Source organism: Thunnus thynnus, chromosome 1, assembly GCF_963924715.1.
Source record: "Thunnus thynnus chromosome 1, fThuThy2.1, whole genome shotgun sequence".
Taxonomy (NCBI): domain Eukaryota; kingdom Metazoa; phylum Chordata; class Actinopteri; order Scombriformes; family Scombridae; genus Thunnus; species Thunnus thynnus.
In genome coordinates, this window is record NC_089517.1 from 35,334,596 (window position 1) to 35,478,774 (window position 144,179).

Genomic DNA, 144,179 nt, shown 5'->3' on the forward strand with positions numbered 1-144,179 from the left:
TAAAGTTTGTTTATGAGTCAAAGTGTGTGTATTTGTCTCCTTTGTTCTTTATGACCTGATGATATGACAAAAAAGCTGTTCTAGTTTTTGAGATCAGATCGGATTAGATCCTAAATTACACTAACATTCAGTATTTTATCTTTTTTTTTTTTTTTTAAAAACATACACTATAACTATTTAATCACTATAGTTATAGAGGCACATCATTTTCTGGCCTTAGTGTAATGTTTCCCCAATAGCAACAGTAGTGTGCAATATATAAATTACATATATATATATATATTAAAAAGTCTTAAAGTAAGTATTTTTTGTGAATATATTGTACTGTTCAAATAAATGATACCATACTCATTGTTAATGTTGTCATTGTTACCCTGTTTTCCCCATTTAAGTAATATTACTGTATTCCATAATTATGAAAGAAGTAGTCAGTAATAATAATTAAAGAAAAAAAACAACTTAGTGTAATTTGTTTTATTATTATTCCCACTTAGTTGTTACCTCTTACTCTTCTTCCCTTGTACTCTTGTATTCTCCTAGTATAGGTGCACAATAAGTATTTTATTGACTCACTGTACTAAAAATGTACTATAATTTGCAGGCTGTAATTGAACACTTTACTGAAAAACTACATTTTTACTTGACCCTTTAAGTCTGTCAATACAAACATGTCGTGTAACCACAATTTGTTAAAACCTATGTAACTTTATTTTTAATTCTAATGTAGATCCCACAGTTTCCAAAAATACCTAATATATCAGTCTGAGAGGCATTTTGGCAAAAAAAAAAAAAAATGTATAAATTGTGCACAAGACATCTAGAATATTTCCACTTGATTGAACAGTGAAGCTATATGATACAATCTGACACAGACTAACTGTATCTCAAGAGGTTAATTTGATCCAGAATCAGCAGCAATAATAACAAAGATTTTATTATTTCACTGTGAGTTCATTATTTCATTTATCTTTATTAATCTGTTTTTCATATAATATCAGGGTGACTCAGTGTTTCATAGTCAGGCAACAATGCCAGAAGAATAAAGTAATACAGGTGAAGGCAGTAATTTGCATCCATCAAACATAGCTCCTTCAACAAACCAAATTTTTAATTCTTCTCCTAGCCAATGGAAATGCATCATTTCTTGTCAATTTTGGAGATATTAATAGATGGGGCTGCGATGACCATTCATAAATCTACTTTAATATTTTAAGAGGGTCTTTGGGCAGGAAAAGGGGGGAAAAGAGATGGTGAGAAAAAAGGGAGAAAGGAAGGTAGAAGATGGGGGCTGGGGGTGGGGTGTGGATGGTGGGGTCGAGCTTAACTTGCTGCCCAATTTGATCAATCGCCACAGTCCTGCCTCTCCACTCAGAAAATTAGAAATGGGAATCTTAAAATCTGGAGCCGTTTATCATCACAGGTAACGCAGGGAGCTGGATGAGACTGTGTGTGTGTGTGTGTGTGTGTGTGTGTGTGTGTGTGTGTGTGTGTTTGTGCGTGTGTGTGTGTGGAGGGAATAGGAGTAGATATTTCAGGGGCACAGTATAATCTAAGTTTCTTCCACTGTAAAGACTTATGAGTGTAGAGATACGCTTTATAGAAACACACATACTCCTGTTGAGATCACATGGCTTTGTTGAGCAGTAAAGAGTTTTTTGAGTTAGCTGATAAGCATCGACAAGGGCCAAACAAAACTGGAAAGTTTGTGCTATCTTTCTATTTCAACAGTGGTACAAGCCAAAGTTGTTCACACACATACACAGACACACACACAGCAAAACAACATGTTGGATGTTAGTTAAGCTGACATTCATTAGGCACCTTTTTTAATAACCTGACTCCCTCTTTGACATGAAACTCTCAGGACCTCTCTAACTCCTAATTGTTTTTATTAGATGATATAATTGGTTTATCTAACTGTGCTATTGGAGTGATGGTAATGTCTGCGAGTTGCATAGAGTCACCAAATCACAGAAAGGAAGAAGGGTGAGGGTGAACCAAAAAAAGATGTGAGATTTAGAGAGAAGTAGCTCTTTTGTAAATGAGATGAAGATATTTGATGGCGTGGCTTGCGATGTTATTTAAAGAGGAGACTCTTGTGGTTCTAACTAAGGCCAGAGTCAAACCTTTATAATTAGGAGACATGAGAATGTATTGCAGAGCGGTCAGGGTGTTCCTCTAATGGAGGTGTCATATGTAGACTGCTAAACAAGTAGCCTGAAGCTTGCTGCCCATTTGTTAAAAAATAAAGCCCTAACTACTTGACGTTAGACGCCCCCAAATTTCATGATGTGTTACAAAATAATGACCAGTGGCTTGCAGAGTGCAAGGCTTGCTCTCTCTGTCAAATGAGCCCACATGTTATGAAAAAGTTTCCTCATGCTTTAATAATTTGTTTTGAAGAAAGTGGGAGACCATTGTAATTTATTAGTGTTTTTCTAAAAGTATTGTGAAAGAGGAAAAATGGAAGAGAAAGCGTTGGTCATTTGTTCAAATGCCTAGAACAATTTATGTTTACCTGACAAGAATGTTTATAGAATAATGACTGTTGTCACATATATTCAGATGTGGATGTGGCATGACAGTGTTACAATACTGCAAAATGTCCTGGAGAGGAGTGAGATGGATGGATGAGTCAACAAAGGTCAACAAAATGTGTGACTTTGACCCATTTACTACAGTCAATGTGGTCTTCTTTAAACCACGACCATGGATTGTTTCCTAACCTTAACCAAGAAGTGTTTAGCCATGATACTGGTGGCGCTCTGTTGGTCAGTCAGTCTACACTTAATTCCAGATCAAAATATCTCAAAAAATATTAGCCATGAAATTTGTTGCACACATTCATGACCCCCTCAGGATGAACTCTAATAACTTTGGTGAACCCTTATCTTTTATGTAGCATGATCAACAGGTCAAAATTTCACTTTGTCGATTACTTTCGGTTTATGACCAAATACATGCAAAACTAATGAAATTCACATCAGCCTCACATGTACTATGTGTTTAGTGCTAATTAGCAAGTATAGGCATGCTAACAAGCTAAACTAAGATGATGAACATGGTAAACATTATATCTGTGAATCATCAAAATGTTAAAGAATCCCTCCACTCTACAAGTTTTACCTCTTGTTACTGATGTTCGAGCTTCACTGTGCAAAGTGATGTATGTGCAGAAATCTGTTTTCACATTCACATGTTGAAGGATGAAAGTTTGTATGCTCACCTTAATTCTGAGTTTAAGGCATGTACCTACAAGTATGATTTGTGACATCACAAATAGTTTGGAAGCCAATCGTGGTCCAGTATGCAGCTTACTGAAATGGGATGCAAACTAGCAATTTCTTTTTAGAGTGCAGTGCCCAACATTTCAAAAACAAACAAACTACAACATCTACGGTTTGGATAAATTAAGGAAAGATTGTGGTTATGGAAAATCATACAACCATGCACCACCCTGACCTCCACAACCTTATGTTCCGCCTCACCGCATAAAGGGAACATTGGCATTGCATATTGGCGTTGGACATAAGGTGCAGAATCATCCAATATAAACGTAATTGCTCAGGATACTGGGCTAGTTTTGGAAGACAAAATGTTGTCTTTGGGCGTTAGATCAGAAAATGCTAATATAAGTGGTTTTTGAAGGCAATGACAACACAATGAAACACAAGTACTTGTTGAAAAAAAGACATTTCCCTCCAAGGGCACATTTGAAAATTTGGGTTCCACAAGCTAGACCTCTCACTCTTAGTTTTTAATGCTACCCGGATGGACAACTAAAATCTAGTTTGTCAGAACAGAATGCCCCACAACAATCTCCCCTTTCTGCCAGTGTTGCACATTCTGTGATTTCCTGGACGATTTGACTTGTAGATACAAGAAGACGGGCGGATGGACACCCCTCGGAGTGTATGATGTCTCATCTCCTCACCATCTTTACTCTCCCGGCGGCTTTGATTCAGGCAATTACCAAGCGACTGGAGACTCTTGCTGACATTTGTCTATCAACAGAGCCGCGACTCACTTTCTATAATTAGCGTCTGTGGAGATAGAGTGAGGAGAGAGCACAGAAGGGGAGAGGTAAAACTGGGGAGAAAGACACCCAGACTGAGTGAGAGAAAGATGATCAAGCTCTGAGAGTAGCTCACTTGGACAATTAGGGAGGGGAAGTATCACTTAGTGTGATCTTTTTCCCCCACTGAAAGCTAAAAAAAAAAGGTTTTTCCCCAACCTCCTCCCACCACCACACACACACACACAAAATGTTTAGCGCTATATTTACCATGCAGACGGATGTTGGTATTTATTCTAATTTGTTTGTGGCCCAATCAGTGCAGGATTGCGATGTTGGGCTTCCCCAGTGTGAAGATGGATTTCTGGTTCTTTAGCCATTCTCTTCCTCTGAGGGCCTGGAACAAAGCAGCATCTGCACCCAGGAGATAGCCCAGGATAAAATATGTATTAGTTTCCTCCAAAGCCCCCCTCGCCTCTCTCTCTCATACCACTTTGGATGACAAAAAGCAGAGAATGAGAGAGAGAGAGGAGAGAGGAGTTGTGTGGGAGATAGTATAGATTTGAATCTACTGAATCTACTTACTGGGGAATAGTCAGCGTTCGTACGAGAACAAATACACACTCGCACATAAACACCACAACAAACAGCAATATTGTGAAATGCTGCCACGATTCCCCCACTTTTTATTCCTATCCGCCGTCTCGTCTTACCCCGCCACCGCCGTGTCTGTAAGTAAAACCATTTAGTCGACTCAAATTTCACCCGTATTCTCTTCTCTGTCCTGATTTTTTCTTTCTCACTTCTCCCCTTTTCTCTTCTCTCTACTGTGTGTGTGTATGTGTGTGTGTGTTTTTTCTTCTTCCTCTCCTCCTCCAGCTGACAGGCTCTGGGTTTTCAAGAGAAGAAAGCGGGCATTAATTAAGACAGTGCCAGCTGTAATTTTCTGGGGAAGTAAATTTCTGCACAACTAAAGGTTACGGGGACCTTTTCACTGTCAGAATTTACTACAGCCTGTGAATGTTAATGCAGCTAATGAAGACATGCTCTCAGAGTCTGAACTTAAAAAACTACCACTAGGAAAAGAGAGGCGAGAGAAGGAGGGAGGAGAGGGACGGAGGATGGAGGGAGATGAACGGAAACTGGGGAAAGTGAATTTTTAAAAAATTGTGCTGATGTGTTGGAAGGCAGTACAAGATCTTTTGTGTAACAGATTCACTGTTTTTTATCATGATTTGCCTCCATTAACAGTAAACAGCCTGCTATGAAACTGTGATTCTGAGTCAGGATGTCTTCATAGTTCATTATTATTGTTAAGAATTGTAAAAATATTAAGGGAATATTGAACTTTCTTTTTGTTCCAACAGTATGTTTCAACTGTTATTAAAGCCACTCTAGGTCATGATTATGTATTGATTATTGAAGAGCTAAGAGGGTCAAAATGACAAAAACTATTATGTCAATAAACATAATTTAAATTAGCTAAGATCATCTGTTGTCACGTAACTATGATGCAGGAATGCAGGAAATTCAAATAATCAATCATCAGAGTGCAATGCACAGTAAAAAAGTGTTGATCTCTATGATCAACATTTTTTTTACTGTGCAAGTGCATTGCATGTTTGCTGTTTGTGTTTTGAGTTTTTCATTTTGTTTGTCTTTCTATGAAAATGTCTTGCAGCAGGGGGGGCGAGACTGAATCCATGACCTTGACCTAGAACAATGTAGGTGTTGGCGGATGTACCGGATGTTGCCCGGTGCCTCTGTTTGCCTTCTTTTAAATCTGGCATACAAGATAAATGAATGGCTCTAAATGGCTGTGATCTAGATAAAAAAAAAAAAAAACATCCAGCAGCAGTAGCAGCAGCCAACTAAACAGGCTTACTGTGTTAAAGGGCCACAACACTTGGAATACTGGTAGTTGAACACTGGGAGGTTGGAGTAGATATAAACTCTATAAAGAACTTTAGTGCATTCCAGTCGGCTGCCAGACCCCAGCTGTTTAAGACAACACATGTAGAAACATTTATGAAACTGCTACATTATAGTGCTTTAGGGATGTATACAAATATACCATTGTAGTAATTGTGGTGATCAATGCAAGACAGCCCCAATAAAAAATTTAACTTTTAACACAAAGGAAACATATGCCAAATAAACTGCTCTGAACTCACCCAATAATACACTGGAGGCCCACTATACAAAATGATTTTAATAAATAAATATATATAGATATATAATATATATGTATAATCACTGAAAACAATGTTCACTTAACTGTAGAACAGTATAATAGTTTTTCAACTTCAGCTTTTCACTGTGTTTACTATGCTACACACAAAATATGAGATTTTTTTTTTTCTTTCGAATAAATTCGTTCAAGAGGTTTGTAACACTCTTGTCAGTGTGGATGTCACACACAGTCTGGTATTTCGGTGTTCACTAGACCGGATAGTGGATAGCTTATAAAACAGTGACTTTAATAAAAGGTTTTAAATTCAGGTTTCAAATCATTTTCTCTTTCAATACAACAAAAGGTATTTACAGTAGCAGCTCCCAGTATAGTTGCTGATCCCCATGATTAAACACTCAACCACCTCTCTCCTGCTACTACAACAGAATTTCAAAGGGAAACATTGTACACATAAAGTATTTTTGAATTGGATAGAACGTAGGGATTTGTGCTCCATCTCCTCCCAAGAATCAATGGTGGATCCCTTTAGTCATATCATGATTTCAATCTTTCCCTAATCGAACATTTTAGTCGCCTTAACTTGCACTTATAAATGGTTTGTTTTGTCACTTAGGCATGAAGACTTGCTGGCCCTCCTTCGGCCGTGGCAGAGGAAAATTTTGATTCAGTGCAGGAGCTGCTTCAAAAGGCCTTGAGTCTACTCACAAACAAAACAGTCCTCCCCCTGATAACCAAAGAAATGAGCAAAATAATGCAAACAGATAACATAGTGAGAGGAGAGCAGATAGAGAGCAAGTGAGGGAGAGGTAGATCAATGACAAGGTCAGAAACCGGCGAAGAGCCGGCGGACCTGAAGAAGTCCTGGAGAAAAGTAATATTTAACCCGAGGCTAGAGAATAATTTCACTTTCCCTCAGATCAGTTTAAAAAATCTCTTGCTGTCAGAGCCTGGCAGATTTATACAAATTAATGGCCTTTAGTTGAAAATCTCCCAGCGCTTGGGTTATTAATTGTTAAAGTGCATACATTAAACAAAATGAGCAAAAAGTCATTTTCATAAATTATCTCCTACTAAAAAAAACTTTGTAGGTAAAAGGGATTGTTAGCCTGGCTTTTACATGGGCTGAGTGCGATACTTGAAAAAGTAAAAATCATAAATACATACATACAACGAAGAGAGGATAGTGGAGAGGAGGGAAAAAAACAAAGTGTCAGACAAAGACAAGGGAGGGACAGAAAGGTTAGGATGGAGAGGTCAGGGTAAAAAAGACGGAGAGAAACGATAAAATTAATGGGAAGGAGATGAAAAAGGAAAAAAGAGGAGAGTAATAGAGGAGGAGTATTAAACATAAAGCTGGCTTAATTTTTTACTGTTTCTATGTAGCCATATGTGTGTGTGATGAAGGAGTGAAAGCAACAGAACCAGAGGAGACTGCGTGTGAGTGTGAGGACCAGCTGCCGCGATGGACACTATACCAAAACATTCAGCACTGTAAAGATGTATCTCATCTACCATGGAAAAGAAAAAAGGGGTGTTGTTACAAAATGCACTTCTATACATCAATTATTAATAACGTTTTAATTAATTGTGACTTAAAGTGAAAGTTAGTGAACTTTAGGCAAATACACTTTTAAATTCACTTTCTTGCCAAGACTTAGTTTAGAAGACTGATACCACTCTCATGTCTTTACGCTAAATATGAAGCTAGCACTCAATTAGCTTAGCTTAGCATAAAGACTGGAAACAGCTAGCTTGGCTCCGTTCAAAGGTAAAAAAAAAAACATCCACCTACTAGCACCTCTAAATCTCACTAATTAAAATCTTATGTATTTTCTTATTTAATAAGTACAAAGTTATTTAAGTAAATTCCTGAAGTCACCGCTCCTGGCCAAGAATTAATCTGGCCCACAATCCCTCGTAATACAACAATTTAAATCATTTTTATTTATTGTTTTTTCTACAGATTAAACAAATGAGATATAACGTGTAGAGAGATAAAAAGCGAGTAGAAAGATTTTGTTACCTTCAGACAGAGCCGGGCTACCTGCTTTACCCAGTTTATATTCTTTATATGCTACGCTAAGCTAACCAGCTTCTGGCTGTAGCGTCAAATTTAGCATACAAACATGAGAGTGGTATCAATCTTCTCATCTAATTATCTGGAAGCCAATAAGTATATTTCCCAAAATGTTGAATTATTCATTGAAATTGCTTCAGGGAGTTGGACAAAGTCAGAAAAAGTAATCAACCAATCTTGAAGGAAGCAAGTAAGGTATTTCTTTCTCTGAGAAATGTGAACCTTTTCTAAGCAGAAAGTAAGCAAAGGTAGCTGAATTATGAGACATTAACTTGAGGATGAATACCAATATGATAACGATTGTCATTTGGTTTTCAGATATAATAAGTATTTAGGCTACCAAATAAAGAGCAATACTCACTTTGGTTTATGAAATAGTATATTTTATTTCCCTGTTCCATAGATAATGACCTACAAGTTCTTATTAATATGCCAAAACATTCAAATGCACCACAGACACAGCAACGTGATTTGGGTCAGAAAGTGGGTGTTGTCTTTTAGGAGACTTTTTCAAGGTTTTTATTTATTAAGCAAAACTTGCAAAAAAACAAATAATTTCAACATTACGTGTTAGTAATTTGTTTAATTTTATTCTATTAAGGTGGACAATTTTTAAATATATTGTCAGAATACTGAGAGTGTCTTCATGCACATAATGTTTGAGTTCTTCTCTCTAATCTCAGCTATTTCCCAATTTCTCCTCAGAAATACACTCTCATAGTGCTCTAACACACACACACACACACACACACACACACACACACACACACACACACACACACACACTATAGGCTGAGTGATGGGTACTTGAGGTGTCACTGGTCCTACTGGGGGGAATAGAGAGAGAGAGGGAGGCAGGCAGAGAGTAGGATGAGATGTTATTTCCTAAATTTGGCCCCTAGGACAAAGGAGAGGCCTGTTTGATATTCATCTATCCGCCAGTGGCAGACTGGCGGGGGAGCCTGTGAAAATCTATTCACTATGATAATGAACAAATTGTCATACATTGGGCTCTGTCTCCCCTTGACAGTGATAGTTATCAAAGAGAGAGATCGAGGCAAAGGCCGAGTGTGTGTATATGTGTGTGTGTGTATGTGTGTGTGTATGTGCCTCCCAGATTGTCTCCGTTCCAGAGCAGTGGCTGTCATTAGAAAGACAAGCCTCCTGGCAGGAAGCTCATGTCATGTCACAGCCTCACACTTAAACGCTGTCATACCTGATTGATACATACAGCTCTGCTATTTGTGTGTGTGTGTTTTTGTCTGAATAGTACACCTGATTAATGTTTTTATCACTGCATTTAATTGCACAACCATTTTCCACTACCTGCGGTATACTGTTTTCATTTTCAGGGGTCTGTGCTGTGCTGTCTCCCTTTTCATCGTTCTCTCCCTTCCTTTTCACGTTGTACATCTCAGACTTTCAATACAACTCCTGGTCATGGACTACAAATACCTGGACGTCCACATCAACAACAGACTGGACTAGAAGACCAACATCGAGGATGTATATAAGAAGGAGATAAGCAGACTCTGATTCCTGAGGAAGCTGAGATGCTTCAATGTGTGCAGCAAGATGTTGGAAATCTTCTATCAGTCTGTTGTGGCCTGTGCACTGTACTTCGCTGTAGACTGCTGGAGGAGCAGCATTGGAGCCAGTGACACCAACAGACTTAATAAACTGATTAAGAAGGCTCTCTCCGTAATTGGCTGCAAACCAGACACGTCTGAAGTTCTGGTGGAGAGGAGGATACTGAACAAATTGTTATCCATTATGGATAATCCTGACCACCCTCTCCACTTCACCTCTGTCTAACTCACAACTCTCAGAACTCTTTTTTATAGCTTTAGCTTTATAGTTTCTGTCTCAACCAAACTCCACTCTGTGTTGCTCCTTCAATAACTTGGTTATTCAATTCATGGTGAGTTTGCACATCTTTATACTCCTACAATACCTCATAGCATTTTTAAACATCAACAACTTTGCACACGTGTCTAATGTGTATAGCATATTATCTTATGTTTATATTTTATTATATTTTTTTGCATATCCCTCTTTTCACAGAGATGCATTTATTTAGAGTAACCTTATTTAATTGTGAACGACATACATTGTATTTTCGCCCCTCTGTGATGGGACAAAAGAAATTACAGGTGCCGGACAAAAGTAACAGTTGGATAAAACAACCTCAAAACAAGTAAGTACTTAATATTTCTGGCATGTAACACTCATTAATGCTTCAGTTAGTCCTCCAAGCAAATGACCATGTTACTCTCAAATCAACTTATCATGTTAAATGTTGCAGTCGTATGAAATTGATTTACTGCGTCAAACTCACCTTAGTGCATAATCACCATTTTCTCTTAAAAATAACATTGAGTTGAAATTTAAGATGTTTAAACTGTCACAAATCATCACAGACTGCACCCATCACATGCTCCTCTCTTTTTCATTACACAGCAAGAACAGTTGAAGCCAAGATAATCAGTTAAATAAATGGACCAGTAAGGCTTCACTCAAAGTTATTCAAGACAACTTTTTTTTAACCATTAACCTATTAATTTCAGTTGTATAGACATAAACATGATCGATTAAGTAAAACTGATTGAGGTCAGCCTACATTAAAAATAATACAAAGCAGCCTTGAACAATGGATGTTGCACAAACATTTATTCATTATTTTTTTTTATGTGTCTATTGTTTGTTTTCAGGTCACATCTGGACTGGTGAGAGATCTGTTGGTCTTCTTCACCCTACCCCTGGGCATTTCCTGCAAACATAAAAAGCAAAGAAATACATCTTAAATAATAGTGGGACAAAAGTAACACCATGTTACTTTCATCCCTCCCATGTCTCCGCCAACTTTACCCTGACTAGCACCCAAGATAGGCTCGCATGATAAATCAAACCTTCACTGATACTTAGCCTGTGGATGGGACTAACAGATGATATACATTTACAATCTTCAACAAATGCACATTACCTTAAAAACAGAAAACACTTTTGTATTTTTTACTTACCGAGTGAAAAATCAGTTTTTCTACTGTAACTCTGGCAAAACTGATCAGATCAGACTGATTTTTTTGGATGCAGATTGAATGCAATGCCTGGATAACCTGCTGCTGTAACACAAGAATTTCCCAATTTGGGATCAATAAAGTCCGTCCGTCCATCCATCCATCCATCCATCCATCCATAACCCCAATACTGTACATATAAGGCACTCAGAAGAAAATAAGCCCATATAACGTTTTGCTAATAATGATCAGATATGAGATAGGGCCATAAAATACACAAAAGGGCAACATTTATGTGTACTCTCTCTGGGCCAACTGTAAATCTGGTGCTGATTGTGACCTCAGTGTATAATAATGTCTATCACTCTATGTTCCCATCAAAAGTATGTCAGCTATTATGTAATTTGCATGCAATTAACATAGAGATGCCCGCAGGGCCTGAGGTCACCCAAAGTGAAAAGCCGAACATGTTGGTTGATCGGAGCGTAGACACAAGCGTATTCATTGGGGGGATTCTTTAATTGGACAGGGCATATTGTACTTGGTTTTACCTGAGGAAGGGTTTTATAATTTACATATATGCTTTATATGGCCAATCCAGTTGAGCCTGGATTTTGTGGACTGGTTACACTAAAAAACTATAGAGAAAGGCAAATCCTCAGTGTATAAATCATATAAATTATTTGATAGCATAAAAAGGAGTCCTTGTGACAAACATGCTATCTTTAGACACTGCATTGTTAACATTTATGGATAAAGTAAAAGGTTTTTCTCTCTACTGTAGAAAAAAACCATGTAGATACAGTATGTTGTGTTTTGAAATAAGACTCACCACTTTCCACTTGATTGTTCCAGATTTGAAAGTGATGTGAAAGTGTCCTGATTAAAATCAAATCAGTTTCAATGTGAAAGCTCAAACATTTTCTTCATTTTCTTTACCACCATATAAATAATAATGAGTTCAAAGTGTACATTGTAGCACCAAGCCCTTCACCCTAAGATACTATATTCACCAGCATTCACATGATTTGAGACTTTTTATTGAAGCTTATCTTATAAAGTTTCAGGAGCAGGACCACACCTCAACTGTGCCACTTCTGGCATTCCCATAACTACCCACCTAACCCTCTCCTCCTCTTTTGCTCTCATATTCTGCATTCTCATATTCTTGGCAAGAACACAGCAGCTTTCACATTACAAAAACAGTACTCTACTCAAAACCAGTGTCAAAAATAACAAAGGGCAGAATTGTCCTTTTTTTTCTAGTATGAAATAGCCATTTCATACCTCTGATCTGTTATTCCCTAATCTGTTATCATAGCCAGCCTTTACTGTACTATAACTGTTTACTCTTCCCTGGCCTGGTGGGTTGGTCAAATGTCATCATATTACTGTGAAAGTGCAGGTGTCGCAACACCTGTAACACCTTGCGGCTGCGACTCACCTGGTAGAAAGTGTAAATGGAGCACAACCAGATGCAGAATTACTCAAAGCTTATTCAGATATATTTCAAAGCATCAGCAGTCAGCTAAGATGACTTTGGGTGGGTGCTAATGGGCATTATAACAAAACCAGTGTTTCATCATGTTCTGACAAACTAGTAACTTTCGGTTGTACATTTCATCTCAGACATAACCCTCATTTAGGCTTAAAAAGGAACTTTTTAACACATAATAACAGTAACAATAATAATATTAATAATAATAATACTGATAACCATTATCATCATCATTATTATTATTGTTATCGTTACTATTTTTTGCTTTATGCACATCATATAGATTCTTGTTGGTGTATTATGTTAATGCAGTCCTTTTTTTTTTTCCTATTCAAAATTAAATTTTATGCTTCTCATTTGAGTTGAAAGTTCAGTTAAGCTGATATCGGTGTTCCTTTTCTGTATGTATATTTGTGTGTAAAAAAACAAAAGCACTTTGGTTAAGATTAGTTAAAGATCATGGTGTCACTTAAATGTTAATAAACACATTGTATCTTGTGCTTCAAGTCCCTGCAGACTTTTTCTGTATTAATGTATTGATCTTTCCCTAACCTCCCTAAGCTTAACCAAGTGCTGCCATTGCCTAAACATAACCATAAAGAGTTTAATAATGCTGTAGTTACTTCTAGCAGATATTGTACAGCACGATCTGATATTTTGTTAAAAAACAAAAACAACTAAGTTCATTGTCTCTGAACATTTCACTCATACATCCAGTATCAACATTTTTGCAACTTGCCAAATACGTTAATTAACAACATTTTCTCATTATGTTGAGAGAAAAGCATTATGTTTCTAGCAAAACGCTTTTGCTATTGCAGCATTTAGTTGTAGATGAACATCATTTGTAGGAGACAGTTTGGATAAATAGTACATTAACCACTAAACAGCATGGCTACAACTATGTAGTACTGGCACTTCTAATGGCTGATTAGCTCTGACTAGCATTGTATTATTGCATGTTGCTCCCCATGCTACAATGTGCAGCAGTGAAACAGTGTCCCCCCGTGTGCCCTGCAGAGGACAATCCGTTAGGCTATAAGGTGTAGCCTGTGTTACATAGAACAATAAGTGACTCAACGTTCCTACTAGTTCAAATCACTCCACTCTCCCCTGCTAAAGTGTTAGCATGGACAATAGTCAGTAGATGAAAGCTAAAGCATTAGCATTAGCATAGAAGAAACACTGAATGGGCGTTTCTGTAGGTCACTACCATCCATTCAGACATTACACCACTTCACATGAGATGCCCACCATGATGCCCTTGAAAGTGGAAAGCCGTCCTAAGTGGGTATGCTCCAGAGAGCGTGTAGTAAATTACCCTAAGGAAATAGTAAAAAACAACAGCAATAAAGGCGAGGCTGTAGGTGGCTCTCAGAACGCTTCGCCTGATACTGTACATAAATCATCCTAATGCCTGACTTAAAAACTCTGCATACTTAAATAGGGAGGTGTGGGGGGCATAATATTCACACAAATACAAACATGTATGATACACATATGTGAACCCATGTATTCAAATGCAGACACACGCTTAGCATGTGTGTTTTTGATATTGACTACAGTGTATTTAAATCTGAGATTTAAATACACTTTTTTATGTCTTAAGCTCCATGCAGACACTCATCACTTCTGCTGGAGTCAGAAGGACAAACTCCACACCTGCGCTGCATTGGTTTGCACTAGTATTAATCTTGGCTTCAATGGCATGTCTGGCCACGCTCACAAACACACACACACACACACATGTCTGTGGCTAATAATTTATTTGTTCTTCAAGACAGTGATACAGTCACAATGATTCGGAAAAAAAAACACCTCATTCACATCTTTGTTACCTCCCCTTAAGCAGAACTTACACACAACTTGTAGCAGTAAAAGGTGAAGGAAACACCTGAATGAATGTGTGATGTATAATGTATGAAAATGTATATGTTTGTGACAGTATGCCCCTCACTAATAGCAGATTTTAGAGCAGCATGTTAGACAGCTCTCTCCACCAGAGTCATCAAAATACCAAATGAGGGAATATCTTTTGGAAGAATGGTTGATTTCCCCAGTAGAGCTCCACAGACTTCACAGAGAATTCATACCATGAACCACTGAAGCCCAACACCTTACACGTGAAGACACTTTATGGTGGTTTTTACCTTAATTTGCCACCTATATGTATTTAAAGACTTAAGGAAAAATAGAGCACCCTGAGGAAACTTTGCACACTCTGGATACTTTTCTGTTTTCTGACTAATATGAATGCTTTCTCATCTGCTACATCCATGGTTAAGGTTTCTGTTAACCTTAGACACTTAAAACTAAAAATGTATCTTCTTATGGCTAGAAAGAAACAATTGTTGGTAGGAGACAGCACCTGAACTGTGGTCCTCTTAATGGAACACACTTTCTATGTCCAACTAAACACCTCTCCCTTTCTTTTTTTGTGGCAGTATAACAATGTCATGCTATAATTCGCATGACCTCAAGAGAAACAAAGCAAACATAAGTCATTTTAACATTGGCATTCAACATGAAAACCTAGATAAGTTTAGTCTTTGGCACAACCAGGAGATTGTGAATTTATTTTTTTTTGTTTGTTTGTTTTTGCGCAACACCACCTGTAACATAAGTACTCAGAATTCTTTCATAGTTTTGTTTTTTGGGCACTAGACAGTAGAGATGTGTCAGGAAATGAGGGGCAGGTTAGGTGGGGGATGACATGTAGCCAGACTTGAACTGGGGACACTGTGATCACAAGGTCAGCATCATGGACCCCTAGACCCCTATGACACTCAAACTCACTTTTTTGTCCAGTGGTTGATAAAACAAAGAAAACAAAATAATTTAAACATGCATTTCCCATCCAGAAGTCCTCCTGGAGTGGTGATGATTAGTCAAACAAGCACACCTAAACAGGTGTGCATGTGCTCAGATCTGCTTAACAGACAAACGACAAGAGAAACAAACACTCCTGATAGTCTCGACTCCTGCCTAGTAAGGCCCGCTGATGGAAAGCACCAGTGGGTGGGTGGGTAGGGGGGTTGCAGTCACTGATATACATGCCGTGCCCTTAAGGAGATGACGGCCCCTGTCACAAGGCAGAGGGCCCTGCGACACGCAGGGATATAAATCTACACAGGAGATAAAGAAAGTACATGATGAATTAAGCCGGTGCATATAAATTCTTAAGAGCCTCCATTTTAATGCCGGTCATTATTCAACAAATTTTTCTAAGAAATGCCACATGGGCAGGAACAAGTAATTAGGGGGAGAAAAGTGAAACTGTCACCCGTAATGGTTTACTCCGCCGCCTCACCTTATCAGGGGAAGGAGAGAAAGAGGGAGAGAGAGAGAGAGAGAGAGAGAAAGAGAGAGAGAGCTCCATGGGGCCATACTGTAGCTACCAAACTGCCATTAGGCCAATTCTGAAGACTAAGTGTTCAGGAGCTGCAAATCTACCTACAGTCTCAGTCGTGCATTCAAAGCATTGTTAAACAGGGTGTTGTTTTCCTTACCTCCTCCTCTATCAGTCTCTCTCTCTCTCTCTCCTTCTCTCTTTTTTCCCTCTCTCAAATCGCCAAGGCCTCAATAAATCTGTGGTCACGGGGGATATTGTTAGTGTTGGCCAAAGTACTATTAAAATGAAGGGAAATTTATGGATGACACTTTGTAACAATTAATCAGGAAATGTTGATTAATAAAGTTGGTCGGTTATTCTCCTGAAACCGAGGGAGGCTTCGCCACATTGTCAGGCTGATCATTTTATTCATTATTTTTGATTAATGTACCCAGATACCCCGGCTCTAAGAGAAGAGGAAAAGAGGAAAGGGGGGTGAGGGGGGGGGCACTTATCCTCTATGCAAAATCATAAATAGTGAATGGGTGTGTATACGGGTATAACCTTGGCCGTGGCAAAGAGATTTGAGGGGAGGGCGGGTGTGATGGGGGGGGGGGGCAGTGAATGTGCGTATTCAGCAAAATAAACTGCAAGTGGGGATTAAGGAAACAAAATGGGTGGGGGGGGGGGCAGTTTGATGAACATCACCTCTCTGGACCTGTCCGTCTTCACTGGACGCCCATGATTAATTAGTTTGTTTAGATACTCAATTAGCCCAGCCATGCAGAGAAAGGCATGGAAAGAACGTGTGTGTGAGACAGAGAGAGAGAGGGAGAGAGAGAGAGGACAGAGAGATGAAGGGTCAGGCAGGAGAGGGAGGGGGAAGGGGGCACATTAAAAAAACTGACTGAGAGAAAGATACGGAGAGAAGAGGGGGACTGAAGGAGGGAGAGATGGAAAACAAAGATTTGAGTGAGCAAATCAGGGAAAAGTGGAGTTATTACTTAGATGTGTTTCCAACACTTGATGCAGATAATCCTCTCTTGTTTACATCTGATGGTGCTCTACGGATCCTGTATCAGGGGTTCTCAAAGTTTTTTATACCAAAAATCCCTAAAATGCTGCATTGCTTTGCCTGGATGATGCACTAATGAAACATGAGTGTTTATCCTTCTACAAAATGTTTCATGTCATGTCAAATACCATGATTTGGGTTAAAATAAGTATTTTGTTAAGGGTGGGGGGCCTTTGTCGTCATGGTTACAATAATAACCATGTGGCTAAGGTCAATCGTGGTCATGGTTTTTAATAAACAGTGTTCACTCGTGGTTGGAAATGTGAAACTTGCGGTTGTAAATGGGAAACAAACGGAAATCTCCTGTTTTAAAGTCCAATGTTTAGGATCTGTTCAAACTGACCTCTTTCTTAAGTGGGCTTTGTTAATGGAATGTCATTTTGGTAGAACAGTCTCCATCATACTTATTTAATTTGATTCAGTTGCACTTGCTCCAAAACTTTAGCCAATCTAATGACCCATCATATGTCTGGCTGGTGCTGTGTCACCTGTATCACCCTGAATTTCCCTAACAATGTCTTGGCAGAAGGCATAGATCTTTACCCACAATGTCTTTGCATGGGTGAAGTGATATGACACTGAATGAGGCCTTCAGGGCTCATTTAAGCTGCACTCAGTCAGCCTACGTTTTAGCAGGTCTTTCTTACTTTTTATAAACATTCAGTACTCTCTCTGTCCCAAGTCTTGCTAGTCATTTATTAGTTTATACACTGCTTAAATACATTAATTAAACTCTGAATGTGCAGCATTGTAACTTAACCTTTCATTTTCAGTGTTTGCTTCCCATCGTAACCTCACCCGAGTCACTTTATACTGAATGTCAGAGTAAATTTGTACATAAATTGTTATGACATACAGCTGCAGTATTACATCAGACAAAAGATGACAAAGAAGACAGAAGCTAACAAAAAAGAAAAGAAAAGAAAATCAATGATTTTACAACAGATATATTAGATACCGATATGTTTGACTGTCAGTTTGAATGACCCTGATGTTTGCATCTAATGGTATGTAACAATTTGGAAAGAATGCATGTTTGGCGCATGTATGTGCGACTTGTGGTTGCTTGTGTGTGTGTATGTGAGAGAGAGAGAGGGTATGTGAGAATATATGCATGAAGACAATGTGTGAACTCAGTTGAGTCCTGTGAGTGCCGCCACTGAGCCACTTATGACTCTCCAGCTGGACATTGATTATGGACATTTGTGTTTCTCCGATCAACACCAGCTAGATATACACCTGCCCTTCATGCACACACATATGCACGCACTCAAGATTCAGCTGAAATGTTTTTTTATGAAGGCTGATATTCATTTCTTTTGAATTAAAGCAGCCAGCAGCTGATATCATGTGCATTTATTATAACCATTATCTTAAAATTCTACATTCAAGATGTCAAAGTAAAAAAAAATGAATCTGTTCTTATATATCCTATCTAGAGTTATATTTTTAAAAGGCTAAGACTGATATACTGTCAGTGAACCATCTGTGTACACACCCACATCCACTCACGGTCCAGTATGTGTTCAGTCAGGAGCAGTGTGGTGCCAAGAAGCCCTCTTTTTCACTTTGTCACATCAGATTTGCTAAAACAACTGTGAAAACACAACAGTTCTCTCTGACTGTCTCTTCTCCTTTGTTCTCTGCTCTGCTCCCCTCCCATCCACTCTCTGCAAGCTGGGACAAATGGCTGCTTTGGGACCCATGTGTGCATGTGTGTGTGTGTGCGCGCATGTGTAAGTGTGTGTGTGTGTGTAGGGGGTGTCTCATTGTGTTACGTGTGATAAACTGCTGTGACAGCAGAAATGTTTGTGTGACAAGCACTCTGCGGTTGGAGTCCATTAGCTGCCTCTTTTGAGTCTCCTTGGCGGGTTATCACTCTAACACACACACACACACACACACACACACACACACAAATAAATGCATATACTCAAACACTCACACATGCACCTACACTATACACTGCACAAACAAAACAGCTTGCTACCACTCTCGGTGCTTGTGTCCTATAGCAACATGTGTCTTAGGACATCACTGTTGAGTGTGTGTGTGTGTGTGTGTGTGTGTATGTCAGGTCCTACAGCATTTAAGTGAGAAAGAAGAGACTGTTTGAATGGTTTGACTTGTGAATAATTAGTAAAATAGTTTTAATATACACTATTTGACAGCTATATATGTATAGCTATTTATAGCAATATTTTTACAAAGTATTTAATACATAAATGTCAGTAAAATACTCACAAGTCATTATATGCTACTGTAATTTTTATTAAGTGCATTATAAGTACACTATCAGTATGGAACAGTTGTATCACAATCTGGCATGTGTGGAAAAAATGTAATATGTTTGTAATGCTTCACAGTGGATTCTCAAGTGTAGTGCTATAGAGTATTTCATTGACCATATCTAACTGCTGCTTTGCATCATTTGCAACATTGCTCAAACCCACAAAACTGCATATTGTGTTTTTGTCATTTTATGGAAGATGCAGAAATCATCAGCTTAGCAAAAGGTAGAAGAAATGGGGTCTGAGTGCTTGCAACTAAAATCAAAATCACATCCTCAAATTGATCATAATTTTTGTTCTGATTATGTTTTTGCATACTGAATGTTAATCACAGGGTAGTAAAATGCATAAATTATTCATGCAATGTATGTACTCAGTCATATTTTATATATGATGTATGTAATGTATGTTCCAGGCCTGCACAGTATAGCAAAATTGTGATTTATACTGTTTTGACAGATATTTGTATTGCAATATGGCTTACAGTATGTTAAAGTCCTTCAACAAAAAGTAATGGATAATAATTGTTTCATAACCAGTGACTATGAATAAACCAGTCCACTAAACTTAAATAACATAAAATCTTTTTAGTATTTTTAATATTCTAAGAAATACTTTTCAAAAACAAAGTTTGTGAAAGTGGTTTTAATTAATTTAATTAATTTATTTTTTATGTGCTGATTCACTGCAGTAGTCTCTTACTTCACACTGCTTCACTGATATGTATTTATTGCATATGAAAACTTTAAGCATGACCATTTTCCTGCATTTAAAAAGACTAAGTAAATACACACCATACAGTACCAGTCAAAAGTAACACACTGTTGGCAGAAAGTTGGAAATCAGCACAGAGTCAGCGCAGAGCATGGTTTGAGACCACCTTAATGTTTTTTTATTTTATTTTTTATTTTAACCCAAACCATGATCCTTCCCTAACCCTAACCAAGTGGTTTTGTGCCTAAACTTAACCAGACCTTAACCACCGCATTGTCACACCATAAAACTTAACTTTTTAATTTTTTAACAGTGACTAACATGATACTGCACGTTGAAAAAATGATGCTAAAGGGGTACCCCATGTGTCAAAAAGTGGCGCCAGAGGGTCCAGACAAAGCTTCGGTATGTGACGAGTTGGGAGTAAGAACATGTTGGAACTACTTCCCATAATGGAGCAAAAGTGTTCATAGCATGTGTATGACTATAAATCCCACAATCCAAAGCTTCCCCCTTTTTGAACAAGTTTGAAATTGAAATTACAGTCACATGACACTATATAGTCAGTGATGACTGAAATCTCAATATGCTGCTCATTATATCATAATATTGAGTGTTTATTGGAATAGTGAATGACTGAACAAGGGAGTCATTTCAGACACAGCATCAGTGTTTTAGTGAAAAAAGGCAGTGACAAGATGCTGTCCTGTTCTCTCCTGGTGCTGGATCAGTACATACGAGTCCTCCTCCGTGGCTCTGCAGTATTTGGTGCAAACTGCTCCAGTCCAAATTCCCCTCGGACCAGTTCTGCACTTGCATTGCCGCTGTCTGCCGTTTAGCCCGGCCTCGCTTTCCAAATGGGCCTAACCTTGAGGGACTTGTTTGACCCCCCTCCCACCATCACCCCCAACCCCCAATGTGCACACATGTCCACAAACACACACAGAGAGATACACACTTTTCCAAACCAAGTGGATTGAATAATTGATGCCTATCCTTCTGATGCATTTGTTAAGCTGCACAAGTCAGACAGGGACTGTCAGGATGTGTGTGTGTGTATTTGTGCATCTACTGGTCTCTGTGTGTGTCAAAGTCAGTGTCTACCAAAATCCCCACCCCCCCATCCAAGAAAACATGTCCTGTCCCCTCCGACATTCATCATAAACTCCATATGTTGTTTTTCCCCCTTTTCTATCTGTCTCTGTCTCTCTCGTTTCATTCTTCCAGAGACCCAGAACTGACAAACACACAAACCGTTTCTGATGTGAAACAGTGGACCAGACGAGCTTTTAGACCTCTCACACTGACAGTTGAGGGAATAGAGTGTGGAGGGCTGTGGGGGGGGGGGCATGCAAGTTTAAACAGACAATAAGAAGGGGGAGAATAGTTTGTTTTTTTAGAAAGAGGGAGAGAGATGTTGACAGATGAAACAGGGAAAAAAGGCAGAGAGGAGCCGGAGAGGCACTGAATTTACTTTGTGTATTTCCAAGTCAAATGTCTCAACTATTTTGCCTCTGTGGTGGCAAAAACTGTGTTTGTGGCATGGCACCATGTCTTTTGTGTCTTGTTTGAGGGAGAAGACTGTCATAACAAAAAAAGGATATCAGCCTTTAAAAGACACAGGGAAGACCAAGGACATGGCAGCAAGTTATTCAGAATTTGGTTTTACCCTTGAAACACACACACATCTATCATGAAAAATGGAACAAAGTTTCCATTTAAATCTCAGTTCATATTAATGTCAAGTTAGCCTGCAAGGTCAGTAATTATATTACATCAGTACTGGTTTTGGTTGCTGTGAAGTGGTAAAAAAGAAATGCAGAAAATACCACTGCTCCATACTAGCAAGCAGCCAGTGAAAATGACAACAGAAAGACAACAAGAGGGGAAGGCAATAACAAACATTCATCAAAACTACAGGGAGGATGAGGCTATTCATTCTAGAGGCAGGGAAGAGAAATATCATCAATATTTGACATTGTTTTATGGAGAAGCCACTTGATTTCGTCCCGGGTCCTGTGCGGGTGACCAGCAGCGATCAATTACCATTGACAAGATTTGTGTACATGGAAGGCCTTCGCACTTTGTTTCGCTCTGCCCTGCCTCTGTGAAGTTGCCTCCTCGGAGATCACAAACCAAGTCCTTAGTGAGTGCTCCATCTTTGCCTTGCCTGCTTGGCATCATTACTCTGAGCCTGCCAGTATAAAGAGAATATTGGACTAATTATGTGGTGTGGCAGTCTGACTTTTTGTTTAGAATCACAATTTGAATATGTGCTTTGGTTTTAATTCGTCAATTATTTATATATGTATTATATGTTAAATTATACTTTTCACAATGTTCCTCATGTAAAAACTGAACTACAACAAGAATTTCATCATACACCCTACTCTAAACCAAATATTCAATACTATATATCCACAAAAAAGGGTCAAGGTACAAAAGTCCCCTTCTACTCAAAAATGTTTTTTGCTTCTTGTTACTTCACTTTGATATTTAAGCTTCACAGTGTGAATGATGTATGAGCAGAGTTTGACACTAGAAGGCTGTTTTCACATTCATCTGCTGAAGGATGAAAGTTTCTCTGTGCTCACCTTAATCTGAGTTTAAGGCGTGTACCTACAAGCATGATGTGTTTTAATTAGTGTATAATCACCTGAAACTAAGAACTAAGAATGAGCCCTTTATATCCACATAGGGAGCGGCTCTTCTTCCATGGCAGCCACCATGTTGTGCCGCCATGTTTCTATAGTAGCCCAGAATGGACAAACAAACACTGGCTCTAGAGAGGGCCTTTGACATTTTTCACGAGTTTCACAGCCACTGTGGGTTCTCCTACACGCTTTAAAGGGAAGGGTGAGGGGTTGCAATCTGCAACCTCACTGCCAGATGCCACTAAATCCTACGCACTGGTCCTTTAACGGTGAAGTAGGAGACATCTTGTATCTAGTAGTTAATCTTTTGAGAATAAAAATGAAGAATGAGATCAATTTGCACACGCTTTTAATTAGTTAGAAGAACTTTATTGTGGAAAAAACAAAAGCAAATTATTATTCAAAGAAGAGTATTTTTCTATCTTGCAACATGTCTTGATGGGATCTTCAAAACGCCTTTATTATAGTGCCTGCATGATAAGAACAAGGCCACAAACACGATACAGCACTGTATGTATGCAAATGTCATGACCGATGTCTAAAGTCAGTTCTATGGTTTTTATAGACAGGAGAAATATCATTAAATTTGTCCAGTCAGATTTGAACCTGGGATGTTGCTATGAGGGATGATTTTATCTGCTGTTCTGTCTCAGTCCAAAGAAGGTATGGCATTCATGTTCAGGGACATCACAGATATTTTGTGGGCCAGTGGCTAAATCCATAAAAGAGCTCCTGCACACAGCATTGTTTTTGTCTGAAAGCTGTCTGACACAACCTGCAGGGTAAATAAGACACATGTAGCCATTGTGGACTTTTTACTTCTGGCATGGGATTTAATTAAAAGAAAAAAAAAAAAAGAACAAATACATAAATAAAAATATGGATCTTGTCCCTGTTATTCTGATAGTTGATGTTGTTTCCCATAGCAACACATACAAACCAGATGCTGGAATGTCAGACTTCAGCGAGGCAGTGATAGTGTTCGTGTTTAAAGACCATATTTTGGCAATTTCTTTTAATGTTACTGATGTTCCAGTAAAATTTATGTAACTGACTACATGACAAGTAAAACTAAAAGACCAAAAAGGACAGACAGAGAGAGGGCAAACTAAAGAGAAAAACTGAAATGAAACTAGGTATTTTGGCTTACTGGAAGACAACACATTTTAGTTAAGCCCAATAACAACAGCCTCTTACATTTTCATCTAAATTTCATTATGTTCTCATTCTGACAGTGATACGGTCCCATTCGTAGAAAAAATATATACTGCATTTGCAACATATGCAAGGCATTGGGGTTAGGTTAGAATTAACCTGGGCGTAAAGTCATAAATAGGGTTAAAGGTGCAGGGCTAAAGTTTGCATCCACCACAGTAAAAACCTGAGGCCAGATGTATAAAACCATGAATACGCCATTTCCTGCACATAAACAGGTATTTATAAAAGCAGAATGTGCGCACTTCACACATTCTTCAGACCAGGAGTACACATGTTTTTCTAAAGCAATCTGAGGGTGATGTGATGAGGTAGAGATGAAATAAGAGAGACGGAATCTTTTAGTAAAACATTATTTGTTTAGGTTGATAACCAGCAGCACTGATTGTGTGATTTCTTTTTTTTTAATATAATAAAATACCAATCAAAGGCACATTTATAAATGTAACATTAATTAATTACTTTTGTGTGATTAATTTTGTCATTCTTTTAATTTACATAGGAGTCAACATTTTATTTTGCTGTTAATATTCTTTTTATTTTATCCTTAGTTGTGTCACCTTGTAAAATCGGTTTAGATTTGAGAGCTACAAACTAATCATTGATTACATTGATTACATTTCTGAGATATCACTGCTGACCATGGTTTACAGTCCATGTGATGAATTAATGATGTGGACGGTATAAAGAACCGCACAGCTGTGCATAATGGTCGTGCGTAATGACAGATGTTCTGGCTGTTGGAGAACCTCACCGGTGCAACACAATAAAACAGGGCCATGCGTACGCACGGCTTTATAAATCTGATGAAAAGAATGCGTATGCATATTTCTGGCTTTGTGTGTACACACAGTTTTAGTCATGAATCTACACAGAGTTTTATGGATCTGGCCCCAGGGGTTTGATTCCTGTTAGCAGTACCTGCAGCTTGGTCATGCATTCCAGTATACTGCGGTTAGCTGTTTGCTGGTGGGAAGTCTGTGAGGGTTCTCTTCCGTCATGCTGCATCTACGCAGTGTGGGATACTGTGAACCTCTCACACTGGTTCAATCCCTAGACCGGCAGGATAAATATGGGTGGGGAAAGTGGAAAAGCAGTGCTTGCCCCTCAGTCATTACCACAGTATGTTACCCCCATGGGTGCCCTTGAGCAAAGCCCAGCTAACCTAACTTGCCCTAAAACAACAAGCTTCCAGGTATGAATGTATGTAACTGTTTGAATGTGATTAGGGTGTTTCAGCAAAAGAGAGACTTCCTCTCAGTGAAAATTCCCTGAAAAAATAAAGGTGGACAAAAAATGCCATGGCATAGTGATTAACAAAGGTGGCACAGATCTGTCTGCAGCCCTACTAATGTGAAGGACTGCACTACAGAAGGAGTCGGAGAAACAAGAAAAGTCTTGATAAATAGAGAAAATAAAATACAGTCATGATCAAATATATTTTCAAGTTACAGTGTATAGGAGTTGAAAGAGAGTAATTATACACACATCACAAAGGTACAAGGAAATCAGTATCAATTAAATTTTTGAAACTTTCTGACTTGACGAAGATCGAAACATTGTCCAGATTAAACTTGGAGTAACTTATCTTGGAGTAAGTGAGCAGGTGTTATCTTTTTTCAAGTTACAGTGTATAACCATTTTGCCATTTAGGGGTCATTTAGGCAAGTTACACAGCGGTTTATTATCACCTAATAGTTAGTGGAATAATAATATTTGAGCCACATCAGTTGCTAGTAATGGTTCTCTAGTCAATTACCTGCATCTGTAATTTTTTACTATTCTGGGTTCTTCTTTTCTGGCCCCTCCCTCCCCCCTTCTGTCAGGATAGTTTAAACAGTGTCTGATAAGTTTTCACCGTCATGTATACTAATGTAACACCTATGACCTGCATTAGCTAATCAAGGTAATGATTTTCACCCATAAGCCACTCATGAAAGCTTAAGTGCTTGTTTTCAGTCAGCTTGAAATAAAACATCTATATGCATGAACCCTTTCCAACTGCTATTCTAACAGAAGAATGCCTAGCTGTCCACTCTGTGTGTATGGGGTGACCTGACAGTGTTGGAGCTGAACCGCAATGCCATTTGTTTCTTGATTGAAGGTATGTGTTTATCAGCCGGTCAGGACTTTGCTTTAACAAATTTGTTTCAGTTCACCTGTTTTAAAGCAGATTTTGGATTTGCACATAAAATAACATCAGGGGAAATGTCAGTAATTTGTTTGGCTCAAGTGGAAAAGGTATATTGATAAAGAAATGTTGTGGGGCTAATGGAAATTTTCGATTACCTGCTTCTGCTTCCTCTTCTGTGGACAAAGCATCAGCACATTGCTGCTTCTCATTGTTACATGCATCAATTCCACCAGAAAACTATCAAATAAAGTAAAAATGGTGGTGGGGTTCAGGTGCCCAGTGCACTATATATACCACATAACTACAATGTCCCTGGATCCAATGTGCCCTCCAATGTTATCCACCTGTCTATCTCACTGGCACTTGACAAAAATGCCACATGGTGCCTGTGGACAATAATATAGATATGTGGTAAGTAGCAATCAAATACTCAGTAAATCCTCAAACCTAAACAACAAAAAAGCCATTTATCAGCTCCCTCCAAAACTACATGTGCTGTAATTCTATTACAAAATCACTCAAATGAAGATCTTTAATCTACAACCCCCAATAGTTCACAGAACACAAACACCAGCATCAACCACATGATCAACCAAATATAGAAGTGTTCACAGTGATGTATTATTCAAAGAAAGAATGGTCAACCTGCTTGAAATGACACCTTTCTGTCTCAAGTAAATGGATCCATGACCTTGACACAACTCACAGTGAAAAAAGCAACATTGTGGGCTGACTGTTTCAACTGAGGACAGTGATATTCTTAAAAATATTCTGTCAGTGTAGCTCCTAAGATGTTTGAAAGGGGTAATCAGCCCAAGGTGCAGCCTTCAGTGTCATTGTTTTGTATTTCTTTATAGAGTTTATAGTACGTATTATCTACTTTGCCAATCCCCTTTTCAGCGCCATTAATAAAAGGGAATCTTTCTCTGCCTATCCTTTGTTGTGTGAGAAATGTCCACAGTGCAAATGGTGAACAGAAACCCATGGATGCAGTCTTTGGTTTAGTGTTTTGTTGGATTAAAGGCTTCTTCCATCTGTTGCAAAGACAGATATTGTTACAGTTGCATTTCAGTATGAGGCTTCAAAATATAACTATAAAAAACAAATGTAATAAACCAAATGTAATGTACCAAATGTTGCTATTATTCACGTAAGGTTAAATATTTGGATGGTGAAAAGACAGATTCTAATTACTGTACTGTGTAATGTGGTTATATTGTTAATATTTTTTAATGTCAATGTTGGTGCCCCTTGCTGCAGGTGTTTTGTTACTTAGGTAGATAAAAAAACAGTGTGAAGGAGAAATGTATGTAGTAATAGCAATACTGTATATAAAGAAGTAGTAGCCCAATGATAGAATACTGAGGACCTTTAGAGGGCTTAAATAAACAAAATCCAAGGACTATTTGTAGTATAATCAATCATACTTGAAAATCTAAAACATGCATGTAAACCAGCCCTCCTGTGCAGCCTCATTTGCACTCGCAACATATTCTGTTGGAGAAATCTAACCATTTGAGGCACAATTTATTCAAAAAGCTTGATTAAAACAAAAAGCACTTGAGCTGCAAACTGCCCCACCATTTTCCCTTCTTAACATGCAAAATAATGCCACAGTACACTCCAAAATCTAATCAGATCATCTACTTTACTCCAGAGGGACACCTGCGGTTTAAGTATGAAGTTCCATGTATTGTTTCTCACTTTTTGTGTTGAACAACATGGCGCCATGATGACGTGAGTTTCTTTACAGACAGACGCCAACTTGATGACATCGTGATCGGACAGACAATAGAAATGTGTTTTAAGTCAATTTTATGATAGATGTGCAACACAAAATATAATAAAAATGCAATCAAAGGATGTTCTGCACATCACTACTTTGTTCCAAAGACATGATCCCCTTCCTCTTTGAACATTTCTTTCAAAGGACTTTTTAAAAAATTCTCCAGGGAGGCAGTTGCACAAACTGGTACCACAAAAGCAAAATGGGCCTCCAGCAGCAGAGCTTTTTACTTTGTGGATTATGCCACACTTAAAGCTCGCATATTTATCGTAGGAGTGTTGACTATAACCCACAATAATGTGAGATGTATAGAGAATATTTTTGCATTGCTACATAACTCACTCATAATGGCTGCATGAATGGCCGGTCACTTTAGACTGTTGAGGCTGTAGTCTAGTAATGTAGCGTGGGTAACACCGGTCCCTCTGAGTGCCGCAGCGCTAGCAGGTGATTTGTAGCTCAGGGAGACTAATGAAGTGGTCGCTCTGCCACCCTGCTTCTTTTGCAAGATCAATTCGGCGTCAGGGCGCGTACGGCGGCCGCGCTTTATGAATGATGGAAACCTCCTTAGGCCATCCATATACCTGAATCCCCGGCATCACTACACAACCCCCCCCCGTCCCTCTTTTCCCCCTTCAGGCCCCCCCACCCCCCTGCTCCAGGAGGCAGGGATTCAGCAATCTTTCTTGTTTGGAGAAAAATACATTACCATCGGCCTCCTCAGCTCTCCGGCCTGTGCCCAGCACACATATATATACACTCCTGCATAGCTTGACTCTGCCTCACGTGTTTAGTGTGTGCAGCTCTACACACACACTCCTCTTGCTTTTGTGTGTGATTTCCTCCCATCAAACCCACTCTCCGAGCCGTCATCATTAGTGCAGATGATTTGATCGACTTGACGCGAGGCTCTCTGCCATGCTGTGGCCATGATGACATCCTCTAATACAGAAAAGGTGTTCAAGAGGCCGGAGAAAAGAGGAGCTTTTAAACTGTTAATGCATAATGCGATAGATGTTTTAGTCAGTGGAGGATAATGAAAATGAGCTAAAGCGGCAAGCGAGGGAGCCAGTCGCTCTCTCCCTCACTGGCCTTTGATCCCATCCAGTCTGGCTTTTAAAGCATCTGCTTCCGTAATGAGGAAGAGTTTACCATCGCCAATGCAGATTCAGGAAATGAATTCAAAAGTTAATGGTGTATTTGTCCCGATGATTAAGAGCTGCGCCTCGTTCTTTATGACATTGCTGATCCTCACCATAAAACAGGTTGTGTGGAAGATAAAAAAAAAAAAAATAGTATTTATCATAAGTTATAACAATTATCCTAAAATACCCAGGGAGTAATTATGCCTGTTTTAGTTGTGGGTATGTTCAGAGTAGGTGCTGTTAATGCAGCGAGATGACTGAGGCCTTGGGCTGGTGGTGCATGGTCTGATCTGTGTTACAGCATGTGTCAATAAGAAAAATCTGTCAGGCATGTTTTCGTATTCCGAGATCACAGTGCAGCTCATCTAAAAGCGTCAGTGGCATTTTGAGAGCAGGGCGTCATATATAAAGATGTCATGAGCCAAGGCCTCCCGCCGAGAGGTTGAAAGGGAAAAGTGGAATGACAATGAATACTTGCCAGAGTTTTCTTGAAGCTATGAAATTTAAAGGCCTCCCCTTTTATTTCTTGCTTAGATTAAAATATAACAAAAAGGATGTAGAGAGGAGGGAGGGTGGGAGGGGAATTGAGACAACAGAACGTGAATAAGGCGGGGAAAGAGGTAGGGAGAGGACGGAGAAGAGGGAGCTTGAAGCCTTTACTGTTAATCTTAACTTTTCAGATTGATTGGTTCAAGCTCCCTGTAAATCAGCAGCTGCGTCACAGTCGTCCTCTTTTATGATAATCTGGGTGTCAGCAGCGAAAGAGGGAGAACAAAATAGGTGTCAGCGAGGGAAGGCAGAGTATAGTCGTCCAATTGAACCCAGTTGATAGCCCCCCTCACTCCCTCCCTCAGCATCTCTCATCTTCCCGTCATCCTTCTTCTCCTGGCTGAGAGAAGATGAGCAGGAAGAGTGTTTTAATATTTCCTCTGATGCCACAGCAAAATGAGCTGGGCCACCGGCACCTGTGCCAGGAAATGAGCTGTATGCGGATGATACTGTAGTTTAGAATATTTCATTGTCAGAGGAAACTGGATGGCATGTTTTATCAGTAAAAGATCTGGTGTCTGGTGTCACTCACATAACGTGATGGATCTAAGATAGCTTTATGCAAAATGAAAACTTTGCTACACAGAGTCCTGATTTTATTTCTGATAAATGGGTTTACTTTTGAAAATGGCTGCAACTAACAATAATTTTCAATAATCAGTCGTCCTGATTATTTTTCAAAGAATTGGTGATCTTTTAGTCTATAAAATGTCAGAAAATTGTGAAAAATGTCAATCACAACAGTCCACGGTGATGCCTATAAATTGCCTGTTTTGTACGACAATCGTTCTAAACATGATAAAAGATGTATGTGATTTAAAATGATTTGAAACAGAGAAAAAAAGCAAAACTTTAACTTTGAGAAGATGGACCCATGGAATGTTTGGCATTTTTGCGATAAATGACAAAGGATTAATGATTTACAAATTCTAAAAATTCTTCAATAAATGTAAGTACATCGACTTTCCAATTCATTATTAAAGTTAGATGAAGTTGAAAGCTATGGAGTGGACTTTAAATATTGTTTTCAAGGCAAAGAATGAACTTTCACATTCAAATCAATTGTTACAGCGCTATTTTAGGATTAATTCTGACTGATTAATTCATACCTGACTTTCTACAGGCAGGAAAAATGTCATCTTTCGCTCCCCTTTTTAGCTCTGTTTTGGTCTCCACCAACTCCTAGGGGAAACCTCTGTCTTTGTTGTTCTTAAATGCTCCACTATGTTCACCAGACGCTACCCTTGTCTGTCTGCTGGGCAGGTAGTGTGCAGAAGGCTAATTAAAGCTTTTATGCTGAAAATAGCTGCCTGCTATGGACAAGAACAGCAAGACTGAACCGAAACAGTAAAATTGTGGGCTGTTAAACCAAAACGATGAGCTGAAAGACATTAAAATACCTCGTAGAGCTGAGAGGAATTGCAGAGATGAGTGATAAATCATTGTGGGTTCATCACTACAAGCCACACCTTTTACATTACACCTAGTTATTTGATCCATTGTCAGTATAGAAATATTGATTAGTACAGCTTTAAGTATTGTTTTACTGTCTTACTGTCTTGCTAGCATCAGAGCAACTCTTTGTTTATTGTTCCCAGCTGCATCAGATTCATGTAGGAGCTGCAATAGCTTGATGCTCCCTGAGGAGGGAACTGCCTCACAGTTTGATAACCACTGCTTGGAGGTATGACAAAGTCCCAACAGGTAATGCAATTTGTCCTCCAGAACTTTGCAAACTGTGACTAAATGTCTTGACCTGTTTTTTTTCTTTGCTCCCATGTTTTACGTCTCCCATAAAGTTTGGTTTCCAAATGTAGCTTTATCATTACTCTACGACCATAACAGTAAATCACATTAACTACTTTACACCAACGTTTTTCATTATTTAGCTGACACCACATCTACAGGCAGCTGTCCTCATTATGAACAATCTGCAAGCATATTGTGAAAATTGACTGGCACTATAGTTGTAAGGAGTCAGCCACCTTTTCCTTCCCTGTCACACAAAAAAACGACACTACAACACACACATGTACCACAGCTGGCTGCACACACCACACACTTTTTCTCTAGAGTAACTGGGGATAAGATTGACCAGGAGATACAGTATCTGTGCATCAGCCGCAGCAGCAGCGGCGGCAGCACTAAAGCCTTGTTTCCCCTGAGTGTTCTACATTTATTTTTCCTTTATATATTATTCAAGTTCAAATAATTAATTCAGGATATCAAATCAAGATGTAGGAAATCAATCAAGAGCCTTTTTCAATCTGCCTTTCATTACGCCGAACCCCCGGTCCTGGCTGAGCCTGTAGCGGAGCTGGCCTGGACTTCTATAAAGACAGACTGAAACACTTACGTGGCATCCCGTCCACTGGAGAAGATGACTGCCTCGCTTCGCATGGCCATGCTGAACTACTTAGGCTGCATCCGATTGGGTGGTTGGAATTATTTTTGTTTAGCGCTGATATAAAAACGAACCATATGGTAAGCTGGGATCTAATGGTCCAGTTTGATAATGACTTTGTTCACCATTTTTACATACTTCAGTAAACATTTTTAGGGTGTTTTAAAGTGAAATTTAGCCTGCTGGATGTTAAGTGTGACAGAGAATACTTTAAGAGAGGAAGAACAAAAAGTGATCCTTTGATTTCACTCAGACTTTATTGTCTCAACAGCAAATTTCATTTCACAGCCAGAAAAGGAATAAATGCAGAGCATGAAACACATCCTCTTCGGATACTCTCTGACTAAAAAAAGGATCTCATGCATTTGTGGAAGATGAAGCAGCTTGTAGCCTGAGCAAAGATTAAGTAAGAACAGATGTTATTAGAAGAAACGATCCCCAGTCACCAGACATGTATATTATCTTCCTCTTTATGCCCTGTCCTCTTTCCCTGTCTGCAGTCACTTCAGCCGCCGACTTTATGGGAAACCCACTCCTAGATCCCGCTCGGCTCTGTGAGAATCAATAACCCTGGTCAAATGACACAGAGGGGCTAGATTCATCTCATCCCCTCTTAGGCGGATACTTTAGCTACATTTGGTGCAGCGGCGACTCTCCCATCTTGAGGCAGACGCAATAATGTTGTGGTAAAAACGTCAGTCAAAGAGCAGTGAATGTGAGGGAGAGGAGGGGGGTTCACGGACAGGTAGTAAGTTGTGTGTGTGTGTGTGTATGTGTGTGTGTGTGTGGTTGGTGGAGGTAATTTATTGAAGGAAATGTATCTATATTCTCATAGAGCCACTGTGAAGCCGAGATCTCCATCGCAGTGATAATTCGCGGTTGTTAAAGTGACATGGTGTTGGTAGGCTGGTCGAGGCGAGGAATGTGGGGGCCAGACCTGACAATTAGAGCTCTGTATATCACACACACTCTCAAAGGAGAGATGGGAGAGAGAGGGCAGGAGAGGTCAGGACACACACAAATATACACACACTCAGAACACATTTAAACACACTCACAAAGGCAGGCATGCACGACGATGCTCATACTGTAAATACAGGCGTGCACGCACTTTAGTGTTAGAGTTAAGAAGCCGGAACGTACGTACGGCGCTGTATGTGCACACAGACACATATACAAAGCGGCTAACATATGGCTCTCATTTGCAAAAACAGAGGAAACAACAGAACAACAAAACACTTCTTAGGTAAGTGCATAATAGAAGTTAATTTCATTTCCTCTGTTAATTTTTAAGACATGAGAAACACTACAAATGTGACTGATAGCAAAAAAAAACAACAAAAAAACAACCCCTCACATACACGTGAGCATTTGTATCAGGCTCATGTGAATCATGTTTAACATCATTAACTATCACTTTCTCTGACACTGCCTCAGACTAATATGATCTAATTGGACAACAGAGGAGTCGGTGCAGTGTACAGTACATAATAAAGAATTGAAGATTCTCGTGCAGGTGAGAATCTATTTCCATCCCCACCGCTCTAACAAAAACACGCACATGCTTAATACACTCGCTTTATTTTCCCATCGAGCCTTTTGGGCGCATCAACAGACGACCAGGCCAAGGCGTATAAAACAAGAGTCGATATGTGTCTGCGATATGAGGGTGAATAATTGTTGTAATTAATGACCTGTGGGTATTAACTAGAGCCATCTGATGGACCTCTGAGGCTAATTGTGCGACTGGATCTATCTGGTATCGGGAGCATCATTCACGCTCTCAAAACAGCATATTAAAAGATTCTGTAGTTTCTGTTGGCGCACAAACACTTTATGCGTAATACGTATCTGTGAGTGTGTTTGCCCTTGTGAATACACTGTGTGTGTCAGCGTGTTTTCCGCTCACGTCTGGTCCCTTACTCCTCTGTGACACGTACACAAACCAGTCCAAAGTGTCTGAACTTATTCCATGTAAGATAGCTGGAGCCATTAGCTTCATGTGACCTTTACCACTCTTTCTGTGCCGTCACTTTCACATTCCACCTCATCTGTGTGTGTGTGTGTGTGTGTGTTTGACCATAAAAAAATAAAAGCTTCGAACCCTTCCCCCCCAGGCCATACACCAAATGGTACCAATGCCCCAAAAGCATGTGTAGATATGTGTATCTATTGTATGTTTTCATACAGTTAGGTAAATGCTGGTGCATGTGCACAAGTACGCACACACACACACACACACACACATGCACAAACATGCAGGCATGTATTTGCAATGGATTTTCCTTTTCTTTTATTTGCTGTAATTGGAAAATAATTCAGGCAACGTCAGGAGGAATCGATAAAGAATTAATGAAAGGAGAGGGGGAGTCATTAAAGGCAATAAAGAGGGAGAGGTTATGATGAAGATGGCATCATGGAGAGACACAGAGGAGACAGGCGCTGCTGCATATGTGTGTGTGTGTGTGTGTGTATGTGTGTGTGTGTGGTCCAGGTATTCCTCATGTTGTGGGGACGTAAATCCGTTTACACAGTCATGTCGCGGGGACTCGCTTCACTTATGGGGACAAAAAGCAAGTTCCCTTAATGTAAATCATTAATTTTAGGGTGAAGACTTGGTTTAAAGTTAAGGTAATTTGACGGTTATGTTAAAATTCTGTTAGGTTGTGTGTGTGTGTGTGTGTGTATGTGTGTGTGTGTGAATGAGAGAGAGAGAGACAGTGAGAGAGAGAGAAAGAGGGAGTGTTTAGAGGAGAGAACTCTTTATGTTGCAGAATAGGTCACAATTTTTTTTAGCGTTTCAATTCTAAAAATTGATAAAAATTAAATATATGCAGATAATATTATTGGGTTTCCTGTAGACTGCAGAAAAGAAGCAAAATTGATGGAATCCTGATGTGGGGAAAAAAAAACACTCTGGTTTAATTTTTTGTTTGACAGCAGCAGATTTTGTATTTTTTAATATTTTTAACATAATTTCAGTGCATTTTAAATTAATATTATCTATATAACACACCTTTTTTTTAATCATCATATCCTTTTATAAAAGACCATTCTTTTCTACAGTTTCACCAGTCTGGTTGTGTCACAGTCAATCATTCAAAAGGGTAATTATATGACACTGCTACACTAAAATACCTACAGTCCCTTAATAGGATCTGAGCCATCGAGATCCAACCTTAAGCTTCTATCCCGGCCCCTACCACTCATCTGAGTGCTATAAAGCTGCCAGAAGAAACAATACTGCCTCTCTCCTCACCGCTGAGGTTAATGGCAAATGGGGCTATGGTTGCCGGTGATATTGTTGGATAAATGATTATTGATTAGGTAAAGGTTGAGCTAATCATTAGGCTTCATCCATTTTACGGACTCTCTCCGTGACCTTTCTGCCTGGCCCTCTTGGATCACCCAGGATTTCTCCATACGATGATTTGATCGCCTCGCAGATGGGCACAGGGGAGGAGAAAAGAGAGAGGGGCAGGAGGAGAGAAGAGAGGAGAGAGGAGAGGAAAAGCAAAGGCAGAGTAGTGAAAGCGAGCTGTGAAGGAGCAATAGGCGAGATGAGAGGAGTGTGTGCTGAATGTGCCTGTGTTATTTCTTTTTTTTTTCCTTTCGAGGCTGATACTGGTGCTCAACTCACCCGATGATGTCCACCAAATGTACAGCATTTTATTTTATTTGTACATTCATTTTTAATTCACAAAGCACAGAGTTGCCTTTGTGTTGGTGTTGTGGATTATCTTGACTTTTAGCAGTGGTGGAAGGTAACTAACTATATTTATTAATTTAGTGCTGTTCTTCAGTACAATTTTGAGATACTTGAGTATTTCTATTTTCTGAAAATTTCTACTTCTGCTGCGCTATAATTATGAGATGATAAATTTACTTTATACTCCACTACATTTTATTCATTTATTCATTTGGCAGACGATTTTGTCCAAAGCAACGTACAAATGAAGTATAATCCAAGATACAGTAGATGAAGGAGAAGCCATTGAAAATGCTTCAAAACAATTCCACACCCCACATGACACTTATCAGGTTTTTATCTGACAGCTGTAGTTGTACTGCAGATTAAGATCTTAAATAGACAACGTTATGTTCAATTTATAAAATATTATGCATCATTATGTATTAAACTGCCCAACAGTACACAATGTTGTTAGAATTTGGTCCATGTTGACCAGCTACAATATTAAAATGCTTCTTACACTTTCATGCATCATCAATAACAGTCCAGTACTGTAATATAAAATGACCTTTAATTAACTTTTGATTCTTTATGTAAATATCATTAAATAATATATGTAATAAAAACCTTAGGTCCAAAAAATGTGTGTGTCACAATTGGAAACCTCATGTCAATTGAAACCTAATAAACATTCATTTGACATTAAATTAATTATTGAATCTATTCTGCAGCATTCCAATAGCAGCATTCAGTGTTTTACATTGAAGCTGAGTGTATAGACTAAGCTTTAGATACAGTATAGGCTGAGTGAAAACACCCAATGTGAAACATCCGCTCTGAAACCTTGACATGGTGACAAGGAAATGCCTCGCTCCTAACAGCTCTATTTATTGAATTGTAGCGAATATTCCTGGCAGCGGGACTCTAACCAAACCCAGACTGGAGCTCACATCTGCACCCAATCAGCGCAGGAGAAAACCCCTCTGTTGCTTCTCCGTTCCATTTATTCACAAAGCCCGGCACTGGGAAACAGAATGTTTATTTGAAGTAATACTTTACTCTGAACTACTGGATGGCAATACATTAGCATTTTCATTGCTGCATGCAGAATCTGTTCTGGAGGATAATGAAGAACATGATTTTTTTCCCCTCTTTCTGCTACAATAACCGGAAACTTTTGGTATTCATGTAAAACACACACACACATAACATACTGAAACCTCCTCCAGTTTGTCTGTGCACATACTACGCACCTAAGGCGGTATGATCTGAAGCATGTACGACATATTTTACATGGGTTATTCTTCATCTTTTTTTTTGAGTAAATTTAACATTTTATTTAGGGACTGATTCACGCTGCTTTTATGGGAACATAAAAAGATGACAAACATCTGTACACATGGGAAGGAGCTATCATGTACAGTACTGTAGTTGCTGCAGTGAACATACAAATGACAAGACACACTTTGCATATAAAATCTGCATTTGTTTATTAATTTGTTCCCCCAAAATACTCCAGACAATTATTTGATCACTACAAGACACAGCAAAATCTGATTCACTTTTTCCCCTCCTCATATACGACCATTAGCTTTCCTGCAGACTAAAAGCACAGCATTACCTCCTTTCTCACCCACTCCTTTGACAGACAGGCTTGAGGTCCAGCCTTATAATATGTCTGTTACAAGCAGGACGGCAACCATACACAGGTCAGTAATGCTGCTGAGAGAGGCACACATTATACTGCATACACATACCCATGGATCTACAGTACATGCATGTACATACAGAACAGTATATACATGACACCCTACACACACACAGTGACAAACACACACACCTAAAATTGCTTCCCTATTGTATATTTTATCTTGCATGGGAGATGGAATCAAACCTAAACTGTGACTTTAGAATTATAAGACTGTGAGTGGTTTAGAGATATTGAGGTTTAACATCTTTCACATCCTTTTTTCCTGGTCAAAATAACAGTGACCTTTAAGCTACACTAAATACAAAATATTTCAATCCTATCACATTATTATTATTCTTTTATAACAGGTGTATTGCTGTTAGAAACTCCTGATACTGAAAAACACATTCTCTGCTAATTAGTCTCTACTGGATCTGCTGAGCCATGATTTCCTTCACAAAAGTAGACAGTTTACTTTTATTTTGTTTTAATACACATCAGCAATGTAATATTTACTAAAAGGAGCAATGATATGATATATATTGGCTCAGACAATTCAGCTAAATGTTTTAATGTTTTAATCAGACACTAAAACAGTTGGTCACATGAACCAAGATTTGAACTGTGAAATTATGAAGTTTCTGTAAAAGTAAAATTGATAGCAATGCAAAAAAAAGTCAGTTGAGTTTCTCTAATCATTTTTGCTGATGATTTCTGTCCTTGTTCTGTGATCTCTTCTGTTTGCTGTTCTTCTATTTTCTGTTTACAGATTTGCATCTACTTTTGGCCTGGACAATCTCAGGTCTTCACTGTCAGTGTCTGAGCTCTGAATGTGGTCACTATTGTCATTTTGTGTCTGCTGCAGCGGACGAGTTATAAGCAGACACAAACTCAGTTAGGAGCACTGTTGAGCAGAATGTTCTGTTTGATTTTTATGACGTCTGCAGTTCAGAACAAAAACAGTATTATATCATCAATCTTTTTATTATCTTAGCAAAATGTCACATTACACAAAAGTACATTTTATAATTACAAACATTTATTTAATTTTTTTATAAAAGAAATGCAGCAACACATGCAAACTATTCAGCACTCCACAGACCCAAAAGCCTTAAAACTCTTAATGTGTGTAAATTGTATAATTGTCTGAGCTGCTGAACCTTTTTTTTTCTTTTCTCTTCTTTCATTATATAATTTATTTACCCTGTAAGCCTCGATATATATGACTATTGATGTTTATTATTGTTAGGTTGTTGGATAAATTAAATAAATTTCAAAAATTAAAAAAAAACAACAACAGATCTTTCTTACTGGAATAAACAGAAACAATGTCTGAGCAAACAACAGTATAAGTCATAATATCCAGATAATCTGAGTAATCATTTGGATATTCAATTTATGCAATTTGCTTTATGCAATTACTTGACTAGAATGTTACAATTCCCCATTATTTGCATTCAGAACTACCCATGTTACTGAATTATGGTGTTTTGCACACCGTTTTCACATTATAGTATGTTAGGCCATGCAATAGTCTTTGTTTATGTTATTATGGTATTTAAGGGTCAGAAGAGGAGACGGAGCTCCTCATTAGGTTGAGACTTCTGACAGTGAGGGCAAGTGCATTCCATTTACATCTCTCGCTCCTCCCTCGCCCACTTTCCCTCTGCTCTCCAAGTGGCCTCCATGCAACGTATGCTGTTATGTCATACCGAGGGCTGAGGGGAGGTGGAACTACTAATGAAATGTAACCACTGACTTATTGACCCATAGATTTGTCTTTCAACTTCCTGTCTACACCGGAAGTGGGTTGGTGTGTGGTTTGCATCTGCTGCTTGTGATCACGTTTCTTAGCATTTTAGCTAAATCTGACCGGTTTTCCAATAGGAAGTACAGTGTTAAGGACTGCTATAGCTGGAAGAAAATTAGATTTTTTTCCATGAGAGAGTTATCGACCCCTATTTATATAATGGCACTAATTAGCTAAATCTTAGCTAAACTAATTAGAACTAAATCAGTTCTGCCGCACAGCTCCGGGATCAGCTGGTCATGTTACTGTTATAATAGTTATGGTGACTGGTCACAATTTGTTGGTATTCATGTTTTTCTAATGTGTATATAGTCAAATTGTGTGCTAATAAAATTAATTTGATTCTAAACACTGTGCACAGTGGACTCATTTGGTTTTAGTTAAGCTTAGCATCGCACTGTGCAGAATTTTCATATGGATCTAATATGGATGCATATCAGAAAGCTCTATGATCAAACCAAACCTTTTCCACACTTGTTTTAAGTAATCTCTGAATGAGGTTCAATAAATCAGATAGAAACAACACCATTTCCTCATTCCATGGATTTATTATCATGGAACAAAAGCTGACAATTCAAAATTATATCATTAATGAAATATATATATATATATATATATATATATATATATATATGTATATGTGTGTGTGTGTGTGTGTGTGTGTGTGTGTGCTAATCATCAGTTAGGCCTAGTTTTTTCACCATCAAGATACTGCTGCAACTCAAAGTAAGTTAGCTGAGGCAGTTTTAAACTAGTTAACACTAAAGGTAACACTGCACCAAAGATTGTCTTTTTAATGCAATATCTGTGACGGATGGTGGCGTCCTCATGAATTTGTAGTGTCTTCCTACCTCATAGTAAGCTATATGAACTAATCAGGAATGAGACATTTTACACGTGTTTACTGTGCTTTAACTATGGCTGTAACAACTGGAAATCGAACAAATGTCGGGTTGCATGAGGTCAATACAACAAGTTATAGATTGACTTTGGAGATAGAATTTTTTCTTTTTTCAGACTATTGAGCCATAAAACTAAAAATAAACCTACACAAAATGTTACAACTGGTCAGAGTAGTGTCATGTGAATACCTAATTTTTATCAGTCAGATAGAATCTTATAATTCTAACTTCATGAAATTGCTGTAACAAAGTTAAATTTCACTCGGTCATGTTTCAGGTTCATTGCCCTCTTCTAAGCAGCTTAGCTGGCCCACTGCTGAAAGTACTTTACACATACTGAGACTAGCTGATGATTCCAAGACAAAGCGATGTGATCTCATACTGTATTGGTTTATATCTCTTCAGGCTATTTCATAGGTGAAAGCCAATCTGTCTACAATTCTTGTCACATGGCCCTCTCTTTGCCAAGAAAAGAAATCCTTCACATTCTGCCCACCGTCTGAATAGCGTCACTCTCTCCTTCCCTCGTCCTCTGTCCTGTATTCCTTTCTCTCCCTGTTTTCCCCCCCTTCCTTTCTTCACCTCTTCTACCCCTGCCGTCTTTCATTTAAATATTTCATCCACTTGTCTTGCGGCTTCTGCAGCTTGCCAAGTGTCATCTAGATCCCAGGGCCCGACACTAAAGTGGAGCACGGAAGTCATTTTTAGAGGCGCGTGTGTGAGAGAGAGAAAGAGAAAGACAGAAAGAGGAAAGGAAGGGGTGGGATGAGTAGGAGAAGCAGCTCGGCTGGGGTCTGAGACGTCGGGTGGTGATAAGAAGTGAAAAGGTGGAAAAGACATGGGAGTGATAACTAATGTACTTCCTGTGTACTTCCTCTTCTCCCCTGTCAACCCCTCCTGCTGCCAACACGCCCCCCGCCCTCCCGTTTCCTTCAGCCTAAAAGACATAACTGATGTGTGATGTATTTTGTGTGTGTGCGTGTGTGTGTGAGAGTGTGTGTGAATCTGGGGTGATCTGACGTGTGATGTAAAGGAGTCGGTCTGTGCGTGAATGTGAGGATGTAAATTTATGTGTCTGTCGGACAAACTGATGGCTTATGTGGAGTGCAAATATGTGTGTGTGTGTGTGTGTGTGTATGGTCTTTCATACCCTGGCAGATTGTTGGCTACAGTTGAGGTCAACAACATGCGATCTTGCAAATCTCCGCTTCAACCTGCAGAAACAAAGAAGAAGAAGAAGAAGAAGAAGAGACAAGGAGAGATGAGATTGCGATCATGGAGCAGCAATCTGAGTCGTCCTTTTGTCCTCATAGTAACACTGACTCTTGTTGTAGTTTAGATCGTGACTGTGAAAACACGACGACAAACACGGTTTGGCTTTTAACACGTTTCTCCCTGTGTTGTCAGGTAGCTGGGCCCACTGATGTGCGCCGCCTGCCGCTACAACACCATAAAACATCGTATAATACATCGGGAGCGGCAAAATCACATCTTTATTTTCCCGCAGAGAGGATCACCTCATCCCAAGTGTAAATGAAAGTCGTGCTTCTGTCGCCATAGCGTAGGTTGGCGGGGTGAGCTCACAGTGTTTTATAAATAGAAAAAAGATATGAAGGGAAAGAGAGAGAGAGAGAGGTTTAATAGAGCCATGGTGTCCACTTGATTGCAGTAATACAGTAGCTATTTATATGACCAATATATTAAGTGTAAGGGCAGTGTGCACATTATTTTTCACATGCTTTTAAGCAGAGTTTCAACTCCTGCCATTTTAGCCAGTAAAATTATTTGTCAGGCTAAAAACACATTTTCATGACAACTTCTATATTTATTTAGAACTTTCTACAAATAGAACCACATCCAGGAGCAATTATCAGACATGACAATTTACCCTCGTGTGGTATTCCCTTTTTGTCCATTTTGGACATAAGTAGCATTTTAAATCAATATAGAAATAAAAATTACACATAAATACTTAACAATTTTTTTGTGATATTAGCAAAGATAATATTTTTTTTACTCACATTTTCTAGAGAAGATAAAAAGTGCCTCAGCTAACTGCATGCCAAAACATCCAGCAAGTTGACAAAGATGACAAATGGCTACTGTATTGTTTTTCACGGCAGCTCTAGCAGGAGAGCAGCTTTAGTGACTTGAGGACAGAAACTGTGTGACATTATGATCCGGTATGATCTCTGGCTTAAAGTGCTCTTTGTCACTGATCTCTCCACCTCTTTGCAGCGCACAAATGAATGTCACATTTTTGTTCCTGCCATCAACAGCTTCCATCTGAGGAGATCTTGTCCCAGGCTGTACGGTGTGAAAAAGTCATCACAGGCATAGTTGTGGCCATGTACGGAAGCCCTGTGTCATGTCCAACAGGTGTGAGTCTGTGTGTGTCTGCATGTGTGTGAGAGTGTGATAGTCGGAGATTTAAGAGGAAGTGAAAAAAATAAATCACTAGTCTGCTGGCAATAACAAACTGAGATCAAACTTCTCAGGTCAAACTGACCTGGTAAACACCAGATACGTAGTACACAATACAAGTACAAGTACATATTTTTTTCCAGGGTAGATCATGTTTCCTCAGAAAAAAACAAAAAAACAAAAACAAAAAGGTTGTGTTACTTGTTTTTTTTACAGGAAATAAGGCAAAGCCATGGATTTTCAATATAAAGAACCAGTTCCAAGTATGCTTTCTCTATTTAGGAAAATTTTAAACGGGGTCATTTTGACAAATACTGTCAAAAATAAATAAATAAAAAAGTCTAGGAGATAAGCAAAACAAAAACATGTAATGTTATTTCTTTTCAGACTTTCTTTAACCTTTTTTTTTCTTTGTTTTTCTTCAAGCCTCAAAAAGTATTCAGGTGAAGCAGTCTGATATTAATTCAACTGTTCACAACTCAAAGACATGCCCCCTGTGAGGGGTTGCAAGACGTTTTATTAAGGGTTCACAAGCAAAATAGTTTGAGAACAACTATATTAGTGGATATTTATTAAATGCATTAAAATTTTAACTGTGAGTGCCTCAAATTCAATATTTTTATTCCAAACCCTATCATGTAAGAGGGGTTTTTTTCCCACCATGGTTGTATGGGACATCAGAAATTCTCCTGTTACCATTTCAACTCATTCATTTAGTTTTACAGTATAATTTGCTGACAATCATTAATTTGGAGGGGAGGATTTTGTAAAATAATAAATAATATGATAATATCATCATAACTGATTTGAGTTCACCCAAACTCATGAAACCGCAATATTGAAATGTGAAAATTCAAATAGTTTCAGAATATTTAAGAATACATAACAAAGTAAAAATGTGAATGAGTAGAAATCCAGTGAAGCCCATCTTTGGTTTCATTTAATGAGAAATTGCTTCATCACTTTTACAAAATCACTAAATAAGCTCACTTTTTCTTGACTGGAAAAAAAACCTGACCTCAGCCCAGTAGAAGCTGATTTTACAGTTCCATGCAGATCACACAGTCCTGATGACACTTTACATGATGGGAAATGCACCGAAGAAACAGTCTTTGTTGATCTTCAGGCCATATGTGAACTAACAGAGTAGTACAAGGAAAAGAAATCTTTTTAAAAAGTGCCTCTAACTTAAATATAACACACCAGAAACATTGCGGCTCATCTTATGGGTTTCAATCTTTAAGTCTCTTTTCATTTGCCTCACACACACACACACACAGCCTCACACAATAACCGACCAGTGTGTGTATCTGTGTGTATGAGGTTTTTGTTCCGCTTGCCAGGCTGCTCACTGACCCCCCATATGTGTGTTTGACCTTTCAACTCCCTGCTTCCCCCTCAGGAGAAAGGCCCTGCTCTCTGATGCACCTTCGTACATCTACACACACACACACACACACACACACACACACACACACACTGATCCATCCTTTGAGTGTGTGGATTTAGCCTCGCAGGGCCAACTCTGGTCAGGCTTGTGGTCATCCACAGTAACAGATAAAAGGATATATCACTTCCTCAATCCCTAAAACCGTAAGTGCGGCTGCTGGACACACATACACGCACACACACACACACACACACACACACACTGAGCTCCTGAGTCCTCCTTAGCACTTGATCCTCTCTCTGGGAGGTTGACACTTCAGAGAGAAAGCCTTCGCAAACTCCCATGGACTACACACTCACATTCACAAACACACACATATATATACTCAGACCCTTCACGGAACGTACATCCCTATGACAATCCTAAACCTCCGAGGCCTCATGGTGATCTGCTGGTCAGCATCTGTTTACTGTCAAGGATGCTGCTTCCTATTTTCACAACCATCAGTCATCGCTGGCACCGATGAAAATCCACATCTCAGCATTTGAGGTGCTGGGGACACATCGAGAAAATCAACAATCCTGCGTGTCACTAAATATCCTAAAGCTACGACTGCTCCCTCTCTGCAGAAGTGGAAAATCATTTGAGCATATTGACCTCTTCTCTCGCCTCCCCCGAGGTAGGGCAGTTCGCCGGCCGTTTCAAGCCCCGGCAGTGGAGCGCTAATTCAGGCAGGCGTGCGGCATACATGTTGGGTGACGTGGATGTCAACTCTGCTAGCATCTCAGCGCGGCCCAAGGGCACCTGACCGCCAGTTTGTAAGAGAGAAACTGCGGCCACTGCACCCTGGGGTGCCCACATTTAACACAGTATCCTATCTACTGTACGTGCAGAGGCGTGGACAAGCATACGGATGTTGGTTCACCCTGAGGTCAGTGAGAGTTTATTTTGGGGGGGTGGAGGAGGGAGAGGGGGATGCACAGACAGTCCACACACACACACACACAGGCATAAACACACAGTTAATGTGCATAAAAGCTTATTTTAACAGACAGATGTTTCTCTTCTGGCGTAATTGTATGCAAGATTGGGGGAATTTTATTATGTCTCACATCTCCTGCAATTATGTTTACATACTAAGAAGTTGATTTTACAAATAAAGATGGGTGACAAATCAAAGGAAAACTCAGGGTCTTAGTAAGGTTTAAAGCTCTCTGGCAAGTCTCAAGAACGTTACTGGAAGGATGAATCAGATACTCCCTCATTTGGTGCTTTGATGATGGTGGTGGATTGCACTGTCTAACACATCACTCCACAATGTCCCATTGGTATTCTAATGGGTTGAGATCTAGTGACTATGAAGAACAATAGCATATGACTGCAGTGTCAGCATCTGCATTTGGTGTTCCTCCACTTTTTCACTTGCTTCTTTTTCTTCACCTGCGTGTTTTGGAAACACAATTCCTGTCTGGATTATGTTCACTGACCAGGACATGTGCATCCTTATACTGTACTGTATAAACGTGCTTCCTGCACTCTATAGATGCTCACTGAATCACTGAATATACTGTGTATAGACTACAGACTCAATCTTAATGTGAATCCCAGGTTGAGCCACAACATATGTCTTCTTACAATATCGACTCATAACAACTAAAGGTTAGACTATTTTATAGCTAAGTTTAAGCACTCACAACGCTGGGTTAAAGTTTAGAAAAGATCATGGTCTGAGTTAAATATTGAAAAAGCTGACGGTGACTTTAAGGGTTATGGTTGGGGTTAACCCTAAGGCACAAGACACATGTTTACTAAATTAACATTAAACCAAAACCAATATCTTTTGCTTTTACCAAAATGCTTCTGTTGAAAACAACCTAAAAACCTAACCACACACTGGACTGAGGATGCAAAGCCCAGTTTCTGGTTTTACAGTCCTGACCATCGTCTACCATAATCACCTCCTTGTTGCTTTTGGTACAAAAATGTAGCACTTACTTCATTGAGAAAGAAAACAAAACAACAAAAACATTGCCACATGGTTAGGGAAGGATTGTGGATTTGGTTAAATATTAAAAAAGTAAAATGTGTCCTTCACATCAATGTTGACTTTTTCAATATTTAATCAAAACCACAATCTTTCCCTAACCTTAACCAGTTTCCGAAGCATAATAGAGTTAATCATGCTTTAGTTGCCATGGAGCTGATATTGTAGGAAAACAAAATAAATACACTGACAGTGAACATTTTGCAGACACGTTCACAATATAAATGTTTCCTCATTACGCTGATAAAAATGTAATACTCCAAAACATATTTTCTAATGCAAATTAGTTGCATATGAAGAGTTTTTCAGATTCACACTCTCAACCAAAAAAACCTGACCCTAAATGTAGACCTGTGCATACTCTGCCACAACCTATGAGTAATTCTAATTCAGCACTTTAATCTAGTTTCAAATACAAGAAAGCAGACCCTCATTATCAACACACAGTTCTTTTTCTCACATAGAAACTCAACATATGTATACAGAACCAAACGTCCCTTGTGTCACATCAGGACCTCTCATAACTGAGACGGCATTGGTGTTGTCACAGAGGACAAATGTGTGCTCATTTTCTCTCCCTCCACTTCACTCTCTCTGTATCTCTCTGCCACCATTAAGTTCATCTGTCTCTCCATCCATTTAGCAGGTATCCTATAAGGGGTAGCGCTGGGGTGGAAGTGGGTGTGTGGAGGAGGGAGGCCTCGGCGTAACAGCAGGGAGAATGTCATCGTAAGATAAACACCGGGTGCAGCTGAAGTGGCTTTGGGTTCCGCGTGACAAGAGCATCGGCGTGTGATTTGTATCCGCTGGAGCTCTCAGTGTGGAGTGGCTCCCACGCACTTGCTATATATCCTGAAATATACAGCATTTGACTTCTGAGTGTCTCTGGAACCCAGTGCTATGTTTGCTATGTATGTCCAACAATATCACAATATACAGTATCATAGTGTAGCTGCTAATGGTAGCAAGTTAGCATGAGCCGGGGTTGTTATTGTTTCACCTGATCCATCTCAACCATTCAGAAAGTAGTCATCTTTTCATTTGTCTGTTGTGTATAACATTACAAGCAGAGTTCTGCTACCTGACCTGCAGTTGTGTAAGAGTTCACTCCTGGACAAAGGTTGGGCTGTAAATGTAATTTATTAACATATTTTTCCTTCTCTCTCTCTGTCTGTGCAGTCATCTGCATCCATTTACGTCACGTGTTTCAAGTCCAACTCATAATTCCAAGTGGGAACATGCTAAGAAATAGCCATTGCATTAGCTTGATGAGCTAATAGTCCGTAATGGCTGAAATAAAGAGGTCAAGTTCAGGTCTCAAATTTTCAGGTTCAGTTGGGTTGGGTCTTAAAGAAATGGTTGCAGGTTGGATTTGGATCTTAGTTTGAGGCCTGTGCACAGTTCTACATGGGCATCGTCTATAGCATTGCAGAAGTTCAGATAAGTTGCCAGGTAAACACAACCTCAAGCTGGACTTGATGTGAAGGTAATATGCATGGTGTTTAAGCACTGTGGGACAACCTATTTGAGAATGGCATCAGAGTTTTACTACATAGCCCACTGTAACTGGATGTTCACATAATTGGCAGCAAAATGTTCTCTTTCATGTTTCAAAATGAATGATAAATGATAAATTGATGTTACAATACTACCATTGAATGATTCACAAAAAAGATCCCGAACCATCTACACACCGTCAACCCTTTCTGAAATGGTTCTTTTAAACATTTCAAACGTTCTTTGGTTAAGTAGTGATTTAACATGTAGAAAATGTGCAAGATTAAAGTTATTAAAACACACTGAAAAAGAACCAAGTGTGTTCCACAAAAACAGTCTTGTTACTTATTTAAAGGATTTAATTTATTCTTATGGGCTTTTAATACAGATCCATTATGTGAATCATTAACATTATTTTGCTATATTCCAATGCTAAGTGGCCTGAGTGACTGCTAATTGCAATCTGCAGTCTGTCTACTTCATAAAACACCTGGTGTTAAAAAAAACAAAACTGTATCAGTTTTGCTTCAAGAGTTACATATTAAATAAAAATAAAAATAAATTGGAAAGGGGGTTGCTGAGGAGAATGTTTTTGAAAGATGAGAACATACTGTAGTAAAATTCTTAAAATTTTGTAAATGAAAAAAAAAAGTATACTCAATATATGTGCACATCTTGGACACATCTAGAACAATTTAGGACATAAATCATTATATTTGTCAAGAAGGAATTTTTAAATAAAATGCTGTTACACTACCAATGTAGTATCTGCAGGCAGGAGTCGCACCAGATGTATGTTTTCACTAATTTTGCCTTCAGGTAAATATGTTTTAAAGAAAGAGATGCCAATACAACTCTACCACCCTTTATGCACCCTGGTGTCACTTCTCATTTTATTTTACCCCGCCTTCATTCCTTCATTGCATTCCCTGTTGCATCGTCCAATTTTCTCTTTTATTTGCTTTTAATGATGCTGTCTCTGTCTCTCTCTCTCTCTCTCTCTTTTTACTGTCTTCTTTCTTCATGGAAGTGATTGGTGTGTCTAAACGAGGAGGGAGGTATGGTTGGGAGAGGCCCCATCATCTTCATGTTGAATATAATTAATAAAAGCAGCCTGTTCCAATTTAAGAGGCTGATTAATGCAACAGATACATCACAGCATGGAGCAGACCATCTCTCTCTCTCTCTCTCTCTCTCTCTCTATCTCTCTCTCTCCCTCTTTTTCTCTGTTCATGAAGGGATAGAGAAAGAGAGCATGGCATTATTAGGTTATGACAGAATGTACTTATAATAAATCTTGGTAGATGAAGACAGAATTGTTTTGTGATTTTCAAGTACTTGCAGCTGCAATTACAAATACCGACCACTAGTTCAATCTTTGTCTCTATGCTGATGATGCAAGCATTTACTGTCATGCTACACACCTCAAATCAGCATTTAACATTATCTTTTTTCCAAATGAAACTTGATGTAAATACCAAAAGAAAGAATGGTGTAATTTCAACAGCATTAAAATATTGTATAAACTTGTAAAAGGCTATAAAATCTTACAACTATTATATTGTATATTCAGACCAAATATTCTGTCATCTTTTGACATGTCTTATCACTTTTTACTGTTAATACATTTCAATACAAACTTTGTTACAGTAAAAATGTATGTATGTATGTATGTATGTTTAAAGAGGGTACACAGACATCCTTTATAGAGTTTATTTCAATGCATCCCATGAAATTTTAAACAGAACATTCATTGACAAAAACTTATTACAAAATTTATTGTTAGCACTGGGTCATCAAAATAAAAGAGTGACTAAATTGATATTCTTAATGTTTTTATGCATTCTAGAAACATTTTTTCTGTACTATGCTATTATAATTTATTTATAATTGAAATATTCTATCAATCAATCAAGTTTACTTGTCACATGTGATCATGTAAGGTACAATCACAGTGAAATGTAATTCTGCCAATTTATGATGGGGGGGTGGAGGGGTCTTAGGGAGTGACCTCATTTATGTTCCTAGTCCCTAGTTCCCCATCAGGAAGTCAAGAGTGAGGTGTTTAATCCCAGATCCTTGAGATTTGTGATGAACCTGGAGGGATCTATGGTGTTGAATGCTGAACTGTTGTCAATGAACAGCAATCTCACATAGTTCCCTTTCTTGTCTAAGTGAGGTAGAGTGGTATGGAGAACGTGTGCTATGGCGTCTCCCGTTGATCAGTTGGGATGGTGGGCAAACTGTAGTGGGTCCAGTGTGCTGAGTAGTGAGGAGCAGATGTAATCCTTTACCAGCTGTCCAAAGCACTTCATCACTTCTCACTACAGTGAGTGCCACTGTGCGGTAGTCAGGCAGGCTGGTCTTGTTTTCTTGAGCACAAGAATGATGGTGAACTTCTTGAAGCACGTGGGTATGACAGACTGAGCCAGAGACAGATTGAATATCATTGTGAACACCGGCACTAATTGGTCTGCACATAGTCTGAGGACCCACCCACTGATACCGTCTGGTCCTGCTGCTTTCTGGGTGTTCACACGCTTGAAAGCCCTCCTAACGTCATACTCAGAAAAGATGATAGGTGTGAAAGGTGCATCCACCCATCCGTTAACCTCTGCTTCAGCTGTTTTTGCTTGCTGGCTGCCAATGATATCAAAGCAAGCATAAAAGTTGTTAAGTTCACTTGCTAGAGATCTGAGATTGCCCTCCTGGAATTGTAGTTCCACTTTCTTCCCGTAGTCCCTTTTCACCTCCTTTATTACTCTTCTTACATTGTAGGCGGCTGCTTTATAATTGCCCAGGTTTCCAGTGCGTGTGTTTATGACATCCCGGATGGTTCTGGTAATCCATGGTTTCTGGTTGTGGAATGTAATTTAATTGTAGTTTTAGATACGGTTGCTTCTGTTGTTTCACAAATTAAATCCACCACAGACTCAGTGAATCCATTGATGTCATCGGTGACGTCTACAGTGGTGTCCTGGAACGTGCTCCAGACTGCGTCATGTAGTTCAGACTGTAGGGTGGCCTCTGATTGGCCTGACCATTTCCTGACCTCTTGTGTCAAGTCAGGCATAACCTTTTTAAGTTTAGCCAGATTGAAGTCTCCAGCTACAATGAGCACAGTATCAGGATTACTGATCTGTGAGCAGTTCAAGTCTTTGCAAAGATCCGACAGCAGCCTCGTACTCACCTGGGGTAGGCTGTAGACCACTGTGATAATGATTGATGTTAATTCCCTCGGTTGGAGGTGCGGTCTGCATTTGATTGACAATAACTCTAGATCATGTGTGCAGGAATGGAATAGCATTTTAATATTCCCACTGTCACATCGATCCTTGTTCACCATAAACCACATGCCTCCTACTTTTTTCTTGCCAGAGTCCTGTGTTCTGTCGGATCGATATACAGAAAAAGAGTCATCTGGTTGAATGGCGCTGTCCGATATTCCAGGATTTAGGCAAATGTTGGTGAAACATAGGACTGTACTTTGGCTAGCAGGATGCTTGGCAGAGAAGATCCATTTGGCCGAGATTGTAGCCAGTGCTTAATCCCTCCACGTTTACTTCGGTGTTTCCTCTGATGATGAGATAGATGCAGAGATGGACGCAGAGATGGTCTTGCTTGTCTATGTGGTCGGGATCTTAGCTGGTGTTTATCCCCTAGACCTTTTCCTCGATGTTCACTCCGATGTTTACATTTGAAAACCTTGACCGGCCAAGTAGCCATAGTCGGCAGGAGGGGAGTTTACAAAGTGGTGAGTTGAGCATTTCCTTATCCTGATGAGTGACTTGTAGTCATATGTTACCATTTCGTCCAATATTATTTACAAAAAGTACAACTAATATTGTAAAAATAAATGTAAAGAGTATAAATTTAGGTGAGCTAACAGAGAGGCGACTGGATAGGTCTGCGTCTTCTAGAATGATTTCATTTAAAATCAATGAAATAAATATATTGATCTTCCCTGAAAGAATAAGACTTGTGCAATTATTATATTTGTATCTTATTGTTGACAAATCCCATTAAAAGAACCGAAACCAACAATGAATAGATTGAACAAGTATTTCCCGTGTAGCCAAAGTTTAATATATCTTATTTCTCTGTCCATAAAGCACCATTGTTATCCAAACACTATTTAAAACTCATCAGTGACTCACTCTGTTGCCCAGTGTGACATGTTCATATATTACAATACACATGGGTACTGTAGTTTATTTTGAGTCAGTGTCACTTACACCATCCTGGCATCCTGAATACTCATTAACACGTATTAATCCGCAGCTGAAAATAGTCCTTGCTCCTCATACCTACAGCTGTGTTATGAAATGTCTCCGCCTTTTTTCATTAAATGAAACTGTATATTTTATTTACCTTTTTTGGGTTTGGGGGATGAGTGCAACAAACATGGTAGAGAAACTGTCATGTATTGAGAGTAACACATTGTTAGTAGGGATTTCAGTTTTGGTTAATTTTGATTTTAGTAGATCAACATCCATTAACCGGTAACTAACTGGTTAATTTTTAAGAAAAGCTGTAATGTAGCTTTCGTTTGTGAGAACAGTCCAGCAGTCGGTGGTCAGAGCTAGCTTGTCTGCCCTGGTTAGTTTGATTTTTAGCTCATCCGTCTGCACCTCAAAGTGTTTTCAACGCGTGTAGTCACAGCAGCTCTCGATGTAATAACGTACTTGGATTTGAGGTACCAAACTAGCTCTTTCAATCACTTGCGCTCTACCACACTGATTGGCAGCATGGATCTGCCACGTCTCTTTGTATCTGCGGGTTGGTGCTCCTGTCAATGTTGAGCCTCCGTGTGAGACACGTCAGTTGGTAAATGTGTGCTTTTATAACTTATTTTGGGGCTGCGCTCACTCTGTCCCGCAAAGTACCGAAATTTGGTACCAATTGATCTGACACAAGAAACCTGAAGTAACGAATTCAGCACCCAACCCTAGTATGTAAATTAACCTATAGACCAACATGCGTAACCGGTCAAAAGTATTCTCGGCGGTTAACCGTTAATTGGTACCACCAAGACATCCCTAATTGTTGGTTTTGATCTTTTCATGGCATTTATTGATGATAAGAAAATATATACTATCTTGGTGTAATTTTTGCATGTCTGGCCAAGTGAAATTCCTTTCTATGATTACGTTATATTTGAATTTGAACTATGAATTTGGAAGCACTAAAACACTTTGAAATTTGTTTACTTACTAAATTTTCACTTGCTGTGATGTGTACAAAGCTGTTTATGTGCAACTTCTATTGGTGTTCTTTCATGGTCCTACTTGGCAAATAAATCTCTTTTGGTCTGCCCATTTAAGAGCTAATTAATCAAGTGTAACTAACATTTAAACTACTACTTCTGCTGCTGTCACAACCACATCTACTGCACCACCGACAATAACAGGAAAAATTACTAACTGATAAAAAAAGGACAGTGTTATATTCGAGTTTTACTGTCTAGGTAGAGATGTTATCAGAGAGTGTAAAAGGCAAAAATACTTATCCCTGTAACTTGCAACATTGTGCGTCTTATAAATAAGATTAAGGAAAACAGGTAACAGATTTTTTTTTTAACTTAAAGAGGAACTTCCTGGAGCTCTCAAAGGAGTCCTGGTGGTCCCTGGACCTGACTTTGAGAAACCACTATTTTACAACAGTGTAACCAATGAAGTACAGTAATGGAGTGTAGTGGCCTGAAGTGTAGCTATGAAGTCTTCCCTAATGACTCTAGCACATGTGTGTCTGGCTTTCAGCCCTCTCATTAACGTCACTGGACACTGTATACTCCATGGCTGTGTATGTGTGTGTGTGTGTGAGAGAGAAAGAGAGAGACGTTGCTGTTTGCCAATATAGCAAGGCTTAGAGTGCTCCGGTGATCTCATCTCCTCTTTAGTTTGCTCACCCTGTGGCTGTGTGTATGTATGCGTGTGTGTATGTATGTGTGTGTGTTTGTGTGTGTTCGCGTGCACACACTCACCTACAGAACTCAATGCGTACTACATGTTAAAGAGCACACATCGTATACAGGTGAGGGATGTCTTTCATTCTCCTGCAGCAGGAAAAATGTAATCATATATATCAAATAATCTTCACCTCTTTTCTAGAATCCGGCTTCCTTTTTTCTTCATTTTTCACTCAGGAGTAAATGTTTAGTAAATGTTTCTTTCTCATTTTTGTTTCAGTTACAGATGTTGCAGCTCTGGTATATGAATAAGCGAGACCCGTGTGTGTGTGTGTGTGTGTGTGTGTGTGTGTGTGTGTGTGTGTGTGTTTGTGTGTGTGTGTGTGGTAAACAGGGTGGTTTGCTCTGTGGAAGGAGGAATTTCCCCCAGCAGTCCCCATCAGTAATAGTGCCTGTAATGAGCTGCAGCTGTCAGCATGGTTTCCGCACACACATGCACACAAAACACACACACGTACACAGGGTAAGGAGGAAGTAGTGACTCACTCAGCGGTGCGCCGTCACACTGTACGCTGATAAACAGTGTAACTCATCAGACTTGCATCAGACATTAGACACAAACATTTCCTCAGAAATACCTTCTCCTCCTAAATATATCCGTCTGTGAATTTACTTTACAGTTGCCTTTTTATGACTTGTCGTATAAGTAAACACACACTAATTGTGCGTCTGACTTACAGTGAAATAGAAAATAAATTTACCAAGGTTTTTTCCTACACGTTATTCCATTGATTGTTCTTCTAATGCTCGGTACATATGAAACATATGTCGAAAAAAGCATTTAAGTGTTTAATGGCTCTCTTTTCTCTTCCTGTTAAAAAAAACAATTTTGATGACTCATCCTGCATTCAACCAACACACACATGAATTTATCCAATCAAATCACACTATAAGGCAACTAAGAGTCATACTGTAATAGTAGGGCAGTATCACGGGTACGAGGTGTGTGTTTAAATATCAGCTGACAAAAAAATCTGTTTTCCAAAAGTGCATGGTTGTGGCCTAATTTATTCATTTCCCTCTCATTCTCCACCTCCTGATCTCACAGCACGGATGAGGGAGTGTTGCTGCTGGTGGAGGCCAACAGTCCTCTACAGCTCTGGATCGCTGCGGTTCTCCAGAGACTCTGCACTGGCTCAGTCACACCCAGCGATCCAATCAAATCCCTGAATGCTATGATCAAATCCCTCTCGGAGACGCATCACATTACAGAAGCTTAAGATGCTCTAAATGCCATTTTACTGTGCCTTTAAAGGCAATAATGAGTTCGACTGTTCCACATTTACCTGCGAGACATTTTCACAACAAAAACAATACCTGCATTTAACTGACATTTTATCTTGTAATGCTGTTTGCAGGATGTGATTTTAATGAAATTAGCACAATAATGCAATCAGGACACTGATGTTTTGATTTTACAATTATTACTGTAATAGAGACCAGTCATACGCCATCACATGTCTTTTCTTTATATGATCCAGCTGTTCATTTGGTATTGTAGCTCAGGGTTGTTCGGTTTTTGAATCATTTCTATTTTAATCACATTTAGAACAGTTTATGCTATCATATAAAGCACTCAGTTGCAATATTGTCTCATTGGTGATAGTTGCATACAATACATACTACATATTCAGGCTATGCTAATGAAGCATCAGTCGTGACCGCTGGTCCTCCCCTCCAGTTTATCGGCGCTGACCTACCAGGCTCCCCAACAAGTTATTCCTCTAATTTGACTTCTTCCCTTAAAAGCATAAATCACTACCCACAGCCACCCGCAGAATGTAGAGAAAAGTAATAAAAGCAGCACCTCATACCGGCCCAGCTGAGCCGCAGCTTTGTGTTTTGACTGGCCCAGCCCTCGGTGACCTCTGCCAATTTTTATCTCATTTCACTCTAACTTTGTAGATCAGACTTTAATTTTGAAGTGCGGACCTCGGGACAGTGATGAATAGGCTACATCAAGGAGGGCTTAAATTACCCCTCTCCCTGGTGGCAACACTGACCGCAAGGAGAGGTGTGTGCGTGCATGCGTGTGGGTCTGTGTTGGGTGTGTGTGTGTGTGTGTGTGTGTGTGTGGTGACCTAGTAACAGCAGACAGAGAAAGAAAGAGGGCTGGTCAGCACTTGCCCTCTCAACCCTGCTAGCTCCGCAGCACACCCAACGAGGCAGGAGGGAGCGAGGACACTGGGGAGGGAGTGAGAGGGAGTGAGAGAGAGAGAGAGAGAGAGAGAGCATCCACTCTATCTTTTTCAGCTTCCCCTGTCAATGCGTTGTCTTGTTTTTGGTGGGAGTTTGTAACTTTTAAGGTTATTTGAGGAGAGTCTCACCCTGGCCTCCTTTTTCTTCCCTCTCTTCATGCAAATTGGTGGCTTTTCTTTTTTGGTGAATACCACCACCAGCGGTCTGTGTTAGGGAAGGCAAGTTTTGGAGGTCATTCAGATATCGACGAAACCTTAACACTACATAATAAAACAGTCAGTCTCAAATTGAAGCGGGCTAGGCAGCAGGGTTTGGCCAACAGCCACAGGCACGGCCTAAGGCTGGGAGGAAGAAAATCAAAAACATGGTGACAAAAAGCAGATTTCTGGGAGGGGGAAAAAAGAACAACTTTGAAAACTAAAGTAGGGTGTGTGAGGCTTGTAGTCTTCTCTTTAAAGCCTGACATTAACTGGAGCTTGGAGTTTTAAATTAGCTTCATCTTCCAACAGAGAGATCATTTCTTTTCTTTCCAATAAAAATCAACTTTGTTCAAGATTTCTTTTTTTTTACTTAAGTGGCGTTTTCCTGATACAGGCAAAGAGCTTATTGTTTCAGGTAAATGTATTTATCTCATAGAATATACCCCACATCAATATGTTTTTAACATGTTTTCAAGTGTTTTAGGTTAAAAAAAATGAACAGATTTCCAGAATCAAAAAGTCAAAATCAGAGTAAATTATTTGTAAAGATGAACATTATTCCCATGAAATCTTCTTTTCTAAACTGTAAATGCAAGCCAGTTTGCTGACCTGCACAACTCTTAATCACCTTTTTATATATTTATCATCCATTGTCCCACTTTGTGCCCTGAAATGTTTGATCATGACGAGCTCAGATAACAGGATTCAGACACTGTGCAATAGTTGAGGGTTTAGGTTACATACAGTGTATTATACTATTTCTTCCTTTTTTTTATTTCCATGCGTTTATTCCAAGCTGCTCTGTGGACTGTCCCTCCCCCTGGCTCTTTATCCACTCTGCTAGAAACCAGTGTGCCGTGAAGCCGGTGCGCCACGCCGACTATCCGCTATGGTGATCATCGTAGGACAAGAAGAAAAAGGAGGAGAAAAAACGAGGGAATCACGGATGGTGTAGAGTGGTGGAGCTCAGAGATAAATCACAGTGGTTGTGCACTAAACCTCCTCCTGTTTCTGCTGAACCGAACGCATCTATTTGCGTTTTGAGGAGGGGGCGGAAATTCACTAAAGCCTAATCTGGACTGGGACAAAGTCCCTGCAGCTAATAGAATATGGCATGAGAACTTTAAAACGCGCTTTTACTGCTTACATTTTTGGAGGAAAGTGTATCACTGAAACCTGTGTATTTGTTCGTGATGCATCTATGTGAAAAAAATAAAAATAAATAAAAAATACCACCTTAAAAAGCACGGGTGCTGAATGTGTGTGTGTGTGCGCGCCTACGTGCGTGCACGCGCGAGACCGTGCATGGATGGGGTCTCCAAGTAACTTCAGACGTTTTTTTTTTTTTGTTTTTGTTTTTTTGTTTGTTTTACTTTATCGTGACTGCCTATTACAAAATAATAACAATATTAATAGGACAGGATCCAGTTTGGACTCACCCAGTGAAGAGCGCTTTTGGAGCTCCGGTTTGTGCGTGAAGACAGCAGCGGCAGAAGGCAGATGCGAGGTCCCGACTCCCTTACTACAGCTCCCCTTTCACCACACACACACGCACACACACACACACACACACGCACGCACACACACACGCATAGACATTCACACACATACACACACACACGCACACACATACACACATCACCCGGGATACAAAGTTAACACCGGAATAAAAACCTGACCTTTATGCGTAAAACAGAAGTTTTCACACACTAAAGGGGGGGATGGCTCTGCTGTGAAGCCTGTAGGAGTCTAGACTGGTGTGTGCTCACACTGATCTTTGCGCTTTAAGCTCAATTTGTCTGTTGAATTGTTGATGGAATCAGTATAAATAATTGTTTCTTAATAACTTCGTCATTTGTACAAACATTTTCCTCACATCCTTAAATAGGGTCTATGACTGGAAGTGGACAAAAACACTCAAATATGACTCATCCACGCGGCTGTCATAATATAACCGTGCGAGTCCGCCTTTATGTCCGCGTCCTGTAATTCCAGCGAACTAGTTTAATGTGTCACCACAGATTTATCCCTCCGCATGATGTGCTTATATTGTTTACAGAGGGAAGAAGTAAATCTGTTCATATCATCAGTGCGGCTTGAATATCACAGTTGTGAGCAACCAAAGGCGAGTGAGTTCAATTAAATTAGTTTTAATATCAGTGAAGGCATGAAAACGTACCAGCACGAACACTGTGATATTTATCACACAGTATAGGCCAACAAGTAAAAATGAATGTCTGGATTATTTTTGTTTTGCAGCAGTTTAGTTGATACAAACAGAGCAGTGGAACAATTATAACACTCTGAACAATTGTGGAAGATGATTCGTTTATTTTATTTTAAAATCACTTATCCGTTATGATGAATTTGAAATTTAAAAGAGGAAACTGCTTCCTGCTCAAAAACTGCCGTTCGTAAACAACATAAAGTTTTATCTTCTGTTTCATAGTCATGATAAAGTTCAAATAATTTGCCGATCAGAGAATAGATCAGTAAATGAACATGTGTACAGTAAAGTGACTAATCTGAACCCAGAGCTAAACCAAAAAAAAAAAAAAAACAAATTCCAAAAAAACATACGAACCTCCAGCTAAAAAGTTTAATACATAGATGAATTTGGCACCTTTTTATTACATAACGCATAAATATGCATAAATCTCCACGTGAAACATATTGAGTTACGTTTTGTAACACAGCTCTGTTTTTCCTCAGTGCATTGCATCTTTAAATGCATCACTTTCACAACATTCAAATGTTTTGGAAAGTTTTTTTTATTTGACCGTTTTAATATCATCGAGATGAATACTCAGTCTGCCTCTCTCTTTTTATCTTTCTCTCTCTCTCTCTCTCTCTCTCTCTCTCTCTCTCTCTCTCTCTCTCTCTCTCTCTCTGTCTGTCTCGCTCTCTCTCTCACACACACACACACACACACACACACACACACACATAGGCACACACACACACAATGCACGTCCCTGATTATAAAATCTTAGATAAAACTATGGAGAACTAACGTTAATCTGAAACAGAATTATTTTTTCAAATTCAAACTACAATTTTTACTTTGTTTCCGTTTTAACATTAATTGCTGAACATGCATAAGTAAAAATATTGCATGAAATAATGATGAAAAGAGACATTTATCTTTGTAAATAAAGTACAGCGAATTAACTATAAATGACGTCGATAAAAAGCTATTTACTGGCTTTGTATTGTTAGAGGAATATGCACACAGCTGCTTTCAAGAGTCATAATTATAGACGAGACTCAACAGTACTTTGGCGTCGAGATTTTATTTCAGAGATCGACAGTCAAAGAGGATTCACAACTCCTAAAACTACGCAGCTACCGTCAGTACTGTCAGTTGCGAGTTAAATGCCAAAAATTAGTCAGAAAAGCGCATATTGGATACATTCTATCCAAACACATCTGGCAGACAATGAGCTGTGAAGTTTTCCTACCTAAACTCAGTTCACCGCCACACTGGTATAAATCATCAGGACCTGAATTCGCAGTGCACATCAGAGTGAAGAGTGTCTAACCGCTGTGAGAGGTAGAAACATAAGACTTTAAGAAGGAGAAAGACTTACTTTGTGACAATTCTGTGATAATAAGTTTTGTGTTCGTGATATGTATGATGGTTACTGCATATAAATCAAAGCTCCCCCCTCACTCCCACTCTCTCTCTCTTTCTTTCTTTCTCTCTCTCTCTCTCTCTCTCTCTCTCTCTCTCTCTCTCTCTCTCTCTCTCTCTCTTGGATATAGTCCTATAAGGTAAGCGTAGTGGGTCATGTCTGTATCCCATTAATGTGCCCGGTTCAAAACACCTCCAGTCAAGATTTGTTAAAAGGAGAGTTGGAAAAAGAACAAGAAAAGATAGACTAATATCTCTCCAGATGTGCTACACAAATTAATAATAAAAACATGGTAGGCCTATAATGATATGTCATTAAAATAAAATTTAAAAAAACAGTTTAATATCTTAGAGATATTAAATAATAAATAGATGTTTTTGTATTTGGTGTATAGAATATCTTTGTCAATTTCAGTTAATTAATAACATAATAAATGCTATGAATATTATAAAATGATTTCTGCATTTACCTGGGCACATTAGCTGGTAAACATTCCTTTTATTAAGCAGATATGTTTCTTCTCCCTTTTCTCAAAATACATAATTATTTTGCAAGTAAATTTATTTTCATCCAAGCGGAAATCACTGAAAAACCAGCTGAATGTGACATGAAATATTTGTTTGAAATCTTTTATGTCGAGGAGGTAAAAGTGTCTCCATGTCTCAAAAGTCGGCGACTTTACGCAAATTGTTTTTTGTTGTTTTTTTGTTTTTTGTTTTTTTTGGTTGTTGTTGTTTGTTTGTTTGTTTCGGTTATTGTAAGCATTTTGGTAAGTAAGGTAACATAGTGGCGCCATGAGAAGCAAAAAGCACTCGGACTCCTATTTGGGAGTGAGAATGCCAAACAAAAACGCACGGAGCTCGCTGACGAGCTTTAAAGCAGACTGTGTCAGTCAGACTGAGAGGAGAGCCCTCCATCGCCCGCGAACGCGCGCGTGTTGTGTGTGTTTGCGTGCGTGCAGGAGTGTTATGTTTGAGTGTACACTATGGGGTGGGAGGGGGTATTGTAGTATCGCAAGGAATGTGCGCACGGCAGCTGTGTGTGTGTGTGTGACACTGATGGATGCGCCAATGGAAAGACGGACAGATGCTTGGGCGGATCTAACGGCATGCAGTGGTGGAGCGGCACACAGTCGCGGCGAGATTAGGGCGAAAACATCCTCGATCGGCGGAGAGTCACCAATCACCAATCCTTCCACCGAACCCGGTGCACGGAACAGGAACGGACAGACTCCCCGGTTCACCCAAGGAGCGGCACGGGGAGACAGATTGAGGAGATCTGATTCCCTCGGCGGATCCGACGAAGAAAGCTGTTTCTCCGGCTATTGACGAGCGTGAGAGACGAGGCGCAGCAGCACCACATCTGGCGCAGAGGAAGACAGGAGGAGAGAGAAAGACAGCCTTTGGCAACTCACCCTTATTGCCCTCCCTTGTTATTCCATTCCCTCTTCAAGAATCCTTTATCCTTTGTTTTCACCACCGTGAAGCCTCGCGTTCCACCCTGAGGATTGCCTGAAAATACAGGAGCATATTTTTTTTATCCACTTCACCAACTCAGTTGAATCCAAAAAAACTTTTGTTCCTCACTGAAAGGTTAAAACACTGCCAGAAAACAGGAGCAACGGCATCTCCAGAAAATATTTGAACAACCTACATCTCGACTAAGGAGTATTTTGAGCTTACCTGTGAAGAAAAAAAGTACTTTATTCCGCTCAGTGCCAATAAAAGGGACAGGCTTGGTGAGGATTTTGCGCCTCTCCGGTCACTTGAAGCGCAGGGAGGAGAGCGGAGCGCAGTGTTGGGAGACACGTCTGATTCGCTGCGTGGCTGATTTAAATAGCTCCTATCAGGCCACGTAAAGAAAAAAAAGGGGAGAAAAGTACCATCAGCGGCCAAGAAAGTGTTTGGCAGTAGGCGCTAGAGCTCGGCTGATCCGTGCGCTCCAGTCAGCCTGCATGCATGGGAGCACCCTGAGCCCGTCCCCTCCTCCTCCTCCTCCTCATGTACATTATTACAACAAGGGAGACCCAATCAAGCACGTATCTCATCGATTCACGCACACACACACACACACACACGCACACACGCAGTTACACTAGACGCGCACGCGCGCACGTGCACGCGCGCACGTGCATACGCATACATACTGACTGACTGACTTGCCCTCAGCGGATTTTTCAAAGCGCTCTCGGACTAAATAACGTAGCCGCGCCAGGCAGGGCAGCGTGCGGGCGACCAGTCCCGGCCGTCACCTCCTCTTCCTCCTCCTCCTCTTTTCTCCTCCGCTGTCGGTCCTGAGAATAACAAACTGAAAAAAGCTGCATGTGGCTTTTTTCCTCCTCGCCACCGACAGGACTTGCCAGAAGGCGAATGGATTTTTATGATATGGTTTCAGGCACGTTTCAGCTGGTCCACCTCTTGGCTTTGAATTGTGCGTGATTACCAGGAGGGAGAAGCCTCATGGATAGCGCGGCGGAGGATCAGCCTGTAAAGTAAGTATGCATTTCCGTTCAGATCGCGCTGTCAGCCCTCGTGTGCTTGTGAATGATACTGTATATGCGTGTTTTTGTTAGGCTACCATGTGTCCGCATGCCTGCTCCTCTCCCTTAGATCCATCTGCAATATGAATGACATTACGCACATTTCAAGCCATTACCTAAAGCTTTTGATTACCCTGCTGGCTTGGAATAAACGGGACTAGAATAAGGCAGTGAATGACAGAAAGGGAGTGAGAGGGGTAAGAGAGACACAGAGAGAGGGGGGAGATAGAGAGAGAGAGAGGGGGAGAGAGAGAGAGAGACAGGGAGCTACGTGACGCCTATCAGCGGCGGAGAGGTTGAACCGTAGAGGAGGCGCAGGGCTTCAGTTGTGTCAGCTCTTGATGTGTTGTCCCCTTGTTTGCGGACTTTTGACTGACGCGATCATTTGGCTTTATCCCTTCAAGCTTGCCTGTTGCAGCCTCCGACGCCAAGTAAAGAGGATCACACGGAGGCACAAGGAGCTTCTTTTTACCTCCCTTCTCTGTTTTTCTACCGCGGAGCCACTCTGTTCCTGCTCCCACCGCGTCCATCCAAGTCGGAGCGGGCGAGAGAGCGAGCCACCGACCGACAGAGAGAGCAGCAGACCGGGGGAGTCACGCCGGTTCCCCCCCCGCCCCCCCTTTACCCCACCTCTCTTTTTTATTATCTTCGCATCTACTGGCTCTTTCTCCTCTGATTTCTTTTTTTTTGTGTTCGAAAACTGCACACCCCCCTCCCTCCTTACACACACCCGCCCCGATCTATGTGGGAGCCCTGAAAGCTCACCCAGGGGGGAAAACTGTGTATCAAAGCTCCGCGGATCCCCCAGGCAGCCTCGGATCACCGGGGCCAGAGAAGAACTCCCTGCCGGGCCCCCGAAGCCGACATGCCGCGGAGGAAGCAGCAAGCGCCTCGGCGCGCCTCAGGTACGCACTGGCTTTGGTTTGCATGCTATTTACCCCTCTCTCTCTCTTTCTCTCTCTCTCTCTCACTCTGTTTGTGCCCCCCCACACCCCCCACCCCACACCCCCCCCAACACACACACACACACACACACACACCTCCCCGCCTTCCTCATTCAGTTACTTTTCATTGAGATTTCTCTCAGTAACATTTATGTAACTGCAACAGCATCTTTTGTTGTACAGAATCAGGGAAGGGACAAACATGTAGCACATGTGTACAAGTTTCACAGCTCCAACACAACTCCTGTCCTCTCATACTACACATCCTATCATTTCTGTCATAATAATTCCCATGATAATCAGCTGATGTGCAGTATCAACCACTGTTATAACGCCTCATCAGGGATTTTTAGAATTCCAAAGATCTTGGTGAATCATTTTCGATTTTAAACTGCTGGTAGGAAAAAAGCAAGACATTTTAAAGATGTGACTTCAGGTTCTGTAAAACTGTAATGGGGATTTTTCACAGATGTTTCACAATTTTCTGACATTCTATAGACAAAACAGTCAATCGATAACTCAAGAAAATGACTGTAATCATAACTTGTTACTGAAAATAATTATTAGTTGCAGCTGTATTTTCATACTCGCAAGCCATGAAAAGGGGGTTTGGGCGTTTACAGGTGTGACCCAACGGTTACAGCGACCAGCTTATCGTCTGACAAAAAGGTCACAGGTCGGTTTTCCCGGTGCCACTGCATGTGTCCTGAAGAGAGTCAGTGTCAGAGCGTTCGATGTGAAAAGCCTTCTTCGCTCTCCTCCTTCACATTCTTCGTTTTTTCTCTCCTCGTCTGAGGGAACTTGATCTTTCTCTCGCTTTACCTCTTTTTACTCCTTCACTGCGCCTCCTCCTCCTCCTCCTCCTCCTCCTCCTCCTCTTCTGCTTGTAGATATTGACTGTGGAATTAAGGATCTATACTGGAGAGGATTGTTGGAGCCCTAGGGTCAGCTGACTGTCACGGAGGCCTTTGATGCTTGCTGATTTCTTTTGGGGGAAGTAGGCTCGACTCTAAAACATCCCGATAAATCACAGGAAGTTTACTTTTTTAGCCACTTTAGTTCTACGTCATCAGTGTCTTTTTGTCTCTTTTCTTTCTTTCATTCTGTTCTCAGTGAAACATCATTCTAATATCTCTGATATAGTGTGTTTGATGGCCTGCCAGTGATACTATCACAGCATCGTGTTCCTATAATATTCTCTACAGGAATTTGTACTGTGTTGTGATATTTAATATTGGGTTTTAGTGACTGTATTGTATTTTCTAGCATATTTTATCCCCTATTGCATCAGTATATTTCTACAATATTCACATAAAACTATACTAATAGTTTGGTCTTAGCCATTACTTTTTTTATTACTTTGTGACTTTAATATAGTAACCTTTTCTAAAAGGTTGGTGTTTTTTCGTCAGGGTTCGTTCTGTTTTCTTTCTTTCCTTCCCCTCAGTTTCTGGGAAATACTTTTCCTCTAGTCTAAAGATTATTTCACAGCCCGGGGAGGGAGTGTACTGGAAGAGAGCTTTAATGGACAATTGCCATCTTTGATTTGACGCCTGATTGATCACCTGTCATCTGGCCGAGCCTTTGATCTGTTCATTCCCGATAAGTGTCAATAAATCAACCCAACTTCCCTCCCTCCCTCGCTCCCTCGCTCCCACTGTGGTAGCAAAGCAGGGCCTGCTGAAGTCACAAACTTTCTAGCCATTAACACCATCATTTAATTGCATTTTTTTATCTATTTGTACCACACATTTATTAGGTTAGACTTCCTACTCGGACTCGATGTGGATACAGATCTGAAATAAGATTTTATTTTATGGAGTTTCTGTGTTCTCATCACATCATTTACGAGACTAATAATTTTTAAATTTTGTACTATACTGACTCAGACATTTTGAATCAACTGAACAAATGATATTATACTTATTCTGCATTTTTGTCAGCCTTTGTTTTGCAGTAAATGCAGCTGTGAAGCACTAATTTCCAATTACATGCAGAACAGTGAATTAGGAATGATTAATGCGTGACCTTTAACATTTTATTTTAAGCCGTATTACCTTAACACACTGTTGTTTGCTACTTGTCTAACTGTTGAGGTAGTATAGTCTCCAAAATTGCCTACCAGTACACACACACACACACATACACACACACACACACATTCTAATAATTACATATGTGCAGTGGCGCATGCACACAAGACATGCTGCAATGATTTTACAGTACATATAAACAAGCATGCAATACTTTTCACACAGGCGGGCACACACACATACACACACACACACACACACACACACAGAGTGGTATGAAAAATGTAACTATTAGCCTAATCGTGAGGCGGAAGACTGGCTTGCTCCATCAGAAGGGCCCGTCAGAGAGACTTTGTTTCATATTTGATTTAATTGTCTGCCCTCTGACAGCCACATTCATCAATGGCCCTAATGGTCAATCAGAGGCTGGCACACACACACACACACACACACACACACACACACACACACACACACAGACACACATACACACAGAGCTATGTATTCTCAGCCCAGGGCCTTACTTGATCAAAATGTTTTAGCCCTAATGGACACAATGGGTGGGGGCAAAGGAATGGGTGGACGGACGGATAGATGGATGGATGGATGGATGGATAGATGCGTAGTGGGATGACTGAAAGCCTTTTTATTCAGCTGGAATGACTGAGTGAGTGTGCCGGAGTGAGAGCGGGAGAGAAAATGAGGCATTTATTTCTTTGATAAGCGGACGAGAACAAACACGAGGCAGCCGAAGGAGGAGTTTCACTTTAGACTATTGGCAACTTCCTATTTTTTTTTCTGTTTTTTCTTTTTTTTTTTTTTTTTTACTCTTTTATTCCTCCTCTTCCTCCTCCCCCCATCTTCCACTCCCTCCCTCCTTCCCTCGCTCACAGCTGCAAGTTATAAGGTTGGGAAGAACTGCATGGCACACAAAGAGTGATGACAAATTGATTGCGCCGTAGTGATGGCAAGAGTTATGGGAGGATGGCAAATGATAGGCCTTGATTGGGAACTTGGTGGTGGGGGGGGGACGACAAAGTATCCCCCCCAACCTTGAATTTCCTTTTTTTTCACAGCAAATTCCTCTTTTCCCTCTCTTTTATGTCCCTGATTCAGTCTCTCTATCCTGCACCCAGAAAACGAAGCATTCTTGAAGTGTTGGTTAGAGGCAGCAGGTACAACACACTCAGCTGCAGTGATTCATTCAACCATCACATTTGTTAAAATAAGATAATCTGGAAAATCAGGTTAAAGGTCAGCGTGTTTATTGAAAAGGTTCCTTTAATTCTGCAGATTTGGAAGCTTTTCATGCATTCTTAATCAGTTATGTATATCACCAAAACAGACCATATGTAGATCCACTCGAAGATGGCGTCACAGTGAACCTTTCCAAACTCCCCCGCAGGGTTCTGCTAGCGTACAAGCATGAAAAAAGAAAAAAAAACAATTTATTTTGCTTAACACAAGTCTACTTCTATCTCTATCCTCTCTGTGATCCCACACACTCTCCCCCCCCACCACCACCACCACCACCACACACACACTTCCCACCCCGGCGACGGAGCGCACTCAGCCATCTAAAAAGAGGAGTTGTTTTGCCAGCTTCATTAGCGTTCTCCTAATTAGCCGAGCATCTGATGGATCTCTGACAGGCCTAATGATTGGAGATGACAAGCACCGCACACTGTCACGCTCGCCAATTAGGTCTGCGGCATAGTTGGATGTAATCAACTTGATCTTACACCGTCCTCATTTGCCCCCCTTAACCCCTCCCTCGCTTCCTTCCTGCTGCCACCCCAACACAGGTGAGAGTTTGGACGGAGGTGGCCAAATACGTGTGTGTGTGTGTGTGTGTGTGCACGCCATGGCGCTATAGTGTGGTAGGAAGCTAATTTTGGTCGGTGCAGGAATTAGCGTTGAGGATTTTTCAGAGAGATATTGGATGTTTGTTTTAGTAGTGATGGGTGTGCTTGTGTCTTAAAAAAAATCTGGCTCTATGTATATCGCACAGGTTCATTCGTGTGCACATGTATACGTGCACACACACACCGTTTTCCGAGCAGGGGTGTTTATTTTCTCAGTGCTCCTAACATCAGGGAAGGACAATGCTCAGGCGAGCGGCGGGCTTTTGTCCGTGGGCTTCAAAGCCGGGATAGACCAAACAGATCATTGTTATGGCAGAGGAAGCTTGAACATCAAACATACTGTATATTTTTTTACCTGTATTTTTTTACAGTTCCAAAATCTACATGCCTTTTATCCTTACATGCACAACCACAAATCTATTGTTTTAGATCTATGTAGGTTATGTAAAAAATAAAGGATGTTTAGCAGTATGAAGCAGCTGCATGGTGTTAACATACCATCATGTGCGTGTGTGTGTGTGTGTGTGTGAGGGGTTATATGTGTGTGTGTGTGTGTGTGTGTGTCGTCCTCCTATGAGCCCGCTGCAGATTGATGACGTTGACACTGGTCATTATTAGCTACTCAATGACACTTTCCCAGAGTGGGAGGATTTTTCACCCGTGCTGATTTTTCAGAAACACCTATCATCAGCATGGTGTCCAAAGAGGCTAAGCATGATTTATGTAAATATTAACATCAAGACAGATCTGGTTCTGTCCAACAGGAGATAGATGGCAGCCGAGGAGGAAAAGCAGCTGATTTCTGTGATTTCTCTGCCGCCATGTGTTTGAGTGCGTGTGTGTGTGTGTGTGTGTGTACGTCTGCAAACGTGTGTGTGATTGATTGTAGATGAGAGCGAGAGATTAATCATGCTTGATGTGTGTTAACGTTGCACTCGTGGTGGATCTAAGTCGAGATGCAGTGGCCCATTTAAATATACTCACTCACACACACACACACACACACACACACACACAGGAGGGAGCGGGTACACTCGTTCATACAATGATACACACACATTCACATTTGTCTTTGAATAGTCCACATTTTCATGAGGAATTTGGAATTTATAAAAGTGGCGATTTTACAGTACATTTTATGAGCGAGGTGATCGCTATAGAATATTTTTTTGTTTTTGGCACCTTATGTCACAGCCTATAGTCTCATCCACTGGATGGCAATGGAATCTAATCAAACATGTCAATATAATGAAGCTAATTAACCTTGTATAAAGCAGGCCTGGATAATTCTAGTCATAATTAAGAGAGTGTAAAATGGTTTCATAAACAACACCTTTTTAATATGGCCTTTGCAGCCGCCCACTATTAGCTGTAATGTAACACAAAGCTTACTTTATGTCATCTGAGGCAGCTGCTTTAGGGAATGTTTTGAGATTATTGGTTATTATAAAACACAAACAATCAGTATCACTCATTACATCCGTCTTGTAATTATAAGTAAATTGTGACACTTTTCAATAATTGTGACTTTTAGATGAAATAAGCCACCTTTGATTTTTGTCCTTCAACATTTTAAAGCTTGTCATCTGTAAATGACCTGTATGTCACACTGGAGGAATTACTCAAGTTCTCCATTTCTCCATTCAATTCAGAGGTTACTTATCCTTGAAGTGAAAGTCGTACATTCGGGTTTCTAATGAAGGGGATGTATTTGAATAACTGCGCTCCAAAGTTCCATCTGCAGTCCATTAATGTGAGAGGTGGTGGTCCTTTTGTGCTCATTCTCTGAATGTTTCCCACCAGACTCAAACTAGAAAATATGAATCTTTTTTTTTTAAAACGCACTGATCATTTTCCGATCACCCAGATCACACCGAGCATGCTGAATGAAACCGAGGATTGTTTTGTTGAAATTAAATGTAATAAAAATTAGTGAAAATGAGAGCTAAATTTTAAATGAATTTACTTAGTGAATAAAAAGCATGCGGTTACTGTCCTCCTCACCCACACTGTGTTGTTCCTGAGGTTTTGTTCCTTCAGTTTGACATATCGTCATTTTATTGGATAGAATTATGGTCATCAAACATTTATCAAAAGCAGATCTGCTCTGTAGGTAGAAATAATGAAACTGACTCAAACCTTAGTCTGTTAGTTTCAGATGAATAAACTGACTTTCAACTGAAGTTTCTCCAGCCTGAGATGTGATAATAATCAGGTCGAATTACAGGATCACACACACATTCATCCAGAGTCTAGCTGTAAAAAGCTAGACGGCTTTTTGTCAGGCTTATTATTGTTGCATAATTATATTTTCATCGGAAATGTTTTTTTTGTTTTTTTTAAAGCATTCTTATTGGTATAAGAATATTTGGTTTTCCAAATTGAAGTTTTGTTTGTTTTTGTTGATTTTGTCTTTTGGCTTTTTACATTTGAAGTGCACTACATAAACTCACTGTCATGGCTTTCACTGACAAAAATACCAGTTTCCTCTCTGCCATTCAGCTTTTCTAGCATGCTAACTTGGCTAAAGTTGTGGCGAGCCAGCTGCACCAATTGAGTTCTTAACTCGTCCCAGGGATTACTTCTTCCTCCCTTACAGTTCCAATAAATGTACAACTAAATCCCAAGTCTGCCCTCTGTGGCCCTCTTTTTTTTTAAAACTTAAACCAACCATGTTTCCTCACTTTGCATGTATCTTACAACAAGACAGAGCTGAAAACACCTTCAGTCCCTGTCAGTCTCCCTACATTTCTGTGTCCCAGTCTCAGTCCTGCTCCCTGCATTACTTTGTGCAGAGTGAGTCTTTCCCAGGCAGCTAACTGACATTGTGATTAGTTATGGCCTTCCTCTGCTTTTCTCAGTGCTCCTGCCCCACGACGCTCCGCCACAATGAACCGAGAGAGGGAGAGAGAGAAGATATGAAGTGGGAGAGCAGTTGCATAGTTAAATATTCTATCATAGGGAAAGACAGAAAGGGAATGAGATTGTAAAAAAGATTATGTGCACGGGCAAGAGAAAGTAGGAGGGAATGAAAAAGCAAGCAAGTAGACAAACGACAATCATAGAGAGAGAGACAGAGGAAATGGGAGGAAGAGAGGGAGGGAGGGAGGGGAGCCAGAGCTCCCTCATCTCTTCCTCCCCCCCTTCTCTTCCTTGAGGATAAGTGGCTGATGGTTTATAAACAGTGTTTCTTTTCCCCCCTCTCCCAGAATCTTCCGTCATGGCTCCCATTAGGTTGACAGCTGTCAATTAGAGCTCCCTTGGTCTGGCGCACTGCACTTTATTGCAGGCAGTTGATGCTGTCATTTTGCTCCCAGTTTCGCCTTGAGCGTTATCACGAGCGCTCAAACAGTCAATAGCTGATGCATCAGCAGTTATTTCTTAAATTGGCTCACAAGGCTGCATCCTTCCCTCATTTTTTTCTACCCCCCCCCCCCCCCCCCCCCCAATTCTTCTCCCTCTCTTTCCCTCTATCTCCACCCTATTCTCCTCCTCCTCCCCAAAGATTATTTTGTGAGGAGAGAGCAATGGGTTGTGCCTGTAGAGGAGTGTGTGTGTGTGTGTGTGTGTGTGTGTGTGTGTGTGTGTGTGTGTGTGTGTGTGTGCAAAGAGTGCAAGAGAGGCTGCAGAGCACAGGACACATGCATATACACAAACATGCTGACGATTCTGTATCTTTCCTTTTTCTTTTGGCACAAGATTGCCAAATAAACATAGTGAACATCTCGTGAAAAACTTGTATCTCCAAATTTGGTGATTTTGAATTTTTCAAGTGAACTGAGGGTTTAAATATTCTTGTGTGGGCTGAGAGCATTTTTCTCCAACATATGTCACATAATCAAATTAAAAGCCTATTGCATTATGTAAGAAATGCATGTCACAAAGCTACAAACAAGGCTGATTTCTTTGCTAATGAAAAGTTGACATTTTTTTGGAGTACATGGTTTTCTCAGGACAGCAACATAACATGTTTTGCACAGTGAAGAGTTACTTTGAGAACAACATGTATCATTGGCTTAAAAATGTGTTGCAACCACCAAAAACGATCTGAATTATAAATCAATTTACATTACGTGTACATTTTTTTAAATAATGAAAATAAGAAGAAGAGGAACAAGAAGAATTTATTTAAAAAATATTTGTTTTTTTGGTTTTTTTTTTTTGATATTTTAACTTTATTTTCTTAATAATAACGCTGCAACTAACGATTATTTTCATTTCCAATTAACCTGTACATTATTTTCAAGATTAATAGATTAATTAATTGAAAAGAGTGAAAAGGGTCCAGTATGATTTCTAAGAGCCTAATGTGATTCCCTTCAGATTCATGGTTTTATTCAACAATCACACCGTGTATGACAGAGAAAAACAGCAAGTCCTCTCATTTGAGGAGCTTAATTATCAAAATAGTTAATTTTCTGTCAATTAATTAATTTACTAACAGTTAAAGCTATACATAATAATGACTAAATAATGAAATAACTTTAATAAATAAATAAGACCACATTTCATAAAATAGTCTGAGAGCAATAAAATTGCAAATACATACAAAGCAAAAGTGTCAGCTGTAGATATTTGACTGGAGAACGGGAGCCAAAATGTTGATGGCTACTGATTACAGATGATGTTTTTAGTATTTTTGTGTCGGACTAAGATTCACGGTCTGTGTTTCCTCACATTTTTTAAAACTCATTACACAATATACTGCTGTAGTCGTGACATCAGGCATACCTGTAATAATAGAGATCAAAGGTGATTGGACCCAATCCAACCAGCAGCCCCTCACTGTGAGGTCTGATTGGCTGACGGGCCCACACCGAGGCACCCTGGGAAAGTGGCTAAAACAGGAAACGGAGTGGGATCTCTGCGCACACACACACACACACACACACTCACACACACTTCCTGTGCTGACACAAGGCAGATATATGTATTTACTGCTGCGCTCCTATAGCAGGCTTTAGACCGGGCTTGCTGCAGCACTGGGTGGTCTGTGGCCACATGCTCATGAGAACATGACCAAAAAGGTTACACTCATCATAAGAAAGTGCATGGGTCTAAATTATGACCTGGATCAAAATGTGTCTCTTTGGTTTCAATCATTTTAAGAAATGTGGAGAAACTTTTGAGAGGAGCTTTATATTAACAGTCAGTGCAAGTGGCTTCTGTTTATGGTTAGCTGTATTTTTACAGCATGTACAGTCTGTTATACTTGCTGTCATGTCCAGGAGACAGGGGATAATGTGTGTGTGTGTGTGTAAAAGGGGCTTATGGAGTATAAGGAACTGCAGGCCCAGTAGGAGGATGAGACAGTGTCATGACAAGGTGTGTGTGTGTGTGTGTGTGTGTGTGTGTGTGTGTATGAGGATCTTTTGAGTGTCATCTGGGCTTGGCTCCAGGTCTGGGTTTCTTCTTACCCTCAGTGGGGGTTGCCTTTATGTCTGCATGTGTGTGTGTGTGTGTGTGTGTGTGTGTGTGTGTGTGTTTATGTGCATGCTCACACAATCACAGACCCTTTGCTTCCCTTTCCCACGGAGGCTTTGGCTGAACCTAGACGAGACTGGCAGCCATCACTCTTGTGTGTGTGTCTGTGTATGTGTGTGTGTATATGTGTGTGTGTGTGTGATGGTGGCTGTGATGAAAGGCAGGGGAGCCAGTGAGGACCCGTCTGAGGCCCTAGTAATCAGGGCCAGCCTGAGCTGACATCCTTCTCAAGCTGACAGCGCCTTCCTCTTCTCCTCTCACACACAAACACACACACACACACACGCACACACACACACACACATGTACACAGACACATGGCTGACTGGCCACCACTCGGTCACTGCCAAAAGACAGTCCGACATGCCTCTGGCCCTCCTTTTCCTCCTCCTTGTTTCATGTTCTGATCAGTTTCAGATGTTGAGAATTATCCTCACCCTCTACAACACCGCGGCTCTGTGTGTTTGTGTGTGTGTGTACATTTCTGTGTGTGTGTGTGTGTGTGCGTGTGTATCTGTGTGTGTAATCTGAAGGTTTATGAGTCAACCAGGAAATGCATGGTTTGATATGGTCTGGCCTTACAAGGGTGTGGTAAGAAAAGTGTGTGTAAAGCAGCATACTCACCTCTGCGTGTGTGCTTCTGTCTGTTATGTGTGTGTTCTCTCAAAGAGGGTTAAGAGCAAGGAGGCAGGAGGTGAGACAGAGAGAGAGAGAGAGAGAGAGTGAGGGAGTCGACCACGCTGAAAGAAGAGAGCGACAGAAAAAAGTGAGAGCGAGAGAGAGAGAGAGAGAGAGAGAGAGAGATGAGAGGAGTGGGGAAGAAGGCTGTTTTATTTTATACTGCGAGGGCCTGTTGCTAATTAATGTTTCTTGGTCGGTTTCTGTCGGAGCTGAGTAATGTTTTTGATCTTTATGCCTGATAACTGCATACCTAATGAGATTTCAAAGCTGGTGGAGATGGGAGTTGCTGCTCCCTGCAATTATTGACAGATGCCTTTTCTCCGCCACTGGCTGCCGCGCCATAAATCCTTCCTCAGTAATGAGCTTGAGAAGTGCCACCCTGCCAGTGAGCTAATGAAACCGAGCAAGGGGGGCCGCTTGTGTGTGTGTGTGTGTGTGTGTGTGTGTGTGTGTGTGTGTGTGTGCATGCGTGCAAAAGAGTGCATCACACTCCTCTGACACATTTTTTTCTCTTTAAATGCACTCTGCAGATGTCAGCCACCTCGCCTGCTAGCGACAAAGAGAGAAAAGAGGCAAGAGAAAGATAGTCGGAGAGGAAAAGAGTGAAAAAAAAAAGAAATACAAAGCAGAAGCCTCTCTCTGTTTCTCCACTTTATGAGAAGTTTCGGGGTGGTGCTGGGGGGTGCTCAGGTTACAGCCCCATGTTAAGGCTATTTGTCTAGGTTTGGCTGTTTTATTTGAAATACTAGTATCTGTGTTGCCAAACGGGATTGTGATTGATATCGTTGCGCCCCCCTCACCACCTGCCTGCCCAGCTCCAGCAGTCGCTTCTCTCTCCCTCTCTTCTCTTTTTTCTTTTTCCTCGATGAACTCTTCCGCTCTGTAACTCAGCCAGGGAAGCAAAAGGGCTGGTTACAAAAAAGAAAGAAAGTGGCATGAGAAGAAAGAGAGAGCACAAGAAAAGAAGAGAAACTGGAAGGGAAAAGCAGGGCGACCTTTTCTCTGCCCCGAACGCATTCACTCGGACAGAAAATCCAGTGTGGGGTTCGGGCACACGGATGCGTTGCTGTTGCATATTAGACTGTGCACTGATGTGTCGTGTTTGCCAGTTTAAGTGTGTGTGTGCGCATGTTTGTTGTGTGCTTTCAGAGGTTTCCAGAAACCAGAGGTGGAGAGTAGCGAGTAGACGAGCGCCGTCTCACTGCCAAACAGTCGATTTCCCCCTCTCATCGTCCGCACCATACATCACAGACCCACCCTTCTCTCCTGACACAATGACGTGTGTCATTTATCAAACAGGGCCTTGCCAGGGCCTCACATGTGTGTGTGGGAGAGCATAGCCATGTGTGTGTGTGTGTGTGTGTGTGTGTGCAGGCACATGTGCGTGCATGTCGGTGTGTAGGGCAGTCCTTCCTCCCGCCTCTGAGGTCCACCCCTCCAGGGAAGGAGGGAGGGAGTGAGGGATGAAGGGTGAGAAAGAGAGGCAGAAAACAGACAGAGAGAGGAGGATTATGGGTGTTGAATGAGTGAGTAAGTGAGTGTGTGAGAAGTTGGGGGAGTTGAGAAAGAAATCGGCTGGACTAGTTTCACTAATGTTTTGGCCGGGCCACTTTCCATATCCCCTTTGGCTGACAGGGAGAAAAACAGTGTGTGTGTCTGCGATATTGATATAGGTACAGCGACTTTAAATAGTATTTTACACACAATTACTCACATTTCACATCATAAATAAGTATAGATTGTAAATCATGCCTCCATTAATCTCGTAGATGCATGTGTAGGCACGCACTTGTGTTTGTGTGTCAATAACAATCTGTGCATGTCTCTCTCCTGTGCTCATGTGTCTCGGGGGTTGCTTGCAGGCATGTATCAGTCACGATGTCTTATCACACACACACACACACGCACACACACACATACGCACAAACTCACAACCACGTGCAAGTCTCTCCCAAAGGCTCGGGCAGTGCAGTCTCTCTCTCTCTCTTCACTTTTCCCTGATTCAAAGGGAGGCCTTATAGAAGATGGATGCTCCTTAAAAAAAGAGCCCATTGATGGATATGAATCTGGCCCTGCCATTCATCACTGCTATATTATTTAGACTGGATCGCTACAGAGCTGTAACCTGAGCTACAGCTACGAGTGTGTGTGTGTGTGTGTGTGTTTTTGAGTGTGTGTGAGGACACAGCAGGTGAAGGAGGGGTGGCAGGAAGAGGGTACAGTCGAGGTCTCAACAAAGGGAGGGACAGAAGAATAACAGAGAAGTGACTGTGAAAGAAGTGACCCGAACTGTGCAGCAAATAAAACACAAAAGACAGAGATTAAAGGTGACCATAAGGGTCAGTGGAGGTCAAAGGTTGGATTTGATGATGGGCGTTAATGGACACCTCTCTTCCTGTCCTCTCTAAAGTACGATCATATGCGATATGCAACGCTAATATTCTGATTATGTGAACGAGTTGGATAAGTAATATATATTTTGAAAGCTTTCATGTGGTCTGAAGAAACATAACTTATCTGATAACGTATTTTCCTCATGGATGTATTAAGAGAACTACATACCATGTTCCAAGATGACGCCGCATTCAGACGCAGACTTCATCAGGCTTCGGCCGTAGAACATACACATCAGATTCCTTCTATGGCGGAGCTGACAAACATCCTGCTGGTTCCCTGCACACATGAATGGAACAAATTTAGTTCACTGATATGGCTTTTTAAGATGTTATTATTATTGGACCAAACTGATTAAATTCAGATAATACAAAGAGTCATTTGTGAGTCAGAAAAACGGACAGCTCAAAGTGTTTTTGGGCCAGTGTGCATCATGTGACCTGCAGTTCTGGCTATGGCCAATTATATTTTTTTATTCAAAAGCCATTTTATACAATAGTCTAGATTCTTTACCAGCACGGTTTCATATGGAACTGTTTTGGCACCATCGCAGCTACATTACATCTCAACCAACATTAGACAAGAACTTAATAATATTGATGTATGTGCAGTTTTAAATTGATTTGTTTTAATCTTTGGCTCCCTCACAGATCGCCAGTGCCATTCAAATACACCTTACAGTTAATCTATTCTACCTCTTGAGCGGCTCTAGGTGAAATTAACATATTAGAAGAAGAGAAAATGTAATAGTAAAGGCATGAAATGAAGGAGAAGAGCAATCGCAAGAAACTTGTTCCTTCTTAAAACTCATTCCACATGCATGCAGCCATTTTAAATAAGAACAGTTACATTTAAGGGTTTTTTTTTTTTTTCGGTATGCTACATTCTTCCCTTCCCTCCCCTCCATCCCTCTCACTCTTCCCAGGTTTCTATAGCGCCAAGGCAGACGTGGTGATTTATTGTGGCCATCCATCTCTCATACTCATCCATCACCGGCCGGTTGCTAGGCGATCATGGCAGCAGCTGTTTGCTTTTGAGTTCGACAGAGGGGCCGTCAGTCAGCGGCGGCAGGTGAAAAGCATTACGAACGCGCTGTTGTCACGCCGAATAATTAATCAAAGGCGGGAAAGATAATTAAAAAGATATGACCCTTGCTGGCACTTGGTCCGGGGTTTGTCCAGGAAGAGAGAGGAGGAGGGGAGAAGGGGAAATAGAAAAGGTGAGAGGAAGAGTACTCTTTCTTTGTCACTGCTTCTTTGCAGTATCACGCTCAAACGGTTCGAGTGTCTTTAAGATTACACCTCGCTTCTAACAAATCTTGTTTTTGATGACTACAGACTTTGGACTTCCTCTCTCCTCTCTCCTCCGCCTCCAACCCTCCCTCCCTCAAACACTCAGAGGGACATGGAGGAGTGGAATGAGTGAGTGCTGATAAAACAGGCTCTCCTGTTCGTCAGTGGCACTGCTCTAATTAATTAGGAGGAGATGGGCTGGAAAACGGAGAGAAAGGATTTTTTTTTTTTTTTTTTAAAAAAGGCCTGGCACAGAGAATGAAAGAGCTCTTCAAACTGGTGTGGATTCATCCGTCACCTCTAGTCGCACTTATGCAGCTATATGCAGAGAGCAGACTGAGTAATAACCACCTGCTCTGTCAGTGTTTCAAACATTGCTTATTTTGGCATTTTGAGTTGTTTTTTTTTATTTTGACAGTTTTATATAAAACTATGGTGGCCGACAAGAGCAAACACGCTGCAAATACGTGCAAATAGACAAAATGCAAGCAAATTAAGAAAACATCTTCATCAATTAAACATACACAGTGTTTAGAAAAGGCATTGTAAATACCACAACGCAACATGTTACAGAAACGACAACAGAAGTATTTCTATTCGGTGTTGCACTTTTTAGATGGTCCCTGTGCGCTCGTCTCACAGCCGACTGTATGGAGACCAGTGTTATTAGTCCAGCTTGGAGGACGGCTCGTTCTGGTGAAAATAAGGTTGTATCTTCTAAGAGATTGTCTCTTAACAACATCTCACTTATGAGTTATTCACGTGTTCATCACTCTTAAGTGTCCTCTGGAAACACTCCCGTTGTGGTTTCTGTATTGTGTTGTCAAATTTTTTTTATTCGCTTGTGTTTTGTCTATTTTCTATGTGTTGTCTTAAGTTGCAGAGTGTTTGCCCTTGTCGGCTACTGTAGTTTTAGCATGAGGGAGACAAGTTGAGGAAGGAAAGAGAGGATAGAATGGTGAAACAGAGGTCAGATGTCTGATTAAGCCTGATGAACAGTCACAAGCACATTAACTTCACCTAGCGACAGGACAGGTGTGCGGAGGTGAAAAGTAAGCAGGGTTTGAACTTTTTCACTCTTCATCCGACCACTTCCGTCACGAGTGCACCACTATGAATGCCTCTGTGACTGTCTGAAAGTGTGCATCACGTTGTACAAACTAGTACGTTCTGAACATACTAGATCCATTGAATTCAATACTTTGTATGTAAGCTCTTTACAATGGGAATCATTCTAAGACTCCTCATGTCCCCTTTAAAGAAGATGGTCATGATGTCATGCACAGACTGGGATACAACTCTCTAATTAGTCTATTTAAAAGTGTTAACATGTTCTTGAAGACTGATGACTCATTTGTTAGCATTCAAAAATATACATCTCCCATGCAGTTTTACCACTGTGGCAGTGCACATGTTATAATTTATGTAACTGTTGTTTTGTTCCTCCATAATATCCACCCACGCTCTTATCTGATGTCATCTTTTCAACTCCTAAACTGTAATCTGTGCTGTCTCAAAAATGTTTACAGCATTCGACCGTCCCTTCCTGACTAACTGATGACCCCCAGTTGACTGGTTTCACTACTCAACATTTAACCTGTGATGGTTTTGTCCTTCGGTGTTTATAAGGCCACAAAAAAACAGAAATATTAAAGTATGTTCAAAGTTAACAAAGTTATGTTTCAGGGATGGACTATTAGTAGTTTGCATGAGTACTGGAATGAGGTTTTCTTATTTCTAGAACAGAACACAGAAGTACTGCATTCCCTTTAGCTTTCTATCAGTACCTAAACTTTACAAATTAACTCTAGAACTATATATATCTTCTGATTTGCCCTCCCACCTGCCCTTTACGGAGATTTTTGTGAAAGCACAGGGTGTGAAGGTGATCAAGTTGGCTAAAATTTTACTGTAAGATAAATTAATTTGAACCTTATTCTGGCATTACTGCATGACTCCCCATGGGGAGTATCCTTTGCAGCTGTCAGTTTTACTGAAAAGCTCTGTGACTACAGATTTTGACACTTTGACACTGTGGTCAAAACACAGGTGACAATCAAATATGTTATTAGTATGTTAAGGAATAGTTCAAAGCTGAAGAGATATGTCATTATGAGTTTTTTTTTATTGGCGCCTTTTGGATTAAAACACATTTTTTAGTGTTTGACATCCCGCCAAGTCTACTCTCACCCTACCCTGAGTCTTAGTCACGTATTTAGTCTGATAATCTTGTTTTCATATGAGATTCATTTCAGAAAACAAGCAGATTTATGTTGGGAAAAGGTTAAATTATCTCACCACACTAGTATTTTTCCTCTATATAAAGAAAAATATGACTTAAAGATAGAAGATTATATTTAAGGTGATTTGTTCCTGCATGTTTCTGGTGTGCAAGTGTGTGCACGGGTACATTTTGCTTACACCCTTGTCCCAGCCTTCATATGTGCATTTACATCAATGGTGAAGTATCAGACAAGATCTCTCCAGCCTTCTCCTCTGTGTCACATCTTTGATCTCCCAAGCCGGGTCCCTGTGTGTTTTGACGGCCCTCATTTTCTCACCACCATTTATTATCTGGAGTTTATACAGAGCTAGCACACCGGTGGAACCAAACGTCCTGTACACACAACCAGCCTGGCTTTGAGACATAACAAACAGCAAGGGAGAGAAATACACAGACTGACAGACTAACAGGAAGACACAGAGAGATTATCTTGTATTTCACAGTCTCATTTTAGGATGTCTGAAATTGTCTCGCCGCACTAGCAGATAATTTAGATTTTCCTGGTGTTTTATAAATCTAAGATTTCTTCTGGAACAAGACATTATCTTTAGACCAAGTACCTTGTGTGTACTTCCCGGAGATCTGTTATGAAATCACATAGTTTTTCAGTTTCTGACATAACTACATGTATCTCTAGAACCACTAATATGTGTAGTAAATGAATGATGTATCTATGATAACATACTTTGGACTATAATTCCTCGGTGTGTGATTATTTCTTTAAAAAAGAAAAAAAAAAAGATCAGGAAATGAAAGGCATTCTTCACCCAAAAACAATTATTTTTGTATTAATTACTAACCATTTTTTACTTTGAAAGCCAGATAAAAGGCTGTTCTGTTCTCTTTTTTTCTGGAATTTATGTTTGAAAAAGGTTTTGAATGATTGAGTACTGTGTGCTACATGTTGTATTATGGTTTTTTTGTAGCCATAATGTTGCTAAGCTACCCACTTTAACCAACGGTAGTCTTGTGCTGGCTCATCTAACCCGTTGTGCTAGCATGAAATGATTCCTAAAGAATGAAAAGCAGAACCCGTCTCCTGACCACCGACAGAATCATAGATCATAGAATGTCATGTTGGGAGGTTTTGTGCCCTAAAATCTTTCTCTGATGCATGAAACAAACTCTTCAGAGAGCTGGAGTGTGTGTTTGAGTGAAAACCAGAATGAAGGAATGCTGTTTACCGTAGCTGTCCAGCTGTTCATCAGCTTGAAGTTTTGGAAGTCACCAATCAAGCATGATAATTCTCTGTGAGATGGAAAAATGAAAGTAGAGAGACCAAATAAACTATTGCATGTCATGTTTTAGTTTATGTTATTTACAGGAAGATCACTCAAATGGCAAAATACTCAAATTAACTTTTGAGGTTATTAGTTTTTATTAATTTTCAGTATTTATTTAGGTTGCTAGATACAGTTTATTTGCAAACCTTGTTTTATTCAAAGTGTGGAAGACCCCCTTTAAGTTTGTTCAGTGGCCAGGATATTTGCAGTGGAGATTGCTCTACATGTAGTCTGAGGTGACTCTTAAAAAGAAATATTTGGTCAATTTTACCTGTAAAAAACAAACATCTTTTAGCTTATAAATGGCTACTACTTTCTTAAAGCCTATTCTTTGTCTGACATTCCAGGCTGTGATGGGGGGAGTCAATTGTCAGCTTTGGATTAAGTATTCTTTGAAGGGAGGATTTATGGGAATAAGCAAAATAATTTTCCAAATAACGAAACATATATGTAGGTATAGCCATTAGGCTGATTCCTGTAATAAAAAAAAAAACTATTTTAACATATTTGGCAGTGTAGATAAAGAGGTAGGTGTGAAGACGGATAGGAAGACTCAACAGACTGACAGATACTTAGCCAGTATAGAGAGGACAGACGGGGAGAGACATGTAGCCATACAAATACACAGACAAGCGGAGGGGAGACAGAAAGACAGGCAGGGAGAGTAGAGATGGGAGCAGCAGACAGCGCATCAGTCAGCATTTAACATTTTGCTTTCTACCTTTTCTGCTGCTCTTCCAGGAATGATTCAGCCGCAAGCCTTGCCCCAGGTTATATCCATTCTCACTGAACTCTCTCTTTCTTTCTCTCTCTCTCTCTCTCTCTCTCACACACACACACACACACATTCTATCTTGTAAACATCACATAATCCAGAGACACAGAAATGAAAGTATCTGTTTTGATTGAACAAAATGAAAGAACACAGGCTATTTAAAGGGATATTGGCACACAGAATCACAAGCACTGCAAAGTCGGAGAGGCAGAAAGAGAAAGGAGGGTTGTTTATAAATGTGCATGTGTGTGTGTGTGTGTGTGTATGTGTGTGCCTTTCATTAACACTTATAACCCAGTCAATAGACACTTGATTGGTTAACATGTAGATATTGATTCATTGACCATTATAAGCTGGGGTGTTAAACAGCCTCCCTGTACACATGCAGCTAACACTGCTACTGTATGAGTGGAATCTACTCTCAAACACTCTGACTTCTCAAAGCCTGGAACAATGAATACATTTTACACTGATATATTCCTTTTAGTCAGACTTTTTTTTGTTCTTCCTGCTTCGAAAAACCAAAACGAGCGGGTATTTCTTGGGAATCTGGATTAATTGTTTAGCATTCCTGACCTTTTATCAGACAGTCATGATTTAAAAATAAATAAAAAATCACTATAATATGTGTTAAATTACTCACTTATGACATATGGGCTTCATTTCACTTGGCTGTTCTGTATGAGTCCTCGCCACATGGCTTAAGCCAAAGCAACCATTACATATCTCAGTCAAGAATTTCAGTGATTAAGACAGATAGATTCATCATGGGATGCAAACATGCTGCTGCTGTGTCACTCTGGAATGAAAGTGAAACGAGATATGCATTATTTGAAAAAAAAAAAAAAAAAAAAGATCGCTGGACTCAAAGTTAAACTCCCTGTGAAATGTTCTTGAAGTTATGGAGCATCGCCAGGCTTTAACTTATAAGCTTTTAACATCCTAGATGATGTAAATATTTGTATATTGAAATTAATGAGCACTGACCATGAGATAGTTTTGTTTGGTAGTGCACAAAGCATAAAATTAAAATTACCTCCAACACTCCTTGAAAGATATGTCAAGTTTCTTTTTCTCCCCCTAAATTCAGTTGAGCTTTTGAATGAAACGTCTCATTCATCAAAAATCTCTTGCATCAGACGCTAAACTACAGTGCAAAACCACATACCTTCAATTAAGCACATTCAAAGAGCCAAAATTGTCTCTTTTTTATTTTGGGGTGCTGACATTTGTTTGCCATCGAGCATTTTTATAAAGCTGTCTGTTCAAATTTTTAAGCATTTCACCAGATAAATGCGATCCATTGTTTTGTTCCCAGTGCCCAGGGTGATGGGGTACAAATGCAGTTTTGTGTGCTGTGTGATTTATTTGCTCTCACACAGATAATGTGATCAAGCTTGTAAAAAGCTCCTGTACTTTTTATACTGGATGTATTTTTAGTTAAACACCACGAGGTTGGGAGCTTCTGTTAAAAGAGCAATCTAGACACAGGATTTACACACAAACATTCAATGTACATTTCTAAATAAGGCAGGTTATCAACTGATTTTTGTAAACTGACTTTTTCGCAGCTTTTTTGGGATGTGTCAGATTAGTGGTGACTCTGTGTGTGTGTGTGTGTGTGTGTATAAGAGAGAGAAAGAGCTTGTCTCTTCCTGTCAAAGAGGAAACAATGTTAGACATAGTCCTGACAACATTCAGTGTTTATGGATTCCACAGGCTGGATACAAATGCAGGCCAGCATACACACACACACACACACACACACACACACACACACACATACACACATACACACACATACCCCAATGTAAAACAGACCGTTCGCCATGTCTGCCATGCCTTGACACAGGCCACAATTGATTAGTGTGATTTACAACAAAACCCCCCCCCCACACACACACAGATACATGGTACACACACATGCAGACATTCTCTATCAGTAAGATGTGTGTTTGCATGTTTATGATTGTGTGTGTGTGTGTGTGTGCAGATGTCACATGATGTCCTGCACGCAGTTGTCACAAATCACAGTTATGTGTCTCCAAGCCCACAGTTACTGTATGCCTGGTGTTTGTGTGTGTATATATATGTGCGTGTGTGTGTGTGTATGTCAATGTTGTGCAAGGCTATAACATGACATGGTATGCTGCAGTGGTGAAAGGATGATACAAGATTCTGCATATTTTTTTCACTTTTTTGAACATAAATGAACATCTGATCACTATCTGTGTATCATCATTCAGGGTTCAGTGACTTGCTGAGGGTTCACTGGCAGGGAGGAGACACTGGTCCGTTACAAATGGAAATCCAGGTTAACGTGTGCTCGTTTAAACATTCTCTAAAAAATTATTTTAATACATAAAGCTGTTTAGAATTTAATATCAAATGTTTTTTTGCAAATATTCCTTTTTAAATATGTAAAGTTGTATCAGCAGGAGGATATAGTGATCTGCTGAGATACTTTTAAGTATCCGGTAATTTGTCATGTACATTAAATATCAGTAAATATCTGGCCTCCAATGAAGACTTCAAACATACTGCTTTTGCTAACTTTAAAAACAGCACCAGATACACTGTATCTTCATTCAGTTTCCTTCATCTACCCGTAGTGATAATGCCTTGTTTACTTTTTCCTCTTTTTAACATTATTCATCCTGTCCAAGAGGGCCAAAAGTAATGTTCTGTAGATAATAGACTAAAATGTGCTAAAATTAACCCTTTGCTACCTAGCTAACCTGGCATCCTATTCCAGATTTTTTTGGCTTAATTTTTTTAAAAACGTGTTTATTTTGATGACTAAAAAAGGAGCTATGTGTGTGTGAGATCAAAAAGCTGCAGTTGGTCAGTAAGAAGAACTATGATCTGTGTTTTCTGTGTCTGGAGGACAGAAAATCTGAGTGAAAACTGCATTAACCTGATCGACTCATCTTAACAAATCAGGGCACTGTTTGGTAAAAATCTGATTTAAAGAAAAAAAAAGTTTAGAGTTTGGCTTGTAGAGATGGAAGACTTTCCGTTAGTTACGTGTCTTGGTTGTAATATTTTGCCCCAAATATATAGTATAGTAGTAATTAAATATATATTAATACATGTAGTATAAATCAGTAAATATGTCCTAAAGTACATGCTTACTTATTTCACTCACTGACTGCAGCACTGCGGACTGAACACACTGATACTGCAGTTGATTTGAGTAAAGTCATGTGACACATGGTCTGGACAGGTTTACTGTTCAGAATAATGAGACAATTAGATTGAATTCTTGCCCTCTGCAGGATGTCAAAGGCAGTGTATCGTATGGTGCACGTTGGCTGTTCTATGGTTTAAACAGGACATGTGTTTTTACACAAACAGAAAATACCCGGAAAATGTAAAGGTTTAACAAACCTGAGGCAGATAAAACTTCACCTACTGTGCTGCCCATGTATGTGAGATTTATAAAGTATATTTCATTAGTAAAGGAAAAGAATATTTATGCATCTCCCGCTCTTCATCTCATCTTGTATGTTCTGTACATACGTATGTGTTTGCATGTCTGTGTATTCCCTTAAGACCTGGTTGCCATAACAGCACTCTGAGGTTGTGTAGGTAGACAGGGCCTTGTTTGCCTTCTTGCGCTACCTGTAGCCTGGGTGACATGTCTTGTGGGCTCTTTTACATATTGTGGTGTTTTTACAGATAAAAACACACACACACACTCACACACACTCACACACATATCACTGGAACCATACTGACAACGTCTGCATGACATGAAAGATCTTTCCTTTCTTTTTTTTGCTGGTCTTCAGGCCTAATTACATGATTAAAAATGTTGGTCTCCTTCCTTACATAATTCATCGTCTGTCTGTGCATTTACCACCCTGCTGAAACACTCACACACACACACACACACACACACACACACACACACACACACACACACAACCAGTGCTTTGAAACTGAAAACCCATCGTACCCTCTGACAAACCCACACAAATCACACACTCAGACACACACCGCACCCCATGGCCAGGAGGAAAGGTGTTGATGGCTTGCGAGGGCCGGAGATCCATCATGTGACACAGCCGCAGTCACACTAACATGCCAACAAAACACTAACAAAGCCGAGGAACGGCCTTGTTTTTAACTACCTACGGCTCTCAGGTTGCATTTTAATTGCATGGTACTACAAAAAATGATGGAAAAAGCATAGAAAAAGTCAAATTACAGTAGCAGGCCTCGACGGCAGGTGACTTGCAGAACATCTCCAACCTGCAGTATCAACATTTTTTTTTTAAAGGTGGAACAATATGAAACTCATTTGGATTGTTCCCCTCTGATCAGTTTCAGATCAGTAAAGAAGGCCCCAGGTTTGAAATTCAGCATGAAAATGTGTTGAAATGTCATTGTAGAACAGTATTTAGTTCAAACAATGCTCTGAATTTGTTATAGTGTCTTTGTGGTTTTTCTGTTTTCATGTGTGTGCCAACGAGTCGTAGCACACACACACTGTGGAATGGTGCAGACTTAATTGTAGCTTATTTTGTTTCATTTCAGCACGCCGCTCTCTTTCTCTCTCCTCAATTCATATTCAATTTATTGACATGAAATACTACAGCGTTTCCTGCCAAAGCAAAACACAAGAGCAGATTCTGCTACAAGAATAAACGATATTTGAGATACATGCGATTGTGAGGTTATTAATGGGAGTAAAATGATTCAGTTTAGCAGCTTATGTAAGTGATTACGTGATGAAGACATACAGTGTTAAGAGACCTGGTGTTTTCTCTGTGCTCATGGCATCGGTAGTCTTCTCTGTGTAGTCATCACACACACACACACACGTTGACCAGATTTAGTGTGAAATCTTGGATGAGGATATTGTAGTAAAGCATGCAGTGTAGAAAAGTGTCCGTGGCTCCCCCCCCCCTGTTCTTAGTCTGGGTCTCGTCAAGGTTGTGTTATCTGAAGTTCGGACACATTGGCCAGGTAATCCATCACTGTATACAGAGTGTTTAGAGTTCAGTAAGTTTTCACATTTGTTTTGTAGATTTGATCACTTAGTATCAGTACATGTTTCTGTCTGTTTGGTAAGAATTTGGTTTGGGCTGAATGACCTGGCAGAGCTATTAGAGTAGAGCCTTTCTCACTGCTGGTCTCTTGGCACTGAACAGCGTTGGAGCTGAGGTTACTGGTATTCATGTGCTTGTAAAATTTGGTGGTTCTTTTTTTAATGTTATTGGCCCAATGCCGCCCTGCATGTGTTCCAAGAATTGATTTGCAGAAAATTGCTGTCTTTGCCCCCTTGCTTTTTTTTTTTTTTTACTCCACTGTTCATTCTTTTTACTTCATAAACTTTCTTTAATGAATTTTACTTCCTCAAATACTAACTTCCAGTCCTCTAACTCACCTCATATGGATATGGATGAGACTCAAAGTTGAACTGCATTAAATATGCGGCTGTGGGGGAGTGGGTATGTAGCTACAGGTACAGGTGAGAAGATTAATTATGATCCAGTTTGAGCCATACATCCATGAGTTTCAAGATGTATTGACACCACAACACTTCACAGTGATTAACAAGATTTACAACTCCTGAAAGCACAGCGACAATCATTTTATCCTCCGTTATGGCAATCAGTAGAAATACTAGAAATGTGATCCTGCACGCATTGTATTTGATTGGCCAAAACAGCACTTTGCCAGACGCTGTCACAGTGCATTGTGGCAAAAATTGAGCCATATTCAACTTTAATGTTGGACCACCCTGCATTTCTTGCTGGAGGCCTCTGTACTGGCACCCCAGCACTGGTCTCATGAGGAGGAGGCAGTATTTTTAACACAGCACAACAAGAATTATTCATTACCGATTAATGTGACTGATTTATTTCTGGATTTGGTCTATAAAATGTCAGAATATTGAGCAAAACGCCTGTCACAATTTATGAAATCCCAAGTTGACATGTTCAAACTGCTTGTTTTGTAAAAAAAAAATAAACAGTCCAAACCCCAAAAGTATTCATTTTACTATGAGAACCAGCAAATACTTGAGAAGTTGAATCCAGACAATATTGGGAGTTTTGTTTTAAAATGGTTTAAACAAGTTAATAGATTAGCAAAATAGATGCTAATCAATTTTCAGTCAATCAACCTTTTCTTTTTTGTCTGTTTTTTGTCTTGTCCACCTTTACAATAAGATATTATTGTACACACGTGCAAAAAAAATCCTTAACATCCTAACCCTGATTTCTAACTCTCACCACCGCATGTCTAACCTTACCTAACCCTGTCCCAACCTAATCCTAACCCCAAACAAATGCTTATAGACGTGAGGAGATGCAAACTGTGCTCACTTTCTATGATTATTTTCATCTTCCTCTGTGTCTAAGAACATTTGGTTCTAATAAGTATAGAGTTACAGCTGTAATTCGGACAGTCGCCCTATAACCCCTCCTCATACAGTCCACATTTTCAAACATGTCAGCATAGATGACAATGATACCTGAATTCTTTGGGAAAAAAAAGTGAATGCCAGTGTTGAAAAACAGGCCACGTACTATGTGTGTGTGTGTGTGTGTGTGTGTGTGTGTGTGTGTGTGTGTGTGTGTGCGGCCACATAAAAACATGTGTGACTGTGACTCTAAGCCTCATTAAATGATCCTCATACATGGCTTGGTGCTGTAAACATGCTAATATTTCTTAATGGCACTCTCCTACATTGATATGCATGTGAACTCTAGAATGTTAACCCCCTCCACCCTACCCCACCCCACCCCACCCGGCCGCTCATCAACAAAAACCCCCACACATACATGCAAACACACTCACCACCATTACGGGGCCCCTGGCTCTCTGTTTTTCTATTAATATCAAGTGATTGAGCGTAACATTAGCAGATAAAGCGGAGAGTAAGATGACATATATGCCATGGATGGAGGAATTAAAGCCTAATATAATCACTCGGCCTTGCATAGGGAAAAACCACAGCTCGTCACCACACGTGACATTTTGATTTCCGACATTTCTGGCACAGTAAGCGAGCGCCAGGGACAGATGGAGACTGATTTCTCTTTTAAGTAGAGAGATACTTAAGTGATTGTTCAAAGGGCTCCTACACACTTTAGACTTGTACAAAAAAAAACACACATTTCAAAATAAACATGCATGCACACAGGGTATTGATCTTATTCCTTTTAGGAATATGTGTGTGTGCAGGTGTGTGAACGCGTGGGCAAGTGTGTCTTTAAGCTCTCGGTCCGGCTGGTTATTTTCAGAGCAAGTGGAGAGCACATCAGTTTTTATTAGCTTAATAAATCACCTTTGTTGTCAATCAAGCAGCAGAGAATAATTGGATATGGTTGAAGCCTTGCGTGATGGATTATAAATCATTCAAGATTAAATTAAAAGATAATGCACAAACTTAATGGTTTGTGTTTTGCAGTCTAAATTGCCTCGGAGCAGTGCTGTTTTCCAGCTTTATTGCCAGCCGTTTTTCTTTCCTCTAAAACCCCTCACATTTCACATTTCACACCTTTTATTGCTCAGACGCTGCTTCGCCACTGCTCTTTTACATCTGCGGTTTGTTTGTTTTACAAATTCATTTTTGGGGATTCTCTTTATACCCTTTTGTGGAGGAGATGCAAATAATTGTTAGATGCAGGATGTTTTTTATTGAGAGTATGTGTGTCTGCATAATGCATGTGTAAATATGTGTGTGTGGATGATGAGTTGGCACTCATGCACCCTCTTGTTTTAAACAGATTTAGAGGCCTGAATCTGTCATCGAGTGACATTTGCTTTCAATCTGTTCTCAGCAGATGCACCTCAGGCCTGTAGCAGTGATAACCAAAAAGCTCAAAAAAGAAAGGCATTATTGCACAGGAGATGAGGAGAAAAGAAAGAGGAGACACAGAAGCAGGCAGGAAGAGAGGCAGAAACAGAGCTATATCATGTATATTATGCTCCGGCCAGTGAATTTAACTGTGTCCGTTTGCGTTGGAACAGAGCGGGCGTTATCATAATCGCCTCCTGCCTACTTGACAGGACCTTAAAGTGATCCTGTCATTTTATTTACACCCAGACTACTGTGTGATTTACTCTCAAACACACGCGCATGCACACACACGTACACAAACGTTCCCCCTTGCTAACTTCCCTAGCGAGCCCAGTCGAGTAGGTCGGATGACATCTTTTGATCAGAGCTGTCCAAAGAGATCAGAGCAGACTGGCAGGTAATAGATACCCAGCAACTAACCAGGCTGCGCTGCAAAGAGTGTGTGTGTTTGTATTTCCCAGGTTGTGCACGTGTGCTTGTGTGTGTGTGGGAAGAGAGAACAGATATTTCAACTCTCTGTTTTAGCAAATCTCACTACTGCTGCGTAACTGTTACTGACATTCAGCTGCGATGCTGTTCCTGTTTTGTCACATGTAGTTTTTTGTGTTATTGTGTGTGCGTGTGTCTGTTCAGCAATGAGTGCCTGCTTGTATTTTCACCCTCTTGGCAAGCCAGACCTGTTCTCTGGGAGACTGGCACGGTGCCATGCCATTGGTCCGACAGCCCATTGTTCCGAAACCCCAATAGTTCGAAAAATGTCCTGTTGGACTGAAAGCCCATTAGTCCAACGGCCCAAAAAACAAAAGCCCTTCGAAAATACACACTCTCCCTCGACATGCAAGTGATCATTTTAACCCAAACCATGATCTAACGCTAACCAAGTGGATTTGTGCCAAAACCTAACCAGACCTCAACCACAGCATTGTCACACCATAAATATATATAATAATATAATTATTTTTTAACAAGCACATCAAAATACACAAGATATTAAGAGCGTAATGCCTAATCATAAATAACGGCAGTGCGTCATTATTGGTTATCAGATACTGATAATGTTTATTACCTGACAAAACAGACTTTTTACATATTACTGAGGTCTTTTGCTATATTCAGCGTCATGTTTCAATCAGTAGAACTAATAACGATAAAAACGGACCTCCCGTGGACGGCCCTATACTGGCTGCTGGAGGTCGTTGTTTTCATAATCCTGTTTATATTAATCTAAAATAAACACCAAAATAGGAAGAGCATTCATTGTTTTTTCCGGCTGCCGGCTAGGCTTCTGTCTTTCGCGTCATCACGTTGTAGACTCACACTGCGAGATTATGACATTGTTACGTTACGTGCGGTTTGTTAATAGGAACTGCCATGATGACTACGATCAGCAAACATATCGTGGCAAGCAGCACTGAATGAGAGACAGGAAGCGGCTCTCAGCAATGTCAACCTTTTGTCAACATAGAGGACAGGAACTCAACAACATAGTAGCAAGATACAGCTGGAGTCAAGAAACGTAACAGTCACCTCATTCATGATTAAAACTATAAACCAGCACAAAAAATGAGAATTACCAACATAAACCACCATGAACAGACACATTACAAACACTAATAAAAAGTAACATTTGCATTGTGGAACATAAAACAGCAAACTTAAAAACTACTCAGTCCAGCACTAGGCATGCTGGGAAATGAGGACCGTTGCTACAATACAGCACTTACACAAATGAAACAATATCAACAATGGCTTTGCACTCTGCTCATAAAAATGAGCATATCTCAAAAACAAAAACATGTACATAGTTCAAATAACTTATAGAGTGTAAGATATATTTTGTTCATGTTTCTACATTCAGAATTGTTTTGGATCAATATGTTTTGTGTGTTTATTTAGTAAAATTTGATGAAAAAACATGTCCGATTTTTGTATTTTTTAAATTCATGACACAATTTTAGTAATTTTTTCAGTCATTATTGTTTATTAACTTACATAACCTTTTAGCTTAGGTTGTACAGATTTTAGTGATATGAAGCATTTGAAGATACTTCAAGGAATTACATCACAATAAGCAAAAATACCAACATAGCCACTTGCAGGCCATTTCTATTGGAGAGTTCAAAGGGTTAATAAATCAGCAGTTACAAAAATCTGTAAACTGCATCATTAAGGCAGACGAGCATTATCTGGGAAACATGATGTTTATTCACTTTACATGGAGCTAAAATTAATACTGAATCATATTAAATGTTCACCGCATGACAAGGAGTAGATGTTTACCGGTAAGCTCAGCTCTGTTAAATTTAACAATATGTTAACAGAGGTTTTTGCTCCAACAGTGTAAGTCTTGTCATCAGTTATTTAAAATGCAAATGAACTTATCAAACAGACTTTTCACAATTCACTCAGTTCTCCTGATAAATTTGGCGTCATGTTTCACAAAGCAGAACTGTGACTAAATGAACTGGCCATGTTTCGGAATGTCAAACAGTAACCTCACACATCTTATTTTATTTAACTTAGTTCACAGAAGAGCTGTTAAAATTAAATATCAGCAGAAATGAAAAGTCTTTCTTTAGGAGTCATACAAAGTCATATGTTATGATTTAGGAATATCATCTGTGCAACGGGGAACACAGATAAATTTAAATTAAATTTATTAAATTGAGAAATATGTTAAGAGTCTGGAAAGTAGTAAGGCTCAGTCACTGAACTCCAACGACTCCACAGTGTGCATTTTTGGAGCAATGGGTGTTTGTTTTCGAGACAACAGGCCGTTGGACTAATGGGCTTTTGATCCAAAGGGACATTTTTCGGACTATTGGGGTTTCGGAATAATGAGCCGTCGGACCAATGGGTAGTCCCCGACTGGCAAAGACCTTTGACTCTTAACATGGCCAAAACAAGACAGAAAGACAGATGAATTAAAGGAAGATGAAACGAATGAATGAACTGCAGAGAGAGGAAATGGAGGTGATGGAGGCAGAAGGACAGAGAGATGGAGAGAAGGAGGCAGTAAAGGGGCAGAAAATGGCAGTAAGAGAGAGGAAGAGCACAGGACGGGTGGGAGGTAAGGATGCAGGGAGCTCAGAGAGGAGAAACAAATGGGAGATGGTGGAAATGATGGATCTTGCTCAGCCCTGCTTGGCTAACTCTGCACACCCCACTGGTTTTTCTTTCTGCACACACACACACACACACACACACACGCACACACACACAAGCACACACTTCCCTTGGGACGAGTGCTCATGACCCTGGGTTGCCCTGTGGGCTTTGAGAGTGTGACTGCTCCAAGTGCAAGCTATCTGAATAACAAAGGACAGGCAGAGGATCATTTAGTGACAAAAAGTTGCCCATTGATAATATTGGTGTAATGTGAGCCTGTGTGTGTGTGTGTGTGTGTGTGTGTGGCAGGACACACAGGCAAGAATACCTTGTATTTCTATATAATTTAAACATATCACTCATTTATTTATTTATTTCAGTGATGAGAACACAGATACCAAAATCCTCAACACACACACACACATCATAACATTAAGCCCTGTGCTAACACTTTAGCGTATATTATGATGTACAGTGCTTGAACAGGGTCACTACGCAATGATGCAAAGTACTGCTGCTGGATCACAATTTAGATTTCTCAAAAATCATCGTTCCCATAAATAGTATCAGATATTAGGGATGCATTGATTACGATTAATATAACATGTTCCACAATTCCTGTGCACGAGGTTTTCTATACAGAACAAATCAGTGTATGAAGTGCTAGCGTGCATGATTTTGGTGTTCTTTTCACTTTTCTGGTAAGTGTAACAGCAGGCTGCTACTACAATAAGGGGTGTTCCTTTAACATTGTAACATTGATTCTGTATGTGGCCTGTTGGCTGTGAGAGCATCTGAGTGACACTGTATTTAAAGCCTCTTTTGCTGTATATTATACACATTCAAATCTCTCCCTGTTCATTTCATTCAGTTAAATAGGAGTTAAGAGAATTTTTAGTGGTATTCCCAAAGAAAGGGCTTATTAGAGGCTACTGCACAGATGCTGACTCAGTCATTATTTCAGCTTTCATTGCATGTTTATGTCATTTTTTAACATAGCGGATGACCAGCATCTGATTTTTAATTCAGTCACAGTGGTATTTGCAAATTGTACCTCAAAAGCAGGCATGTATTCTTCTATTTCTTTGTCACATGAGTGTTTCACCCAATAACCTTTTGTTTTCTGTCCACCTTTTAACTGGTTTCTCATAAATCTTTCACACAAGATGCTAACTTAGATAATAATCTTTTGTTTTTTGTACAATTTCACTTATTCCTTTACAGCTCCTTCATAATTAACAAGCAGCTTTACAGTCAGAATAATTCTGCAGAGTGTGTCAGTGGGAGAGTTCACGTAGAGGTTCGGCGCTACTGACGACAAGTGTGTGTACATGTGTGTGTGTGTGTGTGTGAGGGTGTAAAATATTCACCTCTCCCGTGTGTGTTTAGGATGCCAAGAGTCAGACATAGCTGGAAATACTGACTTGATAAATAGCTGGCACACAGTTTTTACACTTTTGTTACCTTTTTTTTAAAATAAATAACCAAATCGTCGCTTTCAGACGACACTCCCACCACACACACACACACACACACACACACCTATTGCCACAGTTAACAGTCAGTGCCTAGGTGTTAAGTTGGCTTTGTCCAGCAGACAAACAAATTTGAGATGGTGCTGCATTTGATTTGTACAAAAAATGATCTATTTGCTAAATAAAAACTGTACATGTAGCGCACACAAACACACACACACGCATCAGTGAGTGTGTCATACACCGTAACAACAGCATGTAAATACACTGTCAGCAGCTCCCCAGCTGAGTGGCATGGGGAGATGATTAGCCAGGCTAACACTGTTCACACACACGCACACACACACACACACACACGCACATACACAGGCGTGCAACAACAGCATCTATGTTTCTGAATAATCGCAGTATTTCAGTGTGTAGCGACGCTGCTGTAGCCACAGACAGACACACTAACTGTTGCCACTCCAAATCTAATCTCCCCTCTCTCATTCTCCCTCTCTCGGTAACGCCACCGCCACTATGTGCTGTATATGCTAATATTATCTCCGCTTTTTTGAAAGGCATTTTGCATATTTTGGACTATCGTGCCATTTATTACCAGATATCAGCAAGGAGCTCGTTTCACAAATAATTCATATACAGCATACACAGATACAGGCCTGAAAAACAACAATATAAATACAAAATACATTGCAGGAGGATACAGCAAACCAAAGTAGCAGTTATTAAGACTATTAGGACTGTTATTGGAATACCGTACAAAATAATAATAGGTGGTTAAAAAAAACAAACTGAAAGACACAAAAAGCAAGTTTTCAGAAGATTTCTGTGTCACGCCAAACATTTGGGCCATTCCACATATGATTACAACACACAACTCCACTGTATGGCAAACATACATGTGGCAAATCAATGAGAAAGGCTGCTTTATAGCAAGTTTGAGGTTTTTATGTGATTTTTATATCAATGTGATGAAGTAGGTTTTTTTCAAGTATTTCAGTTGCTGGATCGGTCAAAATAGACATTCTTGTCTGGTAGTTTATCCGTTACTAGTTTATCATGTATATATTTTTCAGAAAATTGATCATGTCATGACATATAGTCCATTAATATCATGGTATAAAATCTCATATTCTTTGATACAACCTACTGGAGAAATAGTTCACTTGTAGCTTACTGTTATTATGGATGTTATTGTGGTAGTATTGTAGTTAAAATGGCAGAATGCTGTGACTTCATTTCACAATGTAAAACTAAATATACTAGTATGTTTCAAAATGAACACAGAAATGACACAAGCTAAAAGAATATAATTGTATTATACTGGTTATACTTGTTAATTTTATGTTTATTCTTAATAATAGTAGTGGCAGCGTACTAATAGTAATACCAAAGTGAAGTAAAAAACTACATAAAAAGCTACCGTGAAGTAAAATAGCTGTACTGTTACTTTTGATTACCACAGTTTCTTGTTGGACTATCATGGTGATTTTTTCATGACTCAGTATATGTGAGGTGATGTCTCTTGCAGCACGGCATGCCAGTGGAGAAGCAATTAGTGTGTCATATTCCAATAATACTGTAAATATGTTAGTCGTCCGGTGAGTCGTGTAGCCGGTTGAAGGAACAGCTCCATTCGTCAGGCGTCTGGGTCGATCGAACACCTCCTGGGATCGATGGCACGCCTCGCCAATCCCACGGCACTCACTGCAGACAGCAATGCCCCTTTAACCACCCTCGCTGCACACACACACACACACACACACACACGCTGAAGCCATCCCACCAATTTGTCTGTGCATGTCAAATCACAATAATTAAGCATTATCGATCTCAGATTCAATTAACTTCATTAACGTGGGTTGCACTGGTGATTGGGAAGGGATGGAAAGGGGGGAGGGAGGGAGGTGAGGGTGGAGATTATAGGATCTCATCAAGTGGGAAATGGCGAAGGGGTTTGGGGGTGTGGGTGAGGGGGTGGGGGGTGGGGGGTGGGGGGACGGGTATAAACACACTCACACACAGGGTACATGTGGGAAAATTTGGATGGGGGTTTCTTTCATGCTTTCATCTCAAGCCTACAGAACATATCTTCATCTTTCAACAAAAATGTTGCCCTACATGAGACCGGGTGAGGACGGTCTGTCTCTGTCTGTCTCATACACACACCCGCACACACACACACACACACACACACTGAAACTGTACGGCCTAAGCAGAAGTGTAAACAGACAGCGTTGACGTGCCTGTGTGTCTGATAGGGCTGTTAAGTGGTTATATAATCATGATAAACTGTTTCCTAACATCATAACATCTGCAGAGTGCATAAGCATTTCCTCACTTTATGCACAGACAGGAATACACACACATGGTTCACAATCAGTCTCGTAATCTTTCCAAGTATTTCTGATATGACTGTAAATTTATTCACCTCCTCCAAATGTTTCTTTTAGGTATTATCATTAGCATTATTTACTTTTAGAGCAGTGATTTGTAATTGTGTTCAGACGTCAGAAATAATTTCTGAGCGCTGCTAGCTCTCCCAGAAACAACTGTGGCGTCCCCTTTGCTTGCTTGCCTCGGTTTCAAAATCAGCACCCAGCCCCTTTTCCTGAAAATGAGATCAAACCAGCTCTCCCACCCTGCTGACAATTCATCTGGAGCTCTCTCTGTGTGTCTCTCTCTCTACTAATTAAAAGAGCACCTGCATGCCTGGTGTGTTTGGCCCAGGCTTCTTCCACTCCAGTGGTTTGTGTGTGTGTGTGTGTGTGCATGTGTATGTGTTTCTCCATATTTATCTCAGTATCCTGGGTCATACTGTTGTGAACCTCGTAGCCTGGACCTAAGCCAGTGGCCTTGGGGATCATCTCTGCATGCGCATTTGTGTGTGTGTGTGTGGCCTCAGTCTTGACTTTCTTCCAAGACCTTCCTCCCTCCTCCTCTCCTCCACCTCCACCTCTTCCCTCAGTCTTTTCTCCTTCCACCACATTTATTCACGTCTCCTTTTCTCCTTCCTCTCTTTGGTTTGCACTATAAATTCTGCCGCGGCTTTATTTGACTGCTTTAACTACAACAATAAATACAATTATGGATAAGGTGTAGTGTGTCCCTCTCCTCGTCTTGCACACCATGTTGTGCCAAGTTTTGGCTAAAGAGCAAGAGTGGGACATTCGGTTGATCCGTACAGTGTGTTTCTGTCAGGGCAAAACTAATAGGGCTGCTGGTGGGTAAGGTGTACATTAAAACAATGAATCGATTAGTTGAATGACACAAAATGAATCTGCTGTAATTTTGATGAATAATTAATCAATAAGTAATTGTTTACATCTAACATCTTTCTGGTTCTAGCTTCTAAAATATGAAGATTTGCTGCTTATAAATTGAGTATCTTTTGATTTTAGACTTTTGGTTGTTAGAATATGTTACTTTGGGCTCTGGGTGCATGAACTAGGCATTTTTGACAATTTGCTGACACAGGATTAAGTGGGAAAATAACTAGCAGATTAATCAATGAAAATAATCCATACAGCACTGTTTCCAAGAGGTACATGGAAAGATTGGAGTAACTCTGGTGATTTTATTTGTTAAAAAATATAAAAATGCAATACAAATATATGCAAATATATACTAATACTAAAAGTATACAAATCAACATATTTGTGTTTAGGAGGAAAATATGCACAGTTAGGATTAAAAGTGTGTAATTTATGGTCACTATAATCAATGAACAACATACAGTTTAAAATCAATTAATTTAGAACACATTTAGCTGGCAGTGATGATGGAAGGGTACTCATTTGACAGGGTTGTGGGGGTACATCAGACAAAAAATTGCCAGCCATTGCAATAGCCAGCAAGGATCTTAATGGACAGTGAAATATAGGCTGAAGGAAGCCAAGTTAAACAAGCAAACTTTCACATTAAATATAATGGCAAGGTAAATATTCATTTTAAAAACAGGCATCGAGGCTGCTTCAGACCGCAATCAATGTGACATTTAAGTCATGATGTTGCAAAAATTGCATTGGTTGAACCCAAATTGTCATTGCAGCACATATAATGCAAGCCATTATATCAATTGTTATAACACTGCATCTATTATATGTCAAAATATTTCCATATTTCAACATCCTCTGCCTCAAACAAGTCCAGAAATCAGTCGTGCTCTCCATGCTCTATGTAGGTGGATGTAGCCTACACACCAAGGTTTCATTCAGTGCATACAGATCTTGCTGGCAAAACACTATTCTCTCCCTGATCCTCTGTCTCAATACATATCACACACTTGCAGGTACACAGGTGGGCAACACACACAAACATATGCCGTGTTCTTATCACATAAAGGCAGCTAATTTGAAGCGCGGTGTGTACGTTGTGTATTAAAGGAGATTTCACATTGATGTTTGGCCTTGATGAGAGTGCAGCGCTGCTGTGTTCGGCTGTTTCCTCAGCCGGAGCATTGTTCTCTTAAACAGCTGTCGTTTTGGCTGATTCAGAACAGATGGCATGTACATGTGGGTCTGCTCGGCTGCACGTATGTGCGGGCGGGTGGATGTGTCTCCGAGACAGAGGGGGTGGGGAAGAGGGGGACAGAGAGAGAAAGAGGAGGAGATGGAGAAGCTCTGAGAGAGGGGGAGTATGGCAATGTGTGTGTATGTTTTATATCCTTAAATGTTAAAACATGCAGTTGAAATGGATCATCATGGTTTTAAGATAGTTGTACTTCAATAAAAAAAAAAAGACAAACAACAGTAACTCATACAGCTTGGATGGGGGTCATCTGTGCAGTTTTTAAATTGCACGTAACAGCGTTTAGTATGAGATAGCACATTTGAAGTGTTTCAAATAGATCGTTTTTGTTAGATTGAACGCTGGAGCAGACAGCATGTTCGACGGAGAAGCTCCTGAGATTGCCTGAAGGCAAAGAGTTGTTCGACTGCAGCAGTTACAGTACAATTGGTGTGTGTGTGTGTGTGGGATGTGTGATGGGCTCTGGGATATCTATGTCTCTGTGCATCTGTTTATCCCACAGCGATGTCGTATCATCGCCGATGGCAACCAGTGGCCTGACAATGATAGAGACTCCTCTCTGTGTTGCTGCTGATGCAGTACTAGCACACACACAAACACATAGGCTCTGTTAGAGATGGGAGTCGGCAACAGTTGAGGTGTGCTGTATGATATGGGTGGCAGGTTGCATTACTTACTCCACACCTGTATTTTCACCGAACTATAGGTGTGATTCGGAGTTCTTTTTTCAACTCAGTCACCTTGCATGTATATTTTTTCTCTCTTAGTTGTCATAGAGGTCTTTACTGCACATTGTTGTGTTATACAAATTGTATATTTTACACATTGTCCCGTATTTAACCTTTGTGTGTCTACGGCAATGGTAGATTGTGACTAAATATGTGCTGCTGTGCCACACCCATCCCGCTGACCAGCTCACTGTGTGTTTACATACCAGGTTAGATGAGTGATGGCCTGTTACAGAAAGGAATGTAAGGCACAAGGCCACTGATGTTCACACACACACGCTCATCTTCTTTGCCAGTGTACTTGCCAAAACAAGGAAGAAGCTTGTGCATGCATGTGCCTCTGTGTGCTTCTCTTGTTATTCAAAAATCCAGCCTTAATCACAAAGTGTGAACATGCGGCGTTTCTCATCTGATGTTGTTTTATCTGTTTGATAGACTTATTAACAAAAGTAAACATTCATAGATGTACAAAGAAGCGAGACTGTGATTTGTCTTGATACATCTTTTCTCTGTATGATTTCCATTGTATTATTCTTAAACTAGAGGGATTTGAATATAAATTGAAAGCCTCAAGCCCACTCCCCGAAGCTAAACTGTAAATAATAACTCTAAACTTTTTCTAATCTTTGGTAATTGAAGCAAATGGGTTTTGCGGGGAGAGATTTGTCCCAGGCAAACGTACATACATTCATTTTTATTTACGAGGAGGCGAGGGCTGAGCAGTGTAATGAGTGAAAATGCATGCTTAATTTAAATGGCGAGTGTGTCTGTTAGGGAATGCATTAGAGTCTGCAGAAGAAGCGTGAGACATATTAATTGACAGACAGGAACCGCTGTCTCCGAGGTTGATACAAGTAATTTATTACTTCAGAAACGAATGCCACCGCCAGAATGTGCTTCATTAATTTCAAATTTAGTTTTAATTTCAAGCTGTTGCCCCTTGAGAAGAATAAGGTGGCAAGTTCTCTTTGAAGAGACATTTTTCCCCTCTCCCTCCCTCTATCTTTCTCTTTCCATCCTCCGTCTCTCTCTCTAGCTGTCTCTGATTTTCTGCAGTACAGAACAAAGACCTAGGGGGGAGAGAGGAAGGGAGGGGGTGGCGACTTGATTCCAATTTGAAAACAATGTCAATGTAAAAGGAGGAAGTTAGAAACAGGATTACTGAAATAGTTTATAATAGGAAATACTCTGTCTGTGAAAGTCATTGGATGATTCCGCTATTCCTCACTGGAGAAAAGGTGAATGCTAGTATCTTGTGTTTCTATCAGGGCTTGGCTTTGTGAAACACAGGAATGCAGAGTTGAGAATCTCCATCATTAGATATGCTGTCAGTATGGTTCTAACAAATCTTTCCCTCTCTCTTTTTGTTCTTTCTTCTCTCTGTCTGAGCAGCATACGTCCCTGAAGATGAGAAGGAGGCAGCCCTGTTGGATGAGGACCTGGATGGCGACGACTCAGCCCAGGAAGGGGAGGAGCCTGCCACCAAGTTCCTGTGTCAAGACAAGGACTTCCTTCTCAAGGACAGACCAGGATCCACTGGTTTCCATGACTCCCCTAATGCAGCAGACTTTTCTGGTCAGGAGCTGGACAGTGAGTCTCACCTGAGCGAATCCAGTGACAGGATGTCTGATTTTGAGAGCTCCTCACTTAAAAATGAGGATGACGTCCTTCTCTTTAAAGACCCCTCAAATGCCCTTTCACTGTCTTCATCCTCTGCCATGATGGCTGCTGCCAATGCCACTATCCCAGTAAGTGGAGATGAGGCCATATTAGCCACCACAGGGTCTGTGGCTGACAGCCTGGAGAAGATGAAGGCAATTTACACCTCCTTCCTGACCAACTCCTATTGGTCCACACTGAATCTGAACCTGAGCCAGCCCCCTGCAGAAAAACCCCCTCGTAGTCACAGCAGCAGCAGTAGCAGCAGCAGTAGCAGTAGCTGTGGAAGTGGAGGCTATGACTGGCACCAAACAGCTATGGCTAAAACCCTCCAGCAGGCCTCGCAGAACCACCACAACCGACTAGGCATGGTTCACCATCCCACAGTGGCCGTATCCACAGCATCCACAGAACCCAACCTCTTTAGTACCGTCCAGCTGTATCGGCAGAGCTCCAAGCTTTATGGCTCCATATTCACTGGTGCCAGCAAGTTCCGCTGCAAGGACTGCAGTGCAGCTTATGATACGCTAGTGGAGCTGACAGTGCACATGAATGAGACAGGCCACTATCGTGACGATAACCATGAGACAGATGGGGAGGGTGCTAAACGATGGTCAAAACCCAGAAAGCGTTCCTTGCTAGAGATGGAGGGGAAGGAGGATGCACAGAAAGTTCTGAAGTGCATGTACTGTGGGCACTCCTTTGAATCCCTCCAGGACCTAAGTGTCCACATGATCAAGACGAAACACTACCAGAAAGTGCCTCTGAAAGAGCCCGTTACACCAGTGGCAGCTAAGATTATCTCCTCAGCTCGAAAAAGAGCCCCTATTGACCTAGATATCCCCAGTTCACCTGACTCTAACGGAGGCACCACACCTAAGCCCACCTCCCTCAGTGACTCTAATGACATACTCCAGAAGGCCACCAACCCTTACATCACACCCAACAACCGCTATGGACACCAGAACGGTGCCAGCTATGCCTGGCAGTTTGAATCCAGAAAGTCACAGATTCTCAAATGCATGGAGTGTGGCAGCTCTCATGATACACTGCAAGAGCTGACCGCTCACATGATGGTGACTGGACACTTTATTAAAGTCACCAACTCGGCTATTAAGAAAGGCAAACCCATTATAGAGTCGCCCACCCCAGCTCCCACCATTAATTCAACAAGTGAGGAAAAGGTTCAGTCAGTTCCTCTGGCTGCCACAACCTTCTCTCCTCCACCTGCCCCAGTGCCTCCTCCAGCCAGCATCTCCCCCACTGCCATGGTTGTGGAGATAAAAAAGGAGGAGAAGGAGGAGGAATGCACTAAAGAGTCCATCATCAACAATGGCAGCAATGTCAACAAAGAGAAGAAGGCTGGAGGTGAGGAAGAGGCTGAGGAGAAATTTGATATTTCTTCAAAATACACTTATCTGACTGAGGATGATCTGGATGAGAGTCCTAAAGGGGGTCTAGACATCCTTAAGTCCTTGGAGAACACAGTGACCTCAGCCATCAACAAAGCCCAGAATGGAGCTCCAAGCTGGGGTGGATATCCCAGTATCCATGCTGCCTACCAGCTCCCGAACATAATGAAGCTCTCTCTAGGAAACTCCGGGAAGAGCTCTCCCCTTAAATACATGTTCCCTGGAGGGGAGATTCTCTCTCCCACTGGCAAGAGTCAGCCTTTGATCTCCCCTCCAAGCCGCCAGAACTCTCCTCTCCCCAAGAACAACTTCCATGCTATGGAAGAACTGGTCAAAAAGGTGACAGAGAAAGTGGCGAAGGTAGAGGAAAAAATGAGGGAGCCGATTGGTGTTGTGAGGGCATCTCCTCTGAGACGTACCACACCCTCACCCTGCAACAGTGAAGCAGGGGACTCAGCCAGAGGTGAGTCCCCCAAAGAAAGTAGAGCAGGAGGCTGTAAAACTCCTGAGAATGCTGGTGGAGTGGAAAAAGTAGTAGGAGATGGAAGTGGACCAAATCACAGAGATTCAAATGGAGATATTACCATAAAGGAGTCTGTGGAGAATGGAGTAGAGTCCACTGCTGTGGCATCCCCCCTGCCTGCGTCCCTGTGTGGCAGTACAGCCATCATCACAGACCATCCACCTCCAGAGCAGCCATTCGTCAATCCTCTCAGTGCACTGCAGTCTGTAATGAACGCCCACCTGGGAAAAGCCGCTAAGCCTGCCCTGCCCTCCCTTGACCCCATGAGTATGCTGTTTAAGATGAGCAACAGCCTGGCAGAGAAAGCAGCAGTGGCTGCCTCCACCCCACCAGCACAGACCAAAAAGCCCAGCAACGACCACTTAGATCGCTACTTCTACCAGCAACATCTAAACAATGATCAACCCATAGATCTCACCAAAGGCAAGAATGCTGACAAAAACAGCAGTAGTACTTCTTTGGGTTCAACGGCTCTCTCTTCCACCACCTCCACCCCATCCTCAATTTCCCCCTCCTCCACTGTCACTATGACCAAAGCCTCAGCTGCTGTAGCTTCTTTCATGTCCACCTCCCCTCTGAGAGAGAATGCCCTCTCAGACATCTCTGACATGCTGAGGAACCTGACAGAGAGCCAAGCAGTCTCCAAGTCCTCCACACCTACCAGCCTGTCTGAGCGCTCCGACATTGAAGGTGCCACACAGGAGGAGACAGAAGACATTTCACCAGCCCAGAAACGTAAAGGCCGCCAATCCAACTGGAACCCTCAACACCTCCTCATCCTACAAGCCCAGTTTGCTTCCAGTCTGAGACAAACAAGTGATGGCAAGTACATGATGTCGGACCTGAGCCCACAGGAGAGAATGCACATCTCCCGTTTCACAGGCCTCTCGATGACTACAATATCCCATTGGTTGGCTAATGTCAAATACCAGCTGAGACGAACTGGTGGCACCAAGTTCTTGAAGAACTTGGATTCAGGTCACCCAGTGTTCTTCTGCAGTGACTGCGCCTCGCAGATCCGCTCGCCATCAACCTACGTTAGCCACTTGGAATCCCACTTGGGCTTTCGCCTGCGAGACCTGGCCAAGCTTTCTGGAGAGCAACTGCTCAGTCAGATAACGCACCAACACCATCAGCAACGCCACACCAAAGGACTGTCTGAAAAACTGCTCTCTAACCTTCACCCATCCAGCCACCCTCTACCCTCCTCTCTTCCCACATCCTTATCCTCTTCTTTACCTATCTCCCTGCCTTCGTCTTTAACCACCCCTCTGCCCTCGACTGAATCCCCATCACCCTCCCCCGAAGACGACGACAACAGTGGGTCTGTGTACCAGTGCAAGCTCTGCAACCGGACTTTTGCAAGCAAGCACGCGGTTAAGCTTCACCTGAGCAAGACTCATGGGAAGTCCCCCGAGGACCATCTCATGTATGTGTGTGAGCTGGAGAAACAGTAGCACTGGCTGGGGACAATGCTACACTCTTTCATAATGTCTCACTCTTTCTTGTTCTGTCTCTCTTAAGCCTTTCATGGACATTTCTTTCAAAGAGAAGAAAGGACCATTAACATGATGGAACTGCACAAAGATGCCATACAACTACTGCTTTGAGTTTTGGCACATGGTTTTACATTTTGTGTTATAGCAGTTGATTTTTTCTTTTGTTTCTGTGTGAGGTAGACTCACTCTGGCCCGAGACACTTGATTTTAGTGCTTTCCTTTGACAGGAATAGAGTGACTTTCTCAAAACGTGCAGATGGGGGCTGTTGACATTGAGAAGATACAGTATATGAAGGTTTAAAAAAAGAGATTCTAAAATGAAGTGGTGATGTATTTTGAAACTTGTGTAAATGGAATTAAGTTCCTTTATATTTTGGCATCACTGGGGTGTTATAAGCTGCATGCATAAACGAAACAATTTAGTTGAACATTTTATAACTAAATCTGGTGCACTTTCCATGATTTTTTTTTTTTCGCTCGCTCTGTCTTTTTTTTCTATAACATTTTTTGTACTGGAGTCAGCATTTAAAATTTAACCCTCTGAGTACGTCAAAGCACTTCTACACCTAAGATCCAAACACTATTGACATGAGATTTGATATTGGGAATTACTGAAGCTATTGTGTGAATTAGATGGACAACATGTGCATTGTGTCTGCAATGTCTGTTTCCCAGACATGTGTTGAGTCTAATCCTTGACATGAAAGCATTTTTAAAAAGGAGATTCTCTATTCAGTGCAAGGTTTTCATCTTGGGCTTAATCTATGTGATAAAAAAAAAGGAAAAAAAAACTTAAGTCTTTTACTTTGGTCGATCAGGGACCTTTATTAATTCAGGTCTGTGTAAAATATGTATATAAAACATATTAACTAATTCCTGTCTAAATTATGCATCATTTCTATATTTTTAATTTAAAAGAATTATGACTGCTGGTGCACAGTATATGAAGACATTAATAAAATTGTTTTGCACAATAGTTTTATAAATGTTATTTAATCAAATGATACAAAAAAGGGAGGTAGCAAAAGGATGACAACAGGTGAATCTTTTTATTCCCAACTCGTGCTCAAAGGGTTAAAGACTCTTTTTACCAGACACTACTCAACATGTGCCGCTGTATGAACACTAAAAAGATATTAAAGGTTGTAAAAAAAAAAAAAGATGTTACTTTATGAAGAAATTTCACATGTAATCTGTTATTTATAAGCACTCTTGGTTGTTTCATATCGTTGAATGCCTTTTCGATTGGTCCTATTTTTTTGTTCTGTCTAATTACTCTGCCATGATTCCACACTGCAGCTTTATCTTTTTGGGATATGAAAGGTAACCATGGTTACACTAACCTCTTGAGTGACAAGTTCTGCTACATTTTTGGCAGTTAATTTGCTGAAGTAACTGACAGCTGCCAGTGTAGAGAAATAAAAAAAATCCTTATGTGTAAAATATCGGCATGTAAACAGCACAGATACTGTTATGCATTCTGTGCCGTTAGTGTTTTCATTTCGTTCTTTCATTTTATGTTGTTGTTGTTCTTGACAATGAACCCCCATTATATGACTTCATATAACCTTGTTTTCTACTGCAGCATTAAAAAAAGGAACCTGTTTTTTGCAATAATGTGTGTGTGTGCATCGTGTGTGTCATGGCTATCAATTATGTGTGTGCTGTGCAGTCCCTAATGAGCACATTAGACTGGGAGTGTGTCAACGTCTGTCTGACGAGCTGCAGACTAGTTTACAGTGAGTGGCAGCAACGGGGCCGTGGCGGAGACAAACAAACGCACACACACACACACACACACAGACATGCAAACAGACACCATCACTGTTGGGCTTTCCCATTAGCCTCTTCTTTTGTCCTAGTGGCTTGGACATACTGCATGTATAAGAATGAGCCTGCAGCATCAGGCCTCAAAAAACCATAAGCAATGACATTTCAAAAAGTTATTTTATCATTATCATCATAAGGGGGTGTTAGTTGTCTCTCAGAAAGCATACAAGCTGTCATTTAGAGGGTAAATAAATAACCACTAATACTTGCTAGCATAAATTTAAGAATCTTACAGCTTAATTAGTGCAGAAGTCATGCAAAGAAATTTTAAATGCAGACATTTCAAATCTGAAATTCAACATAGCTGCCAAGTGACCATGCTTGGCCTTGCTAATGAAAACTGTGATCAACATTTCCAGTTTTACATGCATACATACTTATACAGGTTCCTTTCAGATAGTGTCACACAGTAATATAACAATCCATCTCATCCCTTCACTATCAATAATCAAAGAAGCAGAAAGTAACCCAGCTCATACTCACCTCTTCTCTCTTTCCACGTTGGATATGGAAGTATAAAGGCACACACACACACACACACACACACACAAATTTTCCCTACCATATCTCCTGCTCTATAATTACCTCTGACGTCCATTTTGTGACTACTCTCCGCAAGGTAAGAAACTTGGCAGACATATTTGTTTAGGCTTCATGGGAGATGACAACAATGCTGACAAGATGAGCAGGTCCTTTCAAGTGTTTATTTATTCATATTTTTTCCCTGTCCGGAGCTGTGAGTAAATAGGAATTGTATCACTATCAATTTGATGATATGTGCTGCACAACAGTATGGTACAGATAAAGAAGATGGAACGAAGAGTTAAAGCTAACAAGAGGAAGAGATTTATGGGAGCTGCTTTCTGTCCGAACATCTACATGGGAACCAGTATATGTTCAGTACATATAAGGCACAGAGAATACAGAGGTAGGTATTGGCAGGAGAAAGAAATGTTCAAGAACAAACAGATATCATCCACACACACACATGCAGATCTGCTTATACAAAAATACAAGTTTGTTACATAAACATATACAGAGCCTAAATAAGATAGCAAAGTGAAAGAGTGCTGTTTGTTCCTGAACATCATCGCTTTTTCTGCTGTGTTCTACCACTTAATATACCAGGCAAAAAACAAAACAAACAAAAAAAAAGTGGGCGCATACAACACCTGCACACAATTCAAACATACAACTCTGAATTTTACAGACCAGTATCCCAAATTCTCCTCTTTTCTTCACACATACACACACAGATGCACAAAAGGCACACATACACACACACACACACACACACAACTCTCAACAGCCAGGTAGAAGGACTTCATCTGCAGTGACAAGGTGCCACTGTGTGTGAAAATGTCAGCCTTCAACAGTGCAGCCTTAAGTCTGGCACCGTATTTAAGGCTCTCATTAGCCTCAAAGAAAATATGCGTGAAATTGAAGTGTAAAAAAGCCATTTTCTCTCTCCCTGCCTTCACATCCAGCGAGTGGAGGCAAGAACTTATTAAGGTTCAAAACTAACATGCAGGAGACAATGGGTACCACCACCGGTAATGTGCATACACACACACAGACACACACACACAATCAAGGAAACATTTCACATTTATGCACTTACTATGTATAAAAATGTAATCTCAAATTGCACTAAACCCTATTAGCTAGAGTCAGTGAAGTAAAATAGTGAATGAATGCCTACATCTAGACTAGGAAAACACCAACATTTATACTTTTTATTTTTATTTTTTCCTTAAACACTCTGTTTTCATACAACTTCAGTTCAAATCTCAGTTTAACACAACATGTCAGTATGTGCACCATTTATCTAGATCATGATGAGTCACGCCAGTTCTTGCGAAAGGTGAAAAGGCGATTAAAATTTGTAATCCTTGAAGTTTCAGTCCTGGTTGATTTGGCAATACCTGTGGTTACTGATGGTAATGGTAAGTGCAGTATACAGGTCCCAGAATTCCATTCAAAATGACATGTATGTCAACCAATGGGCGCAGCAAACAAGCCTTGAGTGGCCACTTTTTAAAAAATGTCATAGAAGAAGAACCTGTGTATCCACTTATGGCACACCCGACTGTGGGCTGAGAGGATTTATTGCATCACATTGTTTCAAAAAAGAAGCTAGTCAACAATGTTTTCCAACATGGTAATATTGAACTCATCGAATGCTGTCTTCAGCATTATGTGAAATATGTGTATGTACTGGCTTTTGTCTTTCACATTACATCCAGATCCTATGAATCCTTTGTGGGTAGGAATGCAATTGGAATCCTGCACAGGAAATAATATTAAAATAACACAAGAACATCTTAATGTTATAAATGATTAGATGAATGTGAAAGTAGTCGCTCAAAGACGCAGACAAACGGAATTGTCACACAACTCCATAGTTCGCCTCAGCTATTCATAGCTTCATAGCATCATCCAGCTAATTTTTTCGGTTTCCCAGCACACAACTTGACTTTTTTTGTTTTGGTCCACTTACATTTCAGTAGAAAGGCTCTGATAAACCAAGTGCACACCTGCCCAGCACAAAACAGCATACAGACAAAGTTAAGGACTAGTTAAGGACTAGCTGGTGTACATAGTGAAGCATTTAACTTGGTAGAGAGCAAAACAGACCAAAAAGGAGAGTGCATACTGAACATAAATTCATTAGGTGGCCAGAAACACAGTTCTTAATTGCAGTGCTAATGTTGCCCTGTATCGGTCTGTATCTGAATTTGTGAATAAGCAACAAGTTTGCCATATCAACTTAAAAGGTGACAATATGTCAGTGTTTGCTTCCACTGCCCCCAAGTGGCCAAAATCTCAGTTAATGCGGGTTCCCCATTAAAATTTTAAACTCACTGTAGATGGGTGCACATCATTCACTATTACACAGTTATATCTAGTGCTGAAACAATTATAGTCAACACCAACAACAAAAAAATTCATTGATTCATCAATATTTTTTTAATTTTCTTTTATAATTGATTAATCTTCCAAGTTATTGATCAAGCAAAAATACCAAACACTGTCTGATTTCAGCACCTTTAATGTGAGGTGTTGCTGCTTTCTATTTTCTGATATTACTGCAATGTTATTATGGTAATGGCATATTATAAGTTGTTTTTGTTTTTTGATTAATTAATGGATAATGAAAATAAGATGTATTGCACACTCTTAACAGTCTGAAAAATGCATATCAATTCAAATTATTACCCTATTCTGTGCAATGTCTTGAATGGGAAGTATACCTTCTCTGGGTTGTAAAAGGACTGCACTGCCTGAAGCCAGCTATGCCAGCGGACATTAACATCTTAATAGTGGTTCTGGAGATGCTGCTATGTGCCACACCCTCATTGTAGCCCACACAATGCAACCGTCAGAATCCCCCAGGAACATTGAGAGATCCTCCACAACAGTAAGCCGCTCACATGCATTTGAGGAAGGTGTGCTGCAGATCCAGATAGCTTTATCTAAAGCAGGGAGGGGGTGGTGGGAGGGTGGGAATACAAGCTCCGTGGATCTACTCCTCACAATGGAATCACACGGCATAACACAAATAAAGCCAGGGTACAAGCAAGCACATTCCTTACACAAAGACACACAGGGAGAGTGCCCTGTCCATCTCGCTTTCTCTTGATTTCTTTTTCTGTTTCCATTTCCTCTTTCTCCGGCTCATTCTTTCACTTGCACACACAGACACGTTGCTACCTTTCGGATTTAAATATAATGTAGTTCTACCAACCAATATATTCAGGGGAGGCCTCATATCCGTCTGGTTGAGATATATCTTATTGATTGTTACACCCTTATGGTGTGTTCAGACCAAATGTGAAGCAAATTTTTCACGTGGCATGATTACATACAAAGTCAATGCAAAGACATGAATAAACGCAAATTCGCACTGGGCGACGTAGTTGACGCAAATACGCATCCATGCAAGTTGAGCATCAGCTTGAGCGAAAAAGGAAGGAGAGACATTATCTTAAAAGAGTTCACCTAGTGTTGTAGGAATGCTTTGGATTCGTAACAAGGATGAGAAGTTAATGGCTGAACATAATCGAGGAGCTACCGTGATGGTCAAGAGGAACCACAACTAACCTCACAAGTCATTGTTGTGGTCACTACCATAATGCTTTGCCATGATACTTGTACAGTGAAAACATTGTAACATTGTGACAGCCTCACTTACTTTATCAAGCCTTTATTCTGTATGTCAGTAAACAAAATGCAAAACTTCAACCAGCCTATTCACTCAGTGGATATTGATTGACTGGGGTTTCAACTCAGAAAGGGCCTCCTAACAAATATCTGCCTAGAGCCTCTAAAAGGGTACACTGCTTTGCTTTGGCATTGTCAGATTCAACCAGTCTACTCGCTGACCTGAAACGTTTCAGATTGATTTTCAGACACTTTTTCCAGCATGTTTTTGCCTTGTTACTTAAAGGCATTATTCCCTTAAAATTCACATGTTCTACTGTAGATGTAGCTGTGGACTCTAACGACCTCTTGTCATTCTCTCCTCAGTCAAACATATTGAAACAAATTCTCAGGCTGCATCACTGAGACTTTTCTGTGGATACAGTAACAGTACACACTAATACCTAGATATGGGCCATGTTGCTGTATTTAATCGCATCCAAAATTCTGTAAATACAAGCTGTCAATTGGGAAAAACATTTCATGTCAGCCACCTAGTGAGAATTACAATTACAGCATACTGAAGTACTTTGTGGTCACTGACTTCTCCCACTTGGTTTCCTGAATTGCCGAACTCTGTCAATACAGATTGCAAGCAATATATCCACTCTACTACTCTTGTTGGCAGTTCAAGGTAAGACCATTTAAAGCTTAAATTCTACTCAACTGTTCGCTTACAGTTGATTCAAAAGTAACGCAACAACCTGGCATTCACCATCTTGGGTGTGGGCAATCTCGTCTTAGCTGCAGAAACAAAATAACCTTTCCACTTCTTCGTAGGAAATGAACACAGCATAAGCATTTGCACTACAGTAACAAACCAAATTGAACCTATTCGGATGTGAAACATCAAAGAAACGTTCTATGAGACCAAAAGATCGCTCTCTGATTCTCTGTCTCCAAGTCTCTCAGTCGTTAATTCACCAGAGCAACTCTTCTTGGTAACATTATCAGGGCCTTGATTCACTAATGTCTTGCTTTGGAAGAGAGTTATTCATTTGTACAACTACTGATGTCTCAGATCATAGGAATGGCATATGTAAATTCTGTCTGAGCAGGTTCTTGGGCTAGATTCCTTAAGAAGACTATGGGAAGTGTGCCAAGAGACTGGGAAGTTGCACATCAAAGTCAGACATCAGAAGCAGCTGGAAGGTAGAATCATGACATTTACTTGCTTTTCTAATAAAATATTTAAAGAATCCTTACATGGGTTAACTTTAAGGTTTAATACCTTATCGCTGCTGAGAAACTCCTTTTTTTGTACATATAGGAGGAAGAACAAACACACTTTTATGGTTAAATAAGCAGAGATTACCTTATTATACATATACTTTATCTACACACATATAAAGAATATGCCCTACAAAACAATCATACAAAATTGATTATATTTTAATGTATATTTTGTTTTAAAAATGTCCAAAGATGGAATATTTCATCCAGATAATAGTCTTTGCAGATTCTGGAAATTCTCTCAGAGCAGTGATAGGTGCTGCCAAACAACCCTCTGGGTTTTTCAAAGCTCACCAGGTATTTCTTTTTTGTAAAATCAGTTGCATTGCTCTGTGACTCAAGTGTACTGTTAATCTATGAGAGACACAAACTGGGGTCAAATGTCACCAGGCTTCCAACAACAGAGCAGAGAGAAATATGTAAACCAGTTTTCATATTCTGTTTACATAATTACAACTAAAGTGTAAAGCTTTTGTTTATAGCTTTTTGTCATTTTTCGGGTAAATGCACATGTATATGAATTGCTCCTAATATATTAGGCACTAAAGTTGTGAAGTCTTCGGCACTAAGTGTTAAATGTTTGTGTATTTGCTCTCTGCTTCCCTGAGTGGCCAATATTTCTTCTTGTGTTTTCTATTAATGAATTTTAAGTGTATGTATGTGGTGCTATCACTTCCCATGCTAGCTACCATGTTTCAAAGTATGTTGTGACATGAATTTCAATGTACACCTCCCAGCTCTACTGAAGAGTCAGTCAGTCATTGTGTATGTTTGTTACCTACACTGTTGTAGATCTTCTCTGGCCCCACACATTTCCAAAGTATCTTCAAATAACGCATGTGATGAATGTGCAATTTCCCTAATTTACGGCTGGCTGCCATACTCAGGGCTGTGGGCTGGATGGAAATCTTAAATGGGGCTTGAACAGCACTCCTCACAACAAGAAATCAATATGCCATGCAGCCTAGAGAGGCGACCCACTATCTACTGTGGCCGAGGCAACGCTCGCAGGGTAATTTCCTCTAAACGCTACAAACACAGCTCAGCCACTTCACCGACACAAATAGAATCCCAGTCACACGCTCTGACACACATACACTGAAGAAGACGCATGCTGTGTGTGTGCCTGTCTGTGTGTATGGGTGAGACACAGCAACTCAGTGTATGTGTGTGTGTTTTCAGGTGTTGTGTGTAGTGCATATATTATGCCTGTGAATGACAGTTTTTATGATTATGTTTTTTTCAGGTAATCTATGTAGTTTGACTGTATTTGCTCACTGACATTGTAGAACATGTACAATATGCTTGTATAAGTGTATACGTTTTTGTGCAAGCTTGTGTGGTTATGTATGTGTGTTTATGTGTGTGTGTGTGTGTGTGTGTGTGTGTGTGTGTGTGTGTGTGTGTGTGTGTGTGTGCCTCGGTGTCTACTAGCAACTACTCAATACTCTCAATACTCAATCACATAACATACTTATCACAGAGTATGTACACTGCAGAAACTCATGATCTAACCAAGACTTGCAATCTTATATCTAGCCATAAAGTCTTATTGATCTTGTTTTGAAAATGATATACTATGCAAGAGCAGATTGTGTAAGATCGTTAAGATTGTTTTAAGAATATTTATCTTTTTTCTTACTTAGTAAACCTTAAAGTTAGTTATTGTGCTCATCATGCACATAAAGCTAAATTACTGTCAGAGACACTGTTTGAAGCCACATTGTGTCTTTTTAAGGCTGTTTTTAGCTGTAAGAACTTGTTTCAAGACTGCCCAGTAACAACTGCTTAATAATCATACTTATTACATTACATTATTGTAATTATTCCAAATACTGGTGTTGTTTCAACATCAAGACATTTATTTACAAAGCAGTAACAAATCATCAGCAGTATCAACTCACCACACCTTGCAAACCTTATCCAGTATGGTTATTAAAGGGCATCTATTATGCTTTTCCTTATTTTCAGTCATATATATAATGTTACAATATTAGATGTCCATTTTAAATGTGGCCAAAGTGTCAAATAATGAGGTAAACATATGTAGAAGTAATCTCTGTGAGCAAAAAGCATTCGCTTCAGACTGTTCTGAATGTTTGGTTTCCGAACATTTTTTCTACTTTCAGCTTGAGCTAACATCGGTTCATGATGGATTTCTTTATATGGTCATCTGCTCCACGCAGGGTGTGCGAGTTCACTGTGCTGCTTCGCTAACATTATGACATTTTTCCATTGTCTTGAGGGTAGTCACGCTGAGCCATAACTCCAATTCATAGCAGGGCAAAGTAAAATAAGTAATTTACCTGTTGGAGGTGTACTGGTCGTCTGCAGCTCTTCATCAAACATCATCATCACTGTGGCTGTTTCTACTTGTACTATTCCTCCTTGCATTATTTCTAACTGATCCACTGAACAAAGAGCTTCAAATATCACCATATCTTGTTGTTTCTACTGGTTTTTAGCGCAGCTAACAAAGCTCTGCTAATTTAGTGAAGAACATGCTTCATTCTGTAAATTCTCCCATGATTTAGTTATTAAAAGCTTTTAATATGAAGCAGTAAAGCAGGAAATATTGAGTTTTCATCAACAGTAACTTCACATGACACTGATACAGCTTGTTGTATTCCATCAATCCCCCCAAAATCTCTAATCTTTGCTGTAATATACTCCATATTTGTCATTTCTCAGACAGGACCCAATTCTTTCTTGTGTACAAAAATGGGATGTCCAGTGTCAATTTCATTTTAACAACATTCATAAAGCTGATTATGGTTCATAAGTGACTTACAGACATTTTAGAAGTTCAATTTTGATGACAACTGTTAGAAAAAGGAGTGCTTTGACTCAGATCTCACGCACATAAGCCTTATCAAAGGGCCCAGAGAAAGAATTTGAGCAGGGAGATGCAGCGTGTAATGTTGCTCAGGAATAACATTATTCTCAGCAAAAAGTTGCTTAAACAGTTTCAGATGCTGTTCAATCAATTTTTTCAGTCTAACTACACTTTGCACGGATAAAACAGTTTGTCACATATGTCTATTGGTAAAAAGGTGGTTTCATATATCAATATATTTTGCACTTTTACTGGTCAGATTATTTTTTACAGTCATTACCCAGCCATAGAAGACTGTTTTCTGTCAAATTCGGTTTAATGATACACTTGCTGGCTAAGACCCATAGTATCATTCAGACTGACATGTCCAATACCCATTACTGATTTATCTTGTCTATTTTAGTGGACAAGTATGGTCTGACAACACAAGTCAGACATTTCTTGTACATCTTAACAGCAGGAGATGTACAAGAAACCAAAACCCAACCAAGATGCTGTCTCCCAAATCCCTGACCTTGAGTTTCAAGCTAGAAGAGCCTTCATCATCATTAATGCCCTGAGAGAAGAGGGCAGGCCAACAAATATGCGAGGTACATATACATGTTTCAAGGATCTTCATAATGTAATGGGAACTCAGAAACACTACATGAGATGGTTTGTAATTTTCATTTTACTGTACACTAAAGGTTTTTGAAGAATTAAATTAATGTCCATTGAAACTGAGTGACCAGCCAACAAGAGAGAATTCTATCACAGTTATTCATTTCACAATAGGTGCCACCTTATGATTGACACTCTAGCCACTCCACATGATCAATGAAAATTATAAATTCTTACAGCAATGCAAACTTAAAGCAGCAATAATTAATTTATTATGGCATATTATCTCCCATTAAGGTTGTGTGTGTTGGTGAATGTATTTGCAACCAGTTGCCTATTTACACATCACGCAAACACAGAGGAACATCAGCATTCACCTCCAATATTGTAGCTCTGTTTTGCTCTCCACTAAATCCAGAGAAAAATATCTGGCTATTTAGTAGCTAAATACTCCACTATGCTCACCATGTAGTGACTAACTTTGTCTGTCCTTTGATTTTGGAAAGTAGTGTCCATTGTGTTTATCAGAGCTTTTCTATTGAAACAGCTACCAACTGTGGCTAAAAACAAGGTTGATTAGAGCGGTGAGAGTGAACCAAAACAGTAAAACAATTAGCTTAAAGATTCTAAAATCCTAAAAGAGCTGAGAGAAACTATAGACACCAGTGATAATTGGGTTTATCATTATGAATGACTTTCACATTAAATGTAGTGATATGATCCACTGTTAACATAAAAATATTGACTGATACAGCATTAAATGGTAAATGGCCAACAGAAGTACAATGAATGACAAAGAGGTGTACTGAATCAAATAAAGTGTGTTTTAATCAAATCATCCATGTTTTTATTAAAACAAGGTTAAATTTGAGAGCACATTTATCACTTCAGTCAATCACTCAAATTTATTCCGCTTTTTATGATTTACGCCCACACGACACTTTTTTTAGAAATATAGATAGGTAGATATGCACAGTAAAATACTAAGACTAACAATTGTTGTCTTAGCATGTTCAGTGAGTTGCCACATGTGAAAATGTGAAATAAGTCTCATCTGGCTCCTAAAGATGCTCTAAATCTCTCTTTTTGGAAAAGTTGAATATTGTGACCACACTTTTTATTCTCACATATGTCAAATCTGGTCTTAAAATAAGAACTAAAAAGACGTATCATCTAAAACTTCACAATAATTTCTCTCATGAATTTATGAGATGTACAGATAACAGACATTTGAAAATACTATTAAAGACATAAGTTTCTTCAACTTGAAACATTTAACATGCACCACATGCTAAAAATATGTCTCAAAGTATGTAGCCACTGAGATCTGCAAAAGATTACTCAACCAAAAGGTTTACGTGATTCAGACTTATGTAGCTCTTCATCTACAGATATGGTGTAATCAGAAATAGAGCTCTCCTGAGAGAGGGAGAGTTGCAGGTAAGTGAGTTCAGACCATATCCATTACCAAATATAATCCATTCTCCTCTGTGGAGATGCAATCTGTCCCTGGTCCTACAGGAACAATGCAGAGGATGTGCTAGTGCTGTTGTTCTTGGCTTGGTTTGCTATGGTACCCATCAGATAAGCCGGGATGCTCCCTGCAGGTTCACATATACTACAATAACTGTTTGTGTGTGTGTAATCACTTGACTGAACTTTTTGCCTTTACATTAATACAGTTCTGTAGTTCTTTGGCAAAGTAGTTTACTTAAAATGTTATGTATTAAATTTCCTACATATCTTACGTGAATGGAATCACATCTGTGTGTTTGCGTCATCTCACAATACTTTTGTATTCCCTTGGTCCATAGGAACATTCAGTATGTTGGGCAAGTCCTTGAGAGTTATAATACACTGCCAGTTCAGGGTAACACTCTGCAGATACTACAGAAAGGAGAGATAATCTGAAACTTTGCATTATGCATTTATTGCTCATTATTTCCTTTGAAAGGCCAAGTTCTGACCATATACAGCCACTGGCTGTGATCAGAGCAGGAGCTGCTCTGCCTGGTTTGGGTTAATCTATGGTTGAAGTTGTGGCTGGGGTTGTGACTGTGGACATGGTTATTGCTAGGGCTACAGCTGCAGTTGTGGTTGTTTCTATGATGCTATGGATATGGCTATGGCAGCTCTACTGTGGCTACTCTTTACTGTTTCCATTAGCATTAGCTGAAAAAGCATCATAGGGCCAGTCACTCAGGATTTGAACTTAAGCTTCTATCAGATATGACAGATGTGTTATCATGCACCACATGAGTTCAGGAATAGCTTCATCACAACAGTCAGCCCTGTCACTTCACTACACACACAAACCCATGCTTGTAGTGTTACACCCATTAAAAAACTAATGTGTCATCATAACAACCAAAGCACAGCCATGACTACAGCCACAGCAAGAGCCAAAGCTACAGCCATGCCATGACTATAATCAGAATCACAGCTGCAGCAGCAGGCAGTTATAACACAGTGTAGAAAACTACTTTAACTGGCCACCACAGCTGAGGGTGTACCTACTCTCACTGTGGTCACAGCCAGCAGCTTTAACGGATAAATAGTGCATAATAATATATTATAAAATCAGTGGATCAGAGGGAACACAAAACCTATTACGAGGGAATAGTATAGTACAGTTGGAGTAAAGTATTGCAAGGGAACGCAAAAATAGTTAAGAAAAAAATCTTTTCTATATTTTCTTATAGTATGCAATCATTTCATTTTTGTACCTTTTAAGTAGTGAAGATGAAAGGTCACATACATATGAAGCTGACTGCTGACTGTTGCTGAGCTTAAAAGGAACAGTTCATTCCACCATCTTCCAAGGCCTGAGATATGTTTAAAGGATGAATGGCAGTTTTGTTATACTTGTTATATTTGGTTATATAAAAACATGTCAGTTATGTCACCCAAATGTTTTTAAAGAGTAACAGAACACCATCTGTAGATCTTGTTTTTTCTTACCTCCAGTGGTTTAACTTCTTACCTTGCTTAGAAGATGTAGAGGTCTACTCCATGGTATGTCAGTACACAATGACATCACTGTTTGGTGTGGTTACACGTCCAAAAAAAAACACACTTCTGACAGTGATGCAAGGAGAAACAGACTAGACAATTTCCACCAGAGAGGGCAGTGAAGCTTTTCAGACTGGTTTTATTCTTTAAAGAGACGTTTTAAAGCTTGGATGTAGGTTTACTGCTTGCTTCCTTCTTTGCTGCCAGTTACTGGGTGGAGCTCAGGTGGGACAAGTAAGTGGCAACCACCATGGATTAGGTTCAGTAGCCCCTAAGGACAAAACACCTACAAAAGTGAAAAAAACAAACATCAGGGGAAATGTGCCGTGATGAAGCTTAGCCAGAGTGTCAAGAAATATAGGAACCAGACTCAAGAGACTTGTTCAATGACTGAAAAGGTGATTTATTCCAACCAGTGCAACCAGGAAGTGGTTGGGTGACTCCCAAGCCCCCAGGAACAGCGCCAGGCTTTGAAGCTAATTTGGGAACCACTGAAAAAGATGCTGGCCCTCACAAAAAATGCTATATGGACACTCAGCCTAAAAAACCGACATGCAGGTTTCACTTGGAAATAGCTAACATTTTTAGTTAGTTAAAAGTTAGTGGATCAGCTAATTTGAAAATCTAAAGGCTTCATACTAACCTATTGCTATCTATCAGCTGTGCTTAGCCCATGCGTAGTGTTGCCCAAGAGGTAGAGCAGGCAGAGGTAGGCAAGAAATCAGTTAAAATGCAACATTTGTTGCCATGTTTACATTACATCACCACAGAAGCACATTTACTGTATATTGTATATCCAATTTACCAGTGTCAGTATGGTGTTATTTGTTAGACCAAACTTTAATACTAATACAACTGTTAAGTTAGTATGTGCTCTTCCTCTGCTCTGAACTTGGCTTAACTGCATTTATAGCAGTAGTAGAAGGTCATTAGCACAGTACCTTCTTTGTTACCATACACCCTTTCACTGGACTTCTGCTTTGATATTGCACAAGCAGAACGAGATGTTCAATTTTTATTTATTTTGTTCCACCCAGTGAGTTTGACATCATATGTTCTACCAATGCAGCTCTGCCTCTGAGAACTGTTTGAAACGAAACTCTATGCGGCATTGTGAAGACGCCATTCAGCCTCTGATGACGAAGTATCTTCTGAGGTCAGAGGTGAGACAAGCTGACCTTTGTGATAAGAGAAAGTGCTCATTGTCATTATAAGCGCCCCTCAATAACATCCTTTCAGTTTTCAAATCTGCCCCCAGTGTTATACGTATGTGCTCATGTGTGAATTATGTGTCAATGCATATGTGAATGTGTGTGTGTGTATATAGCTGTTCTTAAGGACCTCAACCTCCCCAAGCAGAGCCTTCGGCACTGATAGTAAAGCTGTATTATGAGGTCAGATGTGTGACCCCATTCAAAAGGATAAGCTGCGTCTTCCTTTAATAGACTCAACAGAGCCCTGCTTTGTGCTAAGAGTGGGCTTCTGCTTTATCAGCAAATTAGTGAAAATTAGATTTCGCTCTAATTTGGAAATTTGTCATTTAAGGAAATTCATCAGTTAAGATTGATACAGAAGATGCATGTCCTAAATGCTATTATAGCAGATCATTTGATGGTGGGGAGAGCGGCTATTGATTGGCTTGTGATCACTCTATTAGTGGGTAGCCATGAGGTGAAAAAACATAAAAACACACGGGTTTGATCTTGTTTGGTGTGATCGGCAATTTATCTGAGGTTAAGCCATTAGCAGGAAGTGCTGCAGCTCGACTGTGGGAGGAGGCAGCACGTTAGGAATAATGGACTCTTTGGAATGTGCAGCTCCTGCAAACTTATTTTTAGGATCTGATTACCGTGGAGATGTGAATTTCTGCCTTACACATATTAAGTATATGAAGCTCTACAAATTTATGATCATATATCAATTCAATTGAGTGAGACATTGAGGACTTGACTTTAAAATTTTAGATGATGATGCTACAGCTAAGGGTAATCAGTCTTTAGACCAAAACTACATTTTCTTTTTCACTGCATTTGAGAAATTTCAGCCACCACTACTGTGATGAAATAATGTAGCAACCGAAAACAAAAACCTGAGACCATTACTGCTCTGGGGTTGTTACACCTTTCATTCTGCCAATACCATTTATTTACAACAAATGTTCTGCCATGCTGGTATTGACGAATGAAGGAGTTCAAGTATCTTGGTGTCTTAATGGGTAAGGGTAAAATGGATTGTGAGATCCACAGGTAGATTGGTGCAGTGCTGGCAGTAATGCAGGCATGGTATTAGACTGTGTTGCAAAGAGGGAGCTCTTGTTTTGCCACTCAATATACAGTACCAGTCAAGAGTTTGGACACAGTCTCTTATTCAAGTGAATGGGAAGATGTTTCAAAACCTTTGACTGGTACTGTATATTCCAACAGCCATCTATGGTCATGAGCTTTCAGACAACCAAAATGAGTTACTTTTGCAGGCTGTCTGCCTGGTACACCCTTCACCCTTAGACAGAGTTAAGAGCTCTGATATCTCAAAGTAGCTTGGAGTAGAACAGCTGTCTCTCTATATTGCAATGAGCCAGATGAGATGGTTTGGACATTTGAATACCCCCTTCTGGATGTTTTCCAGAGTCCTGGGCAGTCCCAGAACACACAAGATGGACTATATATATCCTATTTGGCCTGGGATCACCATGGGATCCCAAAGGAAGCAGTTAGAGAGAGGGGCGAGCTATTTTGCCTAGCCTACAACCACAATGTGGATATTAGCAGAAAATCAATGGATGGATGGATAGTTAGTATATGTAATTGTGATAATAAGATATTTTTCCAGGGAGCCTTACATTGAATGGAGCTCTATAGTGCTTTGCACATGGTATAGCATCACATACAGAATGCTATAATTACAATTTAAAATATACTCAGAATATACACAAAGACTACATTGTGCAAATGGTGGCCAATTCTGGCATCAAGGCAAAAAAAACCCCAAAAAACTTAAACAACTTCTAAACAAAACTATTTCAGTAACAACTACAAACAACAATATAGGTTTCATTTTGCCACTTTAACAATGCAGATTGTCACATCGCCAACTTCGTTGTGTCCAAGCATTTTTAGAGATTGCCTGGTAATGCTTTCATGAACAAATAAAACTCAAAATTGTTACTGCCAGTTCTAATTTCCAGCCACTTTCCAAACTCACCTCTCATGCGCTCCTCATAACCAGCTGAAGTCAGGAGAGGGAGGTTTAGGGCGCTCCCTATTCTGTTTGCCTGCTATCCTGGAGATCACACCCCTCTCACTGCTCCTCTTCAAGCTCATTATCGCGGTTAAATTATTTCCTCCCACAAGAACGTTAATTAACACACACGTCCAGACCACGTCTGGCCGCGCAAATTGATTACAACATCAGAGCCTGTGTGTGTGCGTGGCTGGCCTCTGCAGGAACAAAAGGCAAACTGGCCCTCAGTGGGGCCTGCAGGCCTCTAATGGCTGGAGAAACATATTACATATGCCACACAATGTATAGCATACTACCCGCACTGTGTGTGTGCGCATGTGAAAAAGAGTGCATGTCTTTTATGCACATGCTAATGAGAGAAGGGAGGTAATGCATGCATGTAGCTTAACAAAAGGACAGTGGTAATCAAGAGGTATCAGACACAAACACACAAGAAGACAAGTGCCTGCATGGTGGCACAAACACACACATACACAGACACACACTTCAAGCCGAGGACGTGAATTTTGTCATTACGACAGAGCAGGATGGGTAATTTCAGACTTGGCCTCAATCACCAGTGTTAAGCATAATTTCAGTCCTGAAGGGGTTAATTAGGGGCTGTGAAGAGAGGCCTGAATTAATTGGCTTGTGCCTGAAAAGACAGAGAAAATAATAGAGGGAGAGGGAGAAGGATTGTGGTGTTTTTATGCATCAGAATCAGTTGACAGTGTTGACTCGCCATGGCCATGACTACACGTATAATATTTATCAGAGGTATTTGATACAAAAAAAAAAGACTTACAGATACAGGATAAGGCTGGTGGTATTCTATATACTGCATGATCTAATGATTAGCTATCTCAATTTCAAAAATATAAAACTGTATATTTTAGGTTTTTGTGTTCAAAATCGACAGTGACTCAGAATTTCATTGTATAGATTGAAATGGTTTCCTATACAGATGTCAATGCATATGTACATTTGAACTTGAACATATGCTATTAAAAATTATTGCCTGTGATATATATTATTCCTCTGTGTCATAGAGCTCCATTGATATTAGAATTAGAAATACCATTTCACTTGGTCACATATTCCATCATTACCATGAATGGGTAGGGATGAATGGTCTTGTTGAAATAGAGTTGACTGCCACAGAGAGGGTAGGGAAGATACCAAGCAAGGGAGGACTCACACATTATTGGTTTTAGTCTTTTCATCTGATTCGTTGACAATAAGAAAACTACAGAGTAACACCAGCCTTATGCTTTAAGGTTTTCGGAAATGTAGCTCAGCGCAAAGACAGGAAGACAATCAAGAATAAAGTGAGAGGTGCAAAAGGAGTGAGGTGAAATGGACAAGTGGGTGCAACTGAGAGGAACAAGGAAGTTCTTTGCATCACAGGTGTTTTTTTTTATCTCCTCTTTTATTTAAGTGGAGGTGCGTTGATGGGCGCCACGCCTGAGCGCCCATGAAACAGAGTTGGCAAAAAGCTGATGGGGAGAAAAAAAAAAAGAGTCCTCCATCCCCTCACTCTGTCTCTCAGTCTCTCTCCCTTCCTCTCTGCAGTACTGAAAGGCTCATCAGGACTTGTCATCGCTCTAATGAATATCATTTAAATTGCTTTGTGTATGGGAGTGAGTTTGGATGTCGATTTAATTTGCGCATGTGTTTGAGCTCTTGTGCTTGGCGGGGCGGACGGACGGAGAGCGGCAGCCCTAATGAAACGCCGGCCTCGGTGACAGGCTGACGAGGCCCGACCCGATCAGACGGCTTTGAAAGGAAATTCTGACAGGGCGGCGGAGGTAGGGAACGCAACACACACACACACACACACACACACACACACACGAATGTGCAGACAAAATGGGAAATACAAAGATGCAGAAGTACACAGACAGAAACACACATGTACACACATGCACGGAAAGATTAAGACACAAGATACACACTTGTGCAAGAATATTAATGTGTACCCATTTGCATACGAATTCAGCTAAACACATGTACAGTATGGAGACAAATATCAGCACACATAAAATCTGTTTTCAGGAAATAAACCAACTCTAAGCCAGGTTTGTGTTATCACAGTATCCCAGTGTGTTGTGCTAGTGAGGTTAGCTGAGCACCTGTCCTAATTTGCAGATCCTATCCCCTTTTAGCACCGCCCTGCTAATGATGGCACCTCAGTGTCCCTGAGCTGGGGGAATATGTAAAATAACACCCTCTTCACTCTGCTCAAGATGAGCCGTACCAGCCTATAAGCATGGCCTTATCAAAATGAAATTACAATATATGCTGATACCGTATTTCAGCAACCACCACCCCCCACCCCAATGCACCAACTCCCCCCACTCCAAATCCTCGCGTGTGCACTCCCACCGCCGCACGCCTGGTGAAATATTACAACCTTTCCCAAAGCAAAAGATATAAATCCGCATTGAGGAATTGCAAAAACAGCACAAAGCATTCCCAGGCTGGCCTCTATCTAGTGAGGCGCTTATGATTTAGCATTGCAGGTGTATCAAGAGCGCTCTCTCTCTCTCTTCTCTCTCTTTGCCTGTGGCACACAGGCGAACGTGGTCGCGCGCCACCCGCTCAGCCGCAGTGCCCTGTTTCATTACTATCACCCAGAGGTTTTTTAATTGAGTCAGATCCAATTATGAGCCAGCAATTAGCTATTAATGTAATCAATTACTCCTCCATGCTTGTCACATCAGAATGTGATGCAGATGTGGAATGTGTGTATGGTGCATTCAGCGCATTACCAGCTTTATCACAGTCATGGTGGGGAAAGGGAAAAGCAGTCAGCTAAAAAAAAAAAAAAAAAAAAATTAATAAATTAAAAGAAATGAGAAGATGGCACCACTAACCCATATGAAGAAGCACCTTGCATACGATCTGATCCCAGCTGCATGTTGTCTGTGTCTCTCTGTGGATTTCACCTTCTTCAGTAGAGAAACAAGTTAGACTGCTTAGCCTTTCATACAAAAAGTAGAGCTGGACCAATACTTTGGCATTGCAGCTGCTGATTTAAAGGGATAGTTTGACATTTTGGAAAATGTTTTTTCTTTCTTTTCGAGAGTCTGATTATAAAATCAATGCTGCTCTCATGTTGATATGATAAATATGAAGCTACATCCGGCTTGTCGCTACCGTGACCAGTGGAGACTCCAGGAAGTCACCCCCCATAAAACCACAAGTTGTCATTTTATACCTCAGCTAACATGTTAATTAGTAACCTTAGGAGGTGCTGGTAGGTGTATTTTTTAAACTTTGGACACAGCAAAGCTAGCTGTTTCCCCCTGTTTGCAGTCTTTATGCTAAGCTAAGCTAACTAGCTCCTGGCTCCAGCTTCATATTTAGACATATAACAGATATGAGAGTGATATCAATCTTCTCATGTAACTCTTGGCCAGAAAGCAGTAACAGTAAGTGTATTTCCAACCATTCTGTTAAATTTAAGAAAGATATATTGGTATCAACATATATAAATCTCTTTACACACAGGAAACCAGGTTACTTGGAGAAATCAGGTTTTGCAGGTAATCATACAATGTGTTTACATCCACTGTGGTAACCTAGTTAGTGTGAAATATTGATATACATGCTGCAGGTCAGTAATGAGATTTCTCTGCTACCCCCAACTTTACTTTAGAACCAAGGCTTACTTACTTTAATATTTTTTCCTTTCAGCACAAATGTGCCATTTTATAATAAGGTAACCTTTAGAGCTGGAAAGATTCATTATTCAGTTTGTTTTGATAATTGTCATTTTTAAAGCAAAAATGTCAAAAAGCCAAAATAGCTAATAATAAACTGAATGTCTTTGGGTTTTGAACTGCTATTTTGGACAAAATCTGAAACTCTAATGGAAACTTTTGACTGTTTTCTGACATTTTCAGACCAAAGGATTAATCAGTTAAGCAAGACAATAATCCTCAATGAAAATAAATATTAGTTGCAGCCGTAGTGCCGGATATAAATTTTTTATGAGTTATAGTTAATTGGCTTTATTAATGTTAAATAATTTACTAATCCTTGATACGTCAGTTAAAAGCCATTAATATGACTACATTTTGATTTGCCAGATCCAGATTGTGGAAAAATCCTTCTGGCTTGTGTTCATGCTTTGTATTTGGTAATAATGCAGTTATAAATGTTGGTAATCCATGAAAAAAAAGGTTTTTTCACATTCTGATAAGCCATCATGTCTTCGATTATAAATGTGTCATTTCTAAAGGGTTTTAATCCATCCACTCTGCTGTATATTAGATATAATTTGAAGGGATTTTTCACAATCGGGCAACCCCAAAATTCTTAATAATGGCTTATAACTGATCTTCAATCATAAGTAAGCAATGAATAAGCCATTAGTTACAAGTTATAACTCTTTTATGTAGTGTGTCTTATTATTGTACCAATTTTTTAAACTCTGAAATACTGATGTCAGAATCAGCCTCAAAAATCTAGCACCAGCACAGCATTACAATAAGTCTAAATTAATTTTAGTGCAGCTATAGTGTTGTGCATGATACCATTCAAAATAAATCAGAACAGTCTGACAAGTTGTTGCCACTTTTGTCCTGAAAAATGCATTATGAAGTTCAGTGTCTGCCATGGAATGCTCTTGTAATTTATATACATTTTTATACACTCTGTCAGTCACTGTGTAATATTTTCCATTTTCAGTCACAATGGCTTGTCTGTTGCTGCATGTTTTTAGCTGGTTTACATATCATGAGCTTTTGTGTGACACATAGTCCAGCGGCTACAGACTCAACCTTTCTAAATGACACAAATCTTACTCTGGAGGCACAACGTGTTGAATGAAAATGCATAGTTGAGCTGTTACAAACTCTCATATGCACTGGAAAATATTGAAAAATCTCAGCAAGAGAGACAAAGAAAGAAAGAGAGGGCCCTGACAGTCCAGGCAACCAGGCAAGTTAAACAGACACACATAATAGGATATTAAACTTTAACTACCCCATATTCATTCCAATCATCCAGGAGAGAAACGGCCCAAACTTCAGGCTCCAAATTTCATTTGTGTCTCATTGGAAAGGTTGAATTTATGAGGCCTTTTTGTTAACAGAGAGGTATGTGCCGGATTAAAAAGTTCTCCAGGCCTTTTTGCTCCAGTCTCTCTCTCTTAGTGACATATGTCTTCATTTGTGAAGGCTCAGCTCGTGCCAGGGTGGAACTTTTATTGGCAAGAGCCCGTTTCCCCCAGGAGAACTGTTAAGCAGTGCACAGGAAATAAAAAGGAATGCCAAGTTACTTCCCTAATGTCGTGAGTGATTTCATTACCTCAGACACTGGACTAATTTAGGGCAAGTGAAGGAATGGGATTTCAACATGCAAAACAGCAGACACTTACCCACCAGAAAACCGCAGAACTCTGAACTCATACAAAACTGCATTCATAAATGAAAACAAATGGGGATCTGAAACTGCAGAGAGGTACAATGGAAAATACACTTAACTGCCTCACATCCTGAAGGCAACTTCTCTTTGGAGTGAAGCCTGCTAAAAGGGCGATCAGTTAAAAACCATGCGATTGAGAGGGACTAGAGCAGGAGAGGAAGAAGAGGTGGTAAAATGAGATCTCATTGCAGGGCGGGCGTGAAGCTTAGATGATCCCGTGATGAGCTGAGCGCTTGTCAGGATGGCGAGGTCGTCGCCAGCCAAGATCTCTCTCCTCTTAACTAACCTGCATCTTGACAAGGCAATCAAGTCCCTCCCCAAGTGTAATTAAATGATAAGTTCATATTTGAGGGACAATTGTGAGGCGGCCGGTCGGAGAGCGCTGTCACGGCGAGCCGCTGGCGTGACGAATACCCTTATTAGCAGCCACACTGCACCCTGTCAAGAAGAGGGCTAACCAGGAGTGTGTGTGGGAGAGGTAGTGAAGGTAACGCTGTCGTTACACACACACATCCTCTATCACATAGAAGCCAAATATGCACACGAATGAGTACACGTCACCGCACTATCGTTGAATAGACACTCACATGCATGCGCCGTCGCCGGTGATCGTTTAAGATATGCCCACAAAGGGCAGATGGAGGTAAAGGGGACATGCACTCCAGCGTGTCAGCGCAACATGCATCTCCCTGTAAATCAATGAAAGATGATGTGAGCTCTGCGTCCCAGCTGTTTGATATGCAAACGGTTTTTCTATGCAAATTTGTCTCGACAGCTTTAGACACACAGAGCAGGAGAGTGGCTTCAAGGCCCAGGTGTGCCAAGGGAAGGAGGATAAAAAAAAATAAACATAAATGACAAACAGCCGATTTGGACAAGAGGTTTGTTTAAGCAGTGCTGCACCTATGATGTTTGCTCCCCCACTTGTCTCTTTTTTTCCCCTTGCATTCACCCTAATGCTGGGATCATCTCACAGAACAGCAAAAAGGTGCTTGGCAGACACAATGTACCTACAGCTATTATGAAAGGGTGAGCAAACATTACACTATTCACAAAATGCCTTCATCAAAAGAAAAAACGCACCAGATAGCTTTTTGTGTTCTATTTTCTCTGTTGGTGTCTGTGTGTAAGATATATCCCCTCCCTTCCCTTTCATGGGGTGGATCTTGAAGTGTGTGCTCGCTTTAATCCTGTGTGTGCGGCTCGGTGTAGTGCAGGCCTGCTCTCGGCAGGACTCCCATTGTGGCGTTCGTTCATTGTGTCTGTGGGATAAAGCTGCCTCTGTTGTCTAGCCAGCTTCCTGCTTCAAACACCGCCTGGCTGCTCTGTGGAGATCTCCCTCCTCCCATCCGCTCTTTTTCTCTGTCTCTCTCTTTCTCTGTCTGTCATTCACCCTCTCATCTCAATTGTTTACCTCTGTCCTTTCAGTCTGTCTCGCTCTCTCTTACTTGATTCACAACTGCCCCTCCTCTCTTCCCGTCTTAAGAAAATAAACCTGCTCTTTCGAGCTCAAGCTGTACAGTGAGAGAGATGAGGGAGGAGCATGGGAGGGCTTTTTTTTTTTTAAACAAGAGAGGAGTGGGTAAAGAGGTGAGGGGATGAAATGACACCAGCAGCCAAGGAAAACCAAAGACCAAAGAGGGGGAAATGAACTGACACATACGGCACACAAGCATGACTCACGTTTCATGATTGCTTTTCAATGCCCGAGTCATTTTTGAGCTGCCACTCGAGCTAATATACCAGCGCTAATGTTCAGCTGGGGAATAGCTGAGAAAGAACAGAAAGTGAGCATGTAACGCACACCATTAGAAACTTGGAAAAGTTGGAAACTCTCAAAATTCTCCACAGGTGATACTTTTCTCTCTGCCCATGACTTCTTGCAGCTGACCAAGTGGCACAGCAGTAAAGAAATGGGCTCCACTTCAGATTTCAGGTTAATAAATCATAGAGAGGAGAGGCTTGTTAAATTGAACTTTATATAACTTCTGTTTAAAGGTCAGCGTTCTCTTTTTCGGAGGTAATTTAAAGATTAGAGGAGTCAGTGTTTCCATCACACTCACACACACATACACACACATTCAGGTGAGCATATGCACGTACACTTATGGACATGCACATGCACACATACACATGTGCCATTCACATAAAGCAGCAGGTCTTAGATGAGAGAGCCCGAGGTGACACTTTTTAATCATTTCTTCGCCCGTGCAAACTAATCTTGGCGCCATTTGCACATACCTGAGCAAAGTCCAGCTTTAATTCCCATAGCAGCTAATGATAGAATTTCCATTCTTGTCTTTGAATCAAGGCCTTGTTTGACAGATTAGAATGTCATTAAAAGCTGCCCATGCTGAGAAGCTCCAGATGTTATCATTGATTGGTGTGTGGGCTGGCTAAAGAAATTCTCATCAGTAGCTAACTTGTTGGAAACTTAAACTTACTTAAAGGTACACTCTGATTTTGTTGTTGTACACAGCAGCACCCGCAAAATGTCTGCCCAGCTCACTTTTTATTATTTGAAACTGAACACAATTCAACTGAATGAGTTTCAAATGGACTGAAATAGAAAGGAAAGCAAACAAAACGTAGACATTCATTAAAAAAGTCAAGGTGTTCTGAAAATTCTGAAATGATAAAAATGTCAAAGTAAATGCAGTGACTCAAAGTGAAATTATCTCACCCTTTTCTCCAAGATTTTTGTTCTAGTTAGCATGAAACTTAGTTATATCACTGCAAAATGTAATGAATCAACAGATAGGTTCGTGAACCCATGAAAATGACATTACTTGAAATTGATGCAGAAGTTTTTTATTAGAAGGGTTGTGCCTCCAATTTAAGGACAAGATGGGCTTTATTTTTTAATTGGTTGGAGTTTGACGCACTTTTCTAGGCTTGCATGAATAAACCCCCAAAAAATACATGTAGCTTGGGCTGTGCCATGACTTTTACAGGGTATGAAGTCGGAACTTCAGCTCACATGACACCTTCTGGCTCAGACAGACATTTTGCCTTACACATCCAAGAAAAAATCATTACACATGTTCAGAGTCAATCACCTTTGAATTCTACAAATTTTGAACAAATATATCATATAAGCTATCAAGTGCAGTCTTTCTGTGTCACCCATTCCAAACTGATCATACTGCACAGCTATCAAGGCCCTGGATGGCTATTAGAGGGAATCTGGAAATGTTAGTCACTCAAGTAGAATGTTGAAATAAAAAACCCACCGATGGAAAGGCAGTCATCTTTGTGAATTATCAGGTGTCAGGTAATGTCAAAACAACAAAAAAAACATGAATTACCCTAATAGAATTGGGGTGATTTCCATTAAAGTTGATACAACCCATGTTAAAGGTGCATGTAGAGTTCCCAGATGCTATACAAAGCAGTCGCTCCAGCATCGCTATCGTTGCTCTGACGGGTCCTGGATCAGGGATGGAAGGGATTTTTTCAGCCTATGTGCTGCCGGAGAAACTTTCAATGGAATGAATTGGGATGTCATTTTTAGATTCTCCAGCTATTGTTTATTCATGGCATGTGTTAGCACTGATGTACTGATGCACATAGTGATGTACTGATGACAGATTTGGGTAGATTTGATTTTAGTCTAAACAGCTTTAGTATGTTCAGTAGTATAATTGGCTGCTCACACAAATATGAATTCAGAAAGAGTTGTGATTAAATAAATATAAAACTGTATTACCCAATGATCATAAATTCTGTAATGACAGCTTGCATCTTTATAATGCGTTTGGCAGCAAAGACTAAAGGGAAACTACAGTTTATTACAACATGGGTTTTATTTTAATCACTCTGGCCACGGTAACATGGTACTTACCAAAGCTATTACTGAGATCTCAGAACACAGCAATATAAATAAAAAACAGGTCCAACTGGGCAACAAACACACGCAATCAGATGATCATACAGGCAGTAAACATGTTCAGCCAGATTACTTAAACCACTTTTTGGAGAATAAAACTGAAAGTAAGCACATCTGTAATGTTGCTTAAAAAAACCTTTTTGCTCTAGATTACTGTGAGTGTGCTCGCTACTGGAAGTTGGGTCAAAGTATAGCCAGGAAATTGGGATGAAAGTTGTGATGGATGTTTACAACAGATTGGGTCAATTGGGTAATTTTAACCACTTGTCCTTATTTTCTCTTCCAAATAAATTTGACTAATCTGGGTGTTTGTTTTCTACCTGTATGATCAGGTAGCTTGTTGTCTTTCTGGACCTATGTTTAGCACTCACCATGGTTTATGATCTTGGCAATTACTTTGGTGAGTACAATGTTATCATACCTGATAGAACAGATGGCCAAAGCTATAAAACCTTCCCTTGTCTCAGTGTTCCATACAGTAGGACAAGATCATCATGACCATGATTTGTGTAGTCCTTTAGTTTGATTACAAAACTATGAGATAAGTTAAACAGTAAACTTTAAAAATTACTTTGGACTTTGCAGTCACTTAATTAAATGGTTCCTCAGGATCCAGAGTATCTTTGGCTTTCTATCCTGTGAGCGAGTTATGTGCATTCTTCTGGCATGCCAGGTGTGAATCAGTCCCCGATGGCTGGATGACTTCTAGATGACAAGAAGGAAAACCAGAGAGTGGAGAGTTAGAGCGCAGATGTCCATCAGAGTAATACTTTAAAAAGCACATCTCTCCTCCTCTCCCCCTCTCTCCTCTTCCTCCTCTCAGAGAGGCCTGTCACATGCACTTTGCACTGATGGCTGACGGATCGGGCCAAGACACTCGTCTCAGGGCACTCCTCTATATATCGTTAATTTAATGCATGATGACGTGGCCAATTACAGAAGGCCTGCACGCTCAAATAGCATGTCAAAACCTGTGTATCAATCTATTAGGTCCTGTCTCCTTGCACATTACAAGGCACCTTAAAGCCCATCCCTGCTGCTGGAGGAAAGTGCTGACCTCATGGGAAACAGGCCTCTGATCCTCTCTCTGGCCTTTTAAAGTATATAAAAACAAACATAAGAGGCCTTAAGCTGGCATTAAAGTGAGATCAGGGGTAGGAGAAAGAAATCTATGGCTGTGTATATGCATGGATATGTAAGCATTTATTCAAAGAGCAGTGTTACTGTCGTGCAAGATGCTTTTTACCTTTTAGTGTTTGAAGATCACTAAGTTGGCATGGACCGTGGTAATGGGAAGGGGTTTGTTGGTGCACTGCACTGATATTGCCTCTCTCTGAAACTTCTCCTTTGTCTCTATCTCCCTCCTTCCCTCTCTCTTTCCTTGCCTCCCTCCCTCCCCGTGGGAGTTTGTTGCTGACAGGAGGGGCTGTGAAGTTTGACTGGCTCAGCTCAGGCTTTGATGCTGTCACTTCCCATCCACTCAGAGAGTTCAAGGCCATCAAGCTCTTGCAAATGAGCAGGCACCGGTGCAGGGAGATGTACTGAGTGGTGAGGCCAGGGGCATCTTGTCCGTCCCCATGCCCAGTGCAATGCCCCTACACTTTCTCAGCTACAGGGAGATGGTGTGCTGCAACCAGCCATGTGCCCATAACAATGTATGATGCATTCAGCAAGAAAGAAGGTTTACAGACTGCAGGTAGATAGGTTTGCAAACTGTATCAGCCTCTAGAGTTCATTTTACATAATGTTCCATTAGGTCAGATTTTGTCAGAGACAACTTGACATGTTAAATTGAGCAATTCAAGTAGCCTATTGACGCTCGTGAGCTTTTCAGGTATGAAATAATGAAATTGTAACACAACATTTGTGTACCGAAAGTGGTCCACAGATCATTTCTGACCATTGTCATGACAGCACACATATATACGTATATCTTGGAGTTGATAAGGCTTATCTAGGTCTGGGTCTGGATTAAAATAACAGAAAGAACTGGAATTCCTGCTAAATTATGAGCTCGGTTGTATGTACCATATGTTGGTATTTAGAAAACAAGCTAGACCTAACAAACAGTCTGTGTTTTTTTACATGTTCGTACCATAAGTTGCTATCTTGCTTGATAGATAGAGCTAACAGTCAGTGTTTGTCGCAACAAGATACCGACTGCAAAAGAAAGAGTGTGGAAGAGAGTGGAATAAAGTGAGACAAAAATTTTCTCCGGACTGAATCTGAAACACACCTTTAAATACTTTTAGAGCATATTTCTCCGTGCTTTAAGGGGGACCTATAATGCTCATTTCCAGCTCTATATTTTATTTTTGGACTTCACTAGTGTAGGGATCGGAATCCTCCGAGGTTATCAATTCCTCTTATCAATGCCCAGGCATGTGATTATGATGGAATGAAAAAGGTAGAACTCACTGCAAGGGAAGTGCAGCCTCTGGACTGCCTACACACTAAAGTTATCTTCAGCTATCTTGTAATTCATCTTCAAAAAGACAGCAGTTGCAAACATGTTTTGATTTAATGATTAAACATTACCTTTGCAAGAGGAATGTGAAGTATACTCCAACTCACCCAGAGACTAACATTAGCGGAGCGAAGCAGAGGAGTGATCAGCAGTAACAAACGAGACCGGCTGACTCACACACACTGCAGCATTAAGCAACTTAAACCAACTCAGAGGTGAACCATATCAGCGTTGTGTTAACTTACTGCTGATGCAAACCCTACATTTCCTGCTTTACTGCTTCAAATTAAAAGCTTTCAAATGATGAATAACAGGAGTTTCATTGTGAAGAATTAACAGGAAATGAAACGTGTTCCTTGCTGAATTAGCAGACCTTCGTTAGCAGCACTAAAAACCGGTCAACACAACAAGATATGGAGATATTTGGAGCTTTTTGTTCAGCGGATCAGTTAGAAATAATGCAGGGATGAATAGTACAAGCAGAAACAGCCACAGCAATGATGATATTTGATGAAGAGTTGCAGATGACCAGCACACCTCCAACAGGTAAAGTACTTATTTTACTCGTGCTGTGCAATGGAAAAACAATTACAGCGTGCCAGCATGACTCAAGTCATGGCTCAGTGTGAGTACCCCCAAAACAATGGAAAAATGCCATGATGTTAGCAGAGCAGAGCAGTGAACTCACACACTGTGAGTGGATCAGATGTCCATATAAAGAAATCCGTCACAAGGTGACATCAGCTCAGGCTGAAAGTTGAAAAAACCATTGGAAGCTGAGTGTTCAGAACAGTCTGAAGCCAGTGCTTTTTGCTCACAGAGATTACTTCTACATATGTTAACCTCATTATTTGACACTTTGCCCATGTTTAATATGAACATTGGACATTGTAACATCATATTGTATATATGACTGAAAATAAGGAAAAGCATAATAGGTCCCCTTTAAATGACAATGTCATACTACAGTCCTACAAATTAAATGCATGCTTTTTCAATGTGAATTTGGTGTCATCAAAAAATACCTCGCTGACTTTGTTCTTTGGTCACATAATAACTTTGCAACTTTAACTTGGCTCTACTTTGTTATACCACCAAAGATAAAGCTTGTAACAGACTCACAACTTCCCTACCCCATCACTTTAGCACAGCAATATGCCTAAAAAAAACTACATTACTTGAATATGTATGACAATGTCAGCATAGCTACAGTACACTCTTCTCATTTACTTCCCCCAATATCATCTACAGAAGCTATAGGCAAAGACAGTCCTATGTATGTGCATGTGAATGTGTGTTTGTGTGCGTGACTCTTCTGCAGTTTGCAGTGGTGTTATGTAAAAGATCCAGTAGGGTTTTGGAAGCTGTGTTCTACCTTGTTGTCTGCTCTACACAGCTGACAGATACAGTGATAAGAAGGGAAAGTGTGTGTTTGTGCAAGTGTGTGTTCCGAACAGTAGTGTGGTTGCATGATCTCCAAATCACAATATGTGTGTGTTTGTCTTTGTGAGTTAAAACGGAGTGTGACTAATGATAATTCTATAGTACGCTGTGTGTGTGTTTGAGAAAACCAGAATATTCAGCGTGTGTGTGTGTGTCCCTGTATGTGTGAGCGACAGGGACGGGCGCTGATCTCTGGAGTGACAGGGCTAATCTCCCCAGTTACTGTCCCGCTCTCCTTGTCCTGTCGTGCTCCAAGTGGCTCTCTGATCAGCTCGCATTAAAGCTAAACACTTTGACTGATTTGGAGGAAAATCAAAATCAATTTGCACCAGGGCCCTCTATTCGGAGCCGTCCCCCCCGGGCCCTGGAGCTTGTCACATCCTCTCGGTGTGGAATTGACGTTTTGACACGCAAAGTTAGATTAAAAAAGAGACAGAGAGAGAGGGAGAGAGAGAAAGAGAGAGAGAAAGGGAATGAAGTTGAGTTTTCCTCCTGCCCACTTCCATCATTTCCCAAACCAGCCATGAGATCAAGGTAGCCTGGAACATGTCACCGCTGAACAGGTTCAATCATGGGATGTCAATCAGCACTGGCTGGCTCAAAGCTACCTGGTAGCTTGGCATCCCATTATGTAAGTGTTAGCGTATGGTGGTTTTTGAGCAGGTCCCATGATATTTAGAGGAAAACGGCAAATGGACTCACGAACTGATGAACAAATTAAATTGGCGACTGACAGACGCAGAGACCAAAAGATGGCTTGGGGACAAGCTGACTGACAGGTTTGATTGAAAGCAGGGCCACAGAGGAGTGACAGGCCGACAGACAAATGGAGTGTGACAAGCTAAAGCTGGTGTGTAACACCGAACACCATCAGCCATAAGGCGACGGCGATGCAACAATTGTGGCGTTTGATGGACAGAGGGTTGTCACGGCAAGTAAAAGTAGCGAAGGGTGATTGGCACAGGGGGTCTTATCTAAGAGTTTTTCCTCTGTTTTAACATTTGCGTGTGTGTGTGTGTGTGTGTGTGTGTGTGTGTGTGTGTGTGTGTGTGTGTGTGTGCGTGTGACAAGAGCAGCAGTGTGGAGCGGAGAGGAAGGGGGGCATATTGAATTAAAGTGACAAAAAGTGGGGATGTAAGATGAGGGAGAAAGAGAGAGGAAGCCAGGAGAAAGAGAGATCAGGTCATGTGGAGGTGAGTGGCCTTATCACACACACACACACACAGAGGATGTGGTCCATTTGCAGTGACATGCGTAGTGATATCTCAGCTGGCGTCGGCGGGGAGACGGGCTGTTTGTCGGCCTTGACAGTTTTGGGTGGGCTCAGTGCATCACACCAGCTCCTCCACTGTGAACTCTGCCGAACAAACGTCAATCTCCTGCTGTCTTATGGGGATTTCAAACTTAAACAAAACAGGGAGGGCAGAGATAGAAATAAAGGAAGATGAAAGAAGAAAGTCTAGAACTGATATGAATCTACAGTGCTTGCTTACAAACCCTGGCAACGTGTGATTTAGGTTTGCTTCATGATCCTCATCTGTTTTTTTCTCTGTGTAATCTCCTGCACTTGTAACGAATTGAGATACGGCCGTGACTTGTTTGTAAAACAAGCTGTTTTATGTGTTAATGCATAAACACATGGATCAACTTCACTTGATTTTCAGGCATCATCGGCTCCTGATAACTGCAGGGTTTCAGACCACCCCCATTTAATTAGCTTGATTATATTGTTAGGTTTTTTACTTGCCGACATAACCATAGCCGCTCTTTTAATTAGAATTAATTGCGCTCTAAGTGGAGGTCTTTCAATGAACATTAATATAAATTGTTAACTAATTAATCATCCTGTTGCTGACTCTTCCCCGTTGTTAACGCTTATCATGACCTCAATGAGTCTCTGGTTCCTGCTGAGGATCTAAAATTTTCACCAGCGATTTCAAAACTGACCAACTGACAGAAAAACCATGTGCCTTCCAATTTCCTATTGGTATTCATTAGGGTCAGTCCTTGACCTCTCGGCTGATATGATATCATGGTCAGTGTGCAAGCGAGTGTATCAGGCGTGTCACGGTGATGACATTACAGGCTAGTCACGCTCACTAATGGGTAACTGCTCTGACGTCCAGTGCCATCACGTGGTTCAACCCCACGATGTCACGGTGCTGACAGGCCTATTAGCCAGGGTAGATGGGGGGGATGGGGCGTTGACATAGATAGCCCCTGACAGGGGGAGATGTAGGAGAGAGTAGGGTCTGTTGACACAGATAGCCCCTGATAGGAACAAAATGGTGGGGGGGGGATATAAAGTAAATGTAAGAGAAGCAGCATACTGTAAGGAAGAGTGCTGTCTGTTGACTTCCAAACATGTAGGAGGTCATGGTGTTTGTGTGAATCTGAGGCATTTTCATCCCTCAGTGCATGCACAAGATATAAATGCATAGAACCATCTTATTCTGAACCTGGCCTACCCCCTTATCAAAAACAATGGATCCCAGCAAGGTTTCTAAAAATGGAAAGCTAATTTATGACTACAGCAGGGCAATATCTATCATATGAAAGCACCGCTATGTTAGCAGAAATGGATTTACACAACTTTTTCAACTATTTGCATTATTATTTTACATAAAAGAACTTAGTATTTGTTGATAAATGTTGAGACCCAGAACAAGTTCAGAAATTGCAGAGTAATTCTAAGAAGGAATAAACCAAAACAGTAAACTATCACAGTGTTGAAGGGGTGGACTTGGGATAATAGAGTACCTTGCTGAACCTTCAGGAGGGATGTGTCCCATTGATTACCACAAGGAGATACCCACACTCTCACATTCATATCTTTAACATTTAGATTAGTTGCTGCCCTGTGTGACAAACAAAATATTTAGACATTACAGATCTAAATGAAGAGATAAATTATTCTAGCATAGCAGCACTGGCACATTTAGAAACACACTGTCAGTGTAGGGGACAGCAAAACTGTAGTGGTTAATGCAGATGTCTGTAATTTAACAGAGAGTAACAAATGATTAAAGTTTACTCAAAGTAAGTCAGCGTAAGGATTAAATGCAAATTTTAGCAGAGTTCAGTTCTTTACATGAAATAAATAACCTATAAAGTTGTGTCTAAACATTAGAATAACTTTCCTTTTATTTGAATAAGTTTGCTAGAGTTTTCTGTTCTATGGGTCCTGATTTCAACAAACATTTATATCCTTTGCCAATTACTCTGCAATGATGCTAGGAAATCCTTAATCTATGTAAAATTGCCATTTAGCAAATTTGGACGCAACATTTATTATACTGGGGTGCATGTAGCCGTGGTCATCAAGTTCCTGATCCTGTGCTGTCGACAACAAGGGAGCTGTCCAAGGTACCAACTCCGCATCGGACCGGTTCATTCCAGACAATGACTTACAGTACCATGTCTAATCACCAGTTTGGAAGGATATACATATAATGAAGCAATGCCTGTGAGCTAGTTCAGGCAGCCCAACTTGAGCTGCTGCTCCACTCACATGCCATACTCTCCTCACTGTAACATATATTCAACGCACCCTTATAATCATGGCACCGTATTTAAGCCGCCAGTACTCTGTTCACAGGCCCAATCCCAATGTCCACACTCACAAACTCAGACTTTGATGCATGTTTCTGTTAAGTCCATAAGGGCTTAGGGCTGTCCCACTGTCAAATCGTCAAGTGCATGAGGACTCCTTGAAGACTTTTTGATCCCTAAATGCACACTTTCTGTAAGTCTGCATTTCTGCAGACTTTGGCGGAGGGAATTACCCACAGTTCATAGCGTTATGACGTTAAATACATGGTTACCAATGGAAGCCCAGAAGTATTAAAACATTTTTTTAAAAAAGATTATATACCATTTTGAGCCATTGCAGCCTCAAACACTAAAGCACTAACCAGGTGACGTCAATTAAGTCCATGAAGGTTCAGGGCTTAGGCCTTAGGGGGGACATTGAGATTGGGCCACACTTTGCCACATGGCTGCTGCCACACTGCTCAAATGCTTGCTTGCTGCCATTGCTGCTGCCGCCATTCATATTGCATTTCAAAAGCAAATTCACTAGATATCAGCCTTTTCGTATCAACTTTGGGGGGTTTGAGGAAGGAATCATGTTTACGTTGTGTCCCCCTACTGCTTCTTCCGGCATTAGGCTGGCATTACCTGGAGCACCAAGATTCTGATCAGCAGTCGTTCATCATTTCAGCTGCGGGAAACAATGTGTACTTAAGGGGCTGAGGCTAGAGCTTCAGCCTGCAGTGGTTCTGGATTGGCTTTAAAGTGTTCGCTCCTTGGCCGATAGCAGGGATCACCACTTCAGTCACTGAGCTAAGTTTTGCCGCTTGCGCTTACATGCATGTACAGTAAATCCAAACATAGTCAGTACTTGCTGCGATCTACTGCTCTGGGGATCAGCAGTGCTCTTCAGTGCGAGCATTTCACTGTCAGTGGAATACTTGAGTATGTAAATATTAGTAAGTATATTAATAAGTATTTATGTGTTCTGGGACTTGGATTTAACACCCAGATTTTGTAGGCTCCGTCGCTGTCTGTTATCAAACCTTTAATTTTCCTGTTATCAGCCACATGAGTTAGCTGACTGCAATGAAGCAACACCTTCGAGCTAGTCCAGGCAACCCAACTCAAGCTGCCGCTTCACTCACATGCCATACTCCCCTCACTGTAACATATATCCAACGCACCCTTATAATCATGGCACCGTGTTTAAGCCGTCAGTGCTCTGCTGCCTGCTGCCACACCACTCACATGTTTGCTTGCTGGCATTGCTGCTGCTATTCATATAGCATTTTAAAAGCCCCACCTCCACACTAGCATCCACCTGTAGGCTCTGAGTTAGTATTGTCAATCCCCACTCCTTACTGTGTGAGATCAATGTTTCCTTGTGGGAGGGACAAGGTCAGAGTCTAGACACCAAACACTAATGCTGTACATACAGTATTCTACATTTAAATAAAAATCTACACCACATGAGTTGGCTGACTGAACTCTGCTAGTTTCACCTGTTTGTCGAGCCTTGAGTTCAGATTCCCTTCATCAGATAACCATGCAAACAGAGTTTGACAGTGTTCAGATGGAAAACTGAACACTGCGTTAAAACAGCACAAGGGGCTGCAGTAGTGGGGGCGTGTTCGAGGCACTGGTTAGACTATGAAATGTGATCTAGGAAGTTGAGTTGGAGCTACAGATTAATGCATTTAAAGGCTTGTCAGAGGCCAAAACATTGCACAGTGGTTTGTAATACTAACAAACAGGATTTTACAAATCTGCAAAGTTATCACAGCAGCAACTGTTTTATCTTTCGTCATGATGATCGTGAGGTAAACGGCCTTCACGTTACATCTGCACTTGCATGTATGTGATTGGCCAGCACAGTGCATTGCCGGATGACGTCGGGTTGTGTTGCAGCTAAAGTTGAGTCCAGTTCAACTTTTTTGCTGAACACTTTTTTATTAACTATCAGTAACAAATTGTGACATGTAAGTTGGTGTATACAGGTGTATACAGATGTAATTCGTTTGAACTGCATGATTATAACACGGCGGCAGTGAAGGGATGTGTATCATTCACAGAAAATGTCTCGTTTGTGTTCATGTTCAGCAACAGTGAAAAGCAGCTGTGAGCGTGGTACCAAAGCTTTGGGTCCATCCTGTAGGTCCTATGGGCCACTGCTTCAGCCCCGAATGTTTTAGCATAGCCTTGCATATTTCTGCTCCTCAAAACTGGTATTTTAATGTAATAGAGCAGAACTGTGGAGCATCAAAGGGATGGGGAAAAATATGGCGCTACACATAACAAGACGCACACATGCCGTGGATGCATTATAAGATCAGTAAAGTTATTTCTATAGTGAGTGGAGCAGTTTCTGCAGCTGCCTCCAGTGTTTATGATGATATACACGTGGCACTGCAGCGGCAACTTCATTAACACCAGATCAGTCAGAATCTGACGGTAATTAATGTTTTTTGTTCTGCTACACATCTACACAGGTCAGCAGTTACACACAGATTGCAGCTTTATACAGTGGAATTGTTTGCCCTTATGGATAAATTCTGGGCTCCATCAGAACTTCAAGGATATTTTTATTTCAAGTAGCTACAAGTCCAAGAAAGCCTACCGCCCCATACCCAGGGGTTGTACTCTTTTTCTAAAAGGTACTCACTTCATTTTAAAGGAATATCTCTAGTGATCATGCATAAGCAAACGGGTTCTGATATTTACATGCATTTATTTCTTCCCAAGCTCCCCACTCACCGACAGTAAATGAAAAATTGTTTTCCTATGTAGCCTAACTGTACTGGATGAAATTGAGCATGAATATCATTGATAAAGTGTCTTTCATTTGTTCCCTCAATATTCAGTGTTAAGCCAATTCCAAAACAGTATGGATGTGTATCATTCACAGAAAACCTCCTGCATCTTGTTTGTGTTCATGTTTACAGCAACAGTGAACACATCAGCCGTGAGTGCGGTGCCAAAGCTTTGGGTCCGTCCTGTAGGTCCTGGGGGCTGCTACTTCTCTGAAAATACACACTCTCTCTGGAGTTTTTTGCCCTTAATCCATGATCTGAAACATAATATTTCCCTGACCCTAACCAAGTGGTTTGTGTGCCTATCCTAAACAGACCTTAACCACACCAGCACGTCAAAATACAAGATTTTAAGGGCAAAAGACATCAGAGGTAGCCTAAACATAAATAATGTGTGTTATTATTGGATATCAGATACTGATAATGTTTATTACCTGATAAAACAGACTTTTTATGTATTACTGAGTATATTACTTCTGCTAAATTCAGCATCATGTTTCACTCAGTAGAACTCTGATTTAATAAATTAGCAGTTATAAAAATGTGTAAACTGCGTCATTAAGGCAGACAATCATTATCTGGGAAACACCACTTTTATTCACTTAACATGGAGCTAAAATGAATACTGAATTCACAGAATGAGTTAGTGCCTGTTTATGAGAAATCATAAATGATCTTTTAGAAGAAGTAGATGTTTACCAGTAAGCTCAGCTCCATTAAATTTAATATGTTAACGGAGGTTTTCCTCCAACAGTAGGAAACAGTTGAAGACTTTATCTAATGACATTTAAACAACATTTAACCGATAAAAATGTTTAATGTTACATACGTTTTGAATGCAGGACTTTTATTTTCATAAAGTTGTTTCACAATATTACACTTAACGTCACAAACTGAAATGGCTGGAAGGACACTAATCCTCACTTAGCATAATGCAACAACATTTTAATACAATGGGAAATCCCATAGAAAAATGGCAAAGCTAGCAGCAAGATGCAAGGCTGAGTGGCGGTGCCCTATCCAGCTCTTATTATACATCCATGATAGCTCAGAGTCAGTTAGTTTCTTCTGCAGTTGTTTCACTTCTGGTGGAGTTATCGAGCAGAAACACAGACAGCGACACTCTGCCATTGCAACTACATTGTGGTCAGAGAAGGTATTACTCTTAAGTCCTGTCAGCAGGATTCAAGCACTCTGCTGCCACCTAGCATCTATAATTATCTAGTGCAGCCCCCTCTTTTACCGCCGCGGCAGCACCATGGTAACGTGGCGGTAAAGCCAACAAATTAAACGAATGACATCTGTATGCCTGGGCTGGATGATTTAGCTTCACAGGTTGACAGCAAGTTTAAAAGTGACTATTATACAGAGGGAATAACACATTTTTTTGTCTCTTGTGTTACTCATTACTAGCAGAATAAATCATATTACTGTAACAAACATTTCACCAGTGAACAGTGAAGTGAGATGGAGGCGAAGGTAGGCAATATGCTGTGGTGTAGTTTTCACTGACTACAAAGCACAAGAGGATGTAAGAGATCAGAACTGCAGCCGTAAGCTAGAGGCTGGTGATTTAAGGAAGAGACGGGTGTGTTGAAACAGAGAGCTCTCAAGCAATAACATATGAACTGTTCAGTCTAGGCGAGGGGGGAGAGAGAAATGGAAAGAAGGCAGTGTTCCTTTGCAGATATGCCAAATGTCTAGGATAATGGTGTGACATACCCGTAATGCACTTGGGGCTTCAGGTTAGGCGAGATGACACTATCTCAATCATGCTCCACCGACACAAACACTCAGATGTTCCCCAGCTGGCCCAGAATGACAGCAAGGTTAGAGTACACACACACACACACACACACACACACACACACACACACACACACACACAGAGTTGATGGTTGTACCACACGTTCAGTCCCCTCCCCCTCTCATTCATTGGGATGCGTTGCACTGCATGGTGATGATCGAAAACGACCAGGACCTAATAAGAGCGGCAGCTAAATGACACACTTCATCTCTGTTGCTCATCTCAACATTGCTTTCCACCCGCATGTGGATCTGTTCAACTGCATTATAGTCTCAGCACTGGACTGTGTATGCTGAATAGTTTCCAGAAAACGGTTTATACCTCATGTTTTTTAAGGCTTATATCTCAGTATCTCAAATTTGATGTAGAGAATGGAAATTCCACCATTTGAAGAAAATCTGACACACGTTCACTATGGGATATGAAACGCTATTTGAGACATTTTTCATAAGCAGACAGAGTGGATGGTACTATAAATACACCAAAACTCAATTGCCTGTTCACTTAATTACTGTTACTGACACTTGTGCCCAGCTGTCAAACCCCCATGTCACAGATCCAGTTTACAGTGATAATGGTGGCATATTTACCACTCAAACTTCCTAGCAATTTTTAATTTGGGAGGTTCTGAGTTAGACAAAAACAGGTTTCACAGCCAGCAACCGTCGATTTTGGAAGATTTTATGAGCTGTAGCTAGCTATCACCACCAGTCTGTGGAATTAATGTTAATGTTAATTTAGGCTAATGTTAGCACCATGATTTGTACTAAAATGCTGTCTGCGGTTGACTTTTTAATGTCCCAAACTGACTCAATTTAAAATTTTAAAATCCTTTTAAAGGGGTCTTAAATATGTACTTTATGGCTACATATATGATATGATGCTAAAAATAATAATAATAATAATTATGATTATTATGATTATTATGATTATTATGATTATTATTATTATTTCCCTGATGGAAAAGGCTCTGTCCCCTTTAGTTAGTCCTAGTATTGGGTAAGTATGTATGTATGATGAGGAAAAATTAAGATTAGACTGTTTTGTCATTCTAAGATAACTGTTTAGCTGCTTACCCTACATACTTGGACAAGCAAGGGGTTTGATTTGTGATTTATTGTTTATACGTTCAAACAGAATGTTTCAGTTTTAACGTTACAAGAGAGAAGGCTCTTAGGATGGTAACACACAGTGGGGAAATACTATGCAATGGGTTTGATAGTGTTTTTATGTAAAATGTAACTTGAAAATAATGTAGTATGAAATGCTGCTGGCCTGAAGTAATGATGGATTAGTTTACAATTGTAGGTAGAAAACTAGTTAGCCGGATATGCCAATGTTTGCAGCTTAAGTTCAAACAGAAAAACACACTGTTTAATCAATTTCTTATATATTTGCTTTTTTTTCTTTTAAAGTGGTTTTAAAAAAGAAACCACCACCAAACTCTTAATATATGAAGTATTGCTCTACAGACCCATGTAGTTACTAAGTATAACACATCCTCAACTGTATTACTGTTTTTAAACCACTGTTTTATTATTAACATTTATGATATACTATTGAAAAGAATGATGCAGCTTTGTAATAAACATATTTAGTCTATACAAAGACAAACTGTTCCATAAAACATGTAAATTCCATAAGTAATGGATAGTTTATGGTCATTTAGTTGCCAGTATCTCTAACAAGATGTTTCTGATCTGTCTGCTGATGCTCCTGACCTCTCCTGCCTCCAATGCAGCATCAGAAATTCTCTCAATAGTGGTTGAAGCAAGCTGTGGCTGATGTACAAATGGGAGTTACCAGCTTCCTCCAAGATATGTTTGACAGCTGGTTGACTCTGATTGGCACTTCATTATTCCAGTGATGTAAACCCCATGCCATTCATCACCATCTACCAAATGATCAAAGGATCATTCAAGAAGCCAATAAATCTTACAAATACTGTTATAATTTATAACCAAATGTTAGTGGTGCTGGTTCA

The 144,179-nt window shown here is 40.3% G+C and overlaps 1 protein-coding gene and 1 long non-coding RNA gene across 3 annotated transcripts; one reads left to right on the forward strand and one right to left on the reverse strand.

Annotated features, from left to right (window-relative positions):
* Positions 1 to 37,283: 37,283 nt before the first annotated feature.
* On the reverse strand, positions 37,284 to 61,370 carry LOC137187509 (uncharacterized). 2 transcript variants are annotated; one of them, XR_010929220.1, is made up of 4 exons: positions 61,232 to 61,370; positions 60,964 to 61,060; positions 57,354 to 57,447; positions 37,284 to 41,406 (listed from the first exon to the last, which is right to left on the reverse strand). It is a non-coding gene; the product is annotated as an uncharacterized lncRNA (long non-coding RNA). The 2 variants fall into 2 exon arrangements; XR_010929225.1 differs by lacking the exon at positions 57,354 to 57,447.
* A 298-nt stretch (positions 61,371 to 61,668) lies between these two features.
* Positions 61,669 to 105,496, forward strand: tshz3b (teashirt zinc finger homeobox 3b). Its single transcript, XM_067596442.1, has 3 exons — positions 61,669 to 62,040; positions 62,493 to 62,993; positions 100,179 to 105,496. The coding sequence occupies exons 2-3, from the start codon at positions 62,954 to 62,956 to the stop codon at positions 103,835 to 103,837; spliced, it is 3,699 nt and encodes a 1,232-aa protein (XP_067452543.1). The 5' UTR covers positions 61,669 to 62,040; positions 62,493 to 62,953; the 3' UTR covers positions 103,838 to 105,496.
* The last annotated feature ends 38,683 nt before the right edge of the window (positions 105,497 to 144,179 follow it).

Bases quoted from the DNA above. Each gene is read 5' to 3' on its own strand.
- tshz3b (XM_067596442.1), top strand. From the start codon at position 62,954: ATGCCGCGGAGGAAGCAGCAAGCGCCTCGGCGCGCCTCAG. The intron at 62,994-100,178 runs GTACGCACTGGC...CTGTCTGAGCAG, and splicing joins AGCGCCTCGGCGCGCCTCAG to CATACGTCCCTGAAGATGAG.